This window comes from Schistocerca nitens, chromosome 7, assembly GCF_023898315.1.
Source record: "Schistocerca nitens isolate TAMUIC-IGC-003100 chromosome 7, iqSchNite1.1, whole genome shotgun sequence".
Classification (NCBI taxonomy): Eukaryota; Metazoa; Arthropoda; class Insecta; order Orthoptera; family Acrididae; genus Schistocerca; species Schistocerca nitens.
The window spans coordinates 386,430,674-386,574,852 of NC_064620.1; the positions used below are offsets into that span (position 1 = coordinate 386,430,674).

The following is a 144,179-nucleotide window of genomic DNA, read 5'->3' on the forward strand; positions in this document are numbered from 1 at the left end:
GTTTTGTGAGTCGGCCGTGCTGAGCAGACCTGTGGGACTGGGAACTGTCGCTTATGGATAATTCTCGTGGAGTCGCTATTTTTTTCTTTTCTTTTTTTTTTGCATTTCACACTAACAGAGTTATATTATGTCAATGATGTGTATAAACCTAGTTGTGCCAAGCAGAAACATATACTTAACAGATACTATAATCTCATGTTTGCTGAAACTGACAATATCAAACAGCTACCCACAGACAATGTGCCACTAGGCCGAGTTAATAACTATTGATGTGAGACGACTTCCCACAACGTATAGGATACTGATTTTGTATCGACCGTATGGTATCACTAGGACAGTCGGTTTGATTGATGTTTTTACACATGATTAACTAAGATTTTATATTAATCATGTTCACCATGAGCAGCTTATAATATTAATAGAATAAAACAGGACTCCTTTCTGTTTCTAACACTGAATTGTTTCAGGTTAGCTTTTGTGGTATTTTATTTTACCTTGTGTTTGAAGATGTGAACTGAGTTTCGTGCACCAATATGGATGTTTATAGAAGTTATCAAGTGGCAAGCAACCATGGTCCTTCAGAAGGGAAGATAATGTTCTCAATTTTCATAGTATTTATGATAAACATTTGATCTTCTAGACACAATAAATTTCTGAAGTTGCTTTGTAATGGCTTCATTCTGTACGTTATCGTTATTTTAAGTATAATGTAATTCATTTAAATTTTATTTAATCTGAAGTTTTCATTTAATAAGTTTTTGCTGTTGTTAACACTTTATATTGAAAGCGGTCCATTAATGAACTGCTGCTTGTCCCCAGTTGCACAGATGTGGTCTTAAATTTTGATGCTAATTCATTTAAAAGTTATTTACTCTTAGTCTTTATTGTTATTTTATTGCTGTGTTTGTACTTAGAAACTTTGTCTTTGTGAATTTTTATGAACTGAGACCACCTCAGAACAGCCAGCTACAAACGCCGAACTTATAATTGGAATACTTCCAAAACAAAATGTTGACAACATCTCAGACTACTCATCAAAGACTCAGAGTAAATAAAATTTAAATAAACCTACACCATAACTGAAACAATAGCAGCACACGAAAACGAGTCAGTGCAAGGCAACTTCAGAAATACATTGAGTCTGAAACATGAATTTAACAATTAAGGACATTATCCTACCTTCCGGTGAATCATGGGTGTTTGCCAGTTAAAACTGCCTTCAGCATGCACCTTAGTATGTGAACCTTACTCCACATCTGCACACACAAGACACGCCAAAGTACCATTGAAACTAATGTGAGACTATTCTTTATTTAGAACAGAAAACAACAATATCTTACTCTATCAATAAGACAAGCTACTCATGGTGCACATGACCAGTATAACAGAATCGTAAGTCATAAAACATAAAAACATCTAGCCATCAGACTGTGCAACTGATAACATCTGGTACAAAATCTGTATCCTATACAGTAAACCTAATAGACTTTGGCAGGCCACTTCAAATAATCAGTTACTAGCACAGTCTAGTGACCCACTGACTGTGGGCAGTTGTTAGATATTGCCAGTTTTAGGAAACACTATATTAATTTTTGAAAAATATTATAGGTTTTCTATATACCTCTACCACGTTTCGTCACCTCTAAGGGTGACTTCATCAGAAGGTAAGGTAATCACCTAAAATGAATATGTCAGATTAAATATCTTATCTAATAAAAGTTTACATTAATGTAAACAAGTGTAAAACAAATAGTACTTACATGAAGAACATATCGTCAAAGATGTACAGTGATTTAAGAGCTGGGTTGCTCAAGTCATACATTAAAATATAAGACATAATGTTCTTCAAAAAGTAAAACATCAAAATATAAGTAACATCGGTGTGGTGTGAGGGGACTGACTGTGTGGCAGCTAGTCACGCTGCCAAGTAAATGTAATGTAGGGCGCGCCACAAGCGGGCCACTAGTAACGTGAGCAAAACAATTTAAAGCATTAATTCTGTCTGAAATGGTTTTCTGCACTAAAGTTTTGAACATCTTGGGTTCCTTCGCACTTTGCTTGATGTTAAGAAAGGATTTTATGTAGCTCGGTAGCAGTCCTATTTCCTCAGACTTTTTATTAAACGAGATGGCCATACCTGTGTTTAGGATCTTCTTTCTGATGTCTTTGTACTTTGAGACAGCCTTTGATACATGGGCGGGTAAGATTAGTACAACTTTGAACATGGCTGACGTTTGCAGCAACCTCATACACAAATTTGAAAAATATGTAAAAATCCGCCAACCGGTTGCATAGGTTTTCTATGTACCTTGAGCAGGTTTCGTCAACTCTAAGGGTGACCTATGCAACCGGTTGGCAGATTTTTACATATTTTTCAAATTTGTGTATGCGGTTTGCTGCAAACGTCAGCCATGTTCAAAGTTGCCACTAGAATAAGGTACCTGTCAAGTATTTAATGCTGCTTGGTGCAACTAGTTATATACTCTAAACATCATGGAAATAGTATAAATCATTGTGTCTGACGTGAAAAGAACACTGACACCCTACAACCAATGTCCAGAAGCCACAGGTTCCAGCACCTCAAATCTGCTCAGCGTTGCAGTCCCATAATAACTCATATGCATGTGGGTGGCCTCACAGATATTTGCCCACTATCGACTTGCAGCCAAACCAGTGTTGGCAGCCAACCACCTTCGCCGATATTTGTGGCTTCACTCGCTGTCCCTACACGGAATTTGCACTGAGTGATAACCGCCTTCTCAACCATCGACAGAAAGTAGTGGAGACCTGGGACCCCTAGGCCACATAGTGTCACACTCGACTTCCAGAATAAAAGACGTGCAGAAATAAATATAAACGCTTCTCCAGTTTCTGTGATGCTACCATTCCTGATTTTATGCCCATAGGTTCTACAGTAGACTGTACTGCACACGGATTATTTATGTTCTACAATTAGTTTGACTGTGTACATTTATTGCAGCCTCACAACAATAAAGTAAAGTTCCACATCATCAGGAGTAACAGAAATGACCATGTGTGATCTGAAATGAATTCGGCGAAGCCAAGAGTCTGCCAGGACCTGTATCGTGACAATGTTCTGACGTAGGTCATGACACAAGCGCTGGGTCATGACAGTATCATTATGTAGCAATGCTATGTGGTGCAGTGAAGAAAGGCTGAAGCTCCAACAGATGGGACACCATACGTGACTGTGCAAGTATCCTGGAGTGAAGCTTCGACTACCACTGCCTGCTCGAGATTGCGCCATAACTTAAGTATATTGTGGCAGAGGAATATCCACAGGCTCTTGAGGAACACGTGACCCTCAAATCCAAGATAATCCCTGACAACAGCGCCGCTATAGTTTCTGTGTGTGCTGTTTTTAGCCTATGGTAGTGGGACCTGGTGGGGCCTGCCAGTGTTGAGTCATAAACAGAATGTTTACTGTCAGCACTGAATCCAAACAGGGGATGTACTGCTCCAAAGGAGGAGCTCCTATGGGAGTAAGGAGTGGCAGTCTGCAGGATCACAGACATCATGCCAAAAACAGGAGTGGCTGAGGATGCAGGGGCCAAACCCTGACTATACTCCACAAGCATGTTAGTTGACATTTGCATTACCTGTAGTGCAAGATAACTGTCTTATGGATTGGGTCAAATTCGAATATATCAAACGTCCTGCTAGATGGTGAACATAATATACAAGCTAAGTCGTGGACCTACGCAAACAAGAAGATTTTCTGAAAAACTGACAAATAATAAGGTGTGCATTAAAAATGTTTTTCAGACTGTAGCGCCTAGAACCGCTCGGCCACCCTGGCCAGCGGCTTGAGTTTATCCTGTGCTGACTAATAGCATTATTTCCGTGTTGTTAATGTATTTGTGTGGTCTTTTTTGGGAAGTTTCACTTATGTGCATATGCATATGTCGCAGTTTTTTAGGGACTTATTAGATTTTCCCTTAATCGGAAACGACATATTTTTGTCGTCCGGTGTTCATGAAGAATAGGATGCTCGAATACCACGTTAGAATAACGAAGAAACAGAAAGAAATAAGAGGAATTTAACGAGTTCGCCAAGGCAATTACAGTCGTCCTTGACTTGGTTACAGACGGAGTGACAACGGGAACCAGTATGGCACGTATTCAACTCATCCTGCTCTTGCGGCCAGACATACTTTGATAAACCCATCTGTAGGCCCACTATGTGGAAACAAGTGTATGGAACCAGCAGAGGGCCCTGTTATCGAAGTGTCACCAAGCTGTGTTGACACAGCGGAAACAAGGACCGTTTTGACTCTTCTGCATACTTATGTACTCTCACTGCTTCTGGAGAGTCTAAAGGAGGGTACTGATGACAAGTTTAACGAGAAAGAAACGAGACAACGGGAGTAAGAAAAGCTTCATGACTAATGGACGGTCAGTGGGAAAAGAGCATGAAATTAGAGGTTCAGAATAAAAGGTTTGTTGAACTGGGGACCAGAACAGAGGTAGTAGTTGCAGAAGGCTTCATGACTACTGAATTCATTAGACAGGAAGTGAGTGAAACAAGACACGAAATAAGTGAGACTTGTCACTGGAAAGACGAAGTAACAGGGAGAATCAGCAAAGATCAGGAAGGTCAGCAAGAATTACCTGAGTAACTGGAGATCGAATAAGATTTAACAATACATGATAATTAATTGAAACCCTCAGCTGCTGACAGGTGTTGTTGATATACCTCAATGGGACCAGTTGAAAATGTGTGCCCCGACCGGGACTCGAACCCGGGATCTCCTGCAGTCGCGTTCTTCATCTGTGTCCTCGGTGGCTCAGATGGATAGAGCGTCTGCCATGTAAGCAGGAGATCCTGGGTTCGAGGATGCAGTTTGTGATAGCCAGTTTTCTGATGTATGACGAGTTTAGGAGAGCTTTCCTCAATGAATTTTTGTTGACGATCATACAGGATAGAGTGAAGCTGAGCATCCTCATAACGGAAAACATGATGATGGAAGTCATCGTAAGTGCATTGTATATTTCAAGGAGATAGTTAAGGATAACCAGTAGCTATATGACAGGTGTGATCCGCTGAAATTAATACCGATTTGCGTAACGAAGTTACCCCATCAATTATGACGATAAATCGTGACTTCAGGAAGAAATATGTAAGACGTAAATTCGTTTCAAAGTTTACTAAAGGGTTTGGGCTTTGATCGTGATCCAGATAGTTCCAATTTCGCGAGAATTTCAGGAGGAGACAGTTCTCAAAGTACCAAGCGCTGAAAATGGAGAGTTTGTTGGATGAATTACTCGTGCAATAAGAATTACTGTTGACATGGTTCGCTGAGTCCATGTTCTTATAATGTTCTTAGGTATCATTTTAACGAAATTACACCATACATGAAAGCTGGACCTCCTCCAGATGTAGTAGAAGTACAATCAGCCAGTCCCCACCAAAATGAACGAGACAGAGGAGAAGTTGAAAACCCAGAGGAGCGGCAGGAACAAAGATATGAACCCATGAATGTGAAATGAGGGGAAGTGAGGAAGAAAACAGTGCATTGTATATACACTATGATGGAGTTAAGGAAATATTTTTGAAGGAAACAGAGAAAGTGAAGTGTGCTGAGTGTCCCGTAATTACGTAAATATAGATAATATCATTATTCATTGTAGACTCTGTTGTGTATGAGGCGGAACTATGGGCCTCATGGAAAAAGGGTGACCCGACTGAGTCACGCAATTTGACTCTTAGTCTGATCACGAGGTGTGGCCATTGCACGCACTGATCACGTAAGCTGACGTGAGGATCAATGAACTATACTTGACGGGATGTATCTGGAACATTTTAGGTGATTAGAAGTTAGTAGATAGGAATACAATTAAATACTTAGCTTTAATCCAGCATCGGCAGCGAACGTCGATCTTGACTTTGTACAATAATATTTACAAGTGCAGTTATAGACTGAACTGCGAATACTTCTTTACAATTCTGATTGCTTCACACCCATAGATCAATTGTCAATGCATAAACTGTATGTGGCGCCTGGCTAGGTCGTAGCTACTGACTTAGCTGAAGGCTATGCTAACTAGCGTCTCTGAAAATGAGATATCTGAAGCTATAACAAGTGAACCATTCCTATTAAAGTCGGTTGTAGAGCTGGCCAGTGCGCTAGCTTGTCTTGTAAGACCAGCGGTCGGTCTGCTAGCGTCGACAGTGGCGACTCGCGGGTCCGATGTGTACTGACGGACCGCGGACGATTTGAAGCCTACAATCTAGCAAGTGTGGTGCCTTACGGTGACACCACAGACTCGATTCATAGAAGTCAGGTATCGGCCATTAGTGGAAACGTATCTAATGCCGCAGTGCACTACTACCGCTGTAGAAAACCAAATTATGAAGTGCGGTTCATGGCAAAGGTGTCGATGTTAAACAGCAGTCACAACTGGATTGTACGTGCCAATATTACAAACTTAACGGTTGAGGAAATCCATGGCACAGATTTTCTAAATCACTGTCAGGCTGTGTTCAGCTTGAGGGAAAGCTGTACCATTAACTTTAGATGGAAGTGTAATCATCCTAGCTTTTGAGGATTCTGTAAATGAAGATGATTTGGTACGTGAATCACTCAGTACAATAGTATATTTGACGATACAAGCGAAGCTTTGGTCACATAATATCATTTGATCATGAAAGGAAAATTTCACCACGAAAGAAATGGATGAAGTTGTTAAGGAAGAGATGAAAGATGATGTGGAAGCGTGAGACGAGCATTAAAAATTAGGTGAGGTATTGCAGACCAACAATAGCGTATTTTTCATTTCGCCAGGGACCATTAAGGCGAAACCACACATTACCTTTGATAAATCTTGTTATTCCACATTCAGAATTTGCAGCATCGAACCAGTTTGGACCATTACCATGTACCACATGAAGATTTCAATTGTATATCTCTTGCTGTAGAGCTCGCCTCTGAATATTACGTTTATCCCACTGTGAAGTGCAACAGCGAAAATCGTGATGGCTGCATTTCCAAATGACCTCTTACAGGAAGGATAGTTCGAGAAAGTACTCTTAGACAATACACTGCAATTCTGGTAAATATGGTGGCAAACCATCCTCAAGTGGCGACGGATTAAATCAGCTTTCAGTGTTGAATATGGCGAAATGCTGTACGAAAGAGTTACAGATTTATGTTGCGTATATTTATTTATTTATTTATTTATTTATTTATTTGATTAGCCATCCGTAGACATTTTGCAATGTATGGATGTTGTCAGTTTGGATACAGTGATTTTTGCAGATACATTGACACTTTTATATGCATTTACAGAGTATACGAATACAATGACATTTATCACTTAAATTACATTCAAACAATTAAATATTCACTTATTGCACTTGGCAGCACTGCAGTTGGAAAGTGTTTTTAGGCGACCTTCATGCAATAACGAATAAGGTGTTCCATAGATCAGCTGGGGTGTCTCTTGTAACAGTTCTAAAGAAATGGTTCAAATGGCTCTGAGCACTATGGGACTTAACATCTGAGGTCATCAGTCCCCTACAACTTAGAGCTACTTAAACCTAACTAACCTAAGGACACCACACACATCCATGCCCGAGGCAGGATTCGAACCTGCGACCGAAGCGGTCGCGCGTTCCAGACTGAAGCGGCTAGATCCGCTCGGCCACTACGGCCGGCACAGTTCTAAAGAACAGAACACTACCTGATCGCAAATTGTAATCTTCCCGCCCATCTGAAGGCTCAGGCATGCAGAAGTTGTTGAATCCATGACTGACCTAATCAATAAAGAAGCAATTAAGAGTAAATTTTGGACAAAGGGACGATTGTGCCAACTAGACCTGAAAGTAGGAGGTAAGTTACGGGTGAGATCCCATCGACAATGGAAGAAACTTAGATTATTGTGTAACAAGTTCTTCAGTATCTACACTGGTCCTTTTCATGTCAGGAGCTTTGTGCATGAAGATGCAGACTGAGACTTTATGGATGAATAAGTTAAGTGGCTTGTGCCATATACTGAATCCTAAAATTCTTAAATATTAGATGGTTTGGTAAATTTCGTGAGTGTGGTTCCTTTTTAACTATAGTGAGCATGCATTAAACTATCAGTTAGTATGCATTATTTTTGGCATTCCTTTGTTAGAATACGTATTACGAGAAACAAAGACTGTCCATGTTGTTGATTATCGTAATTGTGTGACCAGTCAGCAGTTTTGTTCATGATGTGAAGTGGTATGGTTGAGAGTATGTAAGAGCAATTCGTGAGTGAATTTCTAAATATGGAACTATGACTAATCAAAATGACTACGAAAGTTAGCTATGTAGGAGCTTATAGATGGACTGAAGATTTATGTAGTTTCGAGCCAAAGGAGCGCTGAGAGTAACGGTAGTGAGATGCACTGATGGATTGTTCCTTTCTCTTAGTTGTTGCCACAGAGGCATGTCCAAGCCAAGAGAACAGTGTACAGTTTTTAATAGATGATGGTGCATAGGATATGTTCTGCTCAAGTAGATTCTGTGGCTTGAGAAATGGGACACCCATATCAGAGGATCTAGGTGTCTTGCTACCACTATTGAAGCAGGTTGTTGATGAGGAATGCCCACGACAAGGGAACAGGTCACAGAACAACTAATCAGGGAAACGAAGACAGAAGGGAGACACTGACCAATGACTGGACAGTCGGAAATATATTATCAGTAACTTGTTTTATACTAACCTGTATCGTTTGCGTATATTCTTTGCATTTGGGTGGTGAGAAATGGTTATAGAAAGCCTGAGTGTTCATGGACAAGGACCACTTCCTTGCATTTGGGTAGTGAGCGATGGTTATAGAAAGCCTGGGTGTTCATGGACAAGGACCACTCAAGTAAAATAGACACTGAAGAATAACTATGCATGTTTTTCTCGAGAGACTCTAAGTTCCACCAGATCAGATGTACAGAAAGATGGTTCATAAATGGTTAACGACATGTCTTGGAGTCATCTGACAAGAACCCGTTTGGTGAATGGAGACATGAAAAATGAAGAGGTGAAATTATACCATCCTTCATATGACACATGATTTGTTATCATGGTAAAAGTAATTTTTAAATGTACACTTGTAAGGAGAATCTCGAGAGTCCAAGGTCGGAGTGGAACTGGCATATTTTTTTTTTTTTTTATTTTCAGATAGACATGTAGAATGTATTAATTAATCATTTCCCTTATGTCCATTTGTGAATCAAACCGCTGAAAGACGATTCTAGGGCAGCTTGTATATAATGACCTACATAAATCAACAAATTTGCTAAATCAATGATTATTTTTTGTCTGAAATGCAATTTGTTTACTGTATTGCCCTGTGTAACTGTTCCTCTGATTGTGCAATCACAAGGCCTGAGATAACATCATTTTGTTTCTGCAAGTTGTTGGCAAGCACTGTATCCTGATGGGTACTATCATTATTTAAAGAATTGTAAGTGTGTGAAGTTATCTAAGTCATGACTTAAGTCAGAGTAGTGATAGAGTAATGATATAGATGCAAATGTCACTAGATAATGCTAACAAGTTATTGGGTACAGGCAGCAGTAGTTACCAATTGGGGAGGTCATCTTGAATGTTGTAAATGGTATTATGTAGAATAAGCACATATGGGTCCCATGATGGTGATGACAGAGAATGAGAACAGTGTTGGTTTAACTGTTCGTTCATTCCTCATTCATATCTATCCCACGTTGTATACTGTGAGATGTTACTTTAAATATCATGTTTCCCTTATGAATCATTTCTGTGTAAAAATACCTTAAGATTGAGATGGTGGCATCCTCCTTATGTAAAGCACCAATGGAGTCCCATGTAAAAATGTTGTACCTAAAACGCATCCATATTTCGTAAAATGTCGTAAAAACGATTGTTTATATGATTGTTAAGATGGCATCCCTTCACATAGCTGTGCTAACGCATGTAATGGAAGAGGCACACCTCTCTGACAGTAACACAGCAGGTCACTGGATCCAGGGACCTATCTCGGTGATGTCATTAACTTCATGCTGAGGGAACCGGCTGCTGAGTAGTTGGGCTACCTGCTCTGTGCTGAAGTCACAGTTTGAGCAGACATCCCCCTGAGTGATGCTTAAGGAAACTGACATACCCCTCACAGCTCCTGGGGAAACCAAGCTCAAAGGCACCTTGTCTTGTACACAGCACTACGAGTATCATGTGATGTGGTGTTCAATGCCCGCATACACCACGGCATGTGTTGGATCCAGTGATCTACAATGGTAGTCTGCCCCTAAAAGAAGAGACTACATGCATCTTCATCTTGTATCAGAGTGACATGACGTCTGCAAGTACATTTATGTGGAGTCCAGGCGAACTGATGGTGGCCTCCCAAGACATTCACTGCCTTTTAAGAGGAGAAGACAGACGAGTTGTGTTTGTCCCATCAACGGCAGATTTCACCTGTGACATATAACGAACTGTTTTGGTCTGGAACACACACACCTACTACAAGTCTACTTCACTCTAGATGACTGTCCTTACGGGACATTCCTAGGATATATGGCCCAAATGGTTGATCCTGTGACTGAGAAGAAAGTCTGCTACCACTGCAACGGGAGGTGATGAGATGAAGCGACATACGAAAATCTCTGGAAATTTGAAGTGAGAAGACGAGGTGATTGGAACTTCCACTAGAGAATATTATTTCGTCAGTGAGAACTTTTAATCCAGTGTTCCTTCTTCGCCACACCTTTAATTCTCTTTTAGAAACATATCCTCCTCCACAAAAGTCCTATATCACCCTCTGTGATTTTAGTGTATGTACCTAGTGGTGAGTAAAATGAAAGGTAGTTTTACAAATGCGACTGTCAAAATATTGTTTCTCGTCTCATTCTGGAAAAACCCATTGTATCCTGCATGAGGCGCAGACTCACCTTATTTATGTGATCATTGCATTGTTGGCACACTTGTATCGATCTTTTACTAGTTACTATTAATTATGTTTATTTATCCAATATTTACCAAATTATTTGCTTTGGGTGTTTTGTTTATACTATTTATTACCTTAATTACATTACATTAGTTGAGCTGCTACCATGAGATGATTCATTTTAGATATTATATGTAATAGACGTCAGTTTATTTTACCCGTGATTGATAATTTGTATATATATATGAGTAGACCTCTTAATTCTAGTACCTTCCTTGACACTGAACATGGAAGGCAGTGTGTAGGTTTCCCCAAAATACTTTTAATCTGCTAGGATTGAGAAATGTCCAGTTACGATCATGATGTTCATAAATAAAGACTATATTTTGCCCCAATGTTAAAGGGTATCTTTTATCTAAAAAACTGTTAAATTTAAGATATTTAGACACCATTAGAGCGGCTGCTCATAAGCCACACATCACGCCAGTAAACGCCAAACGACGCCTCGCTTGGTTTAAGGAGCGTAAGCATTGGACGACTGAATAGTGGCGAAACGTTGTGTGGAGTGACAAATCACGGTACACAATGTGTCGATCCGATGGCAGGATGTGGTTATGGAGAAGCCCGGTGAACGTCATCTGCCAGCGTGTATAGTGCCAACAGTAAAATTCGGAGGCGGTGGTTTTATGGTGTGGTCGTGTTTTCCATAGAGTGGGCTTGCACCCCTTGTTGTTTTGCGTGGCCTAAATTGATGTTTTAAGCACATTCTTGCTTCCCACTGTTGAAGAGCAATTTCGGGATGGCGACTGCATCTTACAACACGATCGAGCACCTGTCCATAATATATGGCCTGTAGCGGAGTGGTTACACGACAGTAACATCCCTATAATGGACTGGCATGCACAGAGTCCTGACCTGAATCCTATAGAACACCTTGGAGATGTTTTGGAACGCCAACTTCGTACTAGACCTCACCGACTGACATCGGTACCTCTCCTCAGTGCAGCACTCTGTGAACAATGGGCTGTCATTCCACAAGAAACCTTCCAGCCCCTGACTGAACGTATGCCTGCGAGAGTGGGAGCTGTCATCAAGGCTAAGGGTAGGCCAACACGATATTGAATTCCATCATTACCGATGGAGGGCGCCTCGAACTTGTAAGTAACTTTCAGCCAGGTGTCCGGATACTTTTGATCACATAGTGTATATGATTCCCTGTACAAACTAAACTTCTATTTAATTCGCCAGCAATGCTCAGAAAATGATTGTTAAATACTGTAAGTATATTTGATTTGTCAGTAACATAAATATTTTTACTATGAACTGACTTTATATCGTCGTCGTTGTGCTACTGACCAAACACTTCCTTCATAACTGACCATATGGTTTTAATTTTATCCTGTGAATTAGCTATTCTATTTGCATACCACATACTCTTTCTTCCTAATACCATTTTTAAGCATCTTACAGTACTGTTTGTAATGAGCTACTGTAGCTAGATTGTGACTGCTTCTAACATTTTGACATAATTCCCACTTTGTTCTACATGATATCCTTATCCCACTAGTCAGCCACCTGGGCTGCCTTTTACTGCTAGTACCGCGTTTAGAACGTTACAATAGAAAGCAACTCTAAAAGAGCATGAGAAATGTGTTAAGGAAAGCATTATATTTGTCATATATGTTATCGGCACTAAAAACATCCTGCCATTCTTTTTCCTTGACGAGGTTTAAAAAACTCTCTATTGCTGTTGGATTAACTTTCCTAAATAGTTTGTAATTATATGTGGCGTTTGTTTGAGTACAAAAGCCTTTTAGTGTTAAAATTTGTGCATCATGGTCTGAAACGCCATTCACCCTTTTACTAACAGAACGCCCCTCTAGTAATGAAGAATGAATAAAAGTATTGTTTGTGGCTGTGCTAATGTTCCCCTACATCCTAGTTGGGAAAAAACACAGTCTTTGTTAGATCATATGAATTTAGGAGTCTTACCAACATCCTTTTTCTTGCACCTTCATATACACAATTTAATTGAAGTCACCATATATAACTAATTTCTTGTAATTCCTATAAAGTGAATCAAGGACACTCTTTAGCTTGAGCAGAAATGCTCTGAAGTCAGAGTTGGGGACCTATAAACAACAACAATTAGAAGTTTAGTTTCACTAAATGCCGTGATACGTCTACGGACTCAAATGGAATACTGTTTTTTATGTACATGGACACTCCCCCTCCCCCCCCCCCAACTACTACAGGAATTCTTCGATGAGTGATCCCACAACCACCCACTACACTGTTACCCATAAACTTTGCCAGCCTCTCATTCCCATTCCTCTTGAGATCTACTCGATCTACTGATAGAAAACTCGATCTACTGATAGACTCAACTAGCACCACTGAAATGTGACTCATGCGCTCTGCCATCAATGCCCTCTCAAGCCCCATGTTAATGTGCCTAACAGCCGCACTAAGATGAGGCCGATCTTGACGCTGAAACAGTTGCACGAAACATACACTAGTACCACCAGTTTGGGTAGCTATCTTTACCTACATCATATTCCCCATCCCTATCAAGACTGTTCCCTGCTCCACCCACTGTCGCTATCTGATCCTCTTTCGTAAGATTTCTACATAACTCCCCTATGCTGTCAGTCACCTGGGCCAACACTGCAGTAGGCTTCACAATGCTGGTGACCTGGTACTCACTCCCCAACACTTCCTGCAACTGCTGGCCCACACCTCTACCGTGCGAACTACCTAGCAGCAGAACCTTCTTCTTTCTGTTAGACTTTGCAACTCACCTAGGCCTCCTAAATGCTGAGGACTGCTGCATGTTCCCTACACCTACAGCTACAATAAGTTCTTCTCCACTCAACTCTGACAGTTGGTAAAATCTATTGGATATATGTAAAGTATAACTATCTGAATACCTCCTCCTCCTAGCTGCCTTGTTGCCAACTGCCAGTTCCAATTCCCCAGCACCCTTCATCCCCCCTCAACCTATCTAGCTCACCCTTTGCGTGTTGTAACTGCACCTGAAGGGCACAGAACTTAGGATCCTGCTCCTTTATCAAATTATTTCTACTACAGATTCTGCATTCCCAGGAGAGGATCTCGCTAGAATGTCCACTGGCTTCCCCACTGCAATCGTCCCAATGAAAACACTTTGAACAAATCCCACACTGTAATCCACTACTCACAAATCTACAATGTAAATTTCATTGTAAATTTTTACATTTAAGTAAATGACTCTGTATAGTTTCAAAACATAATTTTATTTTAAATCTAGATTTAAAATGTTACGTGAATTGCCTTACAAATAATTTTAAAGAGATTAGACAGATGACGTAATTGCAGTATGGCACATATATCGAATTTTTTAAAATGTTATGTAAATTGTCTTAAAAATAATTTTAATGGGATTGGAGGGAAGACATAATAGCAGTGTGGCACATGTACCGAAATTTATCGATTATCAGGCACCACTGTGTAAACAAAGGTGTACTCACTTACCTGTGAAAGTATTACACTAGCCAAGTCGCCACTGCAGCGTCTAGCAAATAGCGAATAGCGTGTGTGGTATTTTATTTGTGAAACGCTGATGTTCTCTTTTGCTTATTACAATTTGACGCAACATCATTGTATGACTTTGAGTGTATGTTACAAGGTACGTCCTAATGTTGCATTAGTGTATGCAGTGATCATTTGAAATCCTCTATGTTTGAACCGACTTCACTTGGTACAGCGTAGATCTGTCGAAACCGGTAGCAGTAATAAAAGAATTACTACTGATCTTAGGAAACTTGATTCTTCAAGAATAATATCACTTTCAGATCGCCCCCAGCGATTGATGCAATGTCAAACATATATGGGGCGAATCACCTATAATTGCTCCGCAAATACTGCGGATATGGAAAAGGGTTATTGACGTACGGTTTCGACAGAATGGATCGATAGTGAGGGTCTCATATCGTTAGCCGATCAACAGACTGCAAAAATACTTAAAAAGTGTATTTTTGTGCAACCATACATTTTTTATACTGGGCAATTTCTGCTGACATAAACAAACTGATAGTAAGGTAAAATAGGATGTCAGCGGGGTTTGTTGCCGGAGTGTAGTGTGAGTCGTTTAGGAGACATCGTATTTTGAAAAGTTTTCACACCGACAGTTGTCTTGCCGTTCAACCTGCATTGTTGCTAGGTATGATGTTGTTACGTTTGCTTACAGTGTCCTTGTGTGTGTTCCTTAAGCGCAATGTGACTTGCTAGTAGGTTAGTGTGTGACAGTTCAAGCAGTAGGTTGTGAATGGATGATGGGATTTACCACTTCAGAAAAAGCTGACATGCCCATCGTGTATGGAGAGTGTAAGAAGAACGCAGTTCGTCCTTGAACGGTGCATACGGCAAGGCATCCCAATAGACATCAACCATATCGTCAATTATTTATCAACATCTTCACCCAATTATGTGAAAGTGGTGGTGTAACACCTAGATAACGTAACGAAAAGAAACAAGTGACGACAGAAGAACGGGAAATTAATGATCTCGCTGCTGTTACAGGTGATCCACATTTTAGCTCCCGCGCAATTGCACTAGAAAATGAAATGCATCAGGCATGTGTCCTAAACATTCTCCACCGTCATATGTTCCAGCCCTATCACATCTCGTCTCATCAAGAGCTGCATGGAAACGACTATGAGAATCATGTTAACATCTGTACAAGGGTATTAACACTGGATATTCCAGATATATCATGTATCTTGTTTAGTGATGAAGCCACATTTAGCAATCATGGAAAGGTAGACCGCCGAAACATGCACTATTGGTCTTTGGACAATCCGTTTTGGCTTCGTTAGGTGGACAGCCAAGAGTCCATGGAATGCAAGTGTGTGGTGTGGGATAGTGAACCATGAGTTCATAGGCCCGTTTTTCATAGACACCAACTGAACGTGCTCAGTATCGTAGTCTTCCAACAGATCACCTTCCGCAGATGCTAGAAGACGTTCCTCTGCAGCCTAGGAGAAACCTGCGGCACCAAAATGATGGCTGTCCAGCCGAGAGCGCACGAAATACCACAGCAACTCTCCACGAATTGTTTCAAAATCGTTGGGATGGATTGGCCGCAGGGGACCTGTATCTTGGCTGGCCAATTTTCCGGATTTGACGCCTGTTGACGTTTTCTGTGGGGAAAGCTGAAAGACGCTGTCCATAGGAACATACTAACTATACCGGATGATAGCCAACGGCCGGTCGATGTGGCCGTGCGGTTCTAGGCGCTTCAGTCTGGAACCGCGTGACCGCTACGGTCGCAGGTTCGAATCCTGCTTCGGGCATGGATGTGTGTGATGTCCTTAGGTTAGTTAGGTTTAATTAGTTCTAAGTTCTAGGCGACTGATGACTTCAGAAGTTAAGTCGCATAGTGCTCAGAGCCATTTGAACCATTTGATAGCCAACGATCAACGATGTACTGCTGCAAACTGTTCGGTCATCTCCGCTGAAATGCTAGCACGTGTGCAGCAGTCGTTCCATACTGGACTGGAGGCGTGTTTTGCCGCTGCCGGTGGTCATTTTGAATACAACACGTGATTGTCCGTTGCCTGGTCAGAATCCACATAACTAGTGTACGCAGTTGTGTTGTTCTTTAGTGTGTGCTACCACAGGTATTGTACAATTGTCAGTTTGGGAACTTTTCAAAATACGAGGTGCATTCAAGTTCTAAGGCCTCCGATTTTTTTTCTAATTAACTACTCACCCGAAATCGATGAAACTGGCGTTAGTTCTCGACGTAATCGCCCTGCAGACGTACACATTTTTCACAACGCTGACGCCATGATTCCATGGCAGCGGCGAAGGCTTCTTTAGGAGTCTGTTTTGACCACTGGAAAATCGCTGAGGCAATAGCAGCACGGCTGGTGAATGTGCGGCCATCGAGAGTGTCTTTCATCGTTGGAAAAAGCCAAAAGTCACTAGGAGCCAGGTCAGGTGAGTAGGGAGCATAAGGAATCACTTCAAAGTTGTTATCACGAAGAAACTGTTGCGTAACGTTAGCTCGATGTGCGGGTGCGTTGTCTTGGTGAAACAGCACACGTGCAGCTCTTCCCGGACGTTTTTGTTGCAGTGCAGGAAAGAATTTGTTCTTCAAAACATTTTCGTAGGATTCACCTGTTACCGTAGTGCCCTTTGGAACGCAATGGGTAAGGATTACGCCCTCGCTGTCCCAGAACATGGACACCATCATTTTTTCAGCACTGGTGGTGACCCGAAATTTTTTTGGTGGTGGTGAATCTGTGTGCTTCCATTGAGCTGACTGGTGCTTTGTTTCTGGATTGAAAAGTGGCATCCACGCTTCATCCATTGTCACAACCGACGAAAAGAAAGTCCCATTCATGCTGTCGTTGCGCGTCAATATTGCTTGGCAACGTGCCACACGGGCAGCCATGTGGTCGTCCGTCAGCATTCGTGGCACCCACCTGGATGACACTTTTCGCATTTTCGGGTCGTCATGCAGGATTGTGTGCACAGAACCCACAGAAATGCCAACTCTGGAGGCGATCTGTTCAACAGTCATTCGGCGATCCCCCAAAACAATTCTCTCCACTTTCTCGATCATGTCGTTAGACCGGCTTGTGCAAGCCCAAGGTTGTTTCGGTTTGTTGTCACACGATGTTCTGCCTTCATTAAACTGTCGCACCCACGAACGCACTTTCGACACATCCATAACTCCATCACCACATGTCCCCAACTGTCGATGAATTTCAATTGGTTTCACACCAAGCAAATTCAGAAAACGAATGATTGCACGCTGTTCAAGTAAGGAAAACGTCGCCATTTTAAGTATTTAAAACAGTTCTCATTCTCGCCGCTGGCGGTAAAATTCCATCTGCCGTTCGGTGCTGCCATCTCTGGGACGTATTGACAATGAACGCGGCCTCATTGTAAAACAATGCGCATGTTTCTATCTCTTTCCAGTCCAGAGAAAAAAAATCGGAGGCCTTAGAACTTGAATGCACCTCGTACGATATTCGGTAAACGACTCGCACTAGAGTCCTGCAACAAACATCACTGACATTCTAATTTACCCTTTTAGTTTGTTAATGTCAATAGGCACTGTTCCATTTTAAAAAGTTCATGTTTGCACAAAAAATACACTTTCTAAGGCTGTTGATTGGCTAATAATACGAGCCTCTAACTACCAATCCATTCTGTGAAAACCGCACATCAATAGCACTTCCCATTTCTGCAATATTTGCGTTGCAGCTTTTAGGTGATTCATCCTGTATATCAATTAAAGTATTAGAAGGTATTTTTGGGAGATATTTGTCTGGAGTGTAGCGTCTTACAAACGTGAAATGTGGGAGATAGGCATTTCAGAACAGAAGAGTTTAGATGCTCTTGAAATACGGTGCTTCAGAATACTGCTGAAAATTAGATGAGTAGATAGAATGACGAAGTGCTGAATCAAATTCTGGAAGAAATAAATGTATGCCATAACTTGACCAAGAGAAGGGAACAGTTGATAGCATACATAGCATTGAGGTATCAAGGAATCTTCAGTTTGATAATGGGAGGATGTGTGTGAGGGAAAAATTTTGGAGAGAGAAATTTAGAGAGATACTTTGGTATTAATTTAGTAAACATGTTCAGGAGGACGAAGTTAGCAGTAGTTATTTTCAGATAAGTAGGTCTCCACAGGATAAACTAGCAGGGCGAGGTGTACCAAACCAATATTCGGACTGAAGGCCACAAAAACAACATATCTTTGTATCACAATGTTCTGAAATTTATCATCCGTCAATAACACGCCGAAAAATCGGTGGGGTTTCTAAGGTTCTTGTTCTTGACCGTTTTCCAAACAACACGACTTGGTGCGGGCGCTAGAGTCGCTGAGGATAAATCCATTGCGTGAGATCCGACGAACCACTGCTACCACTTAATCCTACCGAAAACCGGACTAGCGATATAAGAGGAAATAAGACCTGGATATACAAAGCTACCAATGAAACACAAGCAGCCAGGGCCTGAATAATTTGTGGAAACTCTTGAGTATTGCGCAATTTTGGAGCATTTAGGGTCGCAACGTTCATCATGGGTCTGAGTGATTCCGAATCTCAGAACATCAACAGTGCCACTTTGCATGCTGATCACATACCAAAAAAGCCTTCATTCCAGTATTGCCATTTTGCAGTCAGTCTGTGCGTCTTCTAATGCATTCAAGAATGTTTAGTGGTAGTCGCAGAATCACAATGAAGTTTGCAGTGGCGCTTTGTGAGCAGCCCATTCACATTTCTTCACTACAAAGATATTCGTTGAGATGTTTATCTTAAGGGTACAAACAACTGAGTAGCATGAACATCTGGACTGAATATTGTAAACACTGGTAGGTTCCAATAATCCTCGTTCAAATTTCATTAAGGACTCACCCCACCTGTTCTTAGTAGAGTTAAAGTTTTGTATAGATGCTGAAATCATCATATACCTCAGGCCCGTTCTAAAACATAAATAATTGCTTGTAAATGATGATGGTACGGGACACTCTGCCATTAACTAATCTTTATTTGTGACAGGAAATAGGACATATACAGTGCATCACTTAAAAACATCACTGTCGTTAAAGCAAGGCGAATTCTATCTCTGCTAATTTACTTAACATTGCTCGTTCATATATATTGCGTTTTACATTGTTTTAATGCATTATTAACTTATATTTTTCAAAACTATTTTTTTCTTAATAAACAACCAGAATTATTTCGTGCTACTATTAATATTCTAATATCTGAAAAATGTACTAGTGTTTCCCCATTTTTATAAACTTCTGAAAATCTATGTATCTACTCGAGAGCATATATCAATATATAATTAATAAACAGATCTCTAATGTAGTTTGCATAAGTCCATACCCGCATTGTACAAGACACAGTACGTTAGTTGGGGTCAAGAGTATGGTGCCAATAGGCCTGCTAAATCGTTATTTTCAGGTAAAGTGTAAACACATAATAAGGAGCTCAGTATTGTTTAGTGAAGATATTCAAATAAAGTAAAACAGTAAATTAAAACAGTTATAATATACTAATCCATCTCAGAATCAGTACATTCATCCTGGAGCTGGATTTTGGGGATATTATCTGACATCTTTCAGTACGTTACTATTTTCTTCTTCTTCTTCTTCTTCTACACTTCATGGATTAGACATTGAAATTGTTATGCGTTCACAATATGTCTGTCCCTCTTTTCTTGGTCTTCCAACATATCTTCTTCCTTTCAGTTTGTAATCTAAGGCTAATTTGCAAAGTCGTTTACTGTCCATTCTCTGCATGCGTTCATTACAGATGTTGGGGTGTTTGGTTATTCTGTTTTCAGTTCGCTCTTCTTTACGTTCTTGTCGCACTGTTTCGTTTTCTGTGTAGTTTGTTTTTTAGTAGACTTTTGCTGTTCTTAGAAATTTCATTTCTGTACTTTGTCTTTTAGCTAATGTTGTTTTCGTAGGTACCCACATTTACTCCCATGAAGAAGAGCTGGAAGAGCTATAGTTCTATAAAATTTTACTATCATTCATTTTCTGTTCTTATTTCTAAATACACTATGAAAGTTGCCACATTTATTTCTAACATAATTCTAGCCAATTTTACATTTAGACCTTTATTACTGTTTAGACCAGTTTGACGTCCCATTTAAGTGACAGACGCCACTTTTCCTAAAGTCTCATTGTCAACACCAATTTTTGTGTCAGTACGGACTTTAGCCCCAGAAAGTCATCACTCTAGTCTTGGTTTTAGAACTCTCAATATTCAATTGTTTGCAAAGATAATTCAGATGGAAAAGTACATGTTATTAGTCGTCTTCTTTTTCTTTCGATAGCAAGATATCATCTGCATAGAGTAAAATATTTAACGTCGTGTGTTTTGAAGATAATGTAATTAACATAAATATTAAGGAGAGTGGGTCGTATTGGGTACTCTTGTCGTACTCCTTATTTTTTAAAATTTTTTTCTGTTCTTGTTTCCCCTGAGTTTACTATAATTGTTAATTTTTTGTTCATTAGGTTTCTTATGGCCTTTACTAATTTTACGCTATGGTACGTCTAATATGCATAAATATACAGGGTGTCCATAAAGTCCCTTTACAACTTCAAAATTTTATTACAACGGCAGTTGCTGAAATATTTTAACAAAATTCCTTTTATTGTAATCACTGTTTACTAAAGTTTTTATATATGCTAAGATTTTGTGTTACAGATACTCTATTGATGGGAGGAACTGAACCTCTTTAAAATGGCAACTCCTCAAGAGAAGGCACAATGTGTGTCCTCGTTTATTGAGACAAAATCGAATGTTCAGACTCAACGAAACTTCAGAACGGAGTATGGAAGAAATCCACAATCGTACCCTTCAATCCGTGCATGGCACAAAAAATTTATGGACACAGGGACAATGTTGGATAAAGGGAGGAGCGGGCGGCCAAGAACATCGGAGGAAAATATCGATCGTGTTTTAAACGTCTTGACTCGTTCACCTACGAAGTCCATCCGCACTGCTGCCAGACAGTTGCAACTACCACATTCAACTGTGCATAAGGTCCTCCACAAGAACTTACGGTTCAACACTTACAAAGTGCAACTGTTACAGACCCTTGAGCCAAATGACAAGCCAAAATGGACAGAGTTTGCACTCAACATGCCGGAACGCCTTTCCGAGGATGAAGCATTCCTCAAGCTAGTTTGTTTCAGTGACGAGGTAACTTTTCATGTTTCTGGGACATTCAACACACACAATGTGAAAATCTGGGGATCTGAACACCCCCATATGACTAGAGAGATTCACCGCGATAGTCCAAAAGTTAATGTGTGGTGTGGAATCATGTGCAACCGAATAATTGGTCCATTTTTCTTCAACGAGTCAAAAATTACTGCAGATGTTTACCTCCACCTTCTGACCGAATATGGAGCACCACAACTGATTGACTTACAACCAACTATCATTTTCCAGCAAGATGGTGCACCACCACATTGTGGACTGCATGTTCGTCGGTTCCTCAATGAAATATTTCCAGGCACATGTATTGGGAGGAATGGGCCAGTTTCTTAGCCACCGCACTCGCCACATATCACTCCCTTGGCCTTTTTTTATGGGGGTATGTAAAAGATATCGTGTATCAAACACAGATACAGGACATTGCTGACTTGAATCAAAGGATTCGTAATGCCATTGCCACCACTGATGACCCTATGCTACAGCGAACATGGCAAGAAATCGAGTACCGTCTTGGTGTGGTTCGTGCATATAGAGGTCTATTAAACACTGTCAAAATAACTTTTATAAACACTTATTACAATAAAATAAATTTTGTTAAAATACTTCAACAACTGCCATTGTAATAAAATTTTTAAGTTGTAAAGAGAGTTTATTAACACTCTGTATAATATGCATACTTCAAATATGTTGCGATAAAAATACCAAACAGTTTCATGCTGAGGATTTCATTCAGAAAAGACAATTTCTAGACAGAAATTAGCGGTGGTAGTGGCTTCTACAGAGAAATAAACTATTCTTGTTTCTAGGTTTGCAAATCTGTATTATTTTAGATAAGAATATTACATCACAGTAAAACAGCAGCGAGTACAGAAGCAGGTCCATCCATTTTAATCCTCCTTGAAATTTCGAAGAATGGCGAAGAATGAGTAAGAGAGGTTTAGGATCTGAAAAAGAAGATTTGGCTTGTAAGCATCTATTATAAACAAATAAATCACATTTCACCGCTTGACAGTTGTCTGTATTTTACTGTTTCACATAAATTATACACATATAAGCATTAAATTACTGGCATGTGTCCTCACATAATAGCCTGATAACAGTGCTGATTTGTCGTGGCCCACATTTTACAAACCTCTCAAAACGGTACAAATTTATAAATTTATGTGGTTCACAGCCTGTTGCTGATCTTTACTTTTGATGCTACTTGGGCAGCCGATACATCAAGATAAATGTTTATTAAATCACTTCTTATTCGGCGTCACAATGCTGAGTGTACCTCTTCTACATCTTACTCCTGAGGCTCTGTGAAGGTATTTCACATGCGTTACAGCACAAACTTCGAACGGAGCTGTATTGGCGACTTGACCCTTATGCACTGGTTCCGAGCCCAATGTGCAACCGTAAAAAGACATCTCACGTTAAAGAGCGAGACACAGAGTTTTTTGTATCCTTTTTCACTATCTCATTTCTCTCATTTATTTACAAGGTGTACAACTTTGCTTCCGCCGTTTTTTCCCCAGCATTTGAGACTTTAATGAAACAAGTTGGTTACACATGTATCATTCAAAGTACACTCCTGGAAATGGAAAAAAGAACACATTGACACCGGTGTGTCAGACCCACCATACTTGCTCCGGACACTGCGAGAGGGCTGTACAAGCAATGATCACACGCACGGCACAGCGGACACACCAGGAACCGCGGTGTTGGCCGTCGAATGGCGCTAGCTGCGCAGCATTTGTGCACCGCCGCCGTCAGTATCAGCCAGTTTGCCGTGGCATACGGAGCTCCATCGCAGTCTTTAACACTGGTAGCATGCCGCGACAGCGTGGACGTGAACCGTATGTGCAGTTGACGGACTTTGAGCGAGGGCGTATAGTGGGCATGCGGGAGGCCGGGTGGACGTACCGCCGAATTGCTCAACACGTGGGGCGTGAGGTCTCCACAGTACATCGATGTTGTCGCCAGTGGTCGGCGGAAGGTGCACGTGCCCGTCGACCTGGGACCGGACCGCAGCGACGCACGGATGCACGCCAAGACCGTAGGATCCTACGCAGTGCCGTAGGGGACCGCACCGCCACTTCCCAGCAAATTAGGGACACTGTTGCTCCTGGGGTATCGGCGAGGACCATTCGCAACCGTCTCCATGAAGCTGGGCTACGGTCCCGCACACCGTTAGGCCGTCTTCCGCTCACGCCCCAACATCGTGCAGCCCGCCTCCAGTGGTGTCGCGACAGGCGTGAATGGAGGGACGAATGGAGACGTGTCGTCTTCAGCGATGAGAGTCGCTTCTGCCTTGGTGCCAATGATGGTCATATGCGTGTTTGGCGCCGTGCAGGTGAGCGCCACAATCAGGACTGCATACGACCGAGGCACACAGGGCCAACACCCGGCATCATGTGTGGGGAGCGATCTCCTACACTGGCCGTACACCACTGGTGATCGTCGAGGGGACACTGAATAGTGCACGGTACATCCAAACCGTCATCGAACCCATCGTTCTACCATTCCTAGACCGGCAAGGGAACTTGCTGTTCCAACAGGACAATGCACGTCCGCATGTATCCCGTGCCACCCAACGTGCTCTAGAAGGTGTACGTCAACTACCCCGGCCAGCAAGATCTCCGGATCTGTCCCCCATTGAGCATGTTTGGGACTGGATGAAGCGTCGTCTCACGCGGTCTGCACGTCCAGCACGAACGCTGGTCCAACTGAGGCGCCAGGTGGAAATGGCATGGCAAGCCGTTCCACAGGACTACATCTAGCATCTCTACGATCGTCTCCATGGGAGAATAGCAGCCTGCATTGCTGCGAAAGGTGGATATACACTGTACTAGTGCCGACATTGTGCATGCTCTGTTGCCTGTGTCTATGTGCCTGTGGTTCTGTCAGTGTGATCATGTGATGTATCTGACCCCAGGAATGTGTCAAAAAAGTTTCCCCTTCCTGGGACAATGAATTCACGGTGTTCTTATTTCAATTTCCAGGAGTGTATTTTCCATTGCTGGCCACTATTTTCTCCAATCTTTCGGGCAGTGTACGAATCCCGCGCCGAAAAAATTGTTGATCTTTTGAAACGATCCACGAACTGATCCAATTTGTGACTTCTTCATCACATCGGAAGTGTTGGTCAGCCAGGCCGTGCGCCATTGATCTAAACAGTGATAGTCAGAGGGAGCAATGTCTGGAGAATACGGCGGGTGGGGTAGGACTTCCCATTTTAACGTTTCCAAGTGCGTTTTGACCTCTTTTGCGACGTGGGGTCGAGCGTTGTCGTGCTGCAAAATCACTTTAACGTGCCTCTCGCTGTATTGCGGCGGTTTCTCTTTTAATGCTCTGCTCAGACGCATTAATTGTTTTCGATAACGAGCACCTGTGTTTGTTTCACTTGGTTTTAACACCTCATAGTACACGAAGCCGAGCTGGTCCCACCAAAAGCAGAGCACGATCTTGGAGCCGTGAAAGTTCGGTTTGGCCGTCGACGTGGAAGCATGGCCGGGATATCCCCATGATTTTTTGGGTTTAGGGCTATCGTTATGAACCAACTTTTCGTCTCCGCTCACAGTACGATGCAGAAATCCATTCTGTTTTGCCCTCTGAAGCAACTGTTCACAAACACACAAAAGCCATTCAACGTCTCTTGGTTTCAGCTCACTCGGGATCCGAGTTACTTCTTCTCAATCATTCCCATAGCCTTGAAACGTTTTGAAGTGGCTTGCTGTGTCACTCCCACTAACTGTACCAATTCTTCTTAACTTTGACGCGTGTCTTGACTCAGCAATGTCTCTAATTCCGCATCTTCGAAAACATCCTCTCCTCCACCACCATGCCGGTCTACGACGTTAACGTCACCGTTCTTGAAGCGTTGCAACCACTCACGATACGTTCTTTCACTAACAGCGTCCTTACCATACGTACTTGAGACCATTCGATGAGACTCAGCCTCTGTTTTCTTCATACTGGAACAAAACAGTAACACCTCCCGCAGATGACGAGAATAAGGGTCGTACACTGACACTTTCAATCAAGAACAACTTTATGATGCAGACACAAATCGACTAGCGTTTGAATAAGGTTTGTTGACCGAGGTCCAAGCTAACTGCTTGACGTCTGCGACCTGTTTCTTTCGACCGCTACTTACCGTTGTCGCCACCTATCGGCAAACGGCAGAAGTAAAGTTGTACAACTTGTAATTAAATGGTTTAACATGATTAGTTCAAGAATTCAAACTGGATGACTTTCAGGTTAAGACACAACAGAACGTAATGTCAGACATTGAGTTTCTTTGATGAAACTGAACACGTGTTAACAGGTAAGATATGCACATTTCGTTACTGGAAGGAGTGCGTTCCGTTAAGTCTCTGTGCGTAAATTTGTAAGATCATAATGCTTATCTCGCCATCGTGGACAACGAATAAAACACCTGAAGATTCGATTACTACTGATCAAAGATATCAAATTCGTACTATAAACAGATTCTCGACTGGGTTTTAATCCCCAGAGTTCCGTGGCCGTGGGAGTACGGTAAACTCATCCTGGTAATTTTCGAACCACCCACGAACACTGCGAGCTGTGTACGAATTGCATTGTCCTGCTGGTAGACCCCATCGTACTGAGGAAAAACAAACTGCATTTAGGGGTATATATGGACCCCCAGGAGAGATGCATACTTGTGTTGCTCTATTGTGTCTTCTAAAATGACGAGATCACTCACAGAATGCCACGAATACGTTTTCGAGACCATAACGCTCCCTCCTCCGGCCTGGGCCATTCCGACCATTGTTGCAGGGCGTTTAATTTCAGACGGCCATCTGTCCGATAGAGCATAAATCTCGATTCTCCACCCGTCGCCACTCAGTGGGAGCGCAGTTAGGGTATCGGCAGCCTTTGCCGCTGATGAACAACGGTCAGCATGGGTGCACGAACCAGGCCACTGCTGCAGAGGCCCATAACAACAACGTCCGCTGAACGAGCGTCTGCCGGGCAACACGGGCCCTTGTATTACTAGGCCCGTGTTGCAGAAAAATTCACTTCCGGTCGCGGCAGTCGGGACTGATAAGGCGCGCTGGCGCTGAGCGAGCGCGTGGCGACCGGAAGTTGTGGTTGCGATAAGCGCTACTGGGGTCCAGCTGCGCCGCAGCACGGAGCGTCATTCGCTCTGCGAACGTCCCCTTGGCTCATTTCGGCTTTCGGTTGCTCAGCTGTTTTCTGTCTATTAGCCTGTACGCAGCTCCGCAACCGTATCCACCCCTGTCATCTGTGGTCTGTGATGTACAACAATTTCCTCGGCGTCGGTTCTGGATAGCGCCATTTTGTCATTCGCGGTATTCTTCAACCATGGCGGCACGCGAAGTGTTTACAGACTTAACCGTTTCGGACATCCTTCCACTTTTGGCCCGAAAGCCAATCGTCATGCACTTTTGCTGGCCAGAGTGGCCGATCGGTACTCGGCGCTACAGTCTGGAACTGCGCGACCGCTACGGTCGCAGGTTCTAATCCTGCCTCGGGCATGGATGTGTGTGATGTCCTTAGGTTAGTTAGGTTTAAGTAGTTCTAAGTTCTAGGGGACTGATGACCTCAGAAGTTAAGTCCCATAGTGCTTACAGCCATTTTTGAATCATGCACTTTTATAGGGCAGATAAATAGCTTCGTTTCCACATTATGACAACGATTGCACTGTTTTCCGCGCCCCAACACGCATTATCTACCCACCACTCCTAGTGCTGCCGACTGAGCGATTTTTGCACGTTGACGTCAAGCACAGCCATTTGTCTCGTTAGTGTGAATTGACCGTGTATGCACTTAACATCATTATTCACCAACAACCGTTCTATTTCTCTACTCCGTGATTCGACCTGTTAAAACGGTGAGACTGAGCAAAAATCACAGTCCCTGTTCGGGAGTGATTCCTGCAGCAACAATGCAAGCGATTTCAAAGATGCCATTTCGTTGTGTCTCCCTGTGGCTTACAATTAATTCTGTAACATTATCAAGAGTCGAGGGATTTTTATGGTTGAACACACGAAGAAATATGCTCACCGCCACGAAGGACTCCCTGGAGAGAGGGAAGAATCCTGCAGCACTGATGCACAGCGGCCGCTGAGATCTCAGCATGAGCAGCAGCAGCGACCGTTTGATGGACGTGGAACATTCGTGTAGTGACGTCGCCGCATCGTAAACCGCCAGCGTCAGATTCTCGCACTGAAGCACCAGACCAGCGCTCTCAGTTATCTCTTCGGTAAAGAAAGAAGGACCACATACGACAATAATACTGTGTTACAAATGCATAAAATATTTTAAGTATATTCATCTACATGTACACGCAGAAAGCCACCTTACGGTGTGCAGCGAAGAGTACTGTATATACGCCGGCCGCTGTGACCGAGCAGTTCGAGGCGCTTCAGTCCGGAACCGCGCTGCTGCTACGGTCGCAGGTTAGAATCCTGCCTCGGACATGGATGTGTGTGATGTCCTTAGGTTAGTTCGGTTTAAGTAGTTCTAAGTGTAGGGCACTGATGACCATAGATGTTAAGTCTCATAGTGTTGGACCCATTTGAAACATTTTGAACTCTATGTACCACATTTCCTGTTTCAGTCGCGAATGGACCGCGAGAAGAACAGTGGTTATATAGCTTCTGCATCAGACCGGACCTCTCTCATTTTACACTCGTGGGCCTTTCGCGAGCTATACGTAGAAGGAAGCAATACATTGGTTGAATCTTCTAGGATCGTACGCTCTGGGAATTTAACAAGAAAGCACACCGTGATACAGAACGTACCCTCCTGGAGTTTAAGAGGACACCCTACTGTGAAACAGAACGCCTATGTGGTTTCCGATCTCTCGCAGCGTCTGCCACTGGACCTGGCTCAGCACCTACATGACGAGTTCGCCCTTACTAAATGAAACTGTAACGGAACGCGCTGCTCTTCTTAGGTTCCTCTCACCTCCTCTACCAATTATACCTGGTACGGATCCCAGACTGTCGTGCAGTTTCAAGTGTCGTCGAATGAGGGTTTTGTAAGCAAAAATGGTTCAAATGGCTCTGAGCACTATGGGACTTGACATCTGAGGTTATCAGTCCCCTAGAACTTAGAACTACTTAAACCTAACTAACCTAAGGACATCACACACATCCATGCCCGAGGCAGGATTCGAACCTGCAACCGTAGCGGTAGCACGTTTTCAAACTGAAGTGCCTCGAACCGCTCGGCCACACCGGCCGGCTTTTTGTAAGCTATTTCCTTTCTGCGTGGACGACTCTTTGAGAATTCTTCCAATCAATCTCAGTCTAGCACCTTCCTTACCTGCGGCTACTTTTATATGATTGTTCTATTTTAAATTGTTCTGTATGCGTACTGCTAGATATTTAATGGAGATTACTGCCTCCGACGATTCCTTTGCAAATCTGTAATCTCACAATAAAGTCCCTTTATGCCTATCTGTCGCAGGAAAAATATATCTTCTGAGTTTAACGTCGTGTTCCCAGATTCTAGCAAGATACATCGCATTCTAAAGAACATCTCCAGCAATTGGAGCAACGACAATTGGCTTCAGTCACTTCACATTTCTATATCCCTGAGTATTACATTTTCAGTCTGAAGGACCAGTGATTCATCCGAATCATATATTGTGTTGTCAGTTCTTTCGGCGTTCGAATCCCAGTCCGGCAAAAATTTCAAGCCGGCCGCTGTGACCGAGCAGTTGTAGGCGCTTTAGTCCCGAACCGCACTGCTGCTACGGTCGCAGGTTCGAATCCTACCTCGGGCAAGGATGTGTGTGATATCCTTAGGTTAGTTACGTTTGAGTAGTTCTAAGTTCTATGGGACTGATGACCTCAGATATTAGGTCCTATAGTGCTTAGAGCCATCTGAACCACAAATTTCAGTCTTGCCCACTGAATTAAATCAATGCCCACTGGCAGCCAGTGTCTCTAATTCCTTTGAATTTGAGTCACCTCGGTTCAGCATGTGTCCTCTTGTTTTGTAGGTACAGGATCCACCATGGGCTCTGGTAAGTTGTTCCACTCGTGATGACACCGACACGCATAAGGTGTGAATGGCATGCTGTGTCATAGCCATCCATGCTGCATTCATCTGGTTCCAAAGTTCATCTGTGGTGGTTGGCACTGCAGCCGTCGTTTCACCGTATCCATACATTTTCGATTGGTGACAAGTCAAGGGATCTGGCCGACAAGGGCAAAAGACTTATATCCTCTGGCACGAAGAAGTTACGTATTCGTGCAATACATGTGGTCGTGCATTGTCTTGCTGAAGAATGGCTCTTTGGGTGTCGTCCAGAAAGGGTCTCAGGATATCATTCACTTAGTTCACATTGATCACAGTGCCCAGGACATTCACCAACTGTGATTTGAGGTTGTACCCAATAGCAACCCACATGCAGGGCCTTGAGTTGGCGCTGTATGTCATGTGCGAATGCAGTCACTGTGATGCCACTCCACCTGTCTGTGGCGAATCAAAATTCATCCATCATTTTCAAACAAACAGAAACTGGATTCGTCCGAAAATACTATCTGATGTCATTCCTGTCACCAGTGCCATCGTTCCACACACCATTCCCGTTTCTTACTCGTGCACCCACGTGCTTTGTGACCTACTTGTCCACTACCGTAGTACTCCGGCTGACGACAATGTTGTTGGACGTGGCACTCACTTCCACACCTGCAACATGTAATTACTAATGCTAACACTTGGCAGTCACCACGTTCCCTAATCGCTATATCTAACTCTTCCAAATGTGTGTAATCCGTTTTCAATTTTTCCCAGAAGAAGCGAGTGTTGTTCTGCTTATGATTTTGCTGTCGTGACCCCTCAGCTAGCTGTTTGAATTTTAGTGCATTCCGAAAGGTCTCATGGTAAGTAACGTATGCCTTAGTCTCTCCAGTCAACCGCAAATTGGTCATTGAAAGCAAGTTTCGACAGACCAATCGTCCAATTAAGCTGCAGCTGACACTTAACTGACAAAAGCAGTTGTAACCTCTGTTGCCTTGTCAGAAGAAGGTGATATCAAGTTTGCTTCTGCAGTCTCGATGCAAGGAGAGCGTACTCTCGCTATAGTCCTAACGTCGTCAATTTGTCCTAGTAATTGTTGCTCCTCAGCATGCAGTACCTCTGCGTGGTCCTCGTAATGTTTTAATTCCCCAACTTTCTGTTCAAGTGCTGCTTGTAGCCTAACAATCTGCTCCATCACAGCGGCAATACAATCACTCGTACTAGCGATGTGTTTTCTGTCGACATCCTTTTACTGCTCAAACTATAGGGAAATGCATAGTACGGAAGGGAATGACACCATGTTCACACTAAAAAGTACACAAACACAACTCTAGTTCTCACAGTGTATCATAGTCCACTGCATTCACTATAATATCATGCCAAATGAGCCCAACATCGATAAGTGAAACATATTACTGGAACAGCCTACGTGTATAGCAACTTGTGCCTAGAAAGACTGCAAAATGCGCACCTGACAGGTGTTAAATATAGCTCAGGACAGTTACAATTCAAGAAGACAAGTGATGAGGTTTCCACAAGTGTATAAGAGGTACTATTAGATTAAAATGAATGTTCCCACAGTTCACCATGCTCAACAAATTACGCGATGAAAATGGCTAGTTACAAGGTAAACAAAATGTTTCTCACACATCGTCCTGCATTCTACGGGATGTGGCTGCAAGATGAATGAACCTGCCGTGGTGATGATGGTGATACAGTAACTGGCGGCAGGCGTAGCTGTGTCAGCTGGGAAACCGGTGGTGTGAGACCCATTTGAGGCCGCCAGTTGTCACAGTGATCAGCCACTTCTGATACTAGTTGTCGCGGTGGCTTGAGGCCCGCTTCTTGACATCAGCTGTAGTGGTCACCCCTTGGATCAGGGCTTTTAATAGGAATGGCAGTTGAGGAAGAAACGCTACTGGTGCAGGAGGTTGAAATTAGGAGGTGGTTTGGGTGGCTATCATATGCTCTAAGGTGTCAGTGAAACAGCGTTATCTGGAATCGTATTTATTATTCGTATTTTTATAGTACGTACGGATTGTGTTCTCTGGCACAGCCAAAGGCATGTTGGAAAAAAAGATATTTTTCCAATGGAGTGAGTGATTGACTATTTTGTAAAAAAATTTTGTTTACTTATAGACGCAATCACATTCTGATGACACAGTCATAACCGGTTTCGGCCATACAACGACCATCTGCAGAATCTAAAACAATAAAAAAGAAAATTAATACTAAAACCTAAAAATAAGTGCAATATTTAACCAGGCTTATTAGTAATCTAAATGAATTTATGCGAAATACATATAGTTCATACCTAAAGGCGGCATACACTGAACACAGGTTCAAGAGTTGTCAAACTAGCTATAAAATGTAAAACACCGGTCTTATATAGATACAAAAATTTGTTAGATTTTGTTCACCCCTTTGCGCTAGATGCGCGCGTCCTCTATAAGATAGTCTTTATTTTTTGAAAAGCCTAAATATGACAAATTTACTATTAATATTTAGGTCAAAAGTATATAAAATTTAAAATTACAGAACTCATCGCTAAATCAGTGAAATAACATTTCAGAACAAGGAGAAACGTTGTGCTATCCTCCTGCAGCAGAAAACTACACTCGTCGTCTTGCCCGTGTCGTCCCTACAACGGCCTAAACAGGCAATAGCCGGAAATACAACGCCATCGGGCGTCAGAAATACACTCAACAAGTGCTACTGCTATTTTCTCTATGCAATGTTTTCTCCTTGTTCTGAAATGTTGTTTCACTGATTTAACGATCTGTTATGAAATTTTAAATTTCATGTACATTTGACCTAAATATTAATAGTAATTAATAGTACATTTGTCATATTTAGGCTTTTGAAAAATAAATACTATTTTATAGAGCACGCGCGCATCCATCGCAAAGATTGTGAACAAAATCTAACAATTTTTTATATCTGTATAAGATGGGTGTTTTACATTTTATAGTTAGTTTGACAACGCATGAACCTGTGTTCAGTGTATGCCGCCTTTAGGTATGAACTACTATATGTGTTTCGCATAAATTCAGTTAGAATACCAATAAGCCTGGTTAAGTATTGCACTTACTTTTAGGTTTTAATATAAATTTTCTTTTGTATTGTTTTATAATCTGAAGATGGTCATTGTATGGCCGGGCCGGCCTGGTTGGCCGAGTGGTTCTAGGCAGTACAGTCTGGAATCGCGCGACTGCTATGGTCGCAGGTTCGAATCCTGCCTCAGGCATGGATGTGTGTGATGTCCTTAGGTTAGTTAGGTTTAAGTAGTTCTAAGTTCTAGGGGACTGATGACCTCAGAAGTTAAGTCCCATAGTGTTCAGAGCCATTAGAAACATTGTATGGCCGACACCGGTTATGACTGTGTCATAAGAATGTGATTGCGTCTATAAATAAACAAAAAAGTTTTACAAAGGCATGTTGATTCATACACTCGACTGTGACAAGGAATGTGGACACAGCGCTACGTTGTCTGCGGCCGTTGTGCGGGTCCAGTACCCAGTGGCGATGTAGCGCACGTAGCAGGAACAGGAATATGTAGGAGCAAGTCTACTATGGCTCACCGGCAGCTAGTGCGGCTAATTCCAGCACTCTCAAGGACTGACGTGCCTGTAAGCAGCGGCCAACAGCATACCACGGACGTTGGGTGTGGCGAAGGTAGAAGCCAAATGGTTCAAATGGCTCTGAGCACCATGCGACTTAACTTCTGAGGTCATCAGTCGCCTAGAACTTAGAACTAATTAAACCTAACTAACCTAAGTACATCACACACATCCATGCCCGAGGCCGGATTCGAACCTGCGACCGTAGCGGTCGCTCGGCTCCAGACTGTAGCGCCTAGAACCGCACGGCCACTTCGGCCGGCGAAGGTGGAAGCCCAGGACCCAAATCAGCAACACAGTGTACACCCAGGCACGCAGTACCACCTACAGACCGGGGGAGGCACTCACACGTCTCAGCCAACAGCTGGTAGACAGGTTTTCAGTCACTTCGTACGGCCCTTTACCAGGGGAAGGCCCAATTTGTCTACATCTTTAATAACGGTGGTGACCAAACAACTGTGGCAGCCTGTAGTGGCTAAGTTCCAAACCAGCCGGCTGCCTAGGATTTCGGAGGTGTTGTCTTCTCACGGCAGCAGGCAGCACATCACGATTCGCCAACCAATTTATCCGATAACTAGCCAGACTGTCATTCCGTCAGAATCTGAGGTGCAGCCGGGATGATAAGATACCAGACTGAGGCTTCTAAAACGGTTGTAACTAAGCTCGACATAATGTCATCGCAACCGGCGATGCGGTCATTTACCCTCATTATCCAGAGGTGTCAGCATAGTTGCCTCCACCGTCGTGTAGCAGTTACTGACAGTTCCTCTTACCCTCAAACTTTCCATCGGGATTGTTTCACTTAAGGTATATAGTAAGCAGTACCTTACGTGTAAACCTTTAATTTACCTTTAGGGTAACCTATCATGCATCGTCAGTGTGAGAGAAAAACAAACAGAGCTTCAAGGCCAGAAGCTTAAGTCGTACTGGCTGCAGGAGATGTTAACGGTAGGAGGATGTCCTTGTGCAATGCATCGAAACTGTACCACATACTATACAGAATCCTAAAGGAAGAATGGAAAACAAAAATTTAACCTAACAGCGACCAGGCCCCACAGGTAAGAATATATCATAAAATCAACAGTGGCACCAACTTTGTCGTTACTGCAGACGCTGGAATTTTAGAAACAATAAAATACTAATCCTAATTCATATAGCAAATTTCTTCTAAAGACCTTGATGATGAAAATGAAAGCAAACTTTTCTACAATATCCGACGACTGCAAGACGCTGTATGCCCACCATCGCCAAAATCAATTCGGTGGTTGGCGTAGTGATTTGCGGAGAAAAAAGGAATACCTAACCGATTCAATAAAGAAAGCAAGATGGTAAGCTATGACTGGTTGAATCTATTCTTGCAAAGGCGTCCCATCTTTGTTGTAAGGAACGGCCCCAGGATATATCCACTGTAAGAGGGTTGGGAATGTATCGAGAAAAAGCTGAGAGCTATTGTTCCCTCTTGTTGCACACCTACCCGGAGAACAAGTTGTTTCAGTAGCCTGCGAAAATTTATCTCATGGACGAATGTGGACATCAGCTGAACAATGAACCTGGGAAAGTTATAGCAGTGATAGGTTCCAAAGGCGTCCATCACGTAACTTCCGGAGGAAAAGACGAAACCATATCCCTAACTGCTTGTTGCAGTCCGAAGTGAAATTCTTTCTACCCTACTGCATATTTAAAGGGAAAAGGAAGAAACCTGAATTTTTAAGACCGTATGCCTCCAGGTTCCCACGTCGAAATGAGCGACACGTCTGCAAATGTGAATACAGATGTGTGGTTCCACAGGTACTTCAATTCTGGGAGGGAATCCGACAAAACTTTGCTAATTCTGGACTGGCAAATGTCACACTTTTCTGCTGTCAGTTTTCTTGATTTTGCAGGTGAGAATAAGATTATTCTCTTCTGCCTACTTAGCCGTACTACGCAATACTTGCAACCCCTAGATCGAACTTCTTCGGCTTCCTCAATTTCTCAAAACCGTTTTGGCAAAAGTCCATCAACAATTCGGTTCACAACCATTCAAGTCGTAGAGTTACTTGTCTGCTGTCTGGACAAGTATTGAGTTCTGCATGGCATCGTACTGCAGCTGTTGGAAATGGCGCTTCTTGATTTTCGGCCTGTGGGATTTATCCACATGACCCAGTCAGAATCCCAGACCACGTTTTTCAATAGCCCGCAGAGCAACTGGCGGTATCAGAAGTGCTGCAGGCCAATCCTGAAGACGTGGAGAACAATGAAATAATTCCTCTTTTCATGACAAAAGTCATGTTTCTTAAGCTCCAACTGCTAGACAAACCAAGAGGAAAACGCAAATTTCAGAGACTCTAACAAGCACTCCAAAAAGACAGCAGATGAAAGATAAAGCACAAAAAAATTGATCAAAACGCCATATTCTGTAAAGGAGGAAGTTGAAATCACCAAGCAGCTCATCTTCAAGCAACGAGGAATCTTTACATTTGAGTAACACAAATGGAGAGAATGACAGCGACGACGATATTTGTCTTGCCTGAAAGGCTCCTTTTATAACAAAAAAGACCCAAGTGCAACTGGATCTGATACATTCGATGGAAGAAATGATTGCATGAGGAGTGTGAAAATGTCAGCGACTACTGCAATATTTGTAATCCATGAATCACGTAATCCTGAATAACAAAGGAAAGTCTTAATCCAGCGATAATCAACTGCTGACTGCCAAATTATTCTTGTTGGTACTTTCATAATCAAAATAGATTTGTTACGTTGCGTTATACTTAACTGATTCTCAGATTTTGTTTCCTTCACACAGATACATCTTCCCTCAGTATAGGTGGCATTTTACCCGGCCACCAGGGGAAGATGCCACCTATACACTGATTTCAGTGTCAAATTTTATCTGTCATTTATTAAAATATTTACCGGTTATATTTTCAGCGTAGCTAAATACCGGATCATATCCTAACTCAACGAAATTTCCAGCCGTTTGGACGGGTAGTTCAACCGTTATGGAAGAAAATTCCCTAACTGTGGCATTCCCCCCCCCCCCCCCCCCCAAAAAAAAAAAAAAAAAACGAGGCAGATGAAAAAAAATAAGCAAACTGTTTATTATTTCAAAAATACTCCCCATAATTTTTAATACATTTACGCCTTCACGGATAAATGTTTGTGATAGCGTACACAACCATGATCGTACCCAGCCGTGCACCTCTTCGAAGCGAATCGATGGCCGCAAATGTCTTTCGTGAAGGGGCCAAATCATGGAAATTGCATGGGGAGAGATTGGGAGTCTATGGAGGATGTGTAAGAGCTTCCTAGAAAAACGTCTGCAACATAGTCGAAACAACCTTGGCAACATATGGTTAAGCATTATCCTGTAACAGAAGGATGCCGTCAATCAACATTCCTTGGCATTTGGACTTGATGGAGTGCTAAATTTTTGCAACATATCCGCGTAGCGCTGTGCGTTAATTGCGACACTGTATTCCAGATAATCAACGAACAGCCGGTTGACGGAGGACATCAGGATAATGCATGCCCACATGTTACTATGTTACTCAGGTAGTCGTCTCGACTATGTTCTAGCCGTTTCGCCTGGCAGCTCTTTCACATCCCTCCTTCCGGTCCCGATCTCTCCCCATGCGATTTCCATATTTTTTGGAGCCCTGAAGAAACACATTCGCGGCCGTCGATTTGCTTCGCACGAAGATGTACGCCTGATTATAAACATGGTTCCGCAGTCAACTGTAAACATTATTTCATGGAGACCTAGACGTCTTGCCACACATTCGGATAAATGCATTGACAGTTACGGCGATTACTTTTGGAATAATAAACAGCTCACGTACTTTTATTACATCTGTCTCGTTTTCATTTCACTGCCCATTATATATTACCATTGTTCCTTGTGAACTACAATGTGTTAATTATAACACACTTAATGAGGGAAAAATAAACTGTGAATCAGTAGTCAAAATGCCTGACTGTCAAATATCTACAACTGATTGTGACTGAGCATCACTTTCCATCTGAGGGATTAGTTACACAGAAGATCATTTCATACGATATTATTGAACAAAAATAAGTTATTCTACTGGTTTTAAGAGTTCATCTGCATCAACGGCGTACAGTAAAATGTCATCAGCAAGGTTAGGATGGTTCAGATATGTAGTCTTACCGCGCAATTATTCTTCTTTTCTCTGGTTTAGGGATCTTCACTATTGACCTAATCTATGGCTGCTGAAATTACTTTTGGTCAAGGGGAATTTTCTTACATGGCCTCTCAATTACGAACTTCTAATTTCTTGCCTCTCATGGGCTACAACTATAGGTACTGTTAAGAGTGTGTGAAAACATTTCTCAAAACTTATTAATCCTAGGCAATTTGGTAATTTATATCACAACTCGATTCTAAAATTTCGTTACGGAATTGCAAACGGTCCATGGTCCTGCGTCGTTTTTTAAAGGCAGTTTGTACCTTTGTGTAGTTAAAATTCAATTCTTTTTCTTCTGTACGGTTAGTGATAAACGTAGTGACTGATGACTCAAAATCTTTTCAAAAAATTAAAAGCACCCAACCCACCTTTTTACCCTTATGTCCAGCAAATACGATTAAAACGGCATGGTAGCCGTGTCGACCAGCTCTGCTCTCTTTGTCGAAGACCCATACCCTGTGGCCTCTTTCAGTCGCCAACAACAGCTTTCTGCTTACAAAGTATGTGGTAATTCCGTAACTGATCAGTGAAGAGTTGATTCCTTGAATTACCTTCACGCAGACTTGCACGGGGTACATCTAAAAAGTTGTGATATATATTCCTTGGTTTTATAGATTACCTGTGACTTCTAAAAATGTGTGTTCATGACAAAACTCAGAATCCCACTGAGTCTCTAAATTCACTCATACGGAAACGATGACCTAAAACCATACTTTCATCTGTTACTGTTGTCAGAATTTACAACTTGTGACGCCGTTATTGTATTTAATGATACAAACGTAGGGTGGATGAAGGTATTACAGAGAATGGACTTTAAGATAGGAAATTTCACTCTAGAGGTCTCGAGAAAAATATATTTACAGCGCTTCTCTACATTTGAAAAGTCAATTAAAGACTTGGTAATGGAAAGAAGGTAAGAAATAGGAAACTAGAAGAGAGGCCTTGAAGGATAAGTGATCCTGAGTACAAATCTGGGGCCTTCTGAAGAGCTAACATAAGAAAAAACGTTAAGCTGAATTTTAAATTGCATTTCCCGAAACTTATGTTTTTTTAAAGTTTAAGTATCTTTTCTCAGAATATATGAAGGCTAGAATAATGAAATTTTGTACACTTATGTCAACCCAGAAAATGTTGTCTCAAGAGTAAATTTTGAAATTCTGGGTGTAAGCTGAGATATGGAGCAAAGAGTTTGGAATTTTGCATGAATTTTAAATTATATGTATAGAATTATGATTAAAAATTATTAAAATTCTCTTCTTCGATATATTCGAAACACTTCACAAGTGAAACTGACTATATCAGAATAGGTTAAATAGAGAAAATATTATAGAAATCTCTCGAATGATCTCTGAGAAAAAGATACACATATTACTTTTTGAAAATAAAATTCTTAAATTACACAAAAAGTTATTTATAATATAAGGAACTAAATAGTAAAAGTTCTAAGGTATGTTATAATATGAAGTACATAAATATTTGCTTAGTTGTCAGTATGTGTAGTATCACAAGGTACTGATTTGTTTCTTGTTTAATAGCACTTGATAATGAAATAACGTAGTCCTGAAACATGTTGTGGTAAATACTTTGTATAAGCTACTACAAGTTTGAGATGTGGTGTATAACACTCTTTGTTGTTTTTTTTATGATTTCATTGCTGTGCCCCATATGGGAAGGGGAGGTGTGGCAGCGGCACAGTCCACCGCTCTTCAGCCAAGTCGTACAGTTAATAAAACAGAGGAAACATGAGGCATATAAAAGGCGAGAAAGGGGGACATGAGAACATAGTAAAGGGAGACATTGGGGGCTAAAATATATACATACACAGAGATTGCCATTTGGGGCAGTGAGAAAAAGTACCCATAAAGTTAAAAAACGCCTTGGGCTATATGCTTGTATAAAAGAACAATGAAGTTACACGCACAAGTTAAATGTTGGCCACAGAATAAAAACACTCCAGAACGACGACACTTAAAAACCGCTGTAGGAGATGGAGCACACACGACGAAGAGTAAAACCTGCCAGGGCTGGAGGGGATGGGTTGAAAACAAGGGGGTAGGAGACAGGCGGCACTCTTTGTTGGCAGTTTTCCTACCTCATGGTTTACAAGTACAGGTAGTAATTCCGAGTCTGATCTGCGTAGCGTTTATCTCTTAAGAGTTACATTTATGGTCATCTAACCTAAATGACCCCTTTCGCCTTAATTACATATACAGCTACAGTGAGGGCCATTACTTTGCTTTAAATTCACAGCTGTCTCATTCCTAAGGACTCTGCAGTTCTCAAGGGTGCACCGCTAATAACAGCCTGAAATGTCAAAGCCACTGAAGTTCCTCGTAAAGATAAAATGCTGGGCTCAAAGATCATATTGTGTACAGGGTCAGAGTAAGATAACCAAAGGTGATGATTATGTGGAGCTGCTTAGTTTTGGTGTCAGTTTTAAACACCTTGTATTTGTAAAGAGATATTTTTCCAAGCAGCCTAGAAGCTTCAGCTACTTAAAGATAAGATAAACAATAGAAATGAAACATTACATAAAACTCATTAAATAATTCCACACGAACTGTTGCAGGCTTATATCATTCATAAATATAAAACTAGCAGAAAAATATAAAACTAGCAGTTACCTGTTTACTGAGAGACTTCGACTGAAATTTGAGGTACCAGATACCTCATTCTACCTTTCTCAGCACCTTCAAAAATTTTTGCATGCAAACATATTCTCGCTGCTTCTAGCATGCAACTCATCTCTCACTCCCACAGTCTCCCCTAACTGTACCTCGCTCATTCACACTAGTCCATTGCTTTAAGTCGCTTATACCCAAACTCTGCTACTTGCCCATTCCCATTCACTCATTCACCCCAACTCATTGTCATTATATCTCTTTTTCTCTGTAGCTTTCAGTGTCCCTTGTCTCATAGCTACAGTCTCGTTAGTTCTGTCCTGCTAATACTATCCCCTCTCACTGTCTCTGTCTACCTGTTGCTCTCTTTTACTGGTGCTATCTTATTCACTCCTCACCACTGCTGCTGTCTCTTCTTACTGTTAGATACAGTGTCTCTCATTACTGGCTCTCATCCACATCCATTTTCTCATTCTCTTTACTCCTCTGCCACCTGCATTATCTCCATCTTTTCCTAGTACTGTTTCGTCACTGTCAACTATGTCCACTGTCATTGTGTCCCTCTTTTTCTCTCACAAAGCTATCATCTTCCTTCCTCTTCCTATACAACTGGGGTCAAGGGTCACTCCAAAAGAAATGCACACTATTTTTGTAAAAATACAGTTTTCATTCCGCATGTGTGAAAGTTTTACAGTGTGTATATACATCATTCCCACTTGTTTTCAAACTTAGTTCAACCAGTCAACCAGTTCCCGTGAGTGGCGCCATCACAGCATGTCTTCAAGATGGCTGCTACACTTGACGTTCGTCAGAAGCAACGTGCTGTCATAGAATTCCTGTCCTGTGAAAACGAGACAGTGGGAAACATCCAAAAGAGGTTGAAAAGGGTGTATGGAGATGCTGCTGTCGATCGCAGTACAGTTAGTCGGTGGGCAAGCGGGTTACGTGATGAGAGCGGGCACGGCAATATTAAGGATTGTCCTCGCAGCGGCAGGCCTCGTACTGCACACACTCCAGACAATGTGCAGAGAGTTAACGAATTGGTGACTGCTGACAGACGCATCACAGTGAACGAATTGTCACGCTACGTTGGGATAGGGGAAGGAAGTGTTTGAAGAATACTGAAAGTGTTGGCGTTAAAAAAGGTTTGTGCCAGGTGGGTTCCCAGGATGTTGACAGTGGCTCACAAAGAAACAAGAAAAATGTTATGCAGCAAGCTTTTGGAACTGTACGAGAATGGTGGAGATGAATTTCTTGGAAGAATTGTGACAAGTGTTGAAACATGGCTCCATCATTTTTCACCAGAGTCGAGGAAGTAATCAATAGAGTGGCATCATGCAAATTCAATAAAAAAAATGGAAAACCACACCTTCTGCTGAAAAAGTTATGGCTACGGTGTTCTTCAATTCCGAAGGACTCTTGCTTGTGGACAGCATGCCAAGTGGAACCACTATAAATTCTGCTGCATATGTGACGACAATGAAGAAACTTAAGCTCGACTGAGTCGTATTCGACCACGTCGGCAAAAGCAGGATGTTTTGCTGTTGCACGACAATGTACTGCCACATGTCAGTCAAAAAACCATGGAAGCGATCACAAAACTCGGATGGACAACACTGAAACACCCGCCCTACAGTCCTGACCTGGCTCCATGTGACTATCGTCTCTTTGGGAAACAGAAAGACTCTCTTCGTGGAATAAGGTTTGAAGATGATGACTCCCTTGTGCACATTGCTAAACAGTGGCTCCAACAGGTTGGTCCAAAATTTTACTATGCGGGTATACAGGCGCTGGTTCCAAGATGGCGTCCGGCAGTTGAGAGGGATGGAAATTATGTGGAGAAATGAAAATATTGTTCATAAAGGATGTAGCTACACACTGTAAAACTTTCAAACATGTAGAATAAAAGATGAATTTAAAAAAAATAGTGTGCATTTCTTTTGGAGTGACCCTCGTACAACTACTGTCTACTGTCTTCTAGCGTTTACTACTTTTCTGTCTCTTTCCCACATACAATGTCTCGTCTCCATCAGCACAAAAAAGAGCGAATATGCTCGCATGCCAAAATTGTGAAAATTTTTAAAGGTACTGAAGAAGGTAGAATGAGGCAGCTGGTACCCGATTTTCAGTCATTTTAATAGACAGGGGCATATTCGCGTTTTTTGTACTCCAGTAGGAGCATTTTTCCTCCAATTCCATTCTCTTCCCTGCTACAGTAGCGTATGACACTCAAATGAAATGAACTTTATGGATCAGTAAAATTTTAATAGTTTACTTAAGTGAAATTGAAATAACGCAAAATATAATCATGACTCCCAGACTGGATTTTATGCGGACACACATATTATAACATACCTTAGAACTTCTATGCTATGCGATTACGCACCGTCAAAAGTAAAAACCTGCAGCAAATATACATCGTCAAATATAAAACTTTTTCTCAACAGGGGACATTCATGAATTTTATATAATACTTACAGAATGATGATTAAAAAATCATTGCTTCAATACTATAGCAATACGAAGTTCCCAGAACCGTGCTGATAATAACGGAAATACTTTGCTACACATTTCTCCGTGCCACGTCACTTTATGAACTACGCCTTCGTCTGACATCGGCTGTTACATGCGTATTTTACGTGTACAAGTATGACAATTTTGAGCCTCTGTATCTCGGAAATGGATACAGATATCAAGAAAATTCTCAACGTTGTTCGAGACCCGAGTCTTTCGTAAAAATTACAGCCATTTTCTGTGCATAGTCATCCTGGAATATGCTGCCCGCTTCGATCCCCAAAAACATGCTTTTCGAGCGTTTCTCAATAACGGACAAATATTTCCATTTGCCTAAGATGAAGGAAGTGTGTAATATTCAAATTTTTATCCTGCGCTGTAAGATACTTACAGCAAGACGATCCTTCTGTTGAGTACATAAAACGGTCCCTAGCTCAAGGACTATCCAAAACACCTGACCCTACCGTCCTGTCATCGATAGGACCTGAGGTATGAGCTCCAGAAAGGTCTCCTTATCTATGCGGGGCGTTTTGGAACGTAGGTACAGTATGACGACACATACGTATCTATACAAAAACAGTTTCCTGTAATTACAAAAACCTTTATTATTTTCAGATTACTAAAGAAGTTTCATTTAAATTAAAAACTGGTTGCATAAACTAACGACATCTGACTGGTAGGAGCTGTGTTTGGAAACAAAAAGAACGAAGTATTCACTCAGCAATGACATCGCTATAACATGAGTGAATTGAGCCCCCCATTTCTGGACCACAGGTTAAGAATTACTAAGCTTCTCCTTATTGACTTTCGTTATATTCGTTTTACTTTACTTCAACTTCCATTTTAATTTTTCTGTTTGTCTTTCTGGAGAAATAAATAGCTACCGGTATAGATTCTATCTTCCTCATTATGTACGGCTTTCACTACAGAAATTACTAGCACAGCAGAAAACTGTCGTCTATTCCTTTACTCAACTTCCAGTTTTAGGTAAAATACTGACATGTAAAAATGTGGATCTGAATATCGTAATATTACCCAACATTATATTCAAGGAGAACTTCACCTGTTTAAACAGCTACAAATTCGAACCCACATAGGCCACCGAAATTAAGAAATATATTAAAAACACTGAAATTAGAACGGACTTAATAGATAGCACAAAATTTTTTTTAGATAAACGACACGAAAGGCAGCATTGCAGGAAAGAAAGGGGTCGTCAAATGGGAGGACGTGGAACCGGGAAAGAAAGGAACGACAACCTCGAAGTATGAAGCCTAGGCGCAAAGACAATCAAACACAAAGAGGCTTGGCCAAATTGATTTACTGCATCCTCCAAGAGGGTAACTGGAATAAATAAGTAAATATTACATTTAATATGCATTTCTTTTTTAATTTTACATTGCTTTAGGAATGTTGATTGCAAACCGAAAACTTCTGTAATTATCTCACACATTTTAATACTGAGTTCTCTATGAGCGGACAAAAGTGCGAAAGGTGTTATATTGGACGTAATTAAAACAAATCCTACGTCGTACTACATGAACTACACATTACATAAACTCAAAAAGGCACATATATAGTTTTTACTGAAACCAAGATGTAAAAATGAACCAAATGACTTGTGATGTTGTTGCAAAGTAGCTTAAAGGCATAAATCAACTTACCTCTGACATTAGTTTGTCTCCGAACCAACAGTAGAGCAAGAGCTCCCCAAATATTGCAAACATGTAGCCGCACAATTTTCCAGTTTCTCGTGCTCCTTGTGCGCTCTGCAACATCCATACAGTCAGACATCAAAACCGGAAAATTATATGAAAAATATGCAGATATACAGGCAGTAGCTAATGATTCTCTCGCAGAGTGATGTCGATAAGCGAAAAGTAGAAACTAGAAATGCAACTGTATCGTACACTCCTGGAAACTGAAATAAGAACACCGTGAATTCATTGTCCCAGGAAGGGGAAACTTTATTGACACATTCCTGGGGTCAGATACATCACATGATCACACTGACAGAACCACAGGCACATAGACACAGGCAACAGAGCATGCACAATGTCGGCACTAGTACAGTCTATATCCACCTTTCGCAGCAATGCAGGCTGCTATTCTCCCATGGAGACGATCGTAGAGATGCTGGATGTAGTCCTGTGGAACGGCTTGCCATGCCATTTCCACCTGGCGCCTCAGTTGGACCAGCGTTCGTGCTGGACGTGCAGACCGCGTGAGACGACGCTTCATCCAGTCCCAAACATGCTCAATGGGGGACAGATCCGGAGATCTTGCTGGCCAGGGTAGTTGACTTACACCTTCTAGAGCACGTTGGGTGGCACGGGATACATGCGGACGTGCATTGTCCTGTTGGAACAGCAAGTTCCCTTGCCGGTCTAGGAATGGTAGAACGATGGGTTCGATGACGGTTTGGATGTACCGTGCACTATTCAGTGTCCCCCTCGACGATCACCAGTAGTGTACGGCCAGTGTAGGAGATCGCTCCCCACACCATGATGCCGGGTGCTGGCCCTGTGTGCCTCGGTCGTATGCAGTCCTGATTGTGGCGCTCACCTGCACGGCGCCAAACACGCATACGACCATCATTGGCACCAAGGCAGAAGCGACTCTCATCGCTGAAGACGACACGTCTCCATTCGTCCCTCCATTCACGCCTGTCGCGACACCACTGGAGGCGGGCTGCACGATGTTGGGGCGTGAGCGGAAGACGGCCTAACGGTGTGCGGGACCGTAGCCCAGCTTCATGGAGACGGTTGCGAATGGTCCTCGCCGATACCCCAGGAGCAACAGTGTCCCTAATTTGCTGGGAAGTGGCGGTGCGGTCCCCTACGGCACTGCGTAGGATACTACGGTCTCGGCGTGCATCCGTGCGTCGCTGCGGTCCGGTCCCAGGTCGACGGGCACGTGCACCTTCCGCCGACCACTGGCGACAACATCGATGTACTGTGGAGACCTCACGCCCCACGTGTTGAGCAATTCGGCGGTACGTCCACCCGGCCTCCCGCATGCCCACTATACGCCCTCGCTCAAAGTCCGTCAACTGCACATACGGTTCACGTCCACGCTGTCGCGGCATGCTACCAGTGTTAAAGACTGCGATGGAGCTCCGTATGCCACGGCAAACTGGCTGACACTGACGGCGGCGGTGCACAAATGCTGCGCAGCTAGCGCCATTCGACGGCCAACACCGCGGTTCCTGGTGTGTCCGCTGTGCCGTGCGTGTGATCATTGCTTGTACAGCCCTCTCGCAGTGTCCGGAGCAAGTATGGTGGGTCTGACACACCGGTGTCAATGTGTTCTTTTTTCCATTTCCAGGAGTGTATTTTCAAGAAAGTTTCACTCCAGCGGCACTATGTCATTATGAGGAGATGAAAACAACAAACTCTCTTATCCGGACTGAGAAAACCACATAGGAAGTCAATAATTTTTAATTTTAATCTGCTGCATGTTATTGATATTTTGTAGTTGTAGTATAAATATTTCTTTGTGTCTCAATCCAATGATGAGGTAGATAATAGCTCTTCTATTATAATTAGTACTACATAACATGTAACATTTTGTTTGTTAAGAAAACTTGAGATGTAGTGAAACTGCTTTTTTTTTCGAAAGAGCTATGTTATTACCACGTTAATGATCAACTACTGATGATGGAACTACGGAGTAGCCAGTTAGGTGGTTTGCTGACCGTTAGTTAGGCGACGACTATTTTAGTCACCGTCCTGCCCTGCCAGCAAATTTAACAGTTGCTGGGTGCCAGAAGGTTGAAAGCAACAACGATAAAATTATTGAGTTTGAAAACAGACTGTAGGAAAATCGGCTAATAAGTAACCACATATACCGACGGAAAAAAATCGTAGCACCAAGAAGGATCTGTACGACATAAACAAAAGTTGTTTGTCGTGTTTCTACTTCTGAAAGATGATGTCTATTCAAATTCGCAACAGCAGCATAAGAGAGGCACTAATAGCGGCACTATAAGGATGCAAATCACGTTTGCTTTAAAAACACACTGTAACGGTCTTGAGCGTTAGGTTGAAATTGAAAGTGGCGAGTTGATGCTAGTCAAGAATGCCTCCAAGGCATTATCAACACCGCACTGAGTTTGAATGGTTCAAATGGCTCTGAGCACTATGGGACGTAACATCTGAGGTCATCAGTGCCCTAGAACTTTGAACTGCTTAAAACTGACCAACCTAAGGACAACACACACATCCATGCCCGAGGCAGGATTAGAACCTGCGACCGTAGCAGTCGCGCGGTTCCGGACTGAAGCGCCTAGAACAGCTGGGCCACCGCGGCCGGCAATGAGTTTGAACGAGGTCGCGTAATAGAGCTACGAGAAGCTGAATGTTCTTTCTGTGATACTGCAGAAATACTTGTCAGGAATGTAGCCACTATACGTGATTGCTGGGAGCAGTGGTCACCAGAATGTATGGTCGGAAGAAGACCGGGCTCTGAACGTCCACATGGCGCTACCGAAAGGGAAGACCATCGTGTTCGACATACGGCTCTGGCGCATCCTACTGCATCTGCAGCGGCAATTGGAGCAGCAGATGACACAACGAATAGTTAGATATCGGTTACTTCAAGGACAGCTCCAAACCAGACCTCTCGCAGCGTGTATTACACTAACCCCAAACCAACGCGATCAACGGGGAAGCTTGTTGGAGGGCAGGGTGGAATCCTGTTTTGTTTTCTGACGAAACTGGTTCTTCCTTAGCGCCAGTGATGCTCGTGTGGTGGTTAGGAGTCCACTTGCGTGCCTGCAAACAATCTGTGTACGTGTTAGACACACTGGGCGTACACTTGGGATTATGGTCTGGGTGCGATTTCGTGTGACAGTAGGAGCTCTCTCGTGGTTATCCCACACACCCTGACTGTAAATCTGGACGTCCGTTTGGTGATTCGACCTGTTGTGCTACCATCCATGAACAGCATTCCAGGGGATGCTTTCCAACATGATAATGCTCGTCCACATACCGCTATTGAAAAACAACATGCTCTACAGAAAGTCGACACGTTACCTTGGCATGCTCGATCTCCAGATCCGTCTCCAGTCTGGCACAATTGGGACATCATCGGTCAACAACTGGAGCATCGAATAAAATTTTCTCGGGTTGCTTAAAACTACACGAGCTTTCGGAAAGGACTCCTTGGCTATTGTCAAGTGGTATGACTGCCAGTGGGCTATTGGTGCGCCCTTATATACGCTAGCTGCCTGCTGTGGCGTCACTGGTGCCCGTGACATTGCCATATATGGGCATGTTTTGAGTCGGCGTCCGATGTGCCCTCTTCAACAGCGCGATCGCTGGATCCCACGCAGCGCTGAGCTGCAATCCACCGTCTCTATTCAGGGTGTTTGCGGTAATTTTTATTTCAATAGCTTCCTTTATTAAACTGTCCCACGAGCCGTTAGTGCGAGCCACGACAGAGGTATCGTCAAATTTTATGTGGTGACCGTTTTCTAACGCATGCTCAGCTAACACAGATTTCTCTGGATAGCGTAGGTGATAATACCTCTCATGTTCTTTCCTGCGTTGTTCCACTGTGCGCACTGTTTGTCCGATGCACTTCTGGCCACACGCACAAGGTATTTCGTAGGCTCCAGGTGTTTGAGAGCCTACGCTATCCAGAGAAATCTGCGTTAGCTGAGCATGCGTTAGAAAACGGTCACCACATAAAATTTGACGATACCTCTGTCGTGGCTCGCACTAACGGCTTCTGGGACAGTTTAATAAAGGAAGCTGTTGAAATAAAAATTAGCGCAAACACCTTGAATAGAGACGGTGGCTTGCAGCTTAGCGCTACGTAGGATCCAGCGATCGCGCGGTTGAAGAGGGCACCTCGGGCGCCGACTCAAAACATTGACCATATATGGCAATGTCACGGGCACCAGTGACGTCACAGCCGGCAACTAGCGTATATAAGGACGCACCAACAGCCCACTTGACAATGGCCAAGGAGTGTTTGGCCGAAAGCTCGTGTAGTTTTAAGCAATTGACGCGGTTGGAAACCCGAGAACATTTTATTCAATGTTATCGCCGCGCGACTCTGCATTCATACAACTGGAGCGTCGTCTACAACCAGCATTAACCGTCCCTGTATTGACCGACCAAGTGCAACAGGCATGGAACTCCATCTCACAAACTGACATACTGCACCTATACAACAGAATTCGTGCACGTTTGTATCCTTGCAGTCAACATTCTGGCGGTTACACCGGTTGTTAATGTACCAGCATTTCACATTTGCAATAGCGTATCTCGCACTTACATTAACCTGTGATCTTGCAATGTTAATCACTTCAATATTTTGCCTAGACAAACGTATACCGAAACTTCGTTACTCTACGTTAATAATCTTTTGGTGCTGAAATTTTCTTCGTCTACTGTATATTGAAACAAACATTTTCTTGATTAACTAGTATTTTCAGTGAGGAGTTAAACGAATTACCCGGTACATGCCCGAGCGCTTTGCCTGGGTGGATAATAAATAGTGTTCATGTTATGCGGTTCTGTATGCGCGTATATACATGTTTGTGTACATTAAAAATGCCTGTCGATGAGGTCAGTGAGGTGTAGCATAAAATTCACAGTCCGTCTCATCTCTTTGTTGACGGTCAGCTTCAAACATGTCGGCCAGAGGTTTGTCAGCAGCTCGCCGTCTTAGGGCAGTGCATGTCTGTCGGAGAGTGGCCGTCTGTGAAAGTCTCAGAAGATCCACGACGTTCACATAATGCAGCCGGTCATGTAACTTATTCTGTATGCAACCTTTTCAACTGTTCGGTGTCCCTCCATTTATACCTCTGTAAATGGCGGTTTTCATATGTTTCCAGCCACTAGTCAGAAGAAATACTTCACTCCGCCAATGATCGTACCTTTTATTTAAGGTCTTTCCAGTTTGTTGGAGATTCCCTTCTACCCCAACAGTTTGTTGTACCTCAGCTAACCGTCAACAAATACACTTCACGTGAATACCACTTATTATCACGCATCATACGTCGCATATGGAACATAGGCTACGTATAGTATCATTTCAGATAATATGACACAGCACGCGATGTACTAAAAAACGAATTAGTCGTTTCCCTGATGACTGCTATCACTGAGACCGGCCGTTAGAGGATACGGAATGCAGCAGATGTTCCGACTGCCTTGGAACAAGACAGAGTGAGGTGGGCAGATATCGACGAAAGAACTATTTTTATGTCTGCTTTTTGAAAGAGTGACCACCTTGATTCAGATAGGCGTTACACAAGGCAGGTCCCGCACCACAACGTAGGATCTATTAATAACAGAACTTCGCGTAAATTGCTGTATGTTCTCTCTGGTTATTCATGGTTTTGTCATTTCCCCTTATTTATAGTGTACAATTTCATAACGCTTAACCACTGTGTATATAAACTATACTTTGTTATTGATTCCGTGTTTCCATAATGCTTTTCACCATCTTTCATAATGAAATTACTTAAGTCAGAAAATAATTTTGTGCGACTCCTCTAATAAATTAGTTTCATTACACTAATTGTGCTTCATAAAGCAATAATTCGATAGTTCTCTGACTGAAATCAGTCTGTCTTAGTGAGAATCGTTAGTTTCTCATTCTCCAGTAACACATTTGGATTACAAAACTGAACCCTTTTTCCACTTAGATTATGTTTCTTCTGAAGTCTCACTTACACTTCAATAAAATATAGCTGTAGAGAAAAAGTAAATTTTAAATATTTTACGGAAAGTAAATCTCTACTGAAGCGCCAAAGAAACTGGTACAGGCATGCGTATTGGTTCAAATGGCTCTGAGCACTATGGGACTTAACATCTCAGGTCATCAGTCCCCTAGAACTTAGAACTACTTAAACCTAATTAACCTAAGGACATCACACACATCAATGCCCGAGGCAGGATTCGAACCTGCGACCGTAACGGTCGCGCGGTACCAGACTGAAGCGCCTAGAACCGCTCGGCCACCAGAGGCCGGCGGCATGCGTATTCAAACGAAGAGATATGTGAACAGACAGAATACGGTGCTGCGGTCGGCAGCGTCTTTGTAAGACAACAAGTGTCTGGCGCAGTTGTCATATCGGTTACTGGTACTACAATGGCAGGTTATCAAGATTTATGTGAGTTTGAACGTGGTGCCATAGCCGCCGCACGAGCGATGGGATACAGCATCTCCGAGGTAGCGATGAACTGAGGATTTTCCCGTACGACCTTTTCACGAGTGTACCGTGAATATCAGGAATCCGGTAAAACATCATATCTCCGACATCGCTGCGGCCGGAAAAAGATCCTGCAAGAACGGAACCAACGATGACTGAAGAGAATCGTTCAGCGTGACAGAAGTGCAACCCTTCCGCAAATTGCTGCAGATTTCAGTGCTGGGCCACCAACAAGTGTCAGCGTGAGAACCAATCAACGAAACATCATCGATACGGGCTTTCGGAGCCGAAGACCCACTCGTGTACCCTTGATGACTGCACGACACGAAGTGTTACGCCTCCCGTGGGCCCGACAACACCGACATTCCACTGTTGATATTGGAAACATGTTGCCTGGTCGGACGAGACTCGTTTCAAATTGTATCGGATGGATGGGCGTGTACGGGTATGGAGATAACCTCATGAATCCATAGACACTGCATGTCAGCAGGGGACTGTTCAAGCTGGAGGAGGCTCTGTAAATGGTGTGGGACGTGTGCAGTTGGAGTGATGTGGGACTCCTGGTACGTCTAGGTACGACTCTGACAGATGAAAGTGTCTGATCACCTGCAACCATTCGTATCCATTGTGCATTCCAACGGACTTCGCAATTCCAACAGGACAATGCGACACCCCACACGTCAAGAATTGCTACAGAGTGGCTCCAGGAACACTGTTCTGATTTTAAACACTTCCGCTGGCCACCAAACTCCCCAGACATGAACATTACTGAGCATATCTGGGATGCCTTGCAACATGCAGTTCAGAAGAGATCTCCATCCCCTCGTACTCTTACCGATTTATGGACACCCCTGCAGAATTCCTGGCGTCCATTTCCTTCAGCATTACTGCAGATATTAATCTAGTCCATGCCACGTCATGTTGCGGAACATCTGCACGTTCGCATACACGATATTAGGCTGGTGTACCAGTTTCTTTGGCTCTTCAGTGTAATTCTGAGTTAATCGAAAACGATGTGCTGCTAGATTGTCTATATGTTTTGAAGTGACTTATTGGCGTGCAGGACTTACCAGAGCTATCTGGACCAACACAATGCAGAGAATAGAACCGAGGGAGGCACTCTGAATCAGTAGCATGTTGCCGATGCAGTCCTGCAGTGTCACAACGTTCCTGATAACAAGACACACGGGAAAAACAAAACAGTGTAATATCTGATGAAGTGTGTATCTGTTAAATTCAGATTGAAAACAGGCTGAGTATGAAATCATTCGTCCATAAAACTGCCACTGTAGATATTATTCATTAACTTTAATCACAAAAGAGAGCCTTTGGAAATGAAATATTATAAGAAATGTGTTGTTGCGTAAGGATGGTTCAATGAAATAATTTTTCCAGAGAAGTTTATCATTATTGTTGAAACACAGCATAGCACTGACTAGTTACAAGAATTAATATAAGGACACTGGACAATATAAATTTAATATGTACAACTGAGGTGAAGGAAATTGTGTAAAAGAGCGTATGTGCAGGACGTAAAGCACTTGGAACTGAAGCTCCAGAGTCTGAAATCACATTGGTGTGATGTAAGACAAAGTTATTTCTGTCTCATAGTGGAGCAAAAAGAACGACCCGCCAGCGCCTGGCGGATTAACGACGAGGGCCAGTGTGCCGGTCAGCCTGGATGTGGTTTTTAGGCGGTTTTCCACATCCCGCTAGGTGAATACTGGGCTGGTCCCCATGTTCCGCCTCAGTTACACGGCTTGCCACACATTCTCACTATTCCATGGATTACACTCGACACAGACAGTTGGGTTACACTAATTCCGTCCCGGGGGGTATGCGGTGGCGGCAGGAAGGGCATCCGGCCACCCCTTAAGCATTAACATGCCAAATCCGATAACGATGGCTGACCCTGCGTAACTGTGGTACAAGGCTCAAGCGATAGATATTGGAGCAAAAAGAACATGGAAAATATGATTTGCATAATACAGCAAATTGATTCCAACAATATTTAACTTTGCCTGGGTCCGACAACGAGTAGGAGTGTCTTCACCAGAAAAAAAAATTACCTGTGTTTAAAATTTTCTTTCTCACTTCTGTATAGTGGGAGGTAGTCTTGGATACATGGGCTGGTAAAAATGCTACAATTTTAAACATGGCTGTAAGCTAGCAACCATACAAGAATATGATTTGTGTAATGTAGCCAACGTGGAACATATTTAATATATTAAACAAGTGTCTTAAACATCTGCTGAAACTTGTGTACGAGATTTTCCCTAGTGCAACACCTATGAACAAATTTTTGATATTCCTTGAAACAGTGATCTGACAGAAACTGCCTCCTGTGGTGTGCCGGGTTTTGTTTCCCTGTGTTGTCGTTTTTTACCGACTGCGCCAGAAGGCCTTGTAGAGTACTTTGATTAATATCCAGAAAATAGCCTGAAACCTGGTACTTGTAACCTACATTTTACTTGTTCACATTTCAGCTCGCTTTGACTGAAAGATAGTCATACTCGTTACTTTAAATGGAGCAAGGAAAGGCTGGCGATAAATTAAAAGTTCGTTGTTTTAAATAATTACGTATATTCAAAAAATATATTGTTTTACAGGCATGGTACCTTTTATAAAGCATAATATTTTCTGCTTCTCTAGCCGCATTTAGCACAGTTTATTCCATTTGCTGTTAATTACTGCTCTGTAATTAACAGTTGAAAGTACTATTAATTGCTCAGCTAGAAGCGGTAAATCTTTACACAACTTGCCACGCGGATTGATAATATTACGGGCAGTGCACAGACCTCGCTAGAGCGAAACGAAAACGGCTTTTCAAACATTTCAGTTCATTTCTATCAGCTCTACAGTTCTCGGTACCACTCAAAGGTGTCCGTATACAGCCATCCGATGGCTCGCATTCCCGGCTACATATTACATCGCAACACATTTTACCGCGTAGCTGACGGCGACACAGGCTGTTGGCGAAAGACTGAGTGAAAGCACTACGAATTAACCTTGGGGTTGCTTATACACTGATGAGCCAAAACACTATGACCACCTGCTTAATAACATGTTTGTCCGTCTTTGGAACGGAGTACATCACTGATTCTGCGTATCAGGGAGCCGGCAGTTTGTTGGGGGTTTGTGGAGGTATGTGGCATTAGAAGCCTATGCACAGATCATGTAACTCGCGTAAATAAATGGACGCTGATTTGCGTACGCGTTGATGACGCCCAATAGCGACCTAGATGGGTTCCACAGAATTTACATCAGGCGACATCGACACGGGTTTACTAGAATGTTCCTCAAACCACACTAGCACTGTTATGGTTCCGGGACACGGACAATAATACTGCTGAATGATGACATCAGCACTGGAGAAGACAAAAAGTATGAAGGAATGCAGGTGGTTCGCAGCAGTCAGCGTGTCTTTGATTACTGCCACAGGCCCCATGCAAGTGTAGCAGAATGTCTACCATACCATAATACTGCTCCCACCAGCCTGTGTCCGTGGCGCGCTGCACGTTTCGAGCCGCCGTTTACCTCGATGACGGCGTTTGTGGAGACAAGCAGCGACATAGTGTAGCAAAAATCTGATTCACCCGAAGAGCCGACACGTTCCCATTGACCGACAGTCGAACACCGATGGTCCCGTACCCACTGCAATCGTAATTGACGATGTCATTAGATCAACATGTGAACACGTAGGAGCGGTCTGCTGCGATGTACAATGAACGGTGTGCTCTGGTACACTTGTGCGTGCACCAAAATTGTACTCTTTCGGCGGAGATGCCACAGATCCTACTTTACAGAGCATACAAGCCTCGGAACACCACATTCTGTGAAGAGTCGTGGACGTCCAACCATTTAGCGGCTAGTGGTAGTTTCACAGTCTTCTACCTCGTCCGTAGTCCGCTCCAGGTAGCTGAATGGTCAGCGTGACGGATTGCCAGTCCTCTGGGCCGGGATCGATTCCCGGCTGGGTCAGGGAATTTTCTCCGCCCAGAGACTGGGTGTCGTGCTATCATCCTCATCCACTGCACGTCGCCGAAGTGGTGTCAGATTGAAAGACCGGCACCCGGCGAACGGTCTGCCATACGGGGGGCCATAGCCATTCAAATAAATAAAAACCTCGTCCTAGAGGCTCTTCCCCATTTGCAGCCCATATCGTCACTAGGGTGATCCCCTGTCCGTATCTGCTTCGCTTATACACTTTTGTTACCACGTCACGTGCCCTTAACGATAGTAGGTGGAATCCAACGTCGTGATGGGCAGTGGTCATAGTGTTTTGGCTTATCAGTGTATAGCCACGGTGTCGTCCGGAGCGGGCAGCGAAACGGAACAGTCGCTACTACAGCACCAGTCCCTTCCTTTGTTCTCTAAAAGCTCTCACTCTGCATAACAAATGATTTATAACTTCTTCTATTGTAATCGCACCGCCTCTGTAATTTTTCGTATGGTAAAATTATACTTGGAAAATATTTCCCTTTAATCTTACTTTCATAAATATGTAATTATAGTTGTTACGATGTTTTCAGTGGAATCTTGAGTGGACAATATCCTCTTAACTGCATCTTTTGTTACTTTTGTATCTTTGTAAGCTTTAGTAAATGCATTGTTATTTGGTACATGTGCATAGCGCTATTGCCCTTTGGTAACCTCGAATCAGTGACTTCCACTGGTGGGTCCACATGGTGTCCTCGACCGGCACTGTCCCGTCGTCTTGACTGGGCTGCAAGACCAAGGACTGCAAGAATGTCCAGCACTTATAGTTGGTAGTGACATGGCTGTTGTGCATTTGCCTAACCGACGTATCCTAAACACCACTGCCACTGTCAGTGTGGAAATCTGCCTTGCCCTTGCTGCACTAGTCTCTGCAGTACTGCTGAGTTCGTTGCTTCAATAAGCTAACCTGCGTCGCAACATTGCTTCGATATTTTGAATTATTACAGTGACAGTACCCTGCACTCGCCTGCTATCAGTGCTGCAGCAATACACCGCTCGGGCCCACGCTATTATGCCCGAATATCATCGGTATACTACAGCAGTGTGTGTAACGTAGCAAGTTATTACGAGATGGCAGAAAGGCAAGCAGCCGTTTGGTACGGTGGCTGCAGGATGGCTATATTTTTTGTCGCTTTGCTCACAGCGCAGCTGACGTTGCTGCCGTGAGAACTGCATAGCGTTACAGTCAGTCAATACGAAGATTCATACCCCGTACGAATCTGCATAATCCATATTAGTTATTATCCGATTTTGTTCAAATTTGGTACACAGTCTTTTGTTATTAATGGAATGATGCTGGCAAAATTCCATATTTTTATTTATTATAGTTTCGGAGATAAATAAATTACCTAAAACTTCTAAAACCAATGCTTGTTTTTTGAAACCATTTTAGGAACCAATGAAGATTGACTTGCATTATCATTTGAAGCCATTACAAAGTAACCAGTGCATAAAAATCAATTAATTAGAATTTTCTTGTCTAACACGTTAGTCACTCTGCATTACGTAAAACAAAAGTCGGTGAAAATTATTGTGAGAATTATTGAGAGAGTGTATGTGGGACATACGTTAAAACTTAATATGTCATTTTTCATAAAACCTTGTACAAACAGACCGTGGGAAAGTTATGGTGGAACCATGATTCAGATGACCTATGGCGGTGTGAGCTTGCTTTTGTATTAAAGCAGCCAGAATAAAAGTGAGAGGCGGAATAAGTTTATTTATCAGTTTGGAGAATAATTCGTAATTCGTTTATTTTGATTAAACAATATACTAGAAATTGAAGTTTTAATGACGTCAATTACTATCAGATTATTGATTGGATAAGGCAAGTTTTGCCGCAAGAATGACCTGGAAGGAACATTCTGATTGGTCGTTTAGATCAACAGCCAATCAGAATCAAGCTGTTCCCGCTTGGAGAAATATAGGTTAAGTCTTCTGTTCATTGTGTTAACTTGTTCACTAATCATTCAGTACCTTCGGAGTCAATTATCTTCTTGCAGCTAACGTAAATCGCTTCCTTAATCCTTTACAGCAGTGCGTCAGGTACATACAGACAAGATACTAATTCCTTACTTATCGAGTGCACATCACGAGACGTACATCATAAGCTATAACTCTACTCACGACAGTTCTAAGAGGGGTCATAACAATGTACTCTGACAACGTATCTCAAATATAGTCACTGCACTCATCAACGTCGCCTGGTCTTACCTGATGACAGCTTGATGGTGAAGAATAATACCGCGCAATCGGCTATGAATATCGTTAGAATTCGGGTGTTCAGATGACAGCCCACTTCCTTCGGTTCCCTCCTTTAGAAACAAGGCATCTGTATCTTGTTGTTGGTAAATGCTCTTCTGTAGTTTACAACTGTCATGATGTATGGATAAATAGTCCCCGAGTAGTAGAATCCTCTTGGAATCCTCTTGTGATGGCGAGTATTTAGTGCCTTCGCTTTCGTTGCCCAATTCGTCAATGTGCTTTCTTAAAAGAATAAGTTGCATACGGAGTTGTTCCATAACGCAGATATTTAAACAGTCGATCATAGCATTGAACACCACAGCATCCGCTGAGATGTAGGCGCAAATGAGCCAACCGGCGAGCCAGCCAAACGAATGGTCCGTCTGGAAGGGCAGTATGATTATCAGAGGAAGTCCTTCGCCCCTCGTAGGGTACGTGAGCCACGCAAGAGTGTCCACTGCACCCAGTATTATGTAGATTGTCACGAAGCGCCGTAGTGAAGCAGCGAGGTCTCGCAGAACAGGGATGTCGCTAGGAGTCATGAACTCTCCGAAGTCCTCCCGCACCTGCAAGCAAAAGAGTGTCGATTACATGCGCTGCATGCGGCGTCTGTTGTTCGGTACTCGACAGCAGAATACTGTGTACGCTGACAGAAAAGAATCGCAGCACGAAGAAGGAGTTGTGCGACTTAACTGGAAGTTGGTAAGCGCCTTCCTACATCTGAAAGATGACGTCTGTTCAGATTTCGTGCCAGTTGCATAAGAGTGGCGCTAAAAGCGTCACTGTGAGGATGCAAATCAGGTTTACTTTAAATACTCGCTGTAACGGTCGTGAGCTTTAGTTACTTTGGAGATTTGACGTGGTGAGCTGATGTTAGTCAAGAATACGTTTAAGATAACAATGACGTCATTATCAACACCTCACTGAGTTTGAACGACGTCTGTAATGGGGCTACTATAAGCTGGTTGTTCCTTCTGCGATACTGCAGGAAGACTTGGTAAGAATTTTGCCACTATATGTGATTGCTGGCACGGTTGTCACGAGAATGTACAGTCGCACAAAACCTGGCTCTAGATGGCCATGCATTACTACCAAGGCTCGTCATAAGCTATAACTCTACAGTTAAAAGAGTCGACATAAAGTTAAAATCACACAGTTGGCGATTTGTGAGGAACTTGAAATACACTGGAGTCATACATATGAGTCGAAGTCGGCCACAGTATAAAAAAAAAAAAAAAAACAGAACGAGAGACACTTAAAAAACCTCTGTAAGCCATGGAGCACACACGAAGAATAAAAACTCCCAAGAGGGACCTGCCGAGGGACAGGAGTCCTGAGAGGAGGGAAAAAGAGGGGAGAGGAAGGTGCAGTGGAGAAGGGGAAGTTGGAAGGAGTGGGAAGAAAAGAGCAAAAAGGGTGTGTCAGGGGGCACACCAAGAGGCAGGAGATTACCAGTGCAGGAGATGGAAGGCAAGTCAGGAGGGAGTGTAGAGACACATAAGGGGGGCATAGGAAATGGAGGTGGCATAGGAGGGAGGAAAACTGCTGCAGGGACGGGATGAGGAGGGGAGGGAGAGCCCTGAGGAGTAGGAGGGGGAAGGTGGGGTTAGAGTTGGTAGGAGGGGTGGAGATCAGGGCGAAGCTCATCATCTGGGAGGAGTAGGTGCTGGAAACTGTATATGGAAAGGAGGTGGAGGGTGTGGAGATGGAGAGAGGGCGGGACACAACGGTAAAGGCATGGCAACAGGCTGGAGGAGGAGAGGAGTGAAGACACACGTGGGTGGGGGAGATCAAGTTGGTAGGCAATGTACAAGGTGCAGATGTGTTGGAGCAAAAGAAGAAGATGTGGGAAGGGAATGAGGTCATAGAGTATTCACATGGGGGATGGAAGGCAGATATGAAAAGTGAGGGGAAGTGCATGGCGTTCTAGGATTTGGAGGGTTTTATAGGTTATGGGAGGGGCAGAAATCCAATCCACACTGGCGTAACAAAGGATGGGGTGGATTAAGGATTTGTAGGAGTGAAGGATGGTGGAAGGATGCAGTCCCCAGCTGGACAGGAGTTTCAGGAGGTGGAGTCTATTGTGGGCTTTCTGTTGGATCGTAAGGAGATGGGGAGTCCTGGTGAGGTGACAGTCGAGGGTAAGTCCAAGGTATTTCAGGGTAGGAGTGAGATGGATAGAACGACCATAAATGGTGAGGTAAAAATCGTGGAGCCAGAACGAGCGGGTGGTATGACCTATGATGATTGCATGGGTCTTGGTAGTGTTGATGCGAAGAAGCCACTGGTTGCATCAGGTGGTGAACTAGTAGAGGTGGGTTTGAAGGGCACGTTGGGACCGTTGAAGGGTAGGATAAAGGACCAGGAGGTGGTGAGCAGGAGGCAGAGATTTGGGCATATCGACTGTATACAGGAGATAGAGGAGAGTGGAAAGGACAGAGCCTTGGGGCTTGCTGGCAGTGGGATAGAAAGTACAGGAGTTTTTACTGTGGATAGTGACATAGGAGGGACAATGGGAGAGGAAGGAAGCAACAAGACAGACGAAACGGATGGGGAGAGCATAGGTCTGGAGTTTAAAGAGGAGTCCAGGATGCCAGACACGGTCGTGGGCGTTCTGAAGGTCGAGGAAACAGTTGACTTCCTTCAGTTCCCTCCTTTACGAACAAGACAACTGTATCTTGTTGTTGGTAAATGCTCTTCTGTAGTTTACAGCTGTCATAATGTACAGCTAAATAATCCCCAAGTTATAGAGTCCTCTTGGAATCCTCTTGTAATGGCTAGTATTTAGTGCCTTTACTTTCATTGCCCAATTCGTCAATGTGCTTTACACATAAGTTGCATACAGAGTAGCTCCATAACGCAGACCAGAATGTTCGGTGTATGGTTCTGGCGCTTCGTACTGTATCTGCAGCAGGAATTTGAGCAGCAGGTGTCACAGCAGTGACACAAAGAGCTGTTACAATTCGGCTACTTCAAGGACAGCTCCGAGCAAGACATCTTGTAGCATGCATGTCTCTTAACCCAAACCACCGCCATTTGTGACTTCAGAGGTGTCAGTCGAGAGCTCAGGGAGCGCAGGATGGAGGTTTGTTGCGTTTTCTGAGGACAGTTGGTTCTGCCTCGGTGCCAGTGATAGCCATGTGTTCGTTAGGAGGAGGCCAGTTGAAGGTTTGCAAGCAAGCAGTGTGTTAGCGTGGTAGACACACTGGACCTACACTTGGAGTAATGGTCTGGAGTGCGATTTGGTATGACAGCAGGAGCACTCTCGTAGTTATCCCGTACACCCTAACTGCTATTTTGTACGTCACTCTGGTTATTCAACCTGCTGTACTGCCATTTGTGAACAGCATTCCTGGGAAGATGCTCGCACACACATCACTGTTGTAATCCAACATGCTCTATAATGTGTCGATATATTGTCCTGACCTGCTCGATTATCAGATCTGTCTGCAATCGAGCACTTGAGACTTCACCGAACGACAGTTCCAGCATCATCCAGAACCGTGTTAACCGCCACAGCATTGACCGACCAAGTGGAACAGGTGTGTTATCCCACCCCACAAACTGACGTCTGGCATCCTCACAATACAATGCATGTACGTTTGCATGCTTGCATTCCATATTCTGGCGGTTACACAGGTTTTTAATGTACCAGCGTTTCACATTTGCTATGGCTTATCTTGCGCTTACGTTAACTTGTGATCTTGCAATGTTAAACACTTAAATATGTTACCTAGACAAATTGATTACCGAAATTTCATTACCCTACATAATTTAGTTTTTGGAGCGGCGATTTTTTCCGTCAGTGTATTTAGAGCCAAAAAAGTCTCATTGTGAGGTAATTACCTGTTATAGTGCTCTAAACCTATGAAAAATAGATTCGTGTACAGATTTCTAGAAAAATAAACCTGGTAAGAGGATTTATGTGAGAAATATCAAGCAGTCGTCCTAATATTATTCGCATATAAACTGCTTAGCAAGAAAAGTGAAGACCCATAAGGGGAGGGAGAAGCGAAATGAAACTTCACAGGTTGAGGGATATGTGATATTTTTTCAGTGGTAAGAATAAATAGTAAAATTTACGCAGAATAAGCCCACTTATCATTGACGTTTTCTTCCCTCTGACCTGGATTCTTGCAGCGATTCGCTTGAGAAGGGCGTATAAAGCGGCAGTATCCTATTCTGAGACAAGCTGCCCACAACCGCTGTAAACGTTTCTTGATACCCTAAACAATGGCATTGGGACAGAGTTGGCGCCCGAATTGTGAACACGTGTTCTTCTCCACAGGAGAACCTCAACATCGTGCAGACAGTTCATAGACACTCATAGACACACGTGCCATGTGTGCACTAGTTGCCCCGCTGAAAAATAGCACTACGATACTGACACGGGAAAGGTAAAACATGAAGAACTAGGATGTGCGTGTGGTATTGTTGTGCTGTCAGAATTCTCTCATCCAGTTCAACCCGTGACCTGGAGCTATACCCAATGGCTCCTCACATCATGACGCCAGGAATACCCTGTTGGCCCTCCCCAAAACACTGGAAGAATGGGACCTCTCGCAGATAGCCGCCATACTCACCAAGGAGTCTTATGCGGGTGGAGCATAACCGCCATTCAAGGCTGAAAACAATTCGAACCCATTCACCAGCAGTCCATACTTCACGACACCATCCAAAATGCAGCCGTAATTCCCTAGTGCGGCTGCTGCTAGTCTCAGTAAAATGGTACGGGATATCACAGAATGTGGCATGGAGTACATTACTTGTTCTCATAAGGCAGACGCAGATGTGAAAGGGCTACGATGCGTTTGGTGCAGAATACATGTCCACATAACTGCGTCTGACACATCACACATTTCAATTCCTGCTGCGTGTAATTTTAGGGTAAGGGAACGCGAACAGTGCTGTGATACCATAGCTCAACTTCATTTTTAGCACTCCTCGTTTGACGAGCAGATGATGATGATGATGATGTTTGGTTTTTGGGGCGCTCAACTGCGCGGTCATCAGCGCCCGATTTCACGAGCTGTGGACTGCCTTATTGCAAAAGGAGAAAATAGTTGCTTGTATTTCTTCTTCCTCCCACGAAGGCGTTTCTTCATGTAATGGAATAGAAAAAAGTCACATGGGGCTAAATACGGACTATAGGGAGGATGAGGGATGCACTTGACGTTGATTTTTGCAAGATATTCAGCAACAACATTGGCAATATGCAGCCGCGCATTATCGTGGTGCAGCATCCAGCCTGCTTCACACAAATATAGGATTTGCGCCTGATATGGACTGTTTTGACGACATACCTGTAGTATTGTCGAGTTACTGATGTGTGTGTGTGTGTGTGTGTGTGTGTGTGTGTGTGTGTGTGTGTGTGTGTGTGTGCAGGTACAACATGCTGATAAACCATTCCATGAATATCAAAGAATGAGATGACCATAACTTTCCCAGCAGAAGCAATCAATGGAGATTTCTACACTGAGCTTTGCTATTTGCTCTCAGGGTCAAAATGATGTAGCTAAGTTTCATCAGCGGTGATTACATTTGAAAGAAACTCCGGATCTTCCTCTAACATCAACTTTAACTGCATGCAGACCTGCACGCTAGTGTCCTTTTGTTCGGGAATCAACAGTCTTGGAAACCATCGCGCACAAACACGTGTCATGAGTAATTTTTCTGTCACCAACGCGTGGGTGGTACCCAAAGAAATGTTCAGTATTTCAGAAAGTGATCTTAAGGCAATTCTTTGATACTCTCTCACAATGATAGCAGCAGTATTGGTTTTCTTCCGTAAGAGCAGTAACTGGAGCACTTGGTCCACCTTCCTTTGAAATTGATTGTCTCCCCTCTTTAAACATTTTAAACCACCTTCGAGCTGTCCTGTAGGGGAAAAAAAGACTCTCCATAGGCCTGCTGTAACATTGTGTAGGCCTCAGCTGAAAATTTGTTGAGACGAAAGCAGAATTTCAAGGCCGCATATTGTACATCGCGTGTTACCTCAATTGCAGCGGGAGGAATTAATGAACATGTCTGACCTTGTCTGCCTCTCACAGGCGGGAACCAGGAGTCCCAACAATGAAACTACTACGGCGTGTTTGTTGCACTTTAAGCTAACAGAATATCATAAGATTAAATTTTAGTGCGAGGAATTACAACCATAAAAAATTATGATCATTCTTTATTGTATAGCCCTCGTACATAAACATTCTGGTCGTATCACTACGGTAAGGTGTTTTAATTTCGTGTTTCTATATTCGCCGTTCTTGTTATAGATTTTTCAGTTAAACCATATTCTCTTTCGAGTTTATTAAACAACAGTTGCAAATTTCTTTGATCCATTCCACTGTATGGTTTCTGCAAGAAGTTTAAATTTACTAACTCGTACTGTTCTACCTACTTGTATTTCTATGTATATTTGATCAGGTTTTGTATTTGTCATTAATTTTGATTTTTAAACTAAAATTCTGAGACTGGTTCTATTCGCTGCTCTTTCCAGAATATTCATTTGAGTTACTACATCCCTGAGATTGTCTGAAAGCATTACAAAATAGCCTACAAAAGCCAAATACCAGGTCCTAACATTTTTCTAAAACGTAGTTAAACTGTAAAGATGATAAGTCGCTCTTTTGTGGGACATTAGTTTTTATTTCAAATGGCTGAGACATTTATTCTCCGAATTCCACTTTGGACATCCTATTTGTTAGTTTCACAAATTGTTTGCTAATTTCGATCTAACACCAAATTCTCTAATGACACTGTTTCCCTGTCTACTGAATCAAATGCTTTCTTGAAATTAATAAATGATGCTATTACAGGTTAGGTTAAAATTTATCGCAATATCTTTTGCCACACATAGCTCCTCTTTGCTCCCAAATTCTGAACATAGATCACACATTGGTACGTTAACAGAAAAAACAAAGTGAAAAGTTTATAACTTTCATATTGTGAAACAGGGGATAAATTCTGTGATGCTTCACATTAGAAAAAGGCATATGATTTCCATGAAGCAAATCCCAGCAACCAGATTGTCATTGCCTACGTGGCCAGGTTAATTTCTACATATTATTTTTATTCGACAGATAATTTAGAGGCAATCAAGTTAAAATGAACAGAATGCACACAAGCCGCCACCTTAAATGTTAGAACTGACCTGTTGAGCAAGTTTCTGAAAGTCACGCTCGCGCCAGGCGATGTGGCAGCGGCGGTAGACGCACGTGCTGCCCGTTTCAAACACGCTCACTGTTAGAGTGAAACGATCGAAATCGCTTGTGCCTTCACGGTACATTGCAATTGCGTCGCAAGTGTTGGTATAAGAAACAGCAGCCACTCCGAGAACTCTGAGCACGTAGGAGATGCGACAGGACCACGGGCCGGCCCTGGGGTGACAGATGGCACCAGTCCAGTGCAGCAACCAGAGCAGGTAGTCCAGGCTGGTCGCCTCTTCTGCAGCTGTGGCTAGGGACGCTGCAGGCTCCATGACTCTCGGACACCAGGACCTCCTGTCCACAGAAGACGTATTATCACTACCATTTCTGTCACTAAACATATCCGACGTCACACCAAAGGACGTACACATGGTGGTCCATTGATCGTGACCGGGCCAAATATCTCACGAAATAAGCGTCAAACGAAAAAACTACAAAGAACGAAACTTGTCTAGCTTGAAGGGGGAAACCAGATGGCGCTATGGTTGGCCCGCTAGATGGCGCTACCACAGGTCAAACGGATATCAATAGCGTTTTTTAAAATAGGAACCCCCATTTTTTATTACATGTTCGTGTAGTACGTAAAGAAATATGAATGTCTTACTTGGACCACTTTTTTCGCTTTGTGATAGATGGCGCTGTAATAGTCACAAACATATGGCTCACAATTTTAGACGAACAGTCGGTAACAGGTAGGTTTTTAAAATTACAATACAGAACGTAGGTACGTTTGAACATTTTATTTCGGTTGTTCCAATGTGATACATGTACCTTTGTGAACTTATCATTTCTGATAACACATGCTGTTACAGCGTGATTACCTGTAAATACCACATTAATGCAATAAATGCTCAAAATTATGTCCGTCAACCTCAATGCATTTGGCAATATGTGTAACGACATTCCTCTCAACAGCGAGTAGTTCGCCTTCCGTAATGTTCACACATGCATTGACAATGCGCTGACGCATGTTGTCAGGCTTTGTCGGTGGATCACAGTAGCAAATATCCTTCAAATTTCCCCGCAGAAAGAAATCCGGGGACGTCAGATCCGGTGAACATGCGGGCCATTGTATGGTGCTTCGACGACCAATCCACCTGTCATGAAATATGCTATTCAATACCGCTTCAACCGAACGGGAGCTATGTGCCGGACATCCATCATGTTGGAAGTACATCGCCTTTCTGTCATGCGGTGAAACATCTTGTAGTAACATCGGTAGAACATTACGTAGTAAATCAGCATACATTGCACCATTTAGATTGACATCGATGAAATGGGGGCCAATTATTCTTCCTCCCAGAATGCCGCACCATACATTAACCCGCCAAGGTCGCTGATGTTCCACTTGTCACAGCCATCGTCGATTTTCCGTTGCCCAATAAAGCATATTACGCCGGTTTACGTTACCGCTGTTGGTGATTCACGCTTTGTCGCTATATAGAATGCGTGCAATAAATCTGTCATCGTCCCGTAATTTCTTTTGTGCCCAGTATCAGAACTGTACACGCCGTTCAAAGTCGTCGCCATGCAATTCCTCGTGCATAGAAATATGGCACAGGTGCAATCGATGTTGATGTAGCATTCTCAACACCGACGTTTTTGAGATTCCCGATTCTCGCCCAATTTGTCTGCTACTGATGTGCGGATTAGCCGCGGCAGCAGCTAAAACACCTACTTGGGCATCATCATTTGTTGCCGGTCGTGGCTGACGTTTCACATGTGGCTGAACACTTCCTGTTTCCTTAAAGAACGTAACTATCCAGCGAACGGTCCGGGCACTTGCATGATGTCGTCCAGGATACCGAGCAGCATACATAGCACACTCCCGTTGGGCATTTTGTTCACAATAGCCATACATCAACACGATATCGACCTTTTCCGCAATTGGTAAACGGTCCATTGTAATACGGGTAATGTACCAACCCCCCCATGAACCATGGACCTTGCCGTTGGTGGGGAGGCTTGCGTGCCTCAACGATACATATAGCCGTACCGTAGGTGCAACCACAACGGAGGGGTATCCGTTGTGAGGCCAGACAAACGTGTGGTTCCTGAAGAGGGACAGCAGCCTTTTCAGTAGTTGCAGGGGCAACAGTCTGGATGATTGACTGATCTGGCCTTGTAACACTAACCAAAACGGCCTTGCTGTGCTGGTACTGCGAACGGCTGAAAGCAAGGGGAAACTACAGTCGTAATTTTTCCCGAGGGCATGCAGCTTTACTGTATGGTTAAATGATGATGGCGTCCTCTTGGGTAAAATATTTCGGAGGTAAAATAGTCCCCCATTCGGATAACCGGGCGGGGACTACTCAAGAGGACGTCGTTATCAGGACAAAGAAAACTGGCGTTCTGCGGATCGGAGCGTGGAATGTCAGATCCCTTAATCGGGCAGTCAGGTTAGAAAATCTAAAGAGGGAAATGGATAGGTTAAAGTTAGATATATGGGAATTAGTGAAGTTCGGTGGCAGGAGGAACAAGACTTCTGGTCCGGTGAATACAGGGTTATAAATACAAAATCAAATAGGGGTAATGCAGGAGTAGGTTTAATAATGAATAAAAAAATAGGAGTGCCGGTAAGCTACTACAAACAGCATAGTGAACGTATTATAGTGGCCAAGATAGACACGAAGCCCACGTCTACTACAGTAGTACAAGTTTATATGCCAACTAGCTCTGCAGATGATGAAGAAATTGATGAAATGTATGACAAGATAAAAGAAATTATTCAGGTAGCGAAGGGAGACGAAAATTTAATAGTCATGGGTGACTGGAATTCGAAAGTAGGAAAAGGGAGAGAAGGAAACATAGTAGGTGAATATGGACTGGGGGTAAGAAATGAAAGAGGAAGCCGTCTGGTAGAAATTTGCACAGAGCATAACTTAATCATAGCTAACACTTGGTTCAAGAATCATAAAAGAAGGCTGTATACATGGAAGAATCCTGGAGACACTAAAAGGTATCAGATAGATTATATAATGGTAAGACAGAGATTTAGGAATCAGGTTTTAAATTGTAAGACATTTCCAGGGGCAGATGTGGACTCTGACCACAATCTATTGGTTATGAACTGTAGATTAAAACGGAAAAAATTGCAGAAAAGTGGGGATTTAAGGAGATGGGACCTGGATAAACTGACTAAACCAGAGGTTGTACAGAGTTTCTGGGAGAGCATAACAGAACAATTGACAGGAATGGCGGAAAGAAATACAGTAGAAGAAGAATGGGTAGCTCTGCGGGATGAAGTAGTGAAGGCAGCAGAGGATCAAGTAGGTAAAAAGACGAGGGCTAGTAGAATTCCTTGGGTAACTGAAGAAATATTGAATTTAATTGATGAAAGGAGAAAATATAAAAATGCAGTAAATGAAGCAGGCAAAAGGGAATACAAACGTCTCAAAAATGAGATCGACAGAAAGTGCAAAATGGCTAAGCAGGGATGGCTAGAGGACAAATGTAAGGATGTAGAGGCTTATCTCACTAGGGGTAAGATAGATACTGCCTACAGGAAAATTAAAGAGACTTCGGAGAAAAGAGAGCCACTTGTATGAATATCAAGTGCTCAGATGGAAACCCAGTTCTAAGCAAAGAAGGGAAAGCAGAAAGATGGAAGGAGTATATAGAAGGTCTATAGAAGGGCGATGTACTTGAGGACAATATTATGGAAATGGAAGAGGATGTAGATGAAAATGAAATGGGAGATACGATACTGCGTGAAGAGTTTGACAGAGTACTGAAGGACCTGAGTCGAAACAAGGCCCCGGGAGTAGACAACATTCCGTTAGAACTACTGGTGGCCTTGGGAAAGACAGTCCTGACAAAACGCTACCATCTGGTGAGCAAGATGTACGAGACAGGCGAAATGCCCTCAAACTTCAAGAAGAATATAATAATTCCAATCCCAAAGAAAGCAGGTGTTGACAGATGTGAAAATTACCGAACTATCAGTTTAATAAGTCACAGCTGCAAAATACTAACGCGAATTCTTTACAGACGAATGGAAAAACTGGTAGAAGCCGACCTCAGCGAAGATCAGTTTGGATTCCGTAGAAATGTTGGAACACGTGAGGCGATACTGACCCTACAACTTATCTTAGAAGAAAGATTAAGGAAAGGCAAACCTACGTTTCTAGCATTTGTAGACTTAGAGAAAGCTTTTGACAATGTTGACAGGAATACTCTCTTTCAAATTCTAAAGGTGGCAGGGGTAAAATACAGGGAGCGAAAGGCTATTTACAATTTGTACAGAAACCAGATGGCAGTTATAAGAGTCGAGGGGCACGAAAGGGAAGCAGTGGTTGGGAAGGGAGTGAGACAGGCTTGTAGCCAGTTCCCGATGTTATTCAATCTGTATATTGAGCAAGCAGTAAAGGAAACAAAAGAAAAATTTGGAGTAGGTATTAAAATCCATGGAGAAGAAATAAAAACTTTAAGGTTCGCCAATGACATTGTAATTCTGTCAGAGACAGCAAAGGACTTGGAAGAGCAGTTGAACGGAATGGACAGTGTCTTGAAAGGAGGGTATAAGATGAACATTAACAAAAGCAAAACGAGGATAATGGAATGTAGTCGAATTAAGTCGGGTGATGCTGAGGGAATTAGGTTAGGAAATGAGACACTTAAAGTAGTAAAGGAGTTTTGCTATTTGGGGAGCAAAATAACTGATGATGGTCGAAGTAGAGAGGATATAAAATGTAGACTGGCAATGGCAAAGAAAGCGTTTCTGAAGAAGAGGAATTTGTTATCATCGAGTATAGATTTCAGTGTCAGGAAGTCGTTTCTGAAAGTATTTGTATGGAGTGTAGCCATGTATGGAAGTGAGACATGGACAATAAATAGTTTGGACAAGAAAAGAATAGAAGCTTTCGAAATGTGGTGCTACAGAAGAATGCTGAAGATTAGATGGGGTGATCACATAACTAATGAGGAGGTATTGAATAGAATTTGGGAGAAGAGATGTTTGTGGCACAACTTGACTAGAAGAAGGGTTCGGTTGGTAGGACATGTCCTGAGGCATCAAGGGATCACAAATTTAGCATTGGATGGCAGCGTGGTGGTAAAAATCGTAGAGGGAGACCTAGAGATGAATACACTAAGCAGATTCAGAAGGATGTAAGTTGCAGTAGGTACTGGGAGATGAAGAAGCTTGCACAGGATAGAGTAGCATGGAGAGCTGCATCAGACCAGTCTCAGGACTGAAGACCACAACAACAACAACTATGTACCAAGAAGCAAATACCGTCCGCACTGGCGGAATGTTAGGTGATATCATGTACTTATACGTTTGTGACTATTACAGCGCCACCTATCACAATGTGAAAAAAGTGGTCTAACTAAAACATTCATATTTCTTTACTTACTACACGAATATATATAAAAAAAACGAATTTGATATCCGTTTGACCTATGGCAGCGCCATCTAGCGGGCCAACCATAGCGCCATCTGGTTTCTCCCCTCAAGCTAGACGAGTTTCGTTCTTTGTAGTTTTCCGTTTGATGTTTATTTAGTGAGGTATTTGGCCCGGTCACTATCAATGGACCACCCTGTATACTGAAGTGACAAGTCATGGAATAGAGATATGCACATATTCCGATGGCGGTAGTATCGTGTACGCAAGGTATAAATGGGCTGTACATTTGCGAAGCTGCCATTTGTACTCAGGCGATTCATGTGAAAAAGTTCCCGGCGTGATTATGGTCTCACGACGGGGATTAGCAGACTTTGGACACGCAATGGTAGTTGGAGTTTGGCGTGTGGGACGTTCCGTTACCGAAATCTTTAGGAAACTCAAAATTCCAAGATCCATAGTGTCAAGAGGGAGCCGAGTCAAATTTCAGTGCACTATGTCGGAGCTAAGTGAATTCGACCATGGGAAAACTGTTTGGGCTCATATGAAAGGTGCATAACCAGGGTAGCCGAAATGTTTGGTGTTTCAAGGGACAGCGTATCGAAAAGTTACACCGCACACAGGAAAAGCAGGAAAACATCATGGGCTAAGTGACAACTGAGCCAGGTGCTCGTCGTTCGCGGGAATTTGAACTACCGTGCGGAGCGCTGCTGACCTCTATGGCGCACCGACCGAAGTCGTACAGTGGTCAGCACCCTGGATTCTCATTCGGGAGGACGACGGTCAGATCCCTGTCTAGCCATCCAGATTCACGTTTTCCGTGATTTCCCTAAGTCGCTCCAGGCAAATGCCGGGATGGTTCATTTGAAAAGGGCACCCATCCCCATCCTTCCGTAATCCGAGCTATTGCTCCGTCGCTAATGACCTCACTGCCGACGGAACGTTAAACTCTAATCTCTATCCTCCCCTTTCGCTATGGCGCACCATGGCTGCCGTTTCCTCTGAGATGTGGACGGACTCTGCCAAGGAGAGGAGTTCTTCTAGCGCCGCCGAATAGAGTATAAGAGGCCATCAGCCATTCTTACCAGCCGCGTTTGCGAAGAAGTGTACTTTCTCGTTTAATTACTGACGTCAAGCGTGTTGCATGTGTATGTCGGGCTGACTGGTTTCTTGGCGACGTTGTTAGCAGAAAGCGCGAGGTCGCGTTGTGGTGTTGATTTGGGGGTGGACACCAAACTGCGAGGTCATCGGTCACATTGGATAAGGGAAGGATGGGAAAGGAAGTCGGTCGTGCCCTTTGAAAGGAACCATCACGGCATTTGCCTGAAACGATTTAGGGAAATTACGGAAAACCTAAATCAGTATGGCCGGACGCGGGATTGAACAGTCGTCGAATGCGAGTCCAGAGTAATAACCACTGCGCCTATTCGTTCGGTTGCGAGGTTGCAAAAAGCCAATGTGTTAGTGCCATTCGACGCCTCACATAACAGTCTACCAAGGCAGCTAATGGCAACAGGTGGCGGGACTGTAGGCATCCAGTATGAGCACAGCTTGAGTCTACAGAGTGTTGTTGAACTGCTTAGTCGACGACTAACTCACAACAGTGCTATAGTGCTAGTCGCGTTGATACAAAGCAGAGCAATGGCAACGATAAACAAAGCAAACATTGAGTTACATATACAACAGTTGTCGAACTTCACATTCCGCCAGAAAGCGACCCAAGGAATTTCGCAGAGTGAGAAAGAAGTGGTAGACGAAATATTAGCGTTTCTGCATGATGAGTCAGCGGTGTCGTATACGCTCGACTGTGCGGACAATATATATATGTACAATGACGACGGTACGTGCTTAACAAGTGAAAGTGATACTGGAACAGCCACACAGTTCATCGTCCTTGTCGGACAAGGAGCCAGGAACCCCGTCACCAGTGACACGTAGTAAATGATAATCGTTGTCCAAGGAGTGGTTACTTAATATACACTCCTGGAAATGGAAAAAAGAACACATTGACACCGGTGTGTCAGACCCACCATACTTGCTCCTGACACTGCGAGAGGGCTGTACAAGCAATGATCACACGCACGGCACAGCGGACACACCAGGAACCGCGGTGTTGGCCGTCGAATGGCGCTAGCTGCGCAGCATTTGTGCACCGCCGCCGTCAGTGTCAGCCAGTTTGCCGTGGCATACGGAGCTCCATCGCAGTCTTTAACACTGGTAGCATGCCGCGACAGCGTGGACGTGAACCGTATGTGCAGTTGACGGACTTTGAGCGAGGGCGTATAGTGGGCATGCGGGAGGCCGGGTGGACGTACCGCCGAATTGCTCCACACGTGGGGCGTGAGGTCTCCACAGTACATCGATGTTGTCGCCAGTGGTCGGCGGAAGGTGCACGTGCTTGTCGACCTGGGACCGGACCGCAGCGACGCACGGATGCACGCCAAGACCGTAGGATCCTACGCAGTGCCGTAGGGGACCGCACCGCCACTTCCCAGCAAATTAGGGACACTGTTGCTCCTGGGGTATCGGCGAGGACCATTCGCAACCGTCTCTATGAAGCTGGGCTACGGTCCCGCACACCGTTAGGCCGTCTTCCGCTCACGCCCCAACATCGTGCAGCCCGCCTCCAGTGGTGTCGCGACAGGCGTGAATGGAGGGACGAATGGAGACGTGTCGTCTTCAGCGATGAGAGTCGCTTCTGCCTTGGTGCCAATGATGGTCGTATGCGTGTTTGGCGCCGTGCAGGTGAGCGCCACAATCAGGACTGCATACGACCGAGGCACACAGGGCCAACACCCGGCATCATGGTGTGGGGAGCGATCTCCTACACTGGCCGTACACCACTGGTGATCGTCGAGGGGACACTGAATAGTGCACGGTACATCCAAACCGTCATCGAACCCATCGTTCTACCATTCCTAGACCGGCAAGGGAACTTGCTGTTCCAACAGGACAATGCACGTCCGCATGTATCCCGTGCCACCCAACGTGCTCTAGAAGGTGTAAGTCAACTACCCTGGCCAGCAAGATCTCCGGATCTGTCCCCCATTGAGCATGTTTGGGACTGGATGAAGCGTCGTCTCACGTGGTCTGCACGTCCAGCACGAACGCTGGTCCAACTGAGGCGCCAGGTGGAAATGGCATGGCAAGCCGTTCCACAGGACTACATCCAGCATCTCTACGATCGTCTCCATGGGAGAATAGCAGCCTGCATTGCTGCGAAAGGTGGATATACACTGTACTAGTGCCGACATTGTGCATGCTCTGTTGCCTGTGTCTATGTGCCTGTGGTTCTGTCAGTGTGATCATGTGATGTATCTGACCCCAGGAATGTGTCAATAAAGTTTCCCCTTCCTGGGACAATGAATTCACGGTGTTCTTATTTCAATTTCCAGGAGTGTAATTATGTACATGGAAGATCCACAGCACAGTAAAGAAACAATTATGAACAGATTTAGAATAAGTCCGTAGCAATACGACCGTGTAGTGCATATAAAAGTTACAGACATCCTTGAGAGGACAAAGCGTACTTGTTATAGAAACTGGCGTTTCCGCGTGTCAAGGACGCTCGATACAATTTACAGGATGTGCATGGTAGTGACCTATTACGTTGTACACATCAAACTGCGCACGAGATAGACTGCAATGATTTTAAAGGGAGCTGTGGACAGTTACATATCTTTTAACAGTGCTACAGAACTGGAAAACGTAAAACAGCGAAATTTCAAATAAGAAGTCATCTTGACGATGCACAGCAAACTAAGCTTTCGTCCCAAAAATTTATAGATGAGATAAAAAAACTTATCCCATCGTCCAGTAAGGAACTTGTTTTCAACTCTGACCAATCAGGATTTGAAGAGGAAATGAATGTGAAAGGAACCTTAGAAGTTAGAGGTAGCGAGAGAATTGTATCACGATTAACTAACATCAGTGTCTTAATGTATTCGCATACAGTTGGATGGAAAGTTATTTATTGTCCTGCGAGAAGTTGGAGATGTTCTGCCCTCCTGTCTTTTCTCGTGTGCGTGATTTTGCAAGAGCAGTAGGGAATATTTGCGTCGCAGCAAGCAAGAGTGGGAAAATGGGTGCAAGAGAACTAAAACTATAGCATGAGCACTGCCTTTGGCCAATAACTGTTCAAAATAACCTACTTTTGCTTGATTCCTGGGGTACGTATAAAATTCAAACTCCTTTACAGAAATCAACCCTCCTGAAAAGTGCGTAATATTGCAATTCACACCACCGGGAAGCACTAGAAAAATTCAGCCCCTGAGTGTTTCTTTTTTCCTCGACTATAAAACATATTATCGCACTATCCGCAGCTATGCCTTAAGGGACTGCCAGTTTCTCGTTAAGCTTCGAGACAGGCTGTTTCGCATGCGACAGCATGCCATCAAATTCCACCAGTTCTCTCCATTCCGTTACACAAATATGGTTATTTATGCATTGTTTAAGAGCGAATATCTAGCTGATTGTCTTGCACAGTTTGTTACTCCCAAGAAGTTCACCTATCTTGATGGTGCGGACCTTTGTGACCGCTGTGGCACACCATTTTTCATTCGATGTTGTTAGTGAAAGTTAATGGTTTGCTTTGAACAGTTGATGATATCCTTTTTGTGAAGTGTAATTCATACATCCCATTGAAGTTTGATCACTGCACCTCCTGGACACTCATTTCCTGTCGTCCAGCTGATGCACCTGGTCATTTACTAGCAGCTAATATTTTTTTGTCATAATTAACGCAACACTTTCAAATGAGCCGTACTAAAGATTGAAGTTGCGATCTCGCACTCAAGTGGTATCTTGTTAGTACGATGCTGAATCAATACCAGGAGTGCTTGTCAATCTAGCGGTTCGTTCGGTCAGGTGTGCCTCCGTCTGTTGTCTGCGTGAGGCACAATGTGAAAGTTACGTCTGTGAGATGTGGAGTTGTTTAGATTCTGTTTTATGTAAATAGTTTGTACTTTAATTTTGTTTTATCTAATTTCGCCCGTGGTGAGAGTCTGTGAGAGGGTGACTGTAGACCTGTGAATGAAAAATCTGTTGTCGTTCGTCTGGCTGTGACTGTTTGGTCTAAAGCAGTCATTTCGTCCTTGGTGGGGGTTTTGTCAACGAGTGAGGGTTGGTTATTACTTATAACTGGTGCATATTAGTTAGTGGGGTATATTCGTCGTGTTTAATGCTAACTGGATCGTAAGTAAGAGGCGTCGCAGCGTCAGTGGCAAATAGCGTTAGCACGCAGACCACTGTTTAGTTTCAAATTAAGCTTGTATTTTAAGAATTGGCTCACTTTAATGTGTGTGTAGGAAGACAGAGCTAATCCCCACAGATACTTAAGGTACATTTAATATCGCAGGTAGCGCCGCCGCAGAATAAAGGTGTTAGTGCCTGATAGTTCAAGTAGAACTTGGTGTAAATGGCTATTGCCATCTACTTAATATTAAGCTAAGAACTATCTAATACACGCTATAGAACATGCACTAGTTGTATCACAGAGTTGCGAATGGTCTTGATGGTGGGGTTGTGTTACCAGCAACTGTAATAAATGGTTCAAATGGCTCTGAGCACTATGGGACTCAACTGCTGTGGTCATCAGTTCCCTAGAACTTAGAACTACTTAAACCTAACTAACCTAAGCACATCACACACATCCATGCCCGAGGCAGGATTCGAACCTGCGACCGTAGCAGTCGCACGGTTCCGGACTGCGCGCCTAGAACCGCGAGACCACCGCGGCCGGTTCCAGCAACTGTAATAACTAGAGATATGGTAGAATTACTGTGTGTGATCTAATGAACCTTGTTATTGAACCTTTATGTACGTGTTGCCTCGTGTTGGAGTGTTTCTATGTGGGGCAGAGAGTGCCGATTGGACAGTTTTGAGAGATTGCAAATTTGTTGTGTTTTTAGAAACATCGTCCATAAATCGGAATCACGTTACTGAAGGTACTTGTTTTTGGTGTTTTAGGGTAATGTATATGTTTTAAAGAACATTGAAAACTTTTTAATTAACTTTTTATGTCGTTGTAACTCAATGACGCTTTCATGTTTTATGGTATCATTGAATGTTTGAAATATTTACACCCACCACATCTGCAGCGTTGCCGTGAGTAGTGTGTCAGTTAGAAAAGACCACAATATTTATATAGTTCTCTGTTTCAGAGTAAACTGTTCCTCGTGCCTGGTTGCATTCCACCCACAGCCACTGTAATGTGTTGTGTTTCTGGTCTATCCATATTTTTGTTCAACCCCTGCATATAATATTTGGGAGTCTGACAACCATAATTTAACTTTCAGGTATGCTCCTACATTCCCAAAAATTTTATGTTTCTACTAGACAGAAACACCCCAAATTAATCCTAATTCGAATGGTGTGCCGGAAACATGTGATAAAGACGCCAAAGGTATCGTGCAGACATAGGTCAATCAGTACTCTACCTTGTGTGGTTGGAAATGTCACTTTTATACCAAACCAAGGAAGTAAAAAGCCATCAACCAAAGCAGAAATGTGAAAGCAAATGCTCAAATGCCTCCATCGACGTCAAAAACTGTTTTGGGGAATCAGAGTTCTGATTAATTTGATGTGGCCCACCACAAGTTCCTCCCCATCTCAGAAAAGAACTTCCACCTAACGTCCTCAATTATTTGTTGGATGCATTCCAATTTCTGTCTTCCAAATGGCTCTGAGCAAATGTCACTATGGAACCTAATGTCTGAGGTCATCAGTCCCCTAGAACTTAGAACGACCTAAACCTAACTAACCTAAGGACATCACACACATCCATGTCCGAGGCAGGATTCGAACCTGCGACCATAGCAGTCACGCGGTTCCAGACTAAAGCTCCTAGAACCGCTCGACCACAGCGGCCGGCTTCCGTCTTCCCCTACAAATTTTACGCCCAACAGATCCCTCTAGTACCACGAGTGTGAGCGAATTCGAATGCGTTGGGTAATCGCCGCCTTATCCGACTATTTGTGAGAGGACATTCAGCTTCGTCTGTGGTGTTGGTTTGACTCTGGTGCGCTGTAACAACCGTCGACTTCTTTATAGTGGGTTCGATTCTATACGTTGCCAGCTGAAATAGTATGATATTTCAGGGGGAAGTTTGATACAAATGGCAATGTCGAAAGAAATACAAACAAGCCAGCATAAGAGGGAGTTTTTAGAGCTAGGGTACTAGTCCTTCCTGAGGCAACTTCAACAGAAAATTGCCCAACAACATTTGGTGGAGATTATGCAAGCCCTCATTGAAGAAGAATAGTAGGTACAACTGCATCCATGGCCTGCAGAGTCATTTTGTAGTAATACGGCCTTACCAAAGCTGAATCACTCTGCATTGTTGCCAGATTCATCCTGGGTGTCAGATTCAAGATGGCTGCTATAATGATGCCATGTGCTGTTGTGATATTTCCGCCAAGGTCAAGGTCATTCCCACTACTTCCTCCCACCCCCTTTTCAGGCAATCGGCTGGACCAATCTATGACGTAACAAGATGGTGTCCAGGATTGAGGACTTTGATGTGTTTAACCTCCCACTTCCCTAGACCAGCTGGGTGACTTAAAATGGTGGGAGAGATATCGTTTGTGTTCTGTACGCTACAGTGAAAAGTCCAGAAAAAAAAAAAAACCGAATTCAGACGTTACTATTGTTTGCTAATAGTAGTGGTAATCCCTGTGTTCAATAATTATTCTATAATGTGTGTGATAACAATTACAGTGATCCTGGCTGTCAGTTGACGTACATGGTAAATCACAGTCCGAAAAAAATTTAAATATAAGATACCCATACCGGAAGGTGCAGTTAGATATATAAGTGAGTTGAGACGTTATGACCATACAATCACTGTGGCTAATAATTATAGCTGAGTACAACTGACCAATTATGCTACAGATGTGTATGAATGCAGTTACACTCATTCTGGCTGGGGCAATTGACACTCACAACATATCAGAAGTGTACTCGTATACCCATATTGTAGCTCACATCCCAAAACAAGTGGCTAGCTTTGAAACACAGACCAGGAAACAGTAATCCCTTCTGCAGATTTTTACCCACAATATACTGTCAGGATTGTAGGATGGAATCAAATACGTCTTCATTTAAAAAAAAAAAATTGGGAGGACACCAAATGGTTCAAATGGCTCTGAGCACTATGGGACTCAACTGCTGTGGTCATAAGTCCCCTAGAACTTAGAACTACTTAAACCTAACTAACCTAAGGACAGCACACAACACCCAGCCATCACGAGGCAGAGAAAATCCCTGACCCCGCCGGGAATCGAACCCGGGAACCCGGGCGTGGGAAGCGAGAACGCTACCGCACGACCACGAGATGCGGGCGGAGGACACCATCCATAACATGCGCCGGGAGACGTAGTAGCAGAATAGCAGGATTTGTAGGCAGCCGTTTCACCCAGCGCACAATCTGCAGGATGGCAACCACACAGCCAGAGCAGTTGGTATAGTGAAGCAGCTACAGTGTGCGTGCAGTCTGTCACCCTCACGTGCCTGCACTCTTGCCAGCTATCGCCACCTCCTGCGATGAGTGGCAGGACCTATTGGACCGGTGACAGGTATGTCTTTGTAGTAGCCAGTGCTGATTGGGAAGCCTTTGAAAATCGTTTCTGTCGGCCATTTCTGAATCCAAGCTATCCGTCTGACAACTTACCGATTCACACACCTGCAGTCCCTCCCCAAGACATATTACAGAAAGTCAGATCCAATGAAAGTATGCAGGAATCTTAACACAGGAATTTCTCAGCAGTTTTGCACTAAAAAACCGTTCTGCAACGCCGACGATGTCTGTCTACTCGCTCAAAGACCTGTATGGCACTGGCAACAGAACTGACGGAGGAGCTACCATTTGGGGTGAGTATTTTAGGAGGTGGAAGCTGAAGCCCACTTAAGACAGCAGATGCAGCATTCCAACTGAGCAACACACATGCAAACTATTGTCTGCATATGATATTCATAAGTAACATATTTCAATGAAATAGCTGGAGCACCTACAGACAACATCTTCAGGAAACAACTGCAGAAGTGAAGGCCGCAATAGTCCACTGCAGTGATTAGTTGGAACGACAGCATCGGTACTTATTAATCCACCAATTGCGACCCATATGTACTTGAGTGGTGTCTGTTCTGTGGGACATGCCCGATGGAGGAGACACCATTTGTAATGATGCTGCTCGTGCACACATTTATATAAAGGAGAATGGAGAGAGGAAGGGAAGGGATGGGTGGGAATTCGTGACTTACAGCTGCACAGAACTCTGTGATAATGCAATGGCGAAAGTCGAAAATTTGCACCAGACCAGGACACTGCATTGCGATAAGCTGGAAATTTGAGTGTATGGCGTCTGCCGATGGTCGACGTGGTTCAGCCAGCCGTCCATGAGAAGCAATAAATCCTGATTCAAGTTTTGGTCTGGCACAAATTATCAACTTTCGCCATTGCATTATCACAATGCCCTTTGCGGCTGGAAGTCACCCCACCTGTCCCTGCCCCTTCTTCCCATTCTCTGTTTCGTATAAACAACGGAGACTTGTTCAGCCGTATGACTCAGGAGCTTCCATACTCACGTACTGCACGTTCAGCTTAAATAATCCATGTGCACGTAAGTATGCTTGTCCAGCGGCTACCGGTACTGATCAATAAGAAGACATCACGCTCACGCTTGCTTGTGAACGAGAATTCTCAAGAACCATCGTTTCGCGATTCGCAATATAAGCTGAGTGTTCAAAAGTCACGCGAAGAGTTATCTCATCTGAGGGTGTGCTTTTTATAACTTCTGAACATTGCAGTTAGAATCAGCAAATGGCAAAGGCGTAGCCAGAATATCTGAGCAATCTGTTCCAGGCAGGTGTGTGGTAAATATGGCAGCACATCGCGAGTTAACTGACATTGAACATAGGTTGATATAATCATTGCAAGAAATGTAGATCATAGCATATCAGTTGTCAGATAAAATTAATGGGACACCGAGCTCACCAGTACTTGGGTGGATCTTCAGGATTAGAGACACAATGCTTCCATATGCGCAACAGAACAACCACAAGGGTTTCACTAAATGGATGTCACGTTAACTCTGCAGAGCCTACTGAGGCTACCAACAATCTACTGAGCCGGCCGGTATGGCCGAGTGGTTCTAGGCGCTTCAGTCTGGGACCGCGTGACCGCTACGGTCGCAGGTTCGAATCCTGCCTCGGGCATGGATGTGTGTGATGTCCTTAGGTCGGTTAGGGTTAAGTAGTAGGGGACTGATGACCTCAGATGTTAAGTCCCATAGTGCTCAGAGGCATTTTTGAGCCACTCTACTGAGAGACAGATCACTGCCGACATTCGTGTGGGCGCCAGGAACCTCTTTCTACGAGAGCTGCACAAAGGCAAATCTATTGTGTCGCCTTCAACAGACGACAGTCGCCTATAGTGCGCGTCATATTCGACGGCGGCCGAGTTTAGGGTCGTTCTGCGCATCTGACGTCACAGAACACAGTCAGCCAATGAACAGAAAACGACATTGCCTGAGCTCGACTGCAGTGCAGAGCACGGAGGAGTGTCTTCAGTTTTAGAGAAGTTCAATCATAAATAAAGTAATTGAACAAAAGCAATGTCTTGATAGCAAACTTTCTGTTATAGAAAGTTTGGAAAAAGCATACTTTATACCAAATGCTTCATATTCTATTAATTAATTAAACCAAACAAGCAATAAGCCTCCTAATTCAGGCGGTAGCAAGGAAAGGTGTTTATGTCATTCTCACAAACCGCTTTTTCGCAATAAAGAACTGCGGTAATTGTTTATTTCCTATTGTACTTCGATGAAACATGAGTAATTCATAGTCATGCCAACAGTGTTTGTCGGTATTTTGCGTGATATTTTTGAGTTCTCCAGTAGTTGTAATTAACGACGAGCTGCGTTATAGTTAAGGTATTTGGCTGCTAAGCAGAAGGTTCTGAGTTCAAACCTTATTCGGTGCTTAATATTTTCTTTATTTTAAAACAATATCGAAGTGTCTTACTTCATGAATTTTATTCATTTGAATGTAATTTTTTTTTAAATTTCTAGTGCTTTGTCTCTTCATTATAATCGTAATAAGTTTTCGGTTTTTCTAATTTTGTCCTTGAGTATTTCTTTTCACAGCAATTAAAAACAATGAAAAGGCACACGTACAATATTCATGTTATCTGTTTTGTTTGTATATCTTCTCTTCCACGGTCGCTGTTTTACTATGCATATTGAGATATATTCTTTTGCGACAGTATTTATTAAAAGTATTATTTAGAGCAGAATTCGGCTCGTACGTTGCCGAGCTACTTGATTGTCTGACGCAATTCTTTGCTTCGCTGCTTTGGCAACATCATATTCAATGTTTTCGTCGACTGATCTATGTCATGGCAAGTATTTGCTGTCCGTTGTGACAAACACAAATTTGCGCACTGCGCCTCACTGACAATATATTTTAGTTTGTATGTTTTATTACGTCCACAATTCAGTTTTGTGTACCTCGCCAACTTCGTTTTAATCAAAATGTTTTAGAAAAAAGCGAAATGACTCTGGTATAAATAAAAGTTTTATTACAGTCGCTAAAGATGGAATATTTCCCAATTTATAAACACTGTTTATGTTATAAATGGTGTTCATTTTAACTGGGGACATTGAAATCTCTTGGATACGACACACAGAGCCAAAAGAAATCCTGGTGAAAATTAGTTCCTCTCGGAAGGGGACATCCAATTATAACAAATTTGACCACACATGCGTCGGATTTGGTATCATTGGATGTCCCCCTCAGAGACAAACAAATTTTAATTACAAATTTGTTTGAGCCGATGTGTAGATTTTCAGATATTTCAATGTCTCCAATTAAAATGAACACACTGTATAGTTGGAACCATGAACGACTGCGGTCGATTTAAGGCTCTTTCTATGGTATCGAAATATATTCCTTTTCTGCAACTGTAATAAGCGTCTTATTTAGACCAGAGGCGTTTTTCTCTTTTGAAGCATCTTCGGTGGACAGTATTTTGTCTCCTCCATTGCCAAGTCACCTTTCGTAGTTTTGTGCTGCGCTAACACAATATTCAACGTTTGTGTCGGCTGATCAGTGCTTTAGCAAATAAATGCTGTTTGTGTGTGCCACACTCAAAAATTGTATTTGACATAGCTCAGAGCACTTCACTGATATACAGTATATTCAAGTCCTAATGTTTTTGGAAGTCCACAGTTTCGTTTAATGTATTTTGTCTACTTCCTTTTGATTGATTGAAGTGCTTTAAAATAAAGCCAAACGCGCCTGGTGTAAATAAAACTTTTATTACAGTCGCGAAAGACGGAATATTTCTCAATATTACAGACGACACCTATCTAGTTCTTAAATTCAATGACATATTGTTATACAGTAAATTTTATATGAAATTTAGTTATCTTGTCCACATTTCATTCTCAACATTGTGGCAACTAAAATCGACCATACAGAAAGTATACGCTATGGACTTTTTACCTCTGCAAACTTCAAAATTTCATGCAATGGTTTACTACATTTAATGCTGCACAATAACTGCATTGAACATCGAAACAAAATTAAGTCATTTATGGGGGGAAGGTATCACTCAAGAAGATGTGTAAAAATCAAATTTTTGGGCCAAATAGTTTTTGTGAAATCGAATGATAAGTGTATCAAAGCAGTCGGAACACCATGTGTCTGCACAGGCCAGCAGTGCAGTGACGACAAAATCGCGCACAGCGCGGAATGCGAGGAGCACATCTCTGTAGCAGCGAAAGGGTTAATGCGGCCGTGGTGGCTTTACTTCATAAACTGCGCGCTCCCCCTTAAACGTAAGTTTGCGAACTATACTATACTACGGCGCTGCTTCTCTTGGCGCGTGAGTCGTTTGCAACTGGCAACGCAGCAATCTCCAGCGTCTGGGCGGGCATGCGCGAGCCGCCAAGATAAAAGAATTGAACTATAGTGTCCCTTGCTGACACCTCGACACAGAGCTCAACGGCACGCACAGCCCGCTAACATTATCGCTGGACCGTTCAAGATTAGCCTCGTGTAGCACGTTCTGATGGATCTCTGTTGAAGTTGTATGGAACTGCTGGGCGCGTAACAAAGGGAGATATGCCCCCTAGAGCTGTGAACCCTCTGTGTCAAAGTTGTGTCCAGGCAGGAGGTAATCCAGCTGTGGTCTGGGCTGCGCTCAAATGTCTCAATTAGACCCCACTGCCCAGCTACAGGAACCAATGACAGAAGCACGTTATGTGGACGTTTATGCAGACCACCTGCTTTAGAGTTTGATACAAGGTTGTCTTGCTGGAGGTGCCTTGTTTCAACACATCGTACCACACTTTTACTACACTCAAATATCTTGAAGGACACTGAATTTAAGATCGTGTCTTGGTTTTGGATGTTTCTGTTGAAACACTGATGAGTCAGCAGGCGCCTTTTACGGATCCACTTTTTGTGTGCTACTCCTGGTATCTCTTTCGCAAACGGCCCAGCGTTGCAAGATAAGAGCCAGTTACTGTTTCTCCTTTCCCAAATATCCAGTTGCGTTGATATCCAGCAAAGTGTGCCATCGCTTTTCCCACTGGGATTAACGCCTTTCCCTTTCAGCGGTGAGTTTTTAATCTTTGTTTTTCACAGTGCAGATATGACTCAACCGTGTAATGGTGGCTCCATGTTTACTCTATGATCACGTAAGTGCCGGTTGTTCTTTGGATTAGGTTTCAATTTTTCCAAAGTCTACTTTCTTCCGCATGTGCTTTTAGTGAAGGGTCGACAAAAGCAGCATCAATAACGTTCTCATCTTCTTCATATACTAAAGTTCAGCATGTATTGTATCTGTTCGTATGAGATAGCTAGGCTAAACATTCTCACTAATCTGAGTGCGATAGTCTCCTGTTAATTTACGGTGGATTTTATAGAGCATTTCTTCATGTGGGACGTTAGTTGGTCAATCTGGCGTATCGAACAGGCGTTCTGCAGCGCTCTTATGAACGAGTAAATCCATTTGTTCAATAATAAGGCGCTAGTGTACAGTCCCTATAAACATACCACAACTATGTATCTGGCACGGAGCATACTTTCTTTAAACAGATTTTATCTTTGCAAGATACTGATCTTTATCCATTTGCACGATGCATACGACCAATTACTAAGACAGCTTCGAACAAAATATCGTTCGTGGCATCTATGTGCGAGAATGAACAAAACCTTTACAGGTGTAACGAATGAAAATAATTAGAGATAGACAATATTTACCGTTATTTGGTAAATATTTACCAGACTCATGAATCCATTTCTGTGATTTAGTAACACGGAATAGAGAAACAAACTGATGGACTCCATAATACTCTACAGAATGCATATACTGACGTGTGATACCGGTAGTGGTTGTCTTACTAAAGAGGATCCTCGCAGAACTGAAAAATATATCTAAAGAAATAGAGAAAATCAGTCTTTGTATGGAGGTAGAAATGAAGCAGAATACTTTAATTGACAAGATGTGATAAACAGTGATATATTTAGGCAATGACAAAGAAATGGATCATATTATGCGAATATGTTGTTAGAAATTTCTATGAGACGGAAATGGCGTAGAAGCCTGAAATAATGATAGATACAGAAAGTGGCGTTTCGTAGAGCAGAGGTGTGTGTAAGCAAGATTGGAAATGAACCAGTTGTCGATAACAAAACAGTGACGACTAACTGGTATGACAGGATGTGTATATCAAGTACCCACTGTGGTCTATGGGGCGACTAACTTTGAGGTAGTCTTTGAAATGAGATTTTTCGCAATACTGACGTACTGAAATATGATTATGTAAGTTTGAAGTTCTCTAAAGCTGTAGATACTACGATAATGTGTACCATGCCAGGCAGATAAGATGAAGAAGACTGGACATTTCAGAAAACTGCTATGTCGGATGTCGTACAGACAAACACAGGCCCACTGTGGGGATGTAGATCATCGAACCTCATGAGGTTGGATTAGCTCATGTGACTGCCTCGTTAACCAGCTGCCGGCTCGAAGACACGTGCGAGTACTGCCACCACCTAATTAACTATCATATGAATCCATTAAGTTTAGCGTAGAGATTAGTTTTTTCGTCAAGTAAACGAGTGATTTGTGAGCGACATGTATTCTGTCAGCTTTTCCCATTGTCTCAACATTTAGTTTTTTTGTTTCTTTTTTTCTAATCTCACGTTGTTTGCTGTGCCTCGAGACTCAATTCTTTTGTCATAGCGCGTACTCGTGGACAATGAGTTTCCACATTAACGTTTATTTACGAATAACTGTTTAATCGCAGGTAACACCGTTGGGAGCAACTAGTTGAACTGTAATGGAGCAAATTAAGTAGTAGAATCAGTAGCAATGGGAGCAGAGGGTTCTCACTTTATTTAAACATAGGGTGAAGTGGGGTAAATCCGATCGGGTGGGTAAACCCGACCACCCTCTATTTGTTAGAAACGTCAAAGCGGAGCCATTTCGCACTAGTTTTACCATTTAGAGCATTCGCAATAACGGAAATGTCACCTTGACAGATCTGCAGCATTTGACATTTACACACTCAAAAGAACATAAGTGTGTTTTCGATTGTTTCAATTTAATTTTTGTGCAAATTGCATCACTAGATTTACCTTATTAAATAAAACAATCTCAAAACAAACGATAAGTGATTTTGTAGTGCATTTAGTGACCTATTCAGTGTACGTATCGTTTTTGTTGGAAATTTCGTGTAAATTGTTTCTATCTGTATTAAACGAAAAATGGCATGGAGGGGTAAATCAGACCGCATATTTCTTATAGTTTATGTGTACGGAATTATATATTTATGGAAACAAAGTGAATTTTTGTTTATTTTTAGGAAAATGGTACGACAAAACGCAATCAAAACGATATTCGCTGAGCAGTTGCTGCAATGCAAATGGGAATGTCTTTACGAGCTGTCGCTCGTGATTTTAACATTCCGAGATCGATATTGCTGTTGCACCATCGTGCAATGAAATCATCTGTTTTCAATGAAAATTTACATTAATTTAACTTTCTATACATTTCGTAATCTAAACATTGTTATTTTTTAATACATTTTCTTCATTTTTTGTAAAAAAAATAAATGCTTGTAATTATTTCCCAAAATCCGTTCATTTAGAACTATTTCGGTGCAAAATCAGCCAAACAAATAGGGGATCGGAAAATGGACATTCTTAAAATACGGATATTTAAAAAACTGTTGATGGTATAACAACAATATTTTGCAAACAGTTGCTCCTTTATATTACCTATAACTTAACGCATATAACGTTAAGATCCGACCTCGGATAAGCATTTTATAACCACAAGAAATTACTAGGCCGGATTTACCCCACCTTACCCTATATACTTCATTTTATGAAACACAGTTGGACCGTCTTATTTTTTCACTGTGCAGAGGGTTTAAGCAATTCATCGCACATGCTCATGTGGCAGACATTACATAAACAATCAACAATGGATGCATCGCACGCACGCAACCTAACAAAAATTGGAAATATGTGGTAAGGTCTTATGGGACCACAATGCTGAGGTCATCGGTCCCTAAGCCTACACATTACTTAAACTAACTAAGTCCTAAGGACAACACACACACACTCATGCCCGAGGGAGGACTGTAACCTCCGAGGGGAGGGGAGCTGCACGGACCGTGACAAGGCCCCCCTTAGACCGCGCGGCTACCCCGCACGCAAGCTAACAGTAACAATTATCCCATGTAACCGCCACGCACACCAAAAGCTATCATAACGAAGTATTACAAAACTTATTCCGAAAGCATCTATACATCTTTTCAATGAACGGTTCTTGAAAAACATAAAGAACAAAAGGGGGCATATGCAATTTACATTTAATTGTTACTCTGAGGAAAGCTCACGTCACCGCTATAAAAAATCACAGCCATGCGAGAATTCCTATCACAGTTCTTAAACATATACTTTTGCATATTGTTAACGCAACGCACACACACCTACACGTTGATGGACGATAGATCGAAATAGAGGCCAAGGAAACGTAAGTGTGAGCCACTTATTTCAACCATTTTTACCAAGTGTGCTTGTATGTGTTTCTTCCATACAGATACTGCTAGCTTACTATTAAGAGCTGTGATAGGCTGCAGTGAAAGTCGCCTGGAATAACAAAAGCACGGCAGTAAATCCTGACAATGCGCAATAGCACGGATCTCTAGGACACACGTTCGGGTGCATATGTGGCACTAGCATGAACATTTTTGTCGTTCTTTAGGCAAAGAAACTGAAACCTTGTATTTGAAAGCGTAGCATACAGCGTTTCTTCCCTATTTACATAAAAATAGCCTACCAGACTAATCAATCCTTACATTAAGTTCTATATAAAGAGGATAACAGTGACTTTAAAAGAGATCTGGCATATAGCAAAGCTAGATAGTTTCCATGCCACATGAAATACAGATTTCATGGGTTTTGCGTAATAGCATCTAAACCTTTCGTTTCACGTTTCAAATTACAACCACGTCGATACGTGGGCGCTTTGCAAAAATTGAAGCGCAGCATCAAGTCTAAATGCTCAGGAATCATTCTGTTCAAATATAATGTCCACACACATGTTGCCAAGATTGTTTCGACTCCACTGCAGAAGTTTCACTGGGAATTCCTTACGTCATCCACACAGCCACGACCTCTACCCATGCGATTTCCTAATTTTTGTAGCCGAGTGGAAAGACATTCGTCGATTCGCTTCGGACGAAAAGACGCAAAAATCGTGGTTCCACAGGAGACCGCAAAATTTTTCATGAAGGCACTGACCGTCGTGTCTCACAGTAGGATAAATGTAGGAAAGCGATTGCTTTTGAAGTAATAAACAATACACTTACTTTCTTTCCGTCTGCCTCGTTCTCGATTAACTGCCACTTATAATTACGGATCCATAGTCATCCGAGTCGCCAGGCTCATTGGTGACGATCCTCGTGACGTTTCATCCCTAGTATAAAACAGTGACATATCAGCGTCTAAATCTACATCTTCATGCCTACTCTGCAATTCACACTTATGGATTGTCTTGCAGAGGGTGAATCGAACCATTTTCACGCTATTTCTCTAATGTTCCAGTCTTGAACAGCGCTCGGGAAAAACGAACACTTAAATCTTTCCTTAAGAGCTCTCATTTTTCTTATGTTATTATGATGATAATTTCTCCCCATGTAGCTGGGCTTCAACAAAATATTTCCGTATTCGGAGGAGAAAGATGGAAATTTAAAATTCGTGAAAAAATCTCGCTGCAACGAAAAGCACTTTTCTTTTAATCATTGTCAATCCAACTTACGTATCACATCCATGATACTCTTTCACTTATTTCCCGGTAATACAAAACGAAATGTCCTTCTTTGAACTTTTTCGACATCCTCCTTCAGTCCTGTCTGGTAAAGATCACATGCCGTACAGCAGTACTTTAGCAGAGGGCAGACAAGTATAAGTTAGGTTGTCTCTCCAGTGGATTTGTTACATCGTGTGTTTTGCCAATAAAACGCAGTCTCGGGTAAGCTTTTCCCACAATATTATCCATGTCATCGTTCCAGTCTGTTTGTAATTCTTATCACTAGGTATTTAGATGAACTGAGAGCCTTGAGATTTATGTTATTTATCGCGTAACCGAACTTTTTCGACATCCTCCGTCAGTCCTGTCTGGTCAAGATCACATGCCGTACAGCAGTACTTTAGCAGAGGGCAGACAAGTATAAGTTAGGTTGTCTCTCCAGTGGATTTGTTACATCGTGTGTTTTGCCAATAAAACTCAGTCTCGGGTAAGCTTTTCCCGCAATATTATCCATGTCATCGTTCCAGTCTGTTTGTAATTCTTATCACTAGGTATTTAGATGAATTGACAGCCTTTAGATTTATGTTATTTATCGCGCAACCGAAATTTAATGGAACCCTTTTAGAACTCATGTGGAGGAGCTTACACTTTTCCTTATTCTTCCTTCAGTTTCTACTTTTCGCAGCTTATAGACATTTTGTCTAAATTATTTTGCAACTGGTTTTGATCTTCTGATGATTTTATTGGGCGGCAAATGACAGCATCATCTCCAAAGAATCTAAGATGGCTGCTCAGATTGTCTCTTAAATCATTTACATAGATTAGCAATAGCAGAGGGCCTACAACACTTCCTCGGGGAACGTCAGATATCATTTCTGCTTTACTCGATGAGTTTCCGCCAGTTACTACGATTTCTGACGGGAAATGACAAATCCAGTCGCACAATTGAGATACTCCATAGGCACGCAATTTGATGAGAAGTCGCTTGTGGGGAACGTTATCAAAAGCCTTCTGGACGTCTAGAAATAGGGAATCAATTCGAGATGCCCTGTCGATAAGATCCACTATTTCATGGGAATAAACAGCAAGTGGTATTTCACTACAACGATATTTTATGGTTAAAATGGTTCAAATGTCTCTGAGCACTATGGGACTTAACATCTGAGGTCATCAGTCCCCTAGAACTTAGAACTACTTAAACCTAACTAACTAAGGACATCACACACATCCATGCCCGATGCAGGATTCGAACCTGCGACCGTAGCAGCCGCGCGGTTCCGGGCTCTGGCTCTGAGCACTATGGGACTCAACTGCTGAGGTCATTAGTCCCCTAGAACTTAGAACTAGTTAAACCTAACTAACCTAAGGACATCACAAACATCCATGCCCGAGGCAGGATTCGAACCTGCGACCGTAGCGGTCTTGCGGTTCCAGACTGCAGCGCCTTTAACCGCACGGCCACTTCGGCCGGCTCGCGCGGTTCCGGACTGCAGCGCCTAGAACCGCTCGGCTACCGCGGCCGGCGATATTTTATAAAGCCGTGCTGACTGTATGTCAATAGATCGTCTTCTTAGAGTTGATTCATAATAATATAACATAGTATATATTCCAAATTCCTACAGCATATCGATGTCAGTGATATGGGTCTGTAATTCAGCGGATTACTCCTACTTCCATTTTCAGTTTTGGTACGAACTGTACAGCTTTCCATTCTTTAGGTACGGGTCTTGCATCGAGCGAGTGGTTGTATATGATTGTGTATCTGTCTCTCTAACGTCTGATGTAATTTTTACAAAACTTGGTACACATTACACTTGCTGCATGAAAAAATTACTGTGGGGCCAAGATACTACAAATGTCACTATGGGTGAAAGTAGAGATGGAAAGAGGTGACAAAAAAGCGTAATCAATGGAAATCAGAAGCGGTTACAAACAATGTGGTATTTAAGTGACCTATAGTTTGTACAAAAAGACTATCTGTGTAGTAACATACTTTTATTCCCCTTAGTTGTGGGGGTGAGAATGAAAATGTGTAAAATGACAAACTGCTCGAAAATGATCTGTTGATATTTCATCCTGAATACAGTAGACTTGGAATAGTTTAAAAGTATGAATCCCAGTCAGTGAAGCAACTAGATCGCGACAATGAGCACTACAGCGAGAAAATAATTTTGTCAGCTTAATTAGGAGCTAAAGGTCATCCAAACCGACGAATACTATCGAAACTAGGGGCGCTCAATAGGTAAAGCAACCCTATTGTTTTAGCAGATTAGTTTTATTCGGGATTCCAATACACCATACCTTTTCCCACTATTTGGCTATAAAACCCTGTTCTTCAACAGGATCTCCAGTGAATGCGACGGCCTTACGCCACTGTACTGCGAAGGCCTGTATGTACGCATGGTACCACTCTACTGGTTGACGTCGGCGCCAATGTCCTGCTGCATCAGTAGCCTCCTCATCATCCACGTACTGCTTGCCGCTGAGGGCATCCTTCATTGGGCCAAACTGATGGAAGTTGAAAGGTGCGAGATTCGGGCTCTAGTGTGGATGAGGAAGAACAGTCCAATGAAGTTTGGTGAACTCCTCTCGTCTGCGCAGACTTATGTGAGGCCTTACGTAGTCACGAAGGCGGAGTACTTTTCGTTTGCATTTTTGTGGCGACGAACACTCTGAAGTCCAACATTGCAGAAGTCACAGCTGTGGGCGACCGGCCGGCACGTGGGAGACCGGATAGGTTTGCGCGGTCTTGTTGTGATGACAGACGCCTCACCCGACGACTCACCCTGCTTTGGTGCAGTGCCAGGTCTGGGGTAGACATTCTGCAAGCGCCTATGTAGTGATATCAATTTATAACCGTCCTGCCTTCCAACCTCCAATTCCTTAAACAATCGAACTGCCTGGTATAAAACAGCTTCGAACGTCTCATTGCTTTACGAATGAGTTAACGTTTCAAATATTTGATATGAAAGATGTAAAGTATTTATGGATGAAGATGGTGAAGTTTCTCAGGCATCTCATTGTGTTTGGCGTCATTAACTATGTATCGTGCAACGATATAGTTTTGCAAGTTGCTTCAGTCGTGTTATGGATACTGTCTGCAAAAACAGGGTCATGCCTGATGCTGAAGTTTTACTGCATGAACAGTTAAAATGTGGTAACCGATAAATATTTTTTCTGTCACAATTTTCTGGAGAGTGTCAGCGAGAAAATTTTTTGGAAAGGTTTGGATTATGTAAGAACATCATTGGACTCGGTAAGCGGCCTCATTAAAAAAAATCAATCAGAGTAATTTGTGCGCAGTGAGTTACGCTGTCTGAAGACACATACTCAGCTTATAAGTTGAATACTCGTCCTGTTGCGACGGGGGAGTCTTAACATAAAACTATACCAATAAATTCGTCAAGATCCAATCTGTACTACGCTAGAATGTGTAGAGAGGCCACAGAAATTCAAAGGCCCGCAAATACCTTTAACAGAAAAAAGCTTTAGTGGTAAATGCAGCAAACAGCTTCAGCTCTTCCCAACTACAAGCTCAATAAAACACCTCGTCATGACACGGCAGCGGTGTGCTGAAGTTACGATGCGAATACACTTTTCGGTTTCCTGAGCTTATTTAAGCTTCAAACCTGTTACCTGGTATCTTAGCCTGTATAGTCTCTGATTACGTCTGCATCATTGGGGGACGAAACGTTAGGCAGAGAGAAATGTTCGGAACCACAGCCTAATGCCTGTATAACAAAACTCCGAAGGACGCATATTCCGGCTTCGAAGTACTGCATTGTATGATGCGCAGTGAGGGCCATCCAGCCACGTTCTATGACCCGTAGTCACAGCTTTACTTTAAGCTGTACCTTTCTCTCTTGCACTGAACGTATTTGTTCTGAGGGACTAGCGTTCTTGCGGGGCTATCTCTCCTGAAAGATACTGCGGAGAAATCGCTTAACCACTGCCTAGATGATTGTTTCCAGAACAAATATTTCACTCTGCATCTACTTTTATATGATTACTCTGCAGTTCACACTGAAATGCTTGACAGAGGATTAATAGAATCGCTTCCAGATTATTTCTTAACCGCAGCATTCTCGAATAGCATGTGCAAGAAACGAACACTTAAATCTTTCTGTGCAAGCTTCGATTTCCCTTATTTCATTTCAATTGTTATTTTTTCCTATGTAGGTGGGACTCAACAATATATTTTGGCAATACGAGGAGAACGTTGCTGATTGAAACTTCATGAAAAGATTGCGCCGTAACGAAAATCGCTTTTGTTTTACTGATTGCCGGTCCCATTCGGATCATACGCGTGAAACTATCTCCCCTATTTCACAATAATACAACATGACTTGCCCTTCTTTGAACATTTTCGACCTTCTCCGTCAATCCTGTCTGATCAGGATCCCGTAATGCACATCAGTACTCCAGCAGGCGATGGATAAGCGTATTGTAGGCAGTCTCCTTAATAGGTTTGTTGCATTTGCTAAGTGTTCGGCCAATAAAACGCAGTCTTTGCTTCGCATTCCCCACAATATTTCCCGTCTCCGGCCATCCTGATTTAGGTTTTCCGTGATTTCCCTAAATCGTTTCAGGCAAATGCCGGGATGGTTCCTTTGAAAGGGCACGGCCGATTTCCTTCCCAATCCTTCCCTAACCCGAGCTTGCGCTCCGTCTCTAATGACCTCGTTGTCGACGGGACGTTAAACACTAACCACCACCACCACCACAATATTTTTCATGTGATGGTTCCAATTTAAGTTGGTCGCAGTTGTAGTTCCTCGAATGAGGTGTTTCCACGGTCTCAGTGCACGATATGCTGCCACCAACGTAGCCGTTTTTCCCGGACGACAGCTGCTCTCTCCAAAAATGGTTCAAATGGCTCTGAGCACTATGGGACTCAACTTCTGAGGTCATCAGTCCCGTAGAACTTAGAACTACTTAAACCTAACTAACCTAAGGACATCACACACATCCATGCCCGAGGTAGGATTCGAACCTGCGACCGTGGCGATCGCGCGGTTCCGTACTGTAGCGCCTAGAACCTCTCGGCCACTCCGGCCGGCCCTGCACTCTCCGCTTGGTGGAAAGAGGAGGATGCAGTTTCCGTCGATGCTGACTCAACAATAATCCAGCAATTAGCCTTAGATGGACTAGATCTATTTTGCGAAAAAAAGTTAAGAAGTTGCAAAACTGAAAGTGGAAGCAACGAAAAGAAGCGTGAATATCCGTGACGTCTTTATCTGAGTCTTGAAATTTTAAAGTCTCTGATATCACAGTTAAGAGATTTTATAAGCATCAGCTCTGATACATTGACACCTGGTACATAAAGTTAATTTATGCTCTTCATCAGAATAGCACACCTGTTTATCTAGTCTCTGGGATAATTAGAGACTTGGTAACTCCTGTCGCATTAGAATTAAATGTACTACTGGACGATGAGTTTGCAAATAGAATAAATTCAGCTTCAGTGGTGAGTATGGTTATGTTTAAAATGAATCGACATTAGAACCTCTTGGAAAGGGTAAAGTAATCAGGAACTTTAAAGGTAACAATGCGCATCGAAATTTAATATTAATAGTATGTAGAGGTACTGATTTAAAGGCTTGTCCACTATACGATGTATTTAATGGTTTTGAAGGAAAGGTGGTCAGAGGTAGTTAAGGCAAAAACTTGGTGCTATGTTGCAGACTCATGGAACAACTTGATGCCATCCAGGGAAGATGTAACTGTTTCACAGTGATCGTTGCTAGTGAAGCAAATATTTTGGCTATGATAAACGCGAAGCGAATACTATTAAGTCTGTTGTGATTTTTTCTTGTCATAATTTGTTATTATGTTCTTTATTATGAATTAGATTCCTAAACATAAAACAAGATGCCTCAAAAGGTAAGAACATTGCCCACGAAAGCCCCGTTGCAGCACACCATTTTGGTGTGTCAGGAAGTTTCAAGTAGCTGCACACTTCGCTACAGAGAGAAACTATCGAAGATTGTGCTGTATTAGCTTTGCCACACTGGTGCATTATTGCCGGATAATGTGTCACAGATAATTCGGAAATATGGTTGCACCTCAGGTTTGTATAAAATAAAATGTATGCCACAGCTAAAACATACGAAGGACTTTTGCAACAACAAATATAAGCGCTACAAATACTTAGAGACAACTACAGTGTTGATAAGCAACTTGACGTTAAGACAATGTTTGTTTAATGGCGCTAAATGTGAGGGGGAAAATCTAGTATATTTAGGGTTTTCTACACTGAGGAGACAAAAGTCAAGCGATAGCGATATGCACATATAAAAAAGGCGCTAGTATAGCATACACAAGGTATAAAAGAGCAGTGCATTTGCGGAGCTCTCATTTGTACTCATCATGTGAAAACGTTTCTGACGTGATTATGCCCCACGACGGGAATTAACAAACTTTGCTAAATGATAGTTGGGGCTAGACGTATGGACAATCGATTTCGGAAATCGTTAGAGAATTCAACATTCCGAGATCCACAGTGTCATGAGGCTGCTGAGAATTCCAAATTTCGGGCAGTACGTCTCACCGCGGACAACGCAGTGGCCAACGGCCTTCACTTAATGGCCGAGAACACCGACGTTTGCGTAGTTGACAGTGCTAAGTGACTAGTAAAACTGCGTGAAATAACAGCAGAAATCAATATGGGACTTATGACGACAGTATGCGTTAGGATACAGCGGCGAAATTGGACGTTAATGGGATATGGTAGCAGACGTTCGATGCGAGTGCCTTTGATAGCAGCACGACGTCGGCTACAGCGTCTCTCCTGGGCTCTTGGCCATATCGGTTAGACCCTAGACGACTGGAAAATCGTGGCCTAATCAGATGAGGGCCGATTTCAGTCGGCAAAAGCTGATGGTAGGCTTAGAGTGTGGCACAAACTCCACGAAGCCATCGGCCAAAATTGTTCTGTGCAAGCAGATGGTGGCTCCACAAATGGTGGGCTGTGTTTACGTTGAATGGACCGGGTCCTCGGGTCCAATTGAACCGATCATTGACTGGAAATGGTTAAGTTCAGCTGTCTGGAAACCATTTGCAACCATTCGTGGACTCAGTGTTCCCAAACAACGATGGAATTTTAATGGATGAACATGCGCCATGTCACCTGGCCACAATTGTTCGAGATTGGTTTGGAGAATATTCTGAACAATTCTAGCGAATGATTTGTCCAGCCAGTTTGCCCAACAGGAATCCAATCGAACATTTGTGGGAGGTAATAGAGGCACAAAATCCTGCACCGGGAACACATTCGCAACTTTGGACGGCTATAGAGGCAACACGGCTCAATACTTCTGCAAGGGACTTCTATCGACTTGTTGAGCCGATGCTGCCCTACGCCGGGCAGAAAAAGATCTGACACGACATTAGAAGGTATCTCATGACTTTTGTAACCTCAGTGCAAGGCGATATGGCGTGGACGCTGTCGAAACAGTGCAGTGCATACAGTGAACGTAGCTGGACCTTACCGGACTTCTCGCTCTGGAGCTCGTCTGCCCCAGACGACTGCTCCTGTTTAACAGCGCGCCTCTCAGTTGCTCACAGCTATTTGAAACCTCTCTTACATGAGAACTTCTTAATTTCATTCCACCACAGGGCCTTGTTTAATCCTTACCGAATTCCTGCCTCAGCATTAATTACTTTTCAATTGGCACCTCCATTTCTTTGTCGGTTTGCTCTCAGTCATACGCACGCCACAACTTCTCTCTGCTCATGGTTGATTCTTAAGCTGCGATTAAAGTCCTTACTAATTTTTTTAACATATTCAGCTCCTTTCTTGACGATGAAGGTGCTAATAAAATCTTTTTACCTGAGAACTTTTTAATTTTATTCCGTCATAGGGCGGTGGTTAGCTCTTACCGATTTCCTGCCTGAGCAGTAATTACTTTTCAATTGCCTGCTTCATTTCTTTGTTTCCTCCGTCACACGCTCGGTACAGTTCATCTTTTCTCATGGCGCATACTTAAGGTGCAATTAAAGTTCCCACAAATGTTTTAACATCTTCAGCTGCTTTCTTGACAATGAACGTGCTAATAAAAATATTGACCCGTTATTAGCTACAGCAATGAGCAATCGACTTGCTTTCGTAACTGCTCCGTTATCCAATACTTTTTTCGTCGGACTCACTCTAAAACAATGTTTCAACTTAAAGGTAAATGTGCAGGCCAGCAAAATACACACTGTCTGACAAAAAAGTGAAGCACCCAGAAGACATGATCTGCTGTCAGTGTAACTTCCTACACATCCACGCCATCGGCAGGTACGTAAATGTTCAGAGCTGCAGCTCTTTGTGGTAGGTATAACAGCTACCAGAATGCATTAGTGTTGTTCATATTTAGTGTTGTTACCTGGCCTGGTAGGCATAAGTCGTTAGATGTTGAGCGACCACTGTGAAGGACTGGGAGTCGTCATATGTCTAAGATAGCGTCATCACCACCTGACCGACTCTGAAATGGGTCTCAGTCTGGGTCTCAGTTTGGCCAGCTGGCCGAATTGTGCAATATCCATATTTTTGGCGCATTTGGATCTGACCGTGACCTGATGTTGTACATCACGGGAAAGTGAGGACACGCATACACATCTTCAAGATTCTGGTCGACCACCACAAAGGAAGATTGCCATACTGTGCACCAATCACATCGTAACTCCGTCACATCTGCACCTATCATCCGAGGACAATTATTCGGACACATTGCACAACTGGTAAGAGACAAGCACCAGCCAAATAGGGAACTGTCGTCGCATGAGTAGTCCGCCATTATCACAACACAACGGCTGTATCTGGACTGGTGCCGTGACCAGTGAGCATAAACCGTTGATGAATGGCGTTCATTTTTGTTAAGAGATGATTTGCGGGTCCGTACTACCCTGGATTACCACCGCGACGAGTACGGCGGCCAACTGGGGCAGGTTCCATTCTTCCAATTTTTTGGAGAGACAGAGGGTAATACCTGACGTCATGGTATGGTGAGCTATCTGGTACCACTTCAGGTCATGGCTGTTATTGTTTGACGAAACTCCGACAACCTAACGGTATATCATGTGTTGCTTCATGTGTTGCCTTTCATACGTCAGAATTGTGATGCGCTTTTTCAACAGCACAGTGCTCGTCCACAATTGGCACTTGTCTCTATGAATGTTGAAGTACCTCTGTGGCCACCAAGGTCCTCAGATCCGTCCCCAATAATAAAACGTTGGACCGGCTCTGGTATCAACTCCGTCTCAGTGCAAGTATCGAGAATTTCAAAGACCAGTTACAAAAGATACAGGGCAGCTTGCCTGATAGTAGTATACAACAGCTTGACGACACTCTTCTCAAACGAACCATTGACGTCAGAATTCTTAATACTGACATCAAAATCTTTATTGGAGATGTCACCAAGCCTCACCCCTATCCCCCTCTCCCTCCTCTCCCCTCTTTCCAGTCATTGATACCGTAGTATTAAAAATGAAAACCCAATCAAAAAATCCAAGATGGTGGAACTAGTCCAACTGTGTTAGTGGGAAATCAAAAACCCTTGCCACCTACACCTACCCTCCCTTTCCCTATCTCCATCCAATGAAATATTAAAGGTGACAGAACTAGTACAATGTTCCGAATTATTTGTCCAAATATTAGGTTTGCGGTATTTCCACACTGAAAATACGGGAACCGCACAAAATAATGTTTTCATTATTACCTATAAAATATCGTCCATGTCCTGGGATGCCAGTCGCATCTGTGAATTTCGCTGGAAGATATATATCACTCACTACGAAATATTAGAACAATTATAAAACATATGCTCCGTAAATAATTTAAAAAACAATTATCGCTTGATAAAGTAAGATAATAAAATCAACTGCTGCTGCATTCCCTCCCCCCCTCCCCCCAACCACCCTGTTGTCTGTCTTAGCTGCCCTACTAGACTTCAAACTTAGATTTCTGTTCCATAGTCTGAGGCACAACAGAGGCTCATATTAATTACACACACACACACACACACACACACACACACGCAAAGACAGTGAGACACAATATCTCCAAAGAAAATGATGGAGTCGATATCCCACAAGTAAATTCTTTTACAAAATTATTAATCATTTATTGAGTAAAAAACACATAGACATGCAGACTGATTATCATAATTGCAAGTGCAATTACAGATTTCTACAAAAATTCTACCAAAATAAATTTGTATTGTTTCTTAAAATACTTAAGATTTCTCACACTTTTCAAGCACAATGGACCTTCAAATGAAGTATTTGCATATTTCGATTATCTGTATTACATATTAAAATGCACAACGCTTGCCTATTGCAGCTACCTATAGAAGCTTTTAGATAAAGCAGTACTCATCAACAACAAAAGTTTGGTTGAACTTTTAAATTAAATATTTCCGTATCTAAACTAGCTGTATAAGTTGTATAAATACATGCAGCTCGTTTATTGTCAGTTCTTAAACAAATCATAGACCAGTTTCATATTTGTACCACGCATTAAATAATCTAAATACGTAAAAATTGCTTGCAAATAACATCCACAAGGCCACTACTGCATATCTAACTTGTAACTTAAAATACACCAAGAATTAACGATAATACAGCCACGTGTAAAACTTCCCGAAATTTTAATGATCCTACCGCATTTTGCAAGCATAATGGACGTGAAATTGAACATTTCCATTTCCACACATGAATCGTCTGCATAACTTATTAGAATACGCGCTGCACACTTACTGACAATATTAAATTCATCTATTGGATTACTGCAGAGCTCACTTACAGCCTAAAGTACACCGAGAATTAGTTAAGTAAACAATGACAGCTTCAAAAAAAGCAGTTCACCATACATCTTGGAATATATAGCAGTATAATAAAGATTATAACGTTACTTCGTGATTAAAATAAGCTTTACAGTCTTACCACCCCTTTGTAACGTGCATCTTTTAGAATGTTGTTGTCCCATTACAGAGCCTTGCGGAGAGAAAGAGAGAGAGAGGAAATTTACTGTACTGTATAAATCAGAGACTGATGATGCTTAATTATTTGTGCACACATGTGTTATGAACTGAATGATTATGAGACAGTAAAGCAGATGAGGAAGATGTGGAAATATCTATCCAGCATTACCCTGCATAATATGAGGTGGAGAATGATGGTCAATGGAGAAAATGATAGTCAGTGGAGAATGATGCTCAACGGAGAGAATTCTGGTCAGTGAAGAGAATTCTGTTCAGTGGGAAGAATTATGGTCAGTGAAAAGTGATGGCTAGTGGAGACTGTTATCGTCAGTGTAGAGAATGATGGTCAGTAGAAAGTGGTCTTCAGTCCTAAGACTGGTTTCATGCAGCTCTCCATGCTTCTCTATCCTTTGCAAGCCTCTTCATCTATGTATAACTACTACAACCTACCACCTTCTTCATTGGACATGCTGTATTCGTCTCTTATTCTCCCTGTATAATTTTTCCCTCCACACTTCCCTACAGAACTAAACTGATAATCCCTTGATGTCTCAGAATGTGTCCTATCAACCTATCCTTTCTTCTAGTCAGGTTGTGCCACAACTTCCATTTCTCCCCAGTTCCACTCAGTACCTCCTCATTAGTTACATGATCTACCCATCTAATCTTCAGCGTTCTTCTGTAGCTTTACATTTCAAAAGCTTCTATTGTGTTCTCGTCAAAACTGTTTATTGCCCGTGTTTCACTTCCAAAAATGTCTGCACTCCATACAAATACTTTCAGAAAAGACTTCCTCAGACTTAAATCCGTATTCCATATTAATAAACTTCTTTTCCTCAGGAACGCTTTTCTTGCCCTTGTCAGTCTACACTTTATATCCTCTCTGTTTCGGCCATCATCAGGTATTTTGTTTTCGAAATAGCACACCTCATCTACTACTTTTAGTGTCTCGTTTCCTTATCAAATTTCCTCAGCATCAACTGATTTAATTCGACTACATTCCAATATCCTTGTTTGGCTTTCGTTGATGTTCGTCTTATATCCTCCTTTCAAGACCCTGTACACAGTGTTCAGCTGCTCTACCAAGTCGACTTCTCTACCAGAATTACAATGTTACCGCCGAATCTCAAAGTTTTTTTCTTCTCCCTGGACTTCAATTTCTATTCCATATTTTTCTTTGGTTTCCTTTACTGCTTGTTCAATGTACAGATTCAATAACATTTGGGATAGGCTACAACCCTGTCTTATTCCTTTCTCAACTATTGCTTTCCTTTCATGCCACTCGACTCTTGTAACTGCCGTCCGGATTCTGAACTAGTTGTAATTGGCATTTCGCTCCCTGTATTTTACCCCTGCGACCTTAAGAATTTAAATGAGAGGAATCCAGTCAACATTGTCAAAAGCTTTCTCTAAGTCTACAAATGGTGATGTAGGTTTGCTTTTCCTTAACTTTTCATCCAAGGTAAGTCATAAGGACAGTACTGCCTCGCGTATTCCTCCATTTCTCCGAAATCTAAACTTACCTTCCCCGAGTTCAGCTTCACCAGTTTTTCCACTCATCTGTAAAGAATTCGTGTTAGTATTTTGCATCCATGACTTATTAAACTGATAATTCCGCAATATTCACATGTATCAGCTCCTGCTTTCTTTGAAATTGGAATCATTACATTCTTCTTGAAGTCTGGGGGTATTTCGCCTGTCTCATACATCCTGCTCACCAGATGGAAGAGTTTTGTTACGGCTGGCTCTGCAAGGCTCTCGGGAGTCCTGCCGGAATGTCGTCCACTCTCGGTGCCTTTTTTCGACTTAGTTCCTTCAGTGCTTTGTCAAATTCTTCTTGCAGGATCATGCCTCCCATCTCATCTTCGTCTATGTCCTCCTCCCGCAACTTTCAGTTTTCTGTTCTTTCGTTAGGACTGCTTTTCCATCTGTGCTCTTTACATTCATATAGCTGCTTCTCCTTTCTCCAAAGGCCGCCTTAATTTTCCTACAGGCGATATCTATCATTTTCCTAGTGACATATGCTTCTAAATCCTTACACTTGTCCTCTAGCATTTCCTGTCAATCTCAGTTTTTAAACGTTTGTATTCCTCTTCTTCCGTTTCATTTGCCGCATTTTTATATTTTCTCCTTTCATTAATTAAATTAATCTCCTGTGTTATGCAATGTATCTCTACGAGGCATCGTCTTTTTACCTATGTAAATAAACTGAAAAATCTTGAATACAGCACGATGGTTCTGGGAAGTCTACTCAAGGAAATGAACTTGGTTACAAAATTCTACAGGAGTTTCATCGTTCGTGTTGTAGGCCATAGGTAGATGTTATCTAAAATTACTTGTATGTATCTGATGTGTACTGCTACAACTTTTTTTAAAATCTTCGATTTTCTTGACGTTTAGAGGAATTTTCCCGGCGTAAGCTAGATTATTAGATAGATGTGGGATGAAGAGAAATGAGCCAGTTTGTTGTTTCTTTAGAAAACAAAATCGCTACTCTACTATGCAGTCTATGAAAGGTTTCGCCCTCACAACTCTTGGTTCTTGACTTTTAAATTGAAATTTGTGATACTTATTCACTGCGAAACAAGATTTTGCTTTGTTAGGAGTTGCTCAGCAAAACAGTTCAGTTGAAAGACCTTTCTTTTTGAAGAACGTTGGCCACCAAGTTTTGAATGTTGCCATATCTTGTTGCGTAACATTCTTTACATTGAATTTAGGCGAATCTGATGACCTTCCAATTACATCTTCATGCTGCTGAGGAGAATGACTCCTGTCCTGAAGTCGAATTTTCCTCTTCATCGTCGGAAAATCTCTGTCGCAATCATTGAAGGATTGGCCACGTTGAGGAAAGTATAGTGTTATTTTTGAAAACCTTCCCATCAAGACAATGGCAAGCTAGAATCGTATTACGGTTTTGTCCCGGACAACCGTCACAGAATAGATGCTGTCTTCCTCCATTGGTGATATATTCTCTATTGTAGTCACCCACAAAAGAGCAAACTTAATCGGGACCTTTGTGACTTTCCCGTTCTATATACGAGTAAAATGATACTTTTCCTGTTTTGAAACTGTGGATGCAAAATTCGTTTAGCCATATCTGACTGTAGTAAAAGACCTCTTGTGCGGGCAAACGAAGTAGGGGAAGATTCTGCATGTAGTCAAAGCACAATGCAGGTACTTTTTATTTCATTTGCTTGTCAGGCGGAAGATGTCCAATTTTTTAAAGAATTTTGAGGCTCTTCCCTCGTGTATAGTTCAGCGGTTTTTACTCGCATTTGACATTCTGTAAGTTTTGTGATGAACATTTCGTATAAAAATTTTGCGTGTGGCTTTGCGAAAAGATAATTTTTATGGTGCCAGAATAATGCACTTGCTTGACATGTATAATACATGAACCTTCTGCCAATATTCCCCAGGAATCGTATTTGAACGAGAGCCAGTTGCTTTACCTCTGTTATCATGACTAGTTTGCTTACGACTTCTCAGATAGCACAGTCGCTCAGCGTGTTTCTTTGTTATCCCAAACAATTAATGGAAGGTGGTACAACATTGTGGTTTGCGGATAATTATTCAACAATACAACATGGTATTTGAAAATGTTTGATTCGATGTTGCGAATCTTTGGCTACTTTTTGTTTGGATATCTTCACCAGACAAGCGTTTCTTACAGCTTTTTCGTGGCAGAATGTCGATTAGTCTTGGAGAAAAATATCTTGCTCGTCCTTTGTATTAAAGTTACCATTGTCTCGGTCAGATTTATAGTTTTTTCTGGCGATGTAGTGGAAAAACAGTTGCGAGGACAAAACACAAAACAACAATACTAGGTAGCAATAAAAGCTTATAAAAATCGAAAAATGAGTATATAGTCAATATTCTTAACAAGGCAATTAAACACAATGTTGATGAATTTCTGCAGCTTGTTCAATGCGCAAACATTAGAATGTACGACAGCATATATGTTGAAAGGTATGTGCTGAGATTCGATCAGGATAGAGCCAGTGAAAAATGTCGATAGATCCCAACCGCAAGGTTGGACGAGTAGTACATCTTCGAGTAGTAAGATCTTTGACAGCTAACAGAGCTAGGTGCACGCGGTTAAAGTTTGAGTAGTGGTGAGGAGATGCGCAGAGACAGCAGACGTGTTTCGAGTCGGAGCTAGATGCCTGCAGGAGGCAGCCGGGTTGTGACAGTATCAAAGTAAGAATTGGCGCTACGCACATAATAAGCTATATATTGAGCGAAACTCGGCACATACCTGGGGAAACTAGAAAGAATAATTAATAAAATAGGTTTTCTTTGATTAAATTGAGAGGCACCCACTTGCCTTTCTCATACTGTGGCATCAAGCAGTCAGGCCTGCAAGATGGGTGGTTTGCCAAGCGAGTGGATTAGCAACATGAATTCTCGTATCTTACGATTTTGTTACAAATTATCCTCCTGCATGAACAATACGCAACGGAAACACGCATCTGACTATAGAACCCTGTCTGCACACTACGCTCTGGCAATACCACACTTACTTTTTGTCTTTGATTTAACGGCTTTTATACAAATTCGGGACATTATGATAACATACAATTTAATGAAATAGGCCACTAATCTCTTTCTTTTCACTATTTGATTTATTCATTAGCACACAAATTCTACAACCTACGACAATATCATAAGAGAATTTCCATACTACGGTCTCGTAATCTATCTACCACAACTGTGCACTCCCTGGATCGGATGGTGGATCTTTTATTATACCTCACACCTCGCCTCTCACAATCATTCTCCAGAAACATTCCTCCAGATCGAGCGATGCAGAAGGAACAGGCATACCCACAAAATCTTCCGAAACTACCTTGCTACTCCCATGCAAAACACACATATTCAAATTACAAGACATACCCAATACAACAATCTGAAATAATACACAAAAACCGTTACAACTTCATCATTTTCCGCTTTCCCACTTCAATCAATATTTAACCCAGTTTCACTCGACACTGCCCCAATTTGTAATTCCAGTTTCCTACTGTGAACTCTGGAGATAAACGCTCGTCTTCCTGTGCAATGCAAGCCAAGTGGCGTTGCTGGAAAAACGGCCGACTCACCTTGATTTTCTCTCAGAGTTTAAATTCAGCGTCACACGGAATGATATTTCTTAAATACTTCAATTTATGATACACACGCAATTCTTAAATATATCAGCTTATTGTACACACGCTATTAATTCTCAAATATTTCAGCTTATGGTACACACGATATTAATTCTTAAATATTTCAGCTTATTGTACCCACGCTAGTATCTCAACTTATAACTACACGTGGCCCCTTTGTGACCGTTGGTTTACTATAATCCCTTTAAAATTACCTGCCTCACTTTGTAATTTTCCCCACAAAAGATCCTAGGAAAGAGAAATGATTAGTTCTAACTACTCTTAAGTATTCCACATCCATACCATGCCTCCACGCTTTCATTACGGAGCACAACAAAACAACAGGTCTTCACAGCAGAAGGTTCAGCGCCAGAGTGCCGAGTCTGAAACATGGCCGTCTTTTCGTTCTCTCGCACCTCTCTCGAAGTGGGAGAAGCACCTTGCTACCTTATTGGTCGGCCACATTTCAAACGCTCAAAAGCTCTGGTAACTTCCATCTCTTTGGTCTCACCAAAGGTACCCAAAGGATCGACTCAAAGATGCTCATATCGATTCACTATCTGTGGTTAGCAGACGACCATACATTCATTCATTTACACCACACAGATCTCACCAAACGGGATGTAGGGATTTATTTTGCGGAAGTGCACATGTGATCAATTAAATAAATAACTTGTCATTCTTTCCCACACTGGTATCCGGCTTCGCTGTATTAATTGAAATTATTGAGTTACTTTTACACAAAAAATGTGTTGTTCTGACAAGAATTTCGTACCTATTCTCAATGTTGGGCGGTACTGTACCCTTTCATCACCGGCTACCCATGCAGAAAAAAATGGCACGGTACTATCCTTGCAATGCGAGGGTAGTTCCGAACATTTTTTTTTTTTTTTTTTTTTTTTTTTTTTTTAAGAAAACTGTATTAAAACAAACGTAGCAATTCATCAAAATAACCAGGAGGAGACCTTAGCCCCTGGTGACCTCAAATAGACGACCAAATTATATTGTACTCTCCACAATCCGGAGTAACGTACACATACAAATATATAACAATCCACATGACAAATAAAACATCACATCATAGAAATGAAAAAATAATATTGAGATAAAAATTTGCTTTAGTTACTGGGATCTTCGTTACTCATGAAATTTTAAATGGCTCACCGTCCAAACACAGAGCAAGTAATCTGACATTCATAAATTGCGCTGTAAAAACCCTTACACAGCAAAGTCTAAATACAAAACAAAATCAACAAAAGAAAAAAAATTTCGTACACTAGTTACACGTAGAATGTCAGGCTCCATACCATTACTGTAAAGTATACCTCAAACCTACAGCGAAATAACTGAGAAGGAAAACAATGAAATATACCACAAGTTACATACTGGTTACGTAATATAGTTCGTCTAAGACATCATGTCATACCTCATTAACTATCCTCACCTAAGCAATTGCCACAGCTACTCGACAGTGAGTTTAACCTTATCCTATATCCATCAGTACAAATACCTGCTGCTGAGCTAGTCAGTCCATCAACTTTGATCAATACACGCAGTAAATAGTTTAACAATAAGTGCTTGAATCCACCAGTAGCTCTCTTATCTTACTCTACTGTTCATTTCTCTGTTGTCACACATATAGACGACAAGAACTTGCATTTCGACTAGCCTTCGTTACACTTTAATGTGAAATATCACCACTGTGATAATAGAAATAAGTGGCTTCAGTCAAAACACCAACAAGATTATTACTATGCACGACATCAAAATACATCAGTTAATTCCGATATTTGTTGTGCAATGCAAATTCTTCTCCCCTGTGACAACCTTACTGATAAATGCTACAAGGGCCGCTACGTTAGTATTACGCCACTGGCTAATAGTTAAAGCATCATTGTACCAAATATTCTAATACACATGCTACGTGAACTTGATAACCCAGAACAAACCAAAAAACAAACACTAACTATTCTAAACACAATTATTAATAAAATACAATTACGCTTGCTGTCCCTTCAGGAATGAAACATATAAAAAAAACATTTACACAATTACAAATACATTATTCCCTATCTTGCGAGTCACACGGAAACATTTCATTCTGTGATTTTCTTGGGGTCAAAAAGTTTGCTGATAGTTTTCCTAGAACCACTGTCTCGGTGTCAAAGCTCTCCCATGGTTACCCGGACGAAAGTCTTTTAGTCACTCAATTCGGCATTTTGAACACGCACTGAACAGTAAACTGTATCTCTCATTAAACACAAATGTCATAGTCACTCTCAGAGTACCATCCACACGAATCTGTTCGTCCAAAAAAAAAATGGCCCTACAACTACTATTACCCACGGTTCTGTCCTTTCAGTTCATGGTGTAATTAAAAGTCGTAAGTTTCAACAAACAGCACTTATTCCCGCGCCAATCCAAGAAATGTCTCCTACTACAGACGCAAATGTCAATGTCCCACTCTAATTGTTCACCAAACGACAACCGTCCTCTAAGTATACCAAGTGTCCCACATGCCATTCACAAAGCACACTTAACAAGTCATTGTCAAAAGTTTATCGATCCCACCATTCAGTGGTCAAGACAAAACAAAACAATCGTCCTGTCTGCTACAGACAAAATCTTTTCCACCACTCACAACGTGGAAACCCAGGCCTTCACTTTCCACATTATGGAAAGTCGCAGTCATCTTGTTTCACGGCTCCACAGTCCAGTACAAGTTAATAGCTGCAGGTAAAAAATGCTCGCCGGGCTCTGTCGCGCCTCGTCCATTCAGCAGTAGCGTCGCTGCGCGTGCCGTTGAGCAGAAAAAAACCACCCGCTGTTGCCTCCGCGGGATACCTTCCCCAGTCATAAGGGTGGCGGATCTCATGAATGGCCAGTGATACGTGCGTGTCGCCCCAGGCCGTTGACCTGCTGTAGCGGGCGCGTGGAGTGTACCTCGTCCCGACAATGGAGTGGGGAGTGCCGCGGCTGTGTCGCCTGTCGTCGTGGTGACGTCAGCTCGGCCCGTTAGCGGTATGGGCGTTACGACACCCAATTAGCCAGATCTTCCGTGCATCTCGCAACATTACAAAAGGAAATTCTTACATTAAAATTATACACCCTAGTTTTCTACACAGACAACATACATTTATCTATCCTTTTTCTATAGACAGCCCACACTCGTGCTATTCATTGTACCTGTCGTCCCTCATACAAAACATGAAAGTGTAAAATAAAACAAAAGGAATAATAAGCAATCTATACCGCTCATAATTACAATACAAAACAGTAAACTACTCTAACATCCTATCACAGTAAAAAATATTAGAAACTGTTGATTCTCACGCTACAATATACAATGAACCTTTTGTGCTTATGACACACTGAAATTAAAATCCCTTGAAAGTGTTCTAACAAAAAAATGAGAAAATAATCTACACAGCTCTCAATTACCTACCACATGTTATTAAATAGTAAACTACTTTAACATCCTAACACAATAAACATTTTAGAAACTGGTGACTTTAAATCTACAACATATAATGCACCTCTGTGCTTGTGACAGACTGAAAATTCGTATCTCTTCACATACTTTACATTTCCTTATATATAACAACGTTTCTAGGACACGTATGACAGATCCTGACCTCACATCAAGGTTCATCCCAACAAACAATAAAACACAATAATCTTTTAGTTATGGATCGGTAGCATCCCCTTTTCAGGAGTGTGCGCATTGATCACACTACTCTACGACTCTCACTCACCAGACATCACATTTTCCCTCTCATTCATTCCATTAACACACTAACAGAATAGGTTTAGAAGTCAGTTAACCTTAACACCACCACACTCACTACAACATACCATACCTTTGCTCCCTTATACTCAACCACATAACACATGAAGCTGTTTCAGAGATAGCATTCCAGTCTCCGAATTCGTCCTTTCACTCTGGCACCTCTCTCCATCGGCTTACCTCTGCATTCACTTTATGCTAAATATCAACTTAGAATCGCGATATTTCATCTAAGAACAAAAATACACAAATTAATCAACCTGCAAAAAAAATAGCTGTACACATTCTTGGTACCGTTTTGATTAGTTATACTGGTACGAGGCTTCAACAACAACAAAAAATATTATTTTTCTCAAATCGCAATTGTTATGCTAAGAATTAGATCTACACCTACATTACATCTTACGTCAGTATTCCACAACGTTCACCTTCTGGGTCTCATACTCCCTTTACGTCCTTTCACATTGTGCAGTTGTCCTCATCTCTTCATTCGTATTTCGGCTCTCCGTCCGTCCATTACTCCATCATTTCCTGGTCTTCCTTCGCCATTGGCATCAATCTCTATCGCAGCATACACAGGCCTCTCTGTAACATACATCTAAGACATCTCCACATTATTCAATTCTACTCACCTTTATTTTACCGCTGCTTCATCACGTCGAATCTCCCTTCATCATTCACACTGCTTCACGTCGATTCTCTCCTCAAAAATTCACCTTTATCCACTACTATTTATCACGTCGCTTCTCTATCTACCATCTTTATTCACTCATTAATCATCACGTCGTTTCTGCTTGATCCTTATTCATACGACAAAAAAAAACACGTACATACACCACTCTGTCGACTCCTGTTCATGACTCATTTGACCAGTCTATTCCGTCATACTTCCTGACATCCCGCCTGAAAATTCTTACGTTCGATTTGACCCTGCACAACGTTACACACCACAAATAAATACACTGACTATCTACCATAAATTGCCTACTTTAGATCTATCCTTAACTTTTCCATAATTTGATGTTAGAAATGTGATGAAGCCCTCGAGATTGTTTTCCTTTGATCGTCTCAATCAGTACAGCATTTTCATGTACAATCCGCCTCACTCTGAATGGTCCACTATACACAATAAAGAATTCGCTAGTTAGGAATCTGTGCTTATACGAAAATTAAATGTGTGCCGAGAATATACAAGCTGGGAGAATTGGGCAGCCCAAGTGTTAGAAACTTAGGTGCAAGTGGCCTCTCTCACTAACACCAGATTCCGAACAACCATACACAGCACTTCATTATAGCTGTCACCACGACAATGACATACTATAGATCAGATGGCATCTAATTTAAAAACTTCGATCACAACGTTTACTTTTTACATTACGTGTTAAGTACCTGCAATAGTCAAATCATACTAATTAAACTGGACTCATTGGCATTACTACATAACATTTCTTTTACTTTACTGTTCGAAATAAAAATTTGCAAATTTTACTGAGATACCAGCCTAACAGATTCCATTACTGCCGTTTTATTCTCTGATCAGAAGTATGGTATTTTCATTCCTACATATTAGTTGAGTTTGTCTGCTACATAGACAATTTTCAGTGCCAGCTGCATGTGTTTTAGAGCAAGATATTAAGGGCTGATATGTTGGATTAGTTTCTCCTATTCTTCAATCTATTACGACATGAAAGAAATCCCCGGATTCCATGCTCTCCTGTCATTCAGATAGTTTCTACCCTCGACACTATCTGACCTGTCTCCGTTCACGATACCGCTCTCATTACCCAAGTGTTGAAATGACGCGGAATCGTCTAAGCCTCTGCCTGCCATCACTATACCTCTGCGCAATTTCACTGGCAACTTCGTTATATGGATCCTAATGAACTCCGCTGGTTCGTATGTCACATCCAAGTACCTGTTTCGTCTGAACATCTCCTGATACCACGACACTGAATCCCTTATGCCACCTTCGTTACGATTTTGCATCATCAATATGCTTAGCGTAACCTGGTCCTGCTTACTTTTCGGCCTGAATTCATTTAAATAGCTACTACAGTCTTTAAGGTCTTCCTGCATTTTCGCTCTAGCCTCGTCCCTCAAATAGTTATACACAAACTTCATGTTGCGGAGCAGTCCCCTCGATGAAGGTAACGAATCTTGAAACTGAGACAGCCTTGGACTATACCCAGTTGGGTCTGCCACCTGTTTTATCTGACACAACCGTTCTTCTGACCCTCCGAATTCGTCTTCCTCTTTCTGCCTATTTTCGCCTTTTGAGTTTATCTCACTCTCCTCCTGCAATCTACCTGGTGGTGTTTCACCTTCGCTTCTGCACGCTAATTGCAACTGTGTCAGTTCTTCACTATGTTTCCTACTTATTTCTAATTGTGCCTCTTCAAACTGTAATGGTGATTGTATCTCATCCTGATCGGCATAAACCTCTCGCTGCGTACTGTCAGAACCTGTCTCGCCTCTTGTACTGATCTTTTCTGCATCTGCACTAATCGTATTCTTTCCGACCACTACCTCTTTGATTCGCTCATCCGGCAAAACGTCCCTATGTTCAGTAGCATCACTCTCTATTGCAAATACTTGTACCTCCAAATTATTAGCTTTTTCTTTCACGGCGTCACATACTTCCTTCACCGCATCCAGATTCTTCTCCCCCTCATCTAACCGATTATTAACTGCGGGCAGACGCTCATCGATAACTGTGTGTAGCTTCCTCATTGCCTCTTTATTTCCCTTATCCATTACCTCCAATCTTTCCTTATTTTCCCTATCTCTCTCCTTATTATCTCTATTGATTGCTTCTAATCTTTCGTTATTTGCTTCCAATTTTTCATTTATCGCTTTAGTCTCCCTACTCATCGCTTCAAATCGTTCCTTATTCTCCCTATCTCTCTCCTCATTCTTCCTATCTCTCTCTTGTAAACTTTCATCCATCCTCTGTAAAAACTGCAGTATCACATCGTTATTTGCTACTGTCGACGCGCTCACCTCGTGCGCCTGAGAAACCGTAGCTTCGCTAAGGGTAGCTGCACTTTCACTCTCTACCTGACCGAGTCCCTGCTCGCCCGCGTCGTTCGGAAAGGCCCCCGATAGTGAACAAAGCCCACTGCACAAAGGCTCCCCTCGCAGAGGTCCACTGAACAATACAGCCTCTTCGGAGTGCCTGCCGTCCCCTCTCATTAACTCACGGTCAACACCTACTTCCCGCTGCACTGCTACATTCACGCCAGAATCGTTATTCTCCATGGTGACTATACTTTTAGCCTGCGACCTAGTTACTACGGACATTACGCAAAAAAATTATGAAACGATCTTCTAGCCTTGTGCGATACTGCAATTAATTACATAAAATAAAATAAAAGATCCTCACCAATCCAGAAAGAAATTGCAAACAGAAAAAACTTTACTTCTTAGCGCTATCACAATATATTCCATCAAAAAATAAAAAAAATTTAACAGCAAACCCTAACAACAAAATATCCTAACAAAAATGATCCCGGCAACAAAATTATCGTGACAAAAACGGAATCCTGGCAGCAAAATAATCCTGGCATCAAATTAAATATCCTAACCAATAAATAATCCTGGCAACAATTATCCTAACAATTAATAGTCCTGGCAGGGTCGAAATTATGAGAGGCACCCACTTGCCTTTCTCATACTGTGGCATCAAGCAGTCAGGCCTGCAAGATGGGTGGTTTGCCAAGCGAGTGGATTAGCAACATGAATTCTCGTATCTTACGATTTTGTTACAAATTATCCTCCTGCATGAACAATACGCAACGGAAACACGCATCTGACTATAGAACCCTGTCTGCACACTACGCTCTGGCAATACCACACTTACTTTTTGTCTTTGATTTAACGGCTTTTATACAAATTCGGGACATTATGATAACATACAATTTAATGAAATAGGCCACTAATCTCTTTCTTTTCACTATTTGATTTATTCATTAGCACACAAATTCTACAACCTACGACAATATCATAAGAGAATTTCCATACTACGGTCTCGTAATCTATCTACCACAACTGTGCACTCCCTGGATCGGATGGTGGATCTTTTATTATACCTCACACCTCGCCTCTCACAATCATTCTCCAGAAACATTCCTCCAGATCGAGCGATGCAGAAGGAACAGGCATACCCACAAAATCTTCCGAAACTACCTTGCTACTCCCATGCAAAACACACATATTCAAATTACAAGACATACCCAATACAACAATCTGAAATAATACACAAAAACCGTTACAACTTCATCATTTTCCGCTTTCCCACTTCAATCAATATTTAACCCAGTTTCACTCGACACTGCCCCAATTTGTAATTCCAGTTTCCTACTGTGAACTCTGGAGATAAACGCTCGTCTTCCTGTGCAATGCAAGCCAAGTGGCGTTGCTGGAAAAACGGCCGACTCACCTTGATTTTCTCTCAGAGTTTAAATTCAGCGTCACACGGAATGATATTTCTTAAATACTTCAATTTATGATACACACGCAATTCTTAAATATATCAGCTTATTGTACACACGCTATTAATTCTCAAATATTTCAGCTTATGGTACACACGATATTAATTCTTAAATATTTCAGCTTATTGTACCCACGCTAGTATCTCAACTTATAACTACACGTGGCCCCTTTGTGACCGTTGGTTTACTATAATCCCTTTAAAATTACCTGCCTCACTTTGTAATTTTCCCCACAAAAGATCCTAGGAAAGAGAAATGATTAGTTCTAACTACTCTTAAGTATTCCACATCCATACCATGCCTCCACGCTTTCATTACGGAGCACAACAAAACAACAGGTCTTCACAGCAGAAGGTTCAGCGCCAGAGTGCCGAGTCTGAAACATGGCCGTCTTTTCGTTCTCTCGCACCTCTCTCGAAGTGGGAGAAGCACCTTGCTACCTTATTGGTCGGCCACATTTCAAACGCTCAAAAGCTCTGGTAACTTCCATCTCTTTGGTCTCACCAAAGGTACCCAAAGGATCGACTCAAAGATGCTCATATCGATTCACTATCTGTGGTTAGCAGACGACCATACATTCATTCATTTACACCACACAGATCTCACCAAACGGGATGTAGGGATTTATTTTGCGGAAGTGCACATGTGATCAATTAAATAAATAACTTGTCATTCTTTCCCACACTGGTATCCGGCTTCGCTGTATTAATTGAAATTATTGAGTTACTTTTACACAAAAAATGTGTTGTTCTGACAAGAATTTCGTACCTATTCTCAATGTTGGGCGGTACTGTACCCTTTCAAAATAATGTCTAAAAGCTAGATAGAAATCTCATTGTTGATGCAATAAGCGTTTTGTGAAACTTTCTCGTAAATCCATGCTACAGAAGTTTTTTTTTTGTTTTTCACATGTGCCTCAAAAGTTTGAACAATAAATATTTTTTTAGATAAAATTAGAGTTTCATCTCACACCTTATGTCGTTCTCCGCATCCTGTACTTGCATTGAACCAAAAGGTACATTAAAGTAAAGTTCCCATGAGTAAAGCTAATAATTTCATTTATCAGAGTAAAATAATCTATATGCCATTGCACAGTTGGCAAATTATTCAGATCAGGACAGAATTTTTATTAAGTAAGAAACAGAGCCCAAATGAGTAAAGTTATCTAGAATGACAATTTTATGCCATTGCACTATGGCTGAGTTGAATATATGTTCTATTATCGGCTAAATGGGATGGAGTGCACGAGCTAAATCAATTTCTCTTGCAAAATCCATCTACAGATAGAGAAATTGTTTCATCTGAGAGTTCTCAAACAGTCCTTAGTAACCTGAGCCAGCAATATTGGTTGCCACACTCAAATCCTGAGGTGACGCCCCCAGTAACAAATGAAGATAAATTTGACCGTTATTTTCGACTACTACAGGAACGTGACGCTAAGAGTGAAGAACAGAACGCAAAGCGTGACAAACAATTTGCGCAATTCCGTGCAGATATTGCGGAACATAACAAAACATTAACGGGACAATTAGACGCCTTGTGTGCTGACAATGCTAAGTGTGCTCAGGAATTGACACACACTATTGAAACATACAAGGAAGCAAATGACAGGAAATTGCTGGATATCATTGAAACTCATAACCGTGACATTACTGACCTTACGAACAGAATCAATGCAGTACTTCCAACAGAGGTTATTGACAAGTTGCAAAAAACTTCTGCTACTCATTCAGAGCAAATACAGGTCTTACAATCATGTACAGAATCCCTGACATCTGACGTCACTCAGCTTGAAACTAAGGTCAGTGAACAGGGTGCACAATTCCAATCACAGTTAGAAAACATTACCGAAAGAATAGCTGCTTTGGAAACGCATGCAGACAATGAATCAGACCACACAACCCCAGTTCGTGTTTCAGAAACAACTGAATACCAAGCCCTGGCAAAATTTAAGAGCAAATAAGTCACTATTAACGAACAGCAAAAAAGAGAACTCAACTCAATTCGGAATACACTTTCTGATATTCAGCAACAATTGCAGGACGACAGCGCGGCTCGTAATTTTGTCCCAGAACACCAGGAAAATAATGGTGCTTATTTACAACAACATCCCCCCTTCGTATCTTTACAGGCTCCATTTTTACAGGATTACCCTCAACAAGGTAGTACCTTCCCAGGCAGTTTTTCCCTACCCCATGATGTTTCTTCCTTTCCCAGCCAGGACAATGTCGATTATAAACACTTCCTTTCAATTAAGAAATTCAAAACGTTCCGGAATAACCCGAACGATTTACATCCGCTTGATTGGATTCAGCAATTTACTTTTGCGTTTCCTCCGAATTGGCCAGTTGCACATCAGTTAGAACTTGTTTGTAGTTTCTTGGAGGGTGAACCTGCAACGAGAATGCGACACGTTGCACGACAATGCTTGTCTTCCCAATCATTCCAACAACAATTTTTGGATGCTTACTGGAATCCCACTTCACAGCGTGCTGTAAAAGATCAGTTGTTAAATATACCACCTTTCCATAACTCACAATTCCGCATCTTGACGCAATATTTTGATTACATGATCCAACAAAACCAACATCTCACAGAACCTTTCCTACCGTCTGCTCTCATTCAGCTCTGTATCTCCAAATTACCTAGATCATTGCGAGTTCCGTTGCTGACAGGGAGTCGCACAGAAAACTTGAACACTTTCCGTGACGTCTTACATCTTCTTGAACTAGACGAAACTCATAATTTACGATCTAGTCAACACTCTTTCGCGGAAACGCAACAGAATAGAGACAATCGTTTCCGTAATAACGGTAGGCAGTTTCCGAATAACAGACCCCAATATGGAAATGCAAGACAGTTTCTTCCACAATCCCAGTATCAGCAGAATGATGTGAATGCCTATTCATCAAAGAATCAAAATTATCACACCTCTCCCTCAATGTCATTCCGCAATGATACCCCACAACATATTCGGCGGTACGGTAACAGTCAGAGAGCCTGGGATAATCAGCGGAATAATTCCAACTCTGCTTCCGTACAAAGAAGCCAAATGTGGCACCAGAACCGCCACCAACCGTATGGAAACAATAATGACTACCAACGACGACAAACCCTCAACCATCCACCAACTCATCAGCACAGTCAACAGAATTTCCCAAATCGTAATCATAATTATGCAAATCAGGACCAGAGACAAACCAGTGACAGCCAACAGAATTACGGCCATGACGGACGTGTACCATTTCATCAACCAAATTCCCGGTTCCACCCCAGATCACATATCAACAATTCATCCGGTCGAACAGTACAGTTGTAGAGGTTCGTCCACCAAACCCACGTAATAATTCAGATATGCAGCGTGAGACAGAATACCAACAACAGCAATTAACTGCTCCGCCTACTGAACGCTCTCTGCAGAGCGGGCGATGCCATGATTCTTCAGAAAATTTAACATCACATGTTATCCGTTGTGATGATATACGAGAGGATCTTCTGCTGGGAAAAACCGAATTGCGACCTATTGTTCATCATCCGGTCATTCATATTTTGATTGGCACACAAAAATTCTCTGCTGTACTTGATTCGGGTTCTCCCGTTTCTGTTATCAGTGAAGCCGCCTTTCAAAAATGCGCTGCTATTTCTACCATTCCAACACTTCTGCTTATGCATACCAAGATCAGTGGTGCTGTTCCTGGCAAGAGTATAGATATCAGACAACAATGTTATCTGGAATTTCAAGTTGACACACACCTTCTTTATGCAACATTTTTAATAGTTCCGCTCCTCACTACAGACGTCATTTTGGGGATCGATTTTTTGAACAAATATAAAGCCATTTTAGATTTTTAAGATAATTTCATTCGTCTCTGTGATGATGAAGTTTGCTTCTTTGTGGACTTTCACAAACAGTTGTCGAAAGCAGAACAAGATATTAACAAAATCAACTTCATTCAGTCTCAGCTCCCGTCGGACGTAACACTGACGTCATTTTTTGTTCCTTACCCACATATGGACAATAATGATATGACTCCAGAGATTAGCGACACTATTGAGGATAAAATCAAGGTCATCAATTCAGCCTCAGTTCAGGAAAAGGAAGGTTTACATGCCATCTTAACTGAATTTTCCCATGTTTTCGCCACAGCTCCAGGCACAATCAAAGATTTTGTATATGAATTTAGAATAAAACCTCACACCCCTTTTGCTGTTCCACCTTATCCGATACCGCTAGTTCACCGTGACAAAGTCAAACAGGAAATCCAATCTATGTTAGCTCACAATATTATTGAACCTGCTACCAGTCCATACAATTCTCCAATACATGTTGTGCCTAAACGGGATGGTTCAATTCGTCTTGTTTTGGATTCAAGGCAAATCAATACTATCAACGTACCAGAAACGGATAGGCCGTTGACATTGGATGAAATCTTACAACACTTTCTCGGTGTATCTATTTTTTCCTCGCTGGACCTCCGAGATAGTTTTTGGCAAATCGAACTACACCCCAATCGTCGTAAATACACAGCTTTTCTTTGCTTCAGTATATGCTAACAGTTTCGCAAACTGCCCTTTGGGTTAACAATCTCATCTGCAGCCTTTATCCGTGGATTAAATACTGTGTTGCCAGCTCCTTTGAAAGACAGGATTACCACCTATGTGGATGATATTCTTATTGCCGTTTATTCCTGGCAAGAGCATAATGAAATATTATCCCAACTTCTTCACTCATTCTCTAGCTTTGGTGTTACAGTAAATTTGGAAAATCTCACTTTGGACAAGCTCAAATCAAATTTTTACGCCATCTCATTTCATCATCCGGAATTCAACCGGACCCTGATAAGCTGAAAGCAATTCATGACATACAGGTTCCCCGTACGAAGAAACAACTTCGCAGCTTTCTTGGAATGATAAACTTTTTTCGCAGGTTCATTAACAGCAAAGCGTTAGATACGCCTACCTTGTGCAAATTAACTGGAAAAAATTCTATATGGCTTTGGGATAATTCTGCTCAGAAGGAATTTGAGACATTAAAACAGTCGCTTATAGATGCACCCCTGTTATCTCACCCTGACCTTACGACTGACTTTTGCATTTCAACAGATTCTTCAAACACAGCCCTCTCTTCCAAGAGTTTATGGAAGGTGAAACTAAAGTACAAAGAAACATCACCTTTGCTAGTCGAGTATTAACTTCTTCTGAAAGAAACTATTCCATCACAGAATTAGAAGCTTTGGCTGTTGTATGGGCATTTTCCAAGTTCAGACCATTTCTTTTCGGTAGACACACCACAGTATATACAGAGCATAGAGCAGTAGAATTTTTGATGTCAGCTAAACTATCCCATGGTCGTTTAGCAAGATGGGCTGTCTTGCTACAAGAATTCTCCTTTTCAATTGTGTATGTACCAGGACCTCAAAACGTCGTTGCTGACGCTTTGTCACGCACTTTAGAAACTGACAACAACGACCCAGCCAACACCTTCTGCCATAACAATTTCAGTTTACTGTATATGCGCCAGGTCGCATTTGAGAATTTTGTTTCCGATGCCCTACACAATATTGTGTCAGAACAAGATAAAGATTCCATCTGGAAAGACGTGAAACAACAATGGCGCGATGTTAATAATACCTCTCTACGACAGTATTACCTTATACACAACAATATTCTGTTCCGCCGTATCAAACCAGATACGACAACGTGGCTAGTTAGTATCCCTGAAGACTTAATTAACAAACTGATTTGGTATGTTCACCTTAGCTATTCGCATTATGGACCGCGCAAATGTTATCAGCTGCTTAAATAAACATCTTACTTTTTCAATATGGAAAAACGTATTCGCCAAGTCCTTGCAAAGTGCAGACTTTGTCAAAAAGCTAAACCACCTACAGTATCCTTTGCTGCTCAGACATTCCCCATCATACCTTTACGTCTTCGTCAGCTGGCGGCCGTTGATTTATTTGGCCCGATTCCTACTGCAAATAGAGGTTACGCCTATGTTTTTGTCTGTGCGGAATTAACTTCTAAATTCGTCACTTTCACCCCATTACGTAAAGCTACGGCCGGCACTGTTTCACATGGTTTTGCTAAACATTTCCTGGAAGAAGTGGGTCATATAACATCCGTAATATCCGACAATGGGCCGCAGTTCCGTTCGCGCATTTGGCGACGTACTCTTCAGAATCACAAAATTTCCCCCATTTTCATTTCCAGGTACCACACATCTTCCAACCCAGCAGAAAGGTTAATGAAGGAGTTGGTGAAATTATTTAAGATCTTTTGTCATGAAAAACACAATGACTGGGATAAATACCTCCACATGTTTCAGGATGTAATAAATTCGTTACCAAATTCTATTGTCTCCACATCTGGTTTTGGTTCAAATGGCTCTGAGCACTATGGGATTTAACATCTATGGTCATCAGTCCCCTAGAACTTAGAACTACTTAAACCTAACTAACCTAAGAACATCACACAACACCCAGTCATCATGAGGTAGAGAAAATCCCTGACCATCTGGTTTTAAAGAACCAACATCCACCTGACAAGATTACAGAACTCATACATTTCCCACAGCCTCGCTGCCTAAGGCATCACGACATTATTCAAATTGCGTTGCAGAATATTAAACGAGCTGCTGACCAACGGCTGCGCCGATTGAAGTCAACAAAGAGAAATGTTTCTTTTCAAGTAGGAGATGAAGTCTGGTCCGCTCCCACAGGCTATCCAATAAAGCCCGCAATCTCAGTCAGAAATTCTTTCTGTTATATAAGGGTCCATATCGTGTCGTCCGTATAGCACATCCTGATGCAATTGAAGTACAAACCCTACATACAAAGAAATCACGTGGTGTGCATCACATCACAAACTGCAAACATTTTATTGAATAGACAATATGCTTTCTTTGGGAACTTTCTAAATCTTATTTCTTACATTTACTTCTGTAATCCCAGCTATATACATCCAGCTAGTTTGTTCACATTATTTCTCCCTGGCCCGAGTACAGTTAGCGAGCGCGTAGCGCGTCGCTGCAACTGTTGCCTGGGAACCACATTAGCGACAGGTGGTCGGCCACTTAGTTTTTTTTCTTGAGCCCCAGTCAACTACCTCAGGAGGGTAGAACTTTTTTCTTTCTCACGTTCATCGGCCTGCGTCGTGCGCTTTTCTTTTACAGAGCGCGAACATTCTAACCGTATACAAACTTCAAATAACACCACCTCTGTTTTGCTCTGGCAATGTGATAAAGACAAGAGTTCGGAGACATCTTTTTTCTGGAGACACCCTTTTTTAATGTTACCTGTTTTCTTCCCTGAGATTTACAGATTTATTACGTATCGTAATAAACTGAGATTTTTTTCTGTACATTACTAATAAACTACGTTATTTTTTTCTGTGGGACTCATTTCATGCTGGCGTTCGAAGTTGACATTACAGTGGAGTATTTTGGTCATCATTCATCAATTTGATGTTGATACTTACTATGTGACAATTTTGCTCTTATTATTTTTTTTTGTTGGTCGCTCACCACTGTTACTTTGCGATGTTTACATGGAATTATTACATAATGACACTGCTTGTATGAAGATTTTGTCGTAACAAAGGCTACTTTGTATGTTGATGTTGAGCTAGTGGTAACAATCTTCCTGAAGTTTATGTAGGGTCTTAGTGCTTAAGGTTGTATTACGTGTATTGAATATAAGTACTGACTATGAGGATATGAAGATGAGACTAATGTTCTCGATGAATTTTATGTATTTGAAGAAAATGAGGGTTTATAAGAGTTTTTGAGATGATATTGGAAGTTTATGTGGAGAATGAGGTATTGTTAGATTTAAGTTGCATTTTTTTTTTTTTTTTTGAGACTCTGGGATCTTGGACGCAACAAGTGATGATTAGCAAATACTGTGTGCTGAAGTTACGACGACAGAAATATGAAGTGTGAGCGATGTGGTTTTGCATTTACTAGGAATGTCAAAAATGGTTATATGACGAGTTTCAGGTTTCACTTTCATACTATTTAACAGTTAATTTCATTTCACATCTTTTATCAACAAGTATCAACGATTTTATGATGTACCAAGTTTACCAGAATTTACCTCCGTCAGAATACTTCCATTTTACGTTGCCAGTACAGATGGTGTATTAATGTTCTAGTCACCATGGGCAATCGAATATTCAGGTATTTTCATGATGAGTACAATATGAGTAATATGTTCACACATCGTTTATTCTATTATTCAGTTTCTCTTTACGGCAGTAACTTTTGAGAATAAGACCATTCGCGTTTCTGAAAACTTAACATTTTGTGTCTCCAATTTTAAACTGCTTATTAATGCTCAACTATTTTTCAGATGATATTAATGCAATAATGTGATAACTTGGGATTACTAGAGGCCAATTGCAATTGTTTTTGGACTCGTTATTGAGGATCTACTGAGGACTTAAGTCATGCCACACTACAGCATTTTTTTTATTAATCCTTTTTTTTCATACTACAGCACCAAAAGTATTACACTTATTGCCTTTTACGATGTCTCTGTACTACCTTATATGTTGCTTCTTCTCTTATCATGTGTTTTTCATGCCAAGATAAAAACAGCTGTTTCTATCTCATTGCTTATCATGTGTGTTATGTGTGACTTTCTGTGTTTCTGCACTTTTATTAATTTTTTTTTTTTTGTAAGATAAGCTATTTCAGGATTAGAGTAATGTTATGTCTTATGATTCGTGCTGAAATCTTGTTATGTGTTGGCCTGCTAATATTGCCTTATGCTTTCTACTGAAATTTTGTTGTGTTGGCCTAATAATTTTGCCTTATGCTTTCTGCTGCAATTTTGTTCTGTGTTGGCCTTATATTTTTGCTTTATTATCTGCAATATGCTTTCTGCTGAAATTTTGTTCTGTGTTGGCCTGATATTTTTACTTTATTATCTGCAATATGCTTTCTGCTGAAATTTTGTTCTGTGTTGGCATGCTAATTTGCTTTATTATCTGACGTTAACTTCTTGCATTTCATTACAGCTATTTTCATACTTTGTCTACATATTTATTGTTCGTATTTGTGCTACAGTGCTTATGGATCTTTTAATCAATGCTTTTGCCTTTGTACTTTGTGATGTTGATTTTGTGGCCACATACTATACATATATGCTTCTATTTATGCACACTTCTGTTTTGTCACACTGCTACTTGCTGACACATGACAGTACCTCTCCTTGACTGAGCTCAGTGTGTTGTCCATTCCTAATGCCTGTTCCCTAAGTGTGTTATTTTCATGCTATATCAATATAAGATTACCGTGTTTTTATTTCCATGATACTCATGTCTTTTGGTGCACCATAAATACCATTATTTTCAGCTACAGTAATTAGTAAGCTATTTATTGTCTCTGTGTGTTATTTATATAACTAACTTTGCTTTTTTTTTCCTCACACATGATGTCCATGTTTGACATGATTTTAACATTAACACGTGGTAACACATTACCGATTTGTTCTACACAACAAGACTAATTGGGGTAGAGGGTCGGTTGTTCTTTAACTGACACACCATGTGGCGTTGGTGCCCCGTATCCTTGAGTTCTGTAGAACTCATTCTTCCTTTCTGAGTTCTCAGTCTACTCTTCTTTCTGTTCTAATTTTTTTCTGTTGTTTTTGTCAGATATCCGTGTACCAGTTCTCTGTTAAGTAAAATCACTATTTGTAATGCCCCGTTTCATTGTACTTAGGATTTAAAATCCACGATTTAGAGGACCAACTATATGAACAAATAAAAGGAGGGACTGTTTGTAATGCCCCATTTCATGGTACTAAGGATTTAATATACAAGGCTTCGAGAATTACGTTTATGTTAAAAAGGAAAGGAAGCTTTTCAATACTAATTTGTAGGATGGAATTGATGTTTCCGAATGTGAGACATTTGGAAGTGTTTGCACTGTGAATATTTTATTGAAATACCTATGTGAAAACTATTTAATAATGTACGTTTATGGTGAAAAGAAAGGAAGCTTCTGAATACAAATTTTTGGGATAGAATTGTTCTTACTGTTTCATAATGAGAGGCTTATATTGTATGATGTAAATGGAAGGTTTAATTTGTCTGATGTGACTATGAAGTCAAATTACTGAGTAGGACTTTACCTAAACTTGTACTGTTGAATCTTGTAAGGAATTTCTTCATGAACATTCATTACTGCTGCAATTGAGCAGCATGACTTTTCTAAATTTGACAAAACTAGTATGTAAGGAGAATGTATGAAATTTGTTAATCATTGCTGCAATTGAGCAGCATGACTTTCTTGCACTTCAGTTGACATTGTATGTAAGACGATTAGGCACAATTTATTCCCACTATATTTGTGCAGGATCACTTTACTGCACTTTATCAAAAAATAGTATGCAAGCATGTTTTACTACCTTTTAAGTCCGCCCCCAGTAGCTGAGTGGTCAGCGTGACTGTATGTCAATCCTAAGGGCCCGGGTTCGATTCCCGGCTGGGTCGGAGATTTTCTCCGCTCAGGGACTGGGTGTTGTGTTGTCCTAATCATCATCATTTCATCCCCATCGACGCGCAGGTCGCCGAAGTGGCGTCAATTCGAAAGACCTGCACCAGGCGAACAGTCTGCCCGACGGGAGGCCCTAGCCACACGACATTTCGTTTCATTTCACTACCTTTTAAAGGAATTTTTTTGTACATAGATTTTATTCAAATCAAGACTATACTTGCTAGAGAGTTGGTAACATTAGTGTTATCTTTAAATATTAATTTCTTGTTACCTTAAAGATATATAACACATTCTTTATGCAGCAAATGTCCATTGCATACAGTTCTTGTATATTACTTTAAATATTAATTTCTTGTTAACTTAAATGTAGATAACACATTTTTTCAGTAAATGTCCACTGCCTATTGTATATTGCTTTTAATATTATAACAGACACTGAATTGTCACCTGAAAGATTACTAGATGTAAGTTTAAGAGAATGTGACAAAAGCCAGTGTGGGCTACCTGTTCATGTCAAATGTCTTACTATAAGTAATTGAAGTTAACGATGTTAAGAGTACGTCAGTGTGGACTGCCACCTGACGTAACATGATTTCTATGACTGATAATTGTAACTGAATGTCAGTAGATGTTGTCATCTGACTTGACATATATTTCACACTCGATACTACCATGGCTTAGGGTTTGTAATCACCTGAGACCTCTGTTACAGGGTGAGTTATCCCTGATTTAACAGGCAATCGGTTGCTCAGTGTGTCCCATTACCTGATGCCTTTTATTCTTTACATTTCTTGTACTACAGATCACTATTGGTGTCAGTGTGTTCCATCACCTGACGTGACATGCTGTGTACATGGACATCATCGGCGGCTCAGTGTGTCCCATCGCCTGATGCCCACTATTCTTCACATTTCTTGTACTACAGATCACTATTGAGGTCAGTGTGTTCTATCACCTGACGTGACAAGATAGTACAATGTACATTAGTAGTGATTCAGTGTGTCCCATCACCTGAATTCTTCCCATTTCTTGTACTACAGCTCACTATTGGAGTCAGTGTGTTACATCACCTGACGTGACATGCTGTGTACATGGACCTAATCGGTTGCTCAGTGTGTCCCATCGCCTGAGGCCACATATTTCTATTTTCTTGCACTACAGCTCAATAATAAGTCAGTGTGGTCTCCCACCTGATGTGACCTGTCCTGTACAATTGACCTAATTTAGGGCTCAGGGCATCTGATCTCCCAAGGCCGTTTATTCACTATTATCAAAGACAGTCGAATGTATCTGAGGTTTACTCCAAGATAGTGATGGTAACTGAAAGTCGGTTTATGCTGTCACGTAACGTGACAAAGATGAAATAGTTAAGCCTACTATTAATTAAAGTATCTTATTGCATATTTTATGTATTTTTTCTCATATTCTATATAACTATCAGGTAAATTTGGATATGATTTGAGGTATTTTCCCTCATATTTCTATACTTCTATGTGGTAACATTCAAGTTTATATGGTGTAACTATTAGGTAAACTTTGATATTTTTCGAGGGATTTTTCCATATATTTGTATGTTTCCATTTTGTAACACTTAGTATTGTGTGACATTGATGATTCACTTGTATTTCGCTATTTTCGTATTTTTTATCACATTCTAGATAACTGTTAGGTAGAGTTTCATGTTATGTCAGGTATGTTCCCTCATATTTCTCTGCTTCTATTTGGTAACATTTGGTATTATGTAACAAGGTATTTCAGTTTTGCACATTTCGATGTTCTTTGAGCCACTGTGACTTGCAAACCTGGACTGTTGGTAAAGTTTGATTTGATACACCTCACTTAATACCCTATATGTCTGATGTTTTTGTCCTATAAAGAGATGTTTTGGTTTTGTACATTTTGATGTTCTTTGTTTCACTGTGAATAGCAAATCACATGGTATTATACATTTTACTTAACATCCTAGGTTTATTGATCAATTTCATTGCTCTGTAATACTCTTTTCATGAGAATACAATGTATATTTTATATTGTATCTACCATTGTAATTTTTTTACGAATTTCGTGGAGAAATCTGTGCTAACTGCACACATTCCCCCACAAAATTCTGGTCCATCGGACCAGAGGGTTATGAAAGGTATGTGCTGAGATTCGATCAGGATAGAGCCAGTGAAAAATGTCGATAGTTCCCAACTGCAAGGTTGGACGAGTATTACATCTCCGAGTAGTAAGATCTTTGACAGCTAACAGAGCTAGGTGCACGCGGTTAAAGTTTGAGTAGTGGTGAGGAGATGTGCAGAGACAGCAGACGTGTTTCGAGTTGGAGCTAGATGCCTGCAGGAGGCAGCCGGGTTGTGACAGCATCAAAGTAAGAATTGGCGCTACACACATAATAAGCTATATATTGAGCGAAACTCGGCACATACCTGGGGAAACTAGAAAGAATAATTAATAAAATAGGTTTTCTTTGATTAAATAATGTCTAAAAGCTAGATAGAAATCTTATTGTTGATGCAATAAGCGTTTTGTGAAACTTTCTCGTAAATCCATGCTATAGAAGTTTTTTTTTGTTTTTCACATGTGCCTTAAAAGTTTGAACAATAAATATTTTTTTAGATAAAATTAGAGTTTCATCTCACACCTATTGTCATTCTCCGCATCCTGTGCTTGCATTGAACCAAAAGGTACATTAAAGTAAAGTTCCCATGAGTAAAGCTAATAATTTCATTTATCAGAGTAAAATAATCTATATGCCATTGCACAGTTGGCAAATTATTCAGATCAGGACAGAATTTTTATTAAGTAACAAACAGAGCCAAAATGAGTAAAGTTATCTAGAATGACAATTTTATGCCATTGCACTACGGCTGAGTTGAATATATGTTTTGTTATCGGCTAAACGGGAAGGAGTGCACGAGCTAAGTCCACAGACGCAGTCAGATGCAGGTTGGTGACTTTCATTTATTTTTTACCACTAAATTTTCATGCAGTCAGTTAAAATTCAGTTCAGTTAAATACGCGGTCAGATGCAAGTTTTATTAAAGACTAAAGCAGTCACATGCAGTTCAGTCTAGTTTAAATAGAGAATTTTTATTAACAACACTTTCAATGTGCGAACAGTTCAGGTGTTTCATAAACAGACTAAAAACTTCTTTGCAGTGGTTTCCAGGTGTCGAGCTTAACAAGTTTTCCACTATGGTTTATATGCACCTTTCCGGTCCGCTTTGAGTTTCTAATCGCGATCTGTTTATGTTTAGCAGGATTTCGAGCACCTTTGCTTTGTTTTTTTTTCCGAAGAAACAGAAAACTTACTTAACGTGCTATCCTTCCCGAGAAAGACATATTTATTTAACAGAACCAAACGTTAACACAGTACACAAGTGCGAAACTGTAAAAATGCCGCTAGAACACAAATGACACACTAGTAGTGATTGTTGCATCAGCCACAACAAAAGTAGAACAGAATAGGGGGAACAGTGCAGTAGACAGAGTCCAGCATCAGTGAGTGATTCATTCTGAAAACTGACTATCTCTCAAAGATGACTCCTTTTCAAAATAAATTCTACGTTTCTTCTCTACTACAAGGCCCTGCGACGATGAGATCTGACTCATTTTCATGAGGAGTCGTTGAACCGACGCTCAGAAAATCTGCATCCATGAAAGAATCATTTTTTGAAGAGTTAGAGATGACCCCTTTTCAAAATGACCGTTTCGATTATAGCGTGTCGTATATTCACATTTATATCTGATAGACAGTTAAATGAGAAGGCGTGTGTTCATTTTTACTACGGCGGTAATTCGAAGCCGCAGCTCCGCGATCTATCACAGAGATAACTATTCACAACAGTTTACTATAAGATTAATTTCGTTCTTTAGCCTTGTGCCACCAGATAAGACAAACAATTATTGTATCAGCTTGTGAATACGTCAACACATTATAACACAAGCGAGGAGGAACTCAAGCTCAGCGCATACAGCAAATGAGACATTCTCCTGGTTATGGAATTTCTTAAATTTTAAGGATTTATTTTCCACAGGCATATCCACTGTGAGGAGCAACACAGGGGATGCTCTGTTAATCGCTATTTGGATTGAGGAACGTAGGATAAAAATGCTCTGCACCTACAAGTTTTGAGAATAATTGCGAGAAATGAAGATGTTCTTGACCCAGAGTTAGTGCTGTTTTCCTCCTGAGAGAATGGTAATCAGTCTACATGTTTCTGAATCTGACCGGTGACACTGGAGAAGTGAAGGGGTGCGACAATTTTATTTTCCTCTGGCTTGTGCTGCTTCAGGTATATGGTGACTCTGCCTCTCATATTTAGGCATGTCCTGAAGCTTTACAAGAAAACAATACATCAAAGTTATAATACCCACGAATGTCATCACGCAAGTGATATCTACATGTATACTGTGCATGTGTCTTGTAATTTCTCTCGCAAGCCAGAATTGACTGTGTGGTGCATGACGGTCCAGGATTTGGTAATGATCCTGTCAATGGTCCAGGGCGTCATGACGGCGACGGCCGATGTGTGGTCTTGTGAAGCATTTCTTTATGGTTCCAAAATTCCTGAGCAAAAGATTACGAAATAGGTAAGTTATCGTGTGGCGATACCAGACAAGAATGATATGCAATGGGAAATAATTTCTTCTAGAAACGCATCTGCATTAATATTAGTGCATTCATATTTCATCTCCTCATCAAGAGGTGGGAATTTCGATATTTTGTTAACTGTTTGCTACAGCACACCATCTACATGTCATACTTAATATCAGCAATCAGACCATCTGATAAGCGCTTTATGCAAGTGTAATTTGTAACACTTTTGTATGAATTGACACTTTGGTATCGTCTTCTCCACAATCAGCGTCCACCCTGAGAATTTAGGGCGGAAAATTGCGTCATGTTTTATGTTGCCAAAATGTGGCTGAAGCATCTACTGATTCACACATCGCTATATTGTCATCAAGCACTTCTGCAACAATAAGAAACACGTTCGATCAGCAATGTGTCTGAGTGTAAACTGTAGAAATACTTTCTATATGAATTATCACCTATGTATCAAGTTCTCCACAATTGGGCTCCAGCCCTGAGCGATTATCGCTGAAAATGGTGTCATAGACTGTACCTCAAAATCCACATTATCTATATGAATGCTAGGCATCCCGTCAGATACCTGGCTAGGCCTCTGTATTTTTAAAACAAACGACGATGAGGACATATACAAGTGTTGAACGTAAATAAATACACACACACACACACACAGAGAGAGAGAGAGAGAGAGAGAGAGAGAGAGAGAGAGAGGGAGAGATGCATGTTATATACATCTGCAGTGGACTGACAAGGCTCGGTTATAACGTGACTTTTATTCACACCTAATGGACTGGGCTCAGTCATATGCACTTCCATAAGATGCAGTTGGTTCAAAAACCCTGGCAAAAAAAGCAAAACGTCAGATAAGCCAAGTATAGAGTGTAAACGTATAACACACACAGAGAGGAATACGTGTTATTTCCGTTTTCGATAATCGGCAATTGGCAAGTTGGCCTCATTCTGGTTAGACATATGAACAGAGAATGGACTGGGCTCGTTCATGGGAATTTCCATCTCACTGACTATGTTCAACAATCGTGTGAAAAGAAACAAGCATAAAATCCTTGACATAATCCGAGCTTGTGCTCCGTCTCTAGTGAACTCAGTGTCAAAAGGGTGATAAACCCAACCTTCCTTCCTGCCTACCTTCTTCCTTCCTTCCTTCTTCTTTCCCCTCCAGACCACTGACAATTTCTTTCAGGAGGTCTAAGATGTCATAGCCCATCAGTGACGATGGCATGCTGTCATCTGTAACAACAGAAAGTCATTATATCATGCATGGTCAAAACACACGTACACATGAAGTGTTGTCGATACATACCTGTACTGTCTTCGACCAGGCGAGGGCACTTGATCCCGTCATCACCAGATCAATCGAATGAAGTCTTCGTAGCTGATGCTGTCGATAATCAGTCTAAAACTGGAGTGGATTCAGTTGATGCAACTGTACCTTACACCTACTTACTTGGGGGTGGGTGAAGAGGGAATGCAAGTTGCACATGTAACCAGTGGGGTAGCTCCCTACCATTTTTCAGCCAAAAGGAGTTGAGGAGTGGGGGATCCTGTTAAATAAGGTAAAATGCCACCAAAATTGCAGGGGCGTTCTTAGAAAGCAAGACTCTGGAACCATACAGTGCCACCAGAACACCAGGCTAGTCACAATAGGGTATAAAATTAAAGTAAGTTGTTACATGGTTTTGGCAACCAGAAACTATTAAAAGTATCTGCCAGCCATCAAAGTGAAAAACTGTAACAAGATTCTCAGAATCATATGTGGTAGCTAGAACCCTGGGTAGTCATAACTGCGTAATAAATTACTGATAAGACGCACGGTTTTAGTGACATGAAAATTACGAAAAGCGTCTGTCAACTGTCAGAAAGAAAAAGTATAGTGATATCGAAAAACTTCTAGTATGTATTTCAAAGTTACTACATGTTGGCAAGGATAAGGTTGGATGCTGGTGATACAGCACACATGCTTCGCATAGTATATTTCATGTGGCAACTGTTCATAATAATACAGGATACCTAGCTGCTCTGAGCCCTAGGGTGGATGACTAAAAAGGTAGAGTATCGTGGTGAACAGGAGAGCTGAGCTCTGTGGCAAAGGCACAGATTCCATAGACCTGTTGTGCCTTTTCTCTCGCCAAGCTGTTCCTGAGCGTTCTTCTCATTTCCCACTATTCCGGCAATGTCTGCTGCTCCCCCGGTCAATGATCCAATATATAGAGGTTCCAACAGCAGAGTAATTAGGAATGGAATCATTCCACTAGGTGTCCTAAGTGTTGATAGAACCCTAGGCATTTTAATCAGTTCTCTTCTTACTCTTTTTCTTACACCTGCTTTCTGCTTCAGGACAGTTGTGGCCACTGATGGCATGGATTTGATGGGGCTTTTTAAACATCCCACAGGTTTTTTCTACTTTAGTGCACAAGAAGCAGCATTTATAACTTGTCAGAAATTTATTACCGAACCCAATTTAAGATGAGTGCGCATTGCTTTGTCAATTGCAAACTCTGCACTGAGTTACTCTACACCAATGTCTTATCGTTATTGTATCTGCTGCTTAGCTTTATCGACTAAAATTCGATCTGTAACATGACATACTGCCTGTCTATTATTTGCTGCACATGTGTTCCAACAAATTAATCGCCTTGTCATGTGCTAGCCATTTTTGAAGCTTTTTTCATGGCGCACAGCAGTTATATGTAGAGATGTGTAACTTTACACGTAGCTTCTAGAGAACACTGACACCACCTCTGACATACTTCCTCCCATTCATATTATGCTACTACACAGACTGAAGTTTGCACCTTGTTACATACAAAATCACTCGCATTTACCCAATTGTTGTGCAATGATGGGAAACCAAACCATCTAATTAAAGCTTGTTTCCTCGACGTGTTGTTGCATGCTCTATGAGAAACATGTCCAGTGAAGATCTTCTTTGCAGTCCTTCTATGTAAAAATGCTGGCTATTTCACCTCCTTTTCCATCCTTTGAAAGTAAGTTTTAGGGTTTGTTCATTGCGCTTTTGAAAACTGTAAATATTTCTGTCAGCCAGCTTAGTAGGTATTATTTCTTGAATTCCATCTTGCGCTTTGAAATATGTAGTAAATCACCTACATCAAATTTCTATTGGTGTGGATCTATCACTTTAATACTATGGTTAACGTTATTTAGATGCTGATTACCATGAGCATCCATTGGTTTCATTTTTGTTGTCTGATGTATAGCTCAATTATTTGTGGACGAGTATCTAGCCTCTGTATGAACCTCGAAGAGTAAACCACATCCACATACGCTTTTATGTCGCATTTTAGTTTTATGATACTTACTTTTATGAGGCAGAATATCAAATAATGATGTATTTTGTACCACTGTTCTGCTGTCTTGAAATACCTATTATGAAACTCGCCACCAAGGTTGCTCTGGAGATTGTCTGGGTAACGATTTTTACCCGGTTGCAGCAACTGCCATAACATCTACGAAGTTGCCTTTCCTGTTTTGTTTTCGTAGGTAATGCCCAAGCGAGTTTTGAATATGCACCAATAACCATGAAAATATATCTGAAACTTTCATACTCATATCATAAGTCATCCAAGCCTCATATTATAACACATGTACTTGGAAATGTTTTTCGTGCTTGTTTGCTCAGAAACGACTGATATGATTTCATTGCAGTGGCCAACGCGATCAGCAGTCTTAGTCATTCTGGTACTTCATTGAGGCCGTAAAAATCTATATATTGCAGAGATCGGATGTTCATTTTTTTAAAGTGAATGCGCATACCTTTGCTGATGCTACGTTCAGCAGCTAATATCAGTTTCATAATGTTCTTACTTTTCACACTGTTTGAGTATTTTTGCCCTCTATTGGCTTTCGTATGCACATCAATCAAATGTAACATTTCACCACACATTTCCAGAACACTCGGTAAATAATACTTGAGTTTGGAATGTATTGAGAACATTAGGTTCAGTGAATTGAGTATTGTTTCAGCTTCTCTACCATCAACTTGTATTGTGTGCTTAGCTAAACTCATAAGCTATGTGTCCAGCATATACAGTTTTCCACTACTGATTCAATATATTTTATCTATCTGAGTACTGTTGTGTCAGTTAATGAAATCGGTAGTAGCTTCTTCTTCTTCTTTTTCCGCTTTCGAAGTTGTTTAGGAGATTCAGTAACAGGTTTAAAAATTTCTCTGAGAGACTGATCTTGTTCCAATCTTCCTAACCTTACGAACTGTAAACTATGTCAAAGAACTTTACGTGCCATGATGACTTTGTTATGCTGACATGCTCTTGCGTACTAAACTAGCTTCGAGATTGTACGCTACTTATAAAGTTTTGTGGGGTTTTCTCATATTTTTCAAGTTTTTTCGTTATAGTTGACTTTTGCATTTAATATTTCGGTTGACTTTGAAACGTATACAATATCCTGGATATTTATGGCATGTATGGTTTTTTAACCTCCAGGCAGCTTTGCAGTCGTTGTATTCGTATGGATCACAATGGCTATACTATTGCTACCACCTCGAGCATTTATACCTCTAAGCCTTTCCTTAATCTTGCGATAACTGGATGGACATACGTATGTCACTCTTACATTATTAGGAAGGAGAGTTCCATTCCCCTTCTGCTGGTTTTCAACAGTATTACAGGACCAGTCAGTTACTACAAAGTCCTTGTGGTGAGAGTATTTCGCCCAACTGGCCATGGTGATAACTATACGCTAACTTTAGCATAAAAGGGATTTTTGTAGTGAAAAAAAACCACGAATAGGTAGTTCCTAATTTTTGTTTATGTAGCCTTACATATTGTGTTGTGCATGCTTAAATAAGAATGTAGTCCTGTCATTACATCTGGCATGGTTGGTTCACATATATTTGCACGTATTGATGCACTGCACACATCATTATGTTGAGTGTGATTTCTTCCAATGGATGCAGAGTTTGGTGTGTTAATTCCATGTAATTTGTCCATATTTGTTCGTATAATCTTTCACGCATGGCTGCATGCTTAGTCGTTTGTTTAGAGCATATCAGATTGCGTAACTGACATAGATTATATTTTTAGACCATACGTTATAATTTTAAACATTTGCTCTTCCAGACGAGTCTATTCTCTCCCGTTTAAGTTTAACCGCCCATGGGAAGTCTTCTGCGGAAATTGTATGAGCACTTCCGTGGAACACGGTAGCAATTTGCAATGAAGCATCACACAGACGATCCCACTCATCCAGGGATAATATGATTTTCATGTCACTATATCGAGGATTTTCAAATGACAACACTGGGTAGAACTTGTGATCCATCTCAATCCCAGACTAACATATTTAAAATTACTGCTCTTTAAACGTATGTTGAATTAAATAACATTAGTTTCACTTTGCCTCATCTGCATGGAAAAGACGAAAATACTATTAATGAGTTACGCATACACAGAGCGGTTCAGAAAAATGTAGACACTCTTTGATAGTCAACATTAATGGACACATACTGTTACAGTTCTTGCACGGGGGAGAGGGACAGGTTATTTTGTGTGTTCAGTGTGACCCCCATTAGCAGCCAAACATCGTCGATGCCGCGAACTGCTGACCGAACTATGGCTGTCAGTGTTACCGGTGTGATAGTCGAACATGACGCCTCAATGGTTTTTCGTAGCTCGTTCAGTGTAGCTGGCTTCTGTTGATAAACTTAATTTTTCAAAGTCCCATAGGAAAAAAGTCAAGAGGTGTAAGGACTGGAGACCTTGGTTAGGCCGGTATTACACTATCAAATTTCTTTGTCAAAGATTTGATCAAAGATGTGATCCAATATTCCGTCCAATATATTTGACAAAGATCTTTGACGTAGCGCTAGAAGGGGTATTACACTGTCATCAAATTTTTCGTCAAAGTTCAAGATGGCTGACAACAACTTGTTATTAACTGCAGCAGTTGTACGTACCCCAATTGCATTGTGTGCACATGCAGAAAAGAAGTGGGGGAAAAAATGGAACCATAGATACGAGGTTGGCAGTCTTAAAAGTCCTGGGATTACAACTTGATAATAAATTCAGTTGGGAGGAGCACACCACAGAACTGCAGAAAGGCCTTAACAAATCTGTATTTGCAATTCGAGTGTTAGCAGACATAGGCAACATAAAAATGAAAAAGCATGCATACTTTGCCTACTTTCATTCCATAATGTCATATGGGATAATATTTTGGGATAAATCTTGAAGTCAAACAAAAGTTTTCAGAGTCCAAAAGCGTGTAATACGTATTATTTGTGGAGTAAATTCACGGACGTCCTGCAGAAACCTCTTCAAAGAACTGCGTATACTAACTACTGCCTCTCAGTATATTTACTTCTTAATGAAATTTGTCGTAAATAATATATCTCTTTTTCCAACAAACAACTCAGTTCATACGTACAATATCAGGAACAAAAATGATCTGCACAAAGACTTAAAAGCACTTACTTTAGTTCAAAAAGGGGTCCACTACTCAGGAACACTCATCTTCAATAATTTGCCAGGAAACATAAAAAATTTAGTTAGAAATAAAGATCAGTTTAAAAGGAGCCTGAAAGACTTACTACTGGCCAACTCCTTCTACTCCATTGGCGAAATTTTTAATAGAAACAAATGATGTATTGTATTTATTAATACTATTAGTATTGTTATTTCAGCTTAAAGAAAATCGACATGTTCCACATCCACGAGGATCTCCTCAGCACGGATCTATGGAACGAAAAACTAATCTAATCTGGGTGAAGCCGTGGGTTTTACGACGACACGATAAAAGTATTCAACAAAACTTGTTATGTGAGCTTACAATGGAAGACGTCAAGTCGTACATCAATTACTTAAGAATGGATGAGCATACATTTCTGTATGTGCTCAATGAAGTGTATCCTCATATCACAAAGCAGAATATTCACTTAAGAACTGCTACATCTTCAGAAGACAGGTTCACTGTAACACTCCGATTCCTTGACACAGGAGAGGGTTATTTTATGTTAGGTAAGGTAGGTTAAGTTAGGTCAGGTCTCCAATCTTCGTAATCTATTTTGTATTCAGGGTGCCTCACGTTGTAAAGTGCCTCATCAGCTTCAGACATCTCTATTAATTTTGTAGTTGTCAGCACACACCAATTGTATTTACTGGCAATGGTTATAAAAACACTACAGACGACAGAACGCTGCAGCGATGCTAGCGCTCCATGTGGTAACATGTCACATTGCAGTGAACAGAAGACAAGCGGTTTCTTTGATCAAATATACAGCGAGGCCCTAGATTTGATCAAATATTGGACGACATTTGACAAAGTCCCTATTACACTATCAAATATCTTTGACAAAGATATTGGACAAAGAAATTTGATAGTGTAATACCGGCCTTAGTACTGAACAGCTCCTCTTTGACCTGTCAATGGTCCAAGTAGATTTTCATTCAAGTGGGCTCTGACATCTCTGTGATTGTGAGGCGGAGCGCCATCTTGTTGTAAGTAAAATTTTTCATTTCCGAACACCTCTCAGATGGTATATAATATCGATGTTAGCAGCATATGGAGATACACCTCATCAGTTCTGGTAACTTCAAGGAAGAATGGGCCAATCAGACCGCGCGAGGACAGACCATACCACTCATCAACAACCGGTAGATTAACACGTTTGTCCACGTGACCGTGAGGATTTTCAGGAGCCCAGTACACACAGTTGTGGCGGTTCACTATACCGTTCAGTGTAAATTGTGCCTCGTCAGACCAAATAACCACGCCTGCAAACCGTCTATCCTCGCGAAGAATGTCTTCAGACAACTCGCAGTACTCCACCCTTAGATCCAGGTCGTCCTATTTCATAGTGTCTAGTGATCTTGGAACGTACACTTTCCAATTTACATCCATCAGAATTCGTTATACACTTGATCGGCTTACCCCGCTTTCACGTGCACCCTGCTTCACAGACTTTTTAGATGAACTAGTAAAATGTTGCAACACAGCAACGCCGGAAGATGGACTTGTTAATGCTTTCGGCAGTTCCTTATGCACATCCTTAACAGGACCGTCGGCTTCAAACTTATCCCGAATAGGACATTTTGTTGTACGTGTTGGTGGCTGAGTTCTGTACACATTATGCCATTGCCGTTGTACCTCCATCATGTTTTCGTACTTTCAGTGCCATTTCAATATAGTCTTGCGTTGCTCAGATGACAGTCTTAAATCATTCATCGCTGAACTGTCATGTGCTGGAAAACACGCTCAGATATCTGTTGAGAAAACAGTGGACTATGCTACAGCGCAAAATTGCAACGATATGTCATTTTGTTCCAAAGATATTAACTACAAAGAATGTCTATATTTTTCTGAGCACCTCTGTATTCACGACTACATTCTTCTTCTATCATCATGGTCATCATCACCAATATTTACAAGAATATGTTGGCTGTATCGAGGAGGGGAGTCACAGTCTTGCGGCATGTTTCGACGTGTTTCCCTTTTGAGCCATTTTAAATGGCTGCCAAGCTAAGACTTAGCGCCTCAGCGCGGCTTGCGCATGTTCACACACAACGCGTGAAGCACACTTCATAACAGTGTGACCAACTGCTACACTAATAGAGTTCTGTACTTATAAAAAAATAGACCTTACTTTTGGGACTACCCTCGTAATAGTATACACAGCAGTGCCACAGACGCTCTCTGGTTCCTTACATACATTTACACACTTCGATGCGCCGAAGGTCAAATTATAATGGCGAACAGCAGTACAATCGAATCAAACAGCTTCGGCTAAACGAGTGGTGGTAGCGGTGGTGCATAAATCGGAAACTGTGTGTACTGCTGCGATATATTGGATGTCGATTTCTGCTCGACGAGCATGGCGCATATAGCCGCAACTCGAAATTTGCAATTTGCACCTCCTGCTCCGATATATCAGGCAGCGTTGATTTCTGTTCCGATGCCAAAATAAAAGAAGCTGAAAGTATTTGCGAAAACATATACACAACAAGCAATAATTATGTACAATGAGGATAATGAGGAATAGGCTAATACATTCAACTGCGCAAGCCAGGAATTTTTTGGTTTGTCTGGAGGTGGCGGTGGTGGCGAGTCTCTTTCATTATGGAATACAGAACACAAATAAGGAGTGCATCTCATGAAGGTTAGCATGTCTGGAGGAGTGGTCTGAGTAAGCGATTGCAGTGCCAAGGAAATTGGAATAACAATTTTCGGGGAAAGGCAGCCACTATAAATAATAACAATTGTCATAGGGTCATAAAGATAGATAGATTATATAATGGTAAGACAGAGATTTAGGAACCAGGTTTTAAATTGTAAGACATTTCCAGGGGCAGATGTGGATTCTGACCACAATGTATTGGTTATGAACTGCAGATTCAAACTGAAGAAACTGCAAAAAGGTGGGAATTTAAGGAGATGGGACCTGGATAAACTGAAAGAACCAGAGGTTGTACAGAGTTTCAGGGAGAGCATAAGGGAACAATTGACAGGAATGGGGGAAAGAAATACAGTAGAAGAAGAATGGGTAGCTTTGAGGGATGAAGTAGTGAAGGCAGCAGAGGATCAAGTAGGTAAAAAGACGAGGGCTAGTAGAAATCCTTGGGTAACAGAAGAAATATTGAATTTAATTGATGAAAGGAGAAAATATAAAAATGCAGTAAATGAAGCAGGCAAAAGGGAATACAAACGTCTCAAAAATGAAATCAACAGAAAGTGCAAAATGGTTAAGCAGGGATGGCTAGAGGACAAATGTAAGGATGTAGAGGCTTGTCTCACTAAGGGTAAGATAGATACTGCCTACAGGAAAATTAAAGAGACCTTTGGAGAGAAGAGAACCACTTGTATGAATATCAAGAGCTCAGATGGCAACCCAGTTCTAAGCAAAGAAGGGAAGGCAGAAAGGTGGAAGGAGTATATATAGGGTTTATACAAGGGCGATGTACTTGAGGACAGTATTATGGAAATGGAAGAGGATGTAGATGAAGATGAAATGGGAGATAAGATACTGCGTGAAGAGTTTGCCAGAGCACTGAAAGACCTGAGTCGAAACAAGGCCCCGGGAGTAGACAACATTCCATTGGAACTACTGATGGCCTTGGGAGAGCCAGTCATGACAAAACTCTACCATCTGGTGAGCAAGATGTATGAGACAGGCGAAATACCCACAGACTTCAAGAAGAATATAATAATTCCAATCCCAAAGAAAGCAGGTGTTGACAAATGTGAAAATTACCAAACTATCAGTTTAATAAGTCACAGCTGCAAAATACTAACGCGAATTCTTTACAGACGAATGGAAAAACTGGTAGAAGCGAACCTCGGGGAAGATCAGTTTGGATTCCGTAGAAATGTTGGAACTCGTGAGGCAATACTAACCTTACGACTTACCTTAGAAGAAAGAGTAAGAAAAGGCAAACCTACGTTTCTAACATTTGTAGACTTAGAGAAAGCTTTTGACAACGTTAACTGGAATACTCTCTTTCAAATTCTGAAGGTGGCAGGGGTAAAATACAGGGAGCGAAAGGCTATTTACAATTTGTACAGAAACCAGATGGCAGTTATAAGAGTCGAGGGGCATGAAAGGGAAGCAGGGGTTGGGAAAGGAGTGAGACAGGGTTGTAGCCTCTCCCCATGTTATTCAATCTGTATATTGAGCAAGCAGTAAAGGAAACAAAAGAAAAATTTGGAGTAGGTATTAAAATTCATGGAGAAGAAGTAAAAACTTTGAGGTTCGCCGATGACATTGTAATTCTGTCAGAGACAGCAAAGGACTTGGAAGAGCAGTTGAACGGAATGGACAGTGTCTTGAAAGGAGGATATAAGATGAACATCAACAAAAACAAAACGAGGATAATGGAATGTAGTCAAATTAAATCGGGGGATGCTGAGGGGATTAGATTAGGAAATGAGACACTTAAAGTAGTAAAGGAGTTTTGCTATTTGGGGAGTAAAATAACTGATGATGGTCGAAGTAGACAGGATATAAAATGTAGACTGGCAATGCCAAGGAAAGCGTTTCTGAAGAAGAGAAATTTGTTAACATCGAGTATAGATTTAAGTGTCAGGAAGTCGTTTCTGAAAGTATTTGTATGGAGTGTAGCCATGTATGGAAGTGAAACATGGACGATAAATAGTTTGGACAAGAAGAGAATAGAAGCTTTCGAAATGTGGTGTTACAGAAGAGTGCTGAAGATAAGGTGGGTAGATCACGTAACTAATGAGGAGGTATTGAATAGGATTGGGGAGAAGAGAAGTTTGTGGCACAACTTGACTAGAAGAAGGGATCGGTTGGTAGGACATGTTTTGAGGCATCAAGGGATCACAAATTTAGCATTGGAGGGCAGCGTGGAGGGTAAAAATCGTAGAGGGAGACCAAGAGATGAATACGCAAAGCAGATTCAGAAGGATGTAGGTTGCAGTAGGTACTGGGAGATGAAGAAGCTTGCACAGGATAGAGTAGCATGGAGAGCTGCATCAAACCAGTCTCAGGACTGAAGACCACAACAACAACAACAAGGGTCATAAATTATATGTGGGTGAAAAGGACTTATACTAATTTGGCTTCATCTGAGATAAGTCTGGCAACCAAGCGTAATGTAACCAAATATCAAGACGGTTACACCGTGTAGCCTACTTCTCAGTTTTCAGGTAATCATGTTGTATTATTCTATGAGCATAACGTTAGATATTTAGTAAGATTATTGTCAACGATGTTTGCGTGATTGTAAAATTGGAATCGTGTATTTAAATGATTTGTTTTGTATCTGCTTATGTCGTGGGAAATCGTAGTGACACCATAGTCTATGTATTAAACTGCGGTAACACGATGAAGGCAGAATCTTCGGTGCTGACACCATGCAGAGAACTGACTAATATTGATCACCAGCCGTAGGCCATCGGGCATTAGAATGTTTTGTCGGCGTGTGTTATCGCCCTCTTCCTAATAAAATAAAAGTATTTACTTGCATGTCGATGTCGCATGCGATGTCGCATGCTATAGGTTTATTTATCAATTGTAGTTTTGGAGTTTGTTTCGACACTCCACACATGAGCGATTTGCCAAGCCATTTCAGTCGGTATTATGAAAGCCACTGTTTCGCAGAGTACTGCTATGGAAAATGAACGGTTATGTTTATAAGTAGTTGCAGTTGATTTCTGTATCCGGTAGAATACATACAAAATATAAATTTAAAGTAAACGAGATATTATAATTTATTAAACTTGTTTTGAAATGCTTTTCTTGAAAACTGTAAGTTACTTTACAGAATGTATTATATTTTTTACCCACGCCAAATTAGTTTTACGTTTATTAGTTCTCAGTTACTGTTTTATTCATTAGTCTTATTGTTTAACCGCAGTTATTTACACAATTTGCTCAACGTGTTTTAGAGATGTTATCAATAGCAGCATTACTGATTACCGTAACTCATGTTATAAATTGTATGAAGAAGAATTACATTATAGGAAATAACAAGGGACCTGAGTATAGCTGTATAACAGATTTGCCTGAATATTTAATCTAAAACGTCTTCTTAACATAACAGCAGGTACGTATGTCATTCTCTCTAGTAGTTAAAAACCTTCATAATGCGTATAATTATTTCATAAATAACTAAAAATCTTAAGATGGAGCCCATTGTGTCGCCACTATTACTATGAAGTTCTTATCAATTCTACTTCAATAGCACAAGCTGCAAAATGCCTATCACTTACAAAATCGGAAGGTTCATTTTGTATTACATCTTAATATAAATGGCAACTTCGGCTTCTACTTCACTTCCCAGACTAGATCTTGGTCCTTGGATAACTATAAATTCTAAAGTAAAGTTCTTACTCAACTTTGGCTAAGCGAAACGAAACAAAATTCCAAACCTACGTTTGATGAACAGAGAAACGAGTCGCAGTCATATTGCAACACACCGCTGCTAACCAGCCAGGCAGCCATACTGTGTGTACGAATCCCCCGAGATCCATCAGATTGCATCGTATTTCCATGCGACAGCGATCATCGTCAGATCGCTGCAATTTGACCACAAACGGCTGCCCACGCCAAGGATCGCTGCGATCGGTCGCTCGTGTGTGGGGTCCTTAAACATAATAAAAAAAATGGACGATCAGTGTAGTAAATGGAAACGTAATGGTAATTAGTTCAATCCTAGTTCTTGTCCTGATCGCATATTATCAACATCGAAGTTATTATAAAAACTACACTCTAATAACATCGTTGAAAGTGAGAAATCACTCATTTACCTATCAAGAAAACTGATGTGAACGTTACGTTATTCGCTCTTGAATCGGATTTTATTATAAGAAGATTGATTTTTCGTGACTGACTTTTGCTGAGAGTACTGGAATTATTGAAGTTCCAACTGAATCGGTAATCAAAAATGGTTCAAATGGCTCTGATCACTATGGGACTTAACATCTGAGGTCATCAGTCCCCTAGACCTAGAACTACTTAAACCTAACTAACCTAAGGACATCACACACATCCATGCCCGAGACAGGATTCGAACCTGCGACCGTAGCAGCAGCGCGGTTCCGGACTGAAGTGTCTAGAGCCGCTCTTCCACAACGGCCGGCTCAAAAATTCAAACAATTTTCTACATTGCATAAATATGGAATTAGATTCTTCGACGTGAGGCAATCGGCCGAAGAAACGTCTTCAATACCAGACATACCACTCATTATCTTCATAAGTCGTTTGGGTTTTCCTAGCATTTCATAAATAATTTATCATAGCGCCCACCCCCACAGTCGTGTGATCGATTTGAAATCGCATGTTCGATGCTCCCTGCGGCTTCGATAGGCAACCATTCTTGGAAATTACCTGAAGTTTATTCGATGGGTCCAATTCACATTCACAAACAACACAAGTGTTCTGTATAGTGTCAGGAAAACAGCCTGACTTTTCGGTGTGACTGGGGATTATTATAATTCATATAATACTTTATAATATGCGCAGACACTGGAATTCACAGTAAACTGAACATTAATAAAACCGCGAACTGCTGGTTGTTGGTGTTGTGGTCTTCAGTCCTGAGACTGGTTTGATGCAGCTCTCCATGCTACTCTATCCTGTGCAAGCTTCTTCATCTCCCAGTACCTACTGCAGCCTACATCCTTCTGAATCTGCTTAGTGTATTCATCTCTTGGTCTCCCTCTATGATTTTTACCCACCACGCTGCCCTCCAATACTAAATTGGTGATCCCTCGATGTCTCAGAACATGTCCTACCAACCGATTCCTTCTTCTAGTCAAGTTGTGCCACAAGCTCCTCTTCTCCCCAGTTCTATTCAATACCTCCTCATTTGTGATGTCATACAGTAAAGCTGCACGCCCTCGGGAAAAATTACGGCTGTAGTTTCCCCTTGCTTTCAGCCGTTCGCAGTACCAGAACAGCAAGGCCATTTTGGTTATTGTTACAAGGCCAGATCAGTCAATCATCCAGACTGTTGCCCCTGCAAATACTGAAAAGGCTGCTGCCCCTCTTCAGGAACCACATGTTTGTCAGGCCTCTCAACAGATACCCCTCCGTTGTGGTTGCACCTACGGCACGGCTATCTGTATCGTTGAGGCACGCAAGCCTCCCCACCAGCGGCAAGGTCCATGGTTCATGGGGGTAAGTGATGATTTACTCGCGACCCTTTCCGCTGGGTTAATACAGCATCTTCAGGTAGATAGTAGTGTCGCATATATTAGCATGAAGGGACGAACCCAACCTTCGTTGTAAACAATCCCATGAAGAGGAGAACTGGTCAATAAATAATAATGGACAGAACATTGTAATATTCGCCCCAACGAGCTGCTGGTTATTATTTGTTGACCACTTCCCCTCTTCTTGGGGTTAGATTCTGTTTCTACGAACGTTGGGGGCGTCTCTGTATGCTAATCTACATGACACTACTACCCACCTGACGATACTGCCTTAACGCAGCGAAACCGATAGTGAATAAATCATCAATTAACAGCTGCTTGTGGTTTCACTCAAGTTCAATTTACCTTTGTTAAACTGTTTCATATAGAGAATAGACCCGAGTTGGAGATTAATAGTAATTATGTCGGAAGAAGCGCAGTGGATATGATTGGATGACCTTTGTGGGCCAGAATACTAAACCAGAATAAGAGCACAGATCTGAGTTTTGAATTAATAGTAATCATGTCGGATGACAGCATAGTGAATGTGAATGGATGACTCTTGTGGGCCACAATACTAAACCACAATATCAGAATAAAAAAAATGGTTCAAATGGCTCTGAGCACTATGGGACTTAACATCTGTGGTCATCAGTCCCCTAGAACTTAGAACTACTTAAACCTAACTAACCTAAGGACATGACAGACATCCATGCCCGAGGCAGGATTCGAACCTGCGACCGTAGCAGTAACGCGGTTCCGGACTGACCGCCTAGAATCGCCGGCCGAAGTGGCCGTGCGGTTAAAGGCGCTGCAGTCTGGAACCGCAAGACCGCTACGGTCGCAGGTTCGAATCCTGCCTCGGGCATGGTTGTTTGTGATGTCCTTAGGTTAGTTAGGTTTAACTAGTTCTAAGTTCTAGGGGACTAATGACCTCAGCAGTTGAGTCCCATAGTGCTCAGAGCCATTTGAACCATTTGACCGCCTAGAACCGCATGGCCACCGCGGCCGGCCTATCAGAATAGATCGGTATTTTTGATTAAGAATAATCATGTCGTATGGCAGTGTAGTGAATATAAGTTGATGACATTTGAGGGCTAAAATACTGAACCAGAATATCAGAATAGATCCGAGTCTTGAATTAATAGTAATAATTTTGGATGACAGCGTAGTAGATATGCGTGGATGACCTTTGTGGGCCAGAACACCAAACCACAATAGGAGAATAGATCTGAGTTTTGAATTAATAGGTATCATGGCGGATGGCAGTATAATGAATGTACGAGTAAATGGATGACTCTTATGGGCCACAATACTAAACCAGAATAGATCAGAATTTTGAATTAATAGTGATCATGTCGGATGGCAGTTTAGTGAATATGTATTGGATGACCTATGTGGGCCAGATTGCTACGTGTATTACTATGAGTATAGATCCAAGTTTTGAATTAAGAGTAATCGTGTATGATGACAGCATATAGGATATGGATGGATGACTCTCGTGGGCCACAATACTAAACCACAATATCAGAACAGATCCGAGATTTCAATTAATAGTAATCATGTTAGATGTCAGCGTAGTGGATACGAATGGACAACCTTTGTGGACCATAATGCTAAAACAGAATATAAGCATTTTAAAGACCTTTCATTTAGAGATAAAGACCAAATATATTATATAGCCAGATTAAAGACTTCAAATGAAGAAACGGATCGGAGAATAGAGACTCTGTGTTTAGAGAAAAAGCCTGAATTAACTAGCTTAACGGCTGTTCATCAAACTAAGTTTACATTCGGCGCTGTGGCTGACGAGAGCGACTGTAAGGCATTACTCATTTACTGTTGCTGCCGTCAGCGACACGCCAAGCGTCTACCTACTTTGTTGGAAGAGTACTCAGATTATGAAAACGCATTCCTGGGTTGAGGACAAACGAAAAAGCATATTCTTAATTGTACTCGGCAGAGCAGAAGTAGGAAAGTCGTTCTTTGGGAGGAAATTAGTAAAAGTAATATTGCTGTCGGCAAGAGATTGTGGACCAAACTGACTGTGTACGTAATGAATTATGAGCATATATTACGTTGACGCCTCTGCTGGGGACGCCAAACACGCAATATTTGCCAGTGCGGAGACGCCAGTAATCACTAATCGT

The 144,179-nt window shown here is 41.8% G+C and overlaps 1 protein-coding gene across 1 annotated transcript; it reads right to left on the reverse strand.

The window, feature by feature from the left end:
- Positions 1 to 22,532: 22,532 nt before the first annotated feature.
- LOC126195356 (uncharacterized) lies at positions 22,533 to 95,423 on the reverse strand. Its single transcript, XM_049933934.1, has 7 exons — positions 95,391 to 95,423; positions 64,173 to 64,521; positions 56,996 to 57,591; positions 51,853 to 51,952; positions 44,277 to 44,381; positions 27,697 to 27,858; positions 22,533 to 22,601 (listed from the first exon to the last, which is right to left on the reverse strand). Exons 2-7 carry the CDS (start codon positions 64,497 to 64,499, stop codon positions 22,545 to 22,547), a joined length of 1,347 nt encoding a protein of 448 aa, XP_049789891.1. The 5' UTR covers positions 64,500 to 64,521; positions 95,391 to 95,423; the 3' UTR covers positions 22,533 to 22,544.
- Positions 95,424 to 144,179: the final 48,756 nt, after the last annotated feature.

What these genes read in the sequence shown, in the direction of transcription:
- LOC126195356 (XM_049933934.1), bottom strand. Translation starts at nt 64,499, where the DNA reads ATGGAGCCTGCAGCGTCCCTAGCCACAGCTGCAGAAGAGGCGACCAGC. An exon ending in TTCAGAAACTTGCTCAACAG is followed by an intron (nt 57,592 to 64,172) that starts GTCAGTTCTAAC and finishes TTTTGCTTGCAG; the next exon opens with GTGCGGGAGGACTTCGGAGA. An exon ending in GAGACAAACTAATGTCAGAG is followed by an intron (nt 27,859 to 44,276) that starts GTAAGTTGATTT and finishes CTGGTGCTTCAG; the next exon opens with TGCGAGAATCTGACGCTGGC.